At 38.7% G+C, this 108038-nt stretch overlaps 3 protein-coding genes across 3 annotated transcripts; all 3 read left to right on the top strand.

The window, feature by feature from the left end:
- Positions 1 to 19674: 19674 nt before the first annotated feature.
- On the top strand, positions 19675 to 46330 carry LOC102280297 (solute carrier family 22 member 10). Its single transcript, XM_005894367.3, has 10 exons — positions 19675 to 20076; positions 20810 to 20913; positions 34363 to 34517; positions 34621 to 34789; positions 35904 to 36027; positions 36725 to 36840; positions 41784 to 41998; positions 44045 to 44153; positions 44635 to 44838; positions 46270 to 46330. Exons 1-10 carry the CDS (start codon positions 19675 to 19677, stop codon positions 46328 to 46330), a joined length of 1659 nt encoding a protein of 552 aa, XP_005894429.1.
- Positions 46331 to 58970: 12640 nt separating this feature from the next.
- On the top strand, positions 58971 to 84977 carry LOC102280573 (solute carrier family 22 member 10). Its single transcript, XM_005894368.3, has 10 exons — positions 58971 to 59354; positions 60305 to 60408; positions 64263 to 64417; positions 64520 to 64688; positions 66154 to 66277; positions 68781 to 68896; positions 79247 to 79461; positions 81015 to 81123; positions 82402 to 82605; positions 84917 to 84977. The coding sequence occupies exons 1-10, from the start codon at positions 58971 to 58973 to the stop codon at positions 84975 to 84977; spliced, it is 1641 nt and encodes a 546-aa protein (XP_005894430.2).
- A 12287-nt stretch (positions 84978 to 97264) lies between these two features.
- LOC102281701 (transmembrane protein 216) lies at positions 97265 to 97528 on the top strand. Its single transcript, XM_005894371.1, has one exon. The coding sequence runs from the start codon at positions 97265 to 97267 to the stop codon at positions 97526 to 97528; it is 264 nt and encodes an 87-aa protein (XP_005894433.1).
- Positions 97529 to 108038: the final 10510 nt, after the last annotated feature.

The following is a 108038-nucleotide window of genomic DNA, read 5'->3' as shown; positions in this document are numbered from 1 at the left end:
GACATGATCCTTTACATAGAAAACTCTAAAGATGCCACTAGAAAATTACTAGAGCTAATCAATGAATATAATAAAGTTGCAGGATATAAAATCAACACACAGAAATCCCTTGCATTCCTATACACTAATAGTGAGAAAATAGAGAAATTAAGGAAACAATTCCATTCACCATTGCAATGAAAAGAATAAAATACTTAGGAATATATCTACCTAAAGAAACTAAAGGCCTATATATAAAAAACTATAAAACATTGGTGAAAGAAATCAAAGAGGACACTAATAGATGGAGAAATATACCATGTTCATGGATCAGAAGAATCAATATAGTGAAAATGAGTATGCTACCCAAAGCAATCTATAGATTCAATGCAATCCCTATCAAGCTCCCAACGGTATTTTTCACAGAGCTAGAACAAATAATTTCACAATTTGTATGGAAATACAAAAAACCTCGAATAGCCAAAGCAATCTTGAGAAAGAAGAATGGAACTGGAGGAATCAACCTGCCTGACTTTAGGCTCTACTACAAAGCCACAGTCATCAAGACAGTATGGTACTGGCACAAAGACAGAAATATAGATCAATGGAACAAAATAGAAAGCCCAGAGATAAATCCACACACCTATGGACACCTTATCTTTGACAAAGGAAGCAAGAATATACAATGGAGAAAAGACAATCTCTTTAACAAGTGGTGCTGGGAAAACTGGTCAACCATTTGTAAAAGAATGAAACTAGAACACTTTCTAACACCATGTACTGCTACTGCTAAGTCACTTCAGTCATGTCCGACTCTGTGTGAGCCCATAGACGGCAGCCCACCAGGCTCCCCCGTCCCCGGGATTCTCCAGGCAATAACACTGGAGTGGGTTGCCATTTCCTTCTCCAATGCATGAAAGTGAAAAGTGAAAGTGAAGTCGCTCAGTCGTGTCTGACCCTCATCGACCCTATGGACTGCAGCCTTCCAGGCTCCTCCATCCATGGGATTTTCCAGGCAAGAGTACTGGAGTGGGGTGCCATTGCCTTCTCTGTACACAAAAATAAACTCAAAATGGATTAAAGATCTAAGCATAAGACCAGAAACTATAAAACTCCTAGAGGAGAACATAGGCAAAACACTCTCCAGCATAAATCACAGCAGGATCGTCTATGACCCACCTCCCAGAATATTGGAAATAAAAGCAAAAATAAACAAATGGGACCTAATTAAACTTAAAGGCTTTTGCACAACGAAGGAAACTATAAGGATGGTGAAGAGAGAGCCTTCAGAATGGGAGAAAATAATAGCAAATGAAGTAACTGACAAAGAATGAATCTCAAAAATATACAAGCAGCTCCTGCACCTCATTCCAGAAAAATAAATGACCCAATCAAAAAATTGGCCAAAGAACTAAACAGACATTTCTCCAAAGAAGACATACAGATGGCTAACAAACACATGAAAAGATGCTCAACATCACTCATTATCAGGAAAATGCAAATCAAAACCACCATGAGGTACCATCACACGCCAGTCAGAATGGCTGCTATCCAAAGTCTACAAACAATAAATGCTGGAAACAGTGTGGAGAAAAGGGAACTCTCTTACATTGTTCGTGGGAATGCAAACTAGTACAGTCACTATGGAGAACAGTGTGGAGATTCCTTAAAAAACTGGAATAGAACTGCCAAATGACCCAGCAATCCCACTGCTGGGCATACACACTGAGGAAACCAGAATTGAAAGAGACACGTGTACCCCAATGTTCATCACAGCACTGTTTATAATAGCCAGGACATGGAAGCAACCTAGATGTCCATCAGCAGATGAATGGATAAGAAAGCAGTGGTACATATACACAATGGAGTATTACTCAGCCATTAAAAAGAATCCATTTGAATCAGTTCTAATGAGGTGGATGAAACTGGAGCCTATTATACAGAGTGAAGTAAGCCAGAAAGAAAAACACCAATACAGTATACTAACTCATATATACGGAATTTAGAAAGATGGTAACGATAACCCTGTATGTGAGACAGCAAAAGAGACACAGATGTATAGAACAGTCTTTTGGACTCTGTGGGAGAGGGCGAGGGTGAGATGATCTGGGAGAATGGCATTGAAACATGTATAATATCATATGTGAAACGAGTCACCAGACCAGGGTCGATGCATGATACAGGATGCTCAGGGCTGGTGCACTGGGATGACCCAGAGGGATGGTACAGGGAGGGAGGTGGGAGGGGGGTTCAGGATGGGGAACATGTGTACACCCGTGGTGGATTCATGTTGATGTATGGCAAAACCAATACAATATTGTAAAGTAATTAGCCTCCAATTAAAATAAATAAGTTTATATTCTAAAATAAATAAACAAACAAATAAATTTGCAAAAGTCAGAACTGTATAGTATATGCAACTGGACATCGAAAGAAATCCAGAAGCAAATATCAATATATCTGTAAACTTAGTGCATGATACTTTTGATGTCATAAATCACTGGCAATTAGAAAATTATGTTTTTTTTTTGGAAATACATTCATTGAAATGGTAACAGTGGTGAACTTTAAGTGGTCAAATTTTAAGTGATTACTGTTTCTTTGCAATTTTTTATGTTCATGTTTTTAAAAAGTAAGCATACAAAATTAAAATATTATAAGGGGATGACCAAGTAACTGCTTAATAAGGAAATTGTTATGGATCAGCCATCTCAACAGAAGCAAAGCTATTGTTCAGGGTCATGGAAGAATGACCATGAAGGCAATTCAGAGAGCTGCCACTCCATTCAAAAGCCCAGAGGGCAAGGGGCTGAGAGGGCCTTGTTGTTATTGTTATTTGGTCGCTAAGTCATGTCTGACTGCTACCCCGTGTGAGCTCTGCCTGGTGCTGTCTCATCTTGTTGTTGTCTATGGTTCCCTTATTTTTGGTATAATTTACACATGGTAAAAAGTACAAATCCCAAGGTCAAAATTCAGTGTATTTGCATAAATTCATATACCAGGGGCAAATGCAACCCAATCAACAGGGAGATTAATTTCCATTCCAGAAATTACTTTTGTGCTCATTCCTCAGTCAGAATTGTCCCTTAGCCTTCAATCCTCTTCCACTGTGTATTTCACTAGGTGTTAACTTTGTTTCTCCTAGAACATCACGTAAGTTTATTACAGATTTATACTTTTTTTGTATTGACATTTGCTTGGTATATTGTACTTGAAATTCATGCCTATTGTTGTTTGTATCAGTATTTTATTCCTTTTTATTGCCATGAAGTATTACATAGTATGGATTTGAAAATACTGCCAAGTTAGATATCTGAAAAAGGGTTAATATCCAAAATTCATAAGTAACTCCTACAATTCAATAACAAAATACCAAGTAACCCAATTTAAAAATAGACAAAGAACCCTAATAGACATTTTCCTAAAGAAGATATACAAATGGCCATCAGTTTTTGGACAGTTGCTCAACATTACTGATCATCATGGAAAGGAAAATCAAAACTACAATGGAGAATCTCCTCACACCTCTTAGAATGACTGTGATGGAATAAAATTTATACTTTAAAGCAGGACAAGAAACTTTAAGCATGACATACTCCCTGCCCATACTGATCCCTCCTTCATATGCAATGTGTATCTGCGTTATACATTAATCAGAGCTCCTAAAGGATGAGACTGCTCAACTGTAACAGGTAATGGTGACCTGCTGCTTGCTTGGTGTGTGCAGAACTGGACTATGTATCTTTGGTGAACTTGATGCAAAATGTCAGTGTGTCATTTGTGACATAAATTTCTTTGTCTCAAAAATATATATATATGACTGTGCCTTCAACTTCTAACAAATAGAACAGTCCTCAGAGTTTTCTGAAAGGCTGTCTCCTGGATTACAATCCTCAGCCTGGTTCAAATAAAATTCTCTGTTTCTCCTTTGGATTGACTATTGGTTAATTTTTGATTCACAGCTAGCATCAAGAAGACAAGAGATAATAAGTGTTGGTGAGTATGTGGTTATGGTTGTTATTTAGTTGCTGAGTCTTGTCCAACACTTCTGCGATGCCATGGGCTATATCTTGCCAGGATCCTCTGTCCTTGGAATTTTCCAGGCAAGAATACTGGAGTGGGTTGCCATTTCCTTCTCCATGGGATCTTCTTGACCTAAGGATCAAGCCTCCCTCTCCTGCATTGCAGGCGGATTCTTTACCACTGAGCCACCAGGGACGTTAATATGTGGAGTAGAGGCAATACTTGGTGCTAATATGAATCAGTGCAGTCATTATGGAAAACAGCATAAAGATTCCACAAAAAAAAATTTTTTTAAATAGCATATAATCCAGCAATCCTGTTTCTTGTTTTATGTGCAAAAGGAATGAAAACAGGACAATGAAAAGATATTTGCATTCCCATGATTATTTTTTACAATAACAAAGAAGCAACATAAGTGCTAATCTGAAAGTGAGTGGTTAAAAACATAGTGTAAGTTTAAATAATAGGATATTAATCAGTCATGAGAAAAATAGAAGTGTTATTTGTGAAAACATGAATATACCTTGACAGCACTGTGCTAAGTAAGATAAATCAGACAGAGAATAACAGATACTGTATATAAGTTAGATGTCAAATGTAAAAAAAGTCAAACTTGTGCAAAATGGTATAAGTAGGATGGTGGTTATCAGGAGCTGAGAGATCGGGGAATTGGGGAAAAGTTTAATGGTACAAATTTGCAACTAGTAGATAAGATGTAATGCATAATTTGTGATTATAGTCAACAATGTAGGTGTGTGTACGTGTGTGTGTGTGTGTTTGTGTATGTATGTGTGTGTTAGTTGCTCAGTCGTGTCTGGCACTTTGCAATCCCATGGACTATAGCTTGCCAGGCTCCTCTGTCCATGAAAGTCTCTTGGCAAGAATGCTGGAGTGGGTTGCCATTTCCTTCTCCAGGTGATCTTCCCAAACCAGGGGTCAATCTTGGGTCTCCCGCATTGCAGGCAAATTCTTTCCCATCTGAGCTACCAGGAAAGCCCATAGTCAACAATACTACATTGCAAATTTCAAATGTTGTTAGTCTGGATCTTAATTATTCTCCACACGAAAAAGAAATGATAATTTTGTGGCATGATTAGAGTGTTAGCTTGTAGCTAACACTATGATAATAATCATATTGAAGTATATAAATGTATCAAATCAGCACTGCTGTATATCTTGTTGTTTAGTTGCTAAGTCATGTCCAACTCTTTGCAACCCCATGGACTATAGCCCACCAGGCCACTCTGTCATGGATTTCCCAGGCAAGAATACTGGAGTTGGTTGCCATTTTCTTCTCCAGAGGATCTTCCCTACCCAGGGATCATACCCACCAGTTTCTTGCATTGGCAGCAGATTCTTGACCACTAAGCCACCAGGGAAGCCCCCACTGTATATCTTTTGCATGTGAGCTAAGTCACTTCAGTCATGTCTGATTTTTTGCGACGCCATGGAATATAGCCCACCAGGCTTCTCTGTCCATGGGATTTCCTAACCAAGAATACTGGAGTGGGTTGCCTTGCCCTTCTCTAGGGGAGCTTTCCATCCTAGGGACCGAACCTGCATATTCTCCATTTCCTGCAGTGGCAGGGGGGTTCTTTACCACTAGCACCACCTGGGAAGCCCCTTATCTTAACCTTATACAATTTTTTTTTTAAAGGCTAACCAGTTTTAATATCATAAATTTCACACTACAGTCTAAAGCCAGGGCACAAATTTTTATGTCCATTATATCTCAATAAAGAACAAACAGACAAATAAAAACTTGAAACAATCCTGTTGGGCTTTGCCAGTTAAATTAACAATGTATATACATTTCATGTATTCAACAGTGAAAAGAAATAAGCTATAGAAACACATAGAATGGGGCTTCCCTGGTAGCTCAGCAGGTAGAGAATCCACCTGCAATGAGGAAACCTGGGTTCAGTCCCTGGGCTGGGAAGATCCCCTATAGAAGGGAATGGCTACCCACTCCAATATTCTGGCCTGGAGAATTCCATAGACTATTCCATGGGATGGCAAAGAGTTGGACAGGATTGACTGACTTTTACAATAGGATAGGCTGTCCAGGTGACTCACTGGGTAAAGAATCCGCCTGCCATGTGTGAGACCTGGATTCGATCCCTGGTTTGGGAGGATCCCCTGGAGGAGGGCATGGCAACCCACTCCAGTATTCTTGCCTCGAGAATCCCATGGACAGAGGAGCCTGGCAGGCTACAGTCCATGGAGTGGCAAAGGATCGGATGTGACTGAGTGACTAACACTTTCACTTTTCATTTATTTGCATCTTGATACAATTTTCAACATGATGTTTTTGTTTTTTTTTTTTAATTTTATTTAAAAAAAAAAAATCACATGCTCCCCATCCTGAACCCTCCTCCCTCCCAACCTCCCCATACCATCCCCCTGGGCCTTCCCAGCGCACCAGCCCCAAGCATCCAGCATCGTGCACTGAACCTGGACTGGCATCTCGTTTCATACATGACATTTCACATGTTTCAATGACATTCTCCCAAATCTTCCCACCCTCTCCCACAGAGTCCATAAGACTGTTCTATACATCAGTGTCTCTTTTGCTGTCTCGCATACAGGGTTATCATTACCATCTTTCTAAATTCCATATATATGCGTTAGTATACTGTATTTATGTTTTTCCTTCTGGCTTACTTCACTCTGTATAATAGTCTCCAGTTTCATCCACCTCATTAGAACTGATTCAAATGTATTCTTTTTAATGGCTGAGTAATACTCCATTGTGTATATGTACCACAGCTTTCTTATCCATTCATCTGCTGATGGACATCTAGGTTGCTTCCATGTCCTGGCTATTATAAACAGTGCTGCGATGAACATTGGGGTACACGTGTCTCTTTCCCTTCTGGTTTCCTCAGTGTGTATGCCCAGCAGTGGGATTGCTGGATCATAAGGCAGTTCTATTTCCAGTTTTTAAGGAATCTCCACACTGTTCTCCATAGTGGCTGTACTAATTTGCATTCCCACCAACAGTGTAAGAGGGTTCCCTTTTCTCCACACCCTCTCCAGCATTTATTATTTGTAGACTTTTGGATCGCAGCCATTCTGACTGGTGTGAAATGGTACCTCATAGTGGTTTTGATTTGCATTTCTCTGATAAAGAGTGATGTTGAACATCTTTTCAAGTGTTTGTTAGCCATCTGTATGTCTTCTTTGGAGAAATGTCTATTTAGATCTTTGGCCCATTTTTTGATTGGGTCATTTATTTTTCTGGAGTTGAGCTGTAGGAGTTGCTTGTATATTTTTGAGATTAGTTGTTTGTCGGTTGCTTCATTTGCTATTATTTTCTCCCATTCTGAAGGCTGTCTTTTCACCTTGCTAATAGTTTCCTTTGATGTGCAGAAGCTTTTAAGTTTAATTAGGTCCCATTTGTTTATTTTTGCTTTTATTTCCAATATTCTGGGAGGTGGGTCATAGAGGATCCTGCTGTGATGTATGTCAGAGAGTGTTTTGCCTATGTTCTCCTCTAGGAGTTTTATAGTTTCTGGTCTTATGTTGAGATCTTTAATCCATTTTGAGTTTATTTTTGTATATGGTGTTAGAAAGTGTTCTAGTTTCATTCTTTTACAAGTGGTTGACCAGATTTCCCAGCACCACTTGTTAAAGAGATTGTCTTTAATCCACTGTATATTCTTGCCTCCTTTGTCAAAGATAAGGTGTCCATATGTGCGTGGATTTATCTCTGGGCTTTCTATTTTGTTCCATTGATCTATATTTCTGTCTTTGTGCCAGTACCATACTGTCTTGATAACTGTGGCTTTGTAGTAGAGCCTGAAGTCAGGTAGGTTGATTCCTCCAGTTCCATTTTTCTTTCTCAAGATCGCTTTGGCTATTCGAGGTTTTTTGTATTTCCATACAAATTGTGAAATTATTTGTTCTAGCTCTGTGAAGAATACTGTTGGTAGCTTGATAGGGATTGCATTGAATCTATAAATTGCTTTGGGTAGTATACTCATTTTCACTATATTGATTCTTCCAATCCATGAACATGGTATATTTCTCCATCTATTAGTGTCCTCTTTGATTTCTTTCACCAGTGTTTTATAGTTTTCTATATATAGGTCTTTAGTTTCTTTAGGTAGATATATTCCTAAGTATTTTATTCTCTTCGTTGCAATGGTGAATGGAATTGTTTCCTTAATTTCTCTTTCTGTTTTCTCATTATTAGTGTAAAGGAATGCAAGGGATTTCTGTGTGTTGATTTTATATCCTGCAACTTTACTATAATCATTGATTAGTTCTAGTAATTTTCTGGTGGAGTCTTTAGGGTTTTCTATGTAGAGGATCATGTCATCTGCAAATAGTGAGAGTTTTACTTCTTCTTTTCCAATTTGATTCCTTTTATTTCTTTTTCTGCTCTGATTGCTGTAGCCAAAACTTCCAAAACTATGTTGAATAGTAATGGTGAAAGTGGGCACCCTTGTTTTGTTCCTGACTTTAGAGGAAATGCTTTCAATTTTTCACCATTGAGGATAATGTTTGCTGTGGGTTTGTCATATATAGCTTTTATTATGTTGAGGTATGTTCCTTCTATTCCTGCTTTCTGGAGAGTTTTTATCATAAATGGGTGTTGAATTTTGTCAAAGGCTTTCTCTGCATCTATTGAGATAATCATATGGTTTTGTTTTCAATTTGTTAATGTGGTGTATTACATTGATTGATTTATGGATATTGAAGAATCCTTGCATCCCTGGGATAAAGCCCACTTGGTCATGGTGTATGATCTTTTTAATGTGTTGTTGGATTCTGATTGCTAGAATTTTGTTTAGGATTTTTGCATCTATGTTCATCAGTGATATTGGCCTATAGTTTTCTTTTTTTGTGGCATCTTTGTCAGGTTTTGGTATTAGGGTGATGGTGGCCTCATAGAATGAGTTTGGAAGTTTACCTTCCTCTGCCATTTTCTGGAAGAGTTTGAGCAGGATAGGTGTTAGCTCTTCTCTAAATTTTTGGTAGAATTCAGCTGTGAAGCCGTCTGGACCTGGGCTTTTGTTTGCTGGAAGATTTTTGATTACAGTTTCAATTTCCATGCTTGTGATGGGTCTGTTAAGGTTTTCTATTTCTTCCTGGTCGAGTTTTGGAAAGTTGTACTTTTCTAAGAATTTGTCCATTTCTTCCTCGTTGTCCATTTTATTGGCATATAATTGTTGATAATAGTCTCTTATGATCCTTTGTATTTCTATGTTGTCTGTTGTGATCTCTCCACTGTCATTTCTAATTTTATTGATTTGATTTTTCTCCCTTTGTTTCTTGATGAGTCTGGCTAATGGTTTGTCAATTTTATTTATCCTTTCAAAGAACCAGCTTTTGGCTTTGTTGATTTTTGCTATGGTCTCTTTTGTTTCTTTTGCATTTATTTCTGCTCTAATTTTTAAGATTTCTTTCCTTCTACTAACCCTGGGGTTCTTCATTTCTTCCTTTTCTAGTTGTTTGAGGTGTAGAGTTAGGTTATTTATTTGACTTTTTTCTTGTTTCCTGAGGTGTGCCTGTATTGCTATGAACTTTCCCCTTAGGACTGCTTTTACTGTGTCCCACAGGTTTTGGGTTGTTGTGTTTTCATTTTCATTCGTTTCTATGCAAATTTTGATTTCTTTTTGATTTCTTCTGTGATTTGTTTGTTATTCAGCAGCGTGTTGTTCAGCCTCCATATGTTGGAATTTTTAATAGTTTTTCTCCTGTAATTGAGATCTAATCTTACTGCATTGTGGTCAGAAAAGATGCTTGGAATGATTTCTATTTTTTGAATTTACCAAGGCTAGCTTTATGGCCCAGGATGTGATCTATCCTGGAGAAGGTTCCATGTGCGCTTGAGAAAAAGGTGAAATTCATTGTTTTGGGATGAAATGTCCTATAGATATCAATTAGGTCTAACTGGTCTATTGTATCGTTTAAAGTTTGTGTTTCCTTATTAATTTTCTGTTTAGTTGATCTATCCATAGGTGTGAGTGGGGTATTAAAGTCTCCCACTATTATTGTGTTATTGTTAATTTCTCCTTTCATACTTGTTAGCATTTGTCTTACATACTGCGGTGCTCCCGTGTTGGGTGCATATATATTTATAATTGTTATATCTTCTTCTTGGATTGATCCTTTGATCATTATGTAGTGACCTTCTTTGTCTCTTTTCACAGCCTTTGTTTTAAAGTCTATTTTATCTGATATGAGTATTGCTACTCCTGCTTTCTTTTGGTCCCTATTTGCATGGAAAATCTTTTTCCAGCCCTTCACTTTCAGTCTGTATGTGTCCCCTGTTTTGAGGTGGGTCTCCTGTAGACAACATATGTAGGGGTCTTGTTTTTGTATCCATTCAGCCAGTCTTTGTCTTTTGGTTGGGGCATTCAACCCATTTACGTTTAAGGTAATTACTGATAAGTATGATCCCGTTGCCATTTACTTTATTGTTTGGGGTTGAATTTATACACCATTTTTGTGTTTCCTGTCTAGAGAATATCCTTTAGTATTTGTTGTAGAGCTGGTTTGGTGGTGCAGAATTCTCTCAGCTTTTGCTTATCTGAGAAGCTTTTGATTTCTCCTTCATACTTGAATGAAATCCTTGCTGGGTACAATAATCTGGGCTGTAGGTTATTTTCTTTCATCATTTTAAGTATGTCTTGCCATTCCCTCCTGGCTTGAAGAGTTTCTATTGAAAGATCAGCTGTTATCCTTATGGGAATTCCCTTGTGTGTTATTTGTTGTTTTCCCTTGCTGCTTTTAATATTTGTTCTTTGTGTTTGATCTTTGTTAATTTGAGTAATATGTGTCTTGGGGTGTTTCGCCTTGGGTTTATCCTGTTTGGGATTCTCTGGGTTTCTTGGACTTGGGTGATTATTTCCTTCCCCAGTTAGGGAAGTTTTCAACTATTATCTCCTCAAGTATTTTCTCATGGTCTTTCTTTTGTCTTCTTCTTCTGGAACCCCTATGATTGAATGTTGTAGCGTTTAATATTATCCTGGAGGTCTCTGAGATTGTCCTCATTTCTTTTAATTCGTTTTTCTTTATTCTCTCTGATTCATTTATTTCTACCATTCTATCTTCTAATTCACTAATCCTATCTTCTGCCTCTGTTATTCTACTATTTGTTGCCTCCAGAGTGTTTTTAATTTCATTTATTGCATTATTCATTGTATATTGACTCTTTTTATTTCTTCTAGGTCCTTGTTAAACCTTTCTTGCATCTTCTCAATCCTTGTCTCCAAGCTATTTATCTGTGATTCCATTTTAATTTCTAGATTTTGGATCAATTTCACTATCATTATTCGAATTCTTTATCAGGTAGATTCCCTATCTCTTCCTCTTTTGTTTGGTTTGGTGGGCATTTATCCTGTTCCTTTATCTGCTGGCTATTCCTCTGTCTCTTCATCTTGTTTAAATTGCTGAGTATGGGGTGTCCTTTCTGTATTCTGGCAGTTTGTGGAGTTCTCTTTATTGTGGCTATTCCTCACTGTGTGTGGGTTTGTACAGGTGGCTTGTCAAGGTTTCCTGGTTAGGAAGCTTGTGTCAGTGTTCTGATGGGTGGAACTGTATTTCTTCTCTTTGTTCAGTCGCTGTGGGGAGGGAGGGATGCTGCAAGCAAATAACACTGGCGTGGCGCCGCAGTGCCTCAGCCACACTGGGTCTGCCCCTCGCCACTGCGCGTGTAGCCTCCCTGCCCACACTGCTCGGGCTCTAGGTTGTTCCGGGAACAATCCAAGGCTGGCCCTGGGTTGCATGTACCTCCCAGGTCCAAGCCGCTCAGGTTCAGGCACTCGGATAGTCCTCAGAGGCGCAGACTCAGTTGGGCCTGAGTATTGTGCTCTTCCCAGGTCCGAGCAGCTCAAGTGATGAGGTGTTTGGCGGCGCCAATGCTGCGACTTATCGCCTCCCGCCACTCGGTTATCTGGGCGCAAAACCGCGCACCTTCTTAGGCAGATGTTAACCGTCCAGACCCCAAGAAGTTTTAGTTAGCAAAGAAGCCTGCTTACAGTTTTATAGATAATGTCTCTCTGGGGCTGCGATTGCCCCCTTCTGGCTCTGGCTGCCTATCACCGGGGGAAGGTCTGCAGCCGGCTATCTCTGTTCAATTCTTTGTTCCGTGCACGGGCCTGGCGGTCTTAGGTTGGGGCTGGCTTTTGCGTAGTAGATATCCCACAGTCTGGTTTGTTAGCCCAAATTATTTCGCTCAGATAGTGCTCAGGTATTCAGGCCAGATTCTTACTCTAAGCGATGCAGCCCGCTGCGCGCTCCCTGCCCAGCCCCGCTTGTTAATGGCGCCTGCAGGCGTCTGCGCTGCTTCTCCACTGGGGAGTTACCGAGGACTCGCAATCTTCGAGTTTTAATTGTTTATTTATTTTTTTCTTCCTGTTACGTTGCCCTCTGTGCTTCCAAAGCTCGGCACAGATTCGCAGTGAGAAGGTTTCCTGGTGTTTGGAAACTTCTCTCTTTTTAAGACTCCCTTCCCGGGACGGAGCTCCGTCCCTCCCTCTTTGTCTCTTTTTTTTGTCTTTATATTTTTTCCTACCTCCTTTCGAAGAGTTGGATTGCTTTTCTGGGTGCCTGATGTCCTCTGCTGGCATTCAGAAGTTGTTTTGTGGAATTTACTCGACGTTTAAATGCTCTTTTGATGAATTTGTGGGGGAGAAAGTGTTCTCCCTGTCCTACTCCTCCACCATCTTGGCCTTTTTTTTTTTTTTTAAAATCTTTTCTTTCAGATATTCCATTATAAGTGCATAGAAATGCAATAGGTCTCTGTATTAATCTTGTGTCCTATAGCCTTGCTAACTTCATTCATTACCTCTAACAGTTTGTTGGCCATTACTTTAGGGTTTTCTGTAGAGAGTATCATGACATCTACAAATAGTGATAGCCTTACCATTTGGATACATTTTAGTTCTTTTCCTTGTCTGATTGCTGTGCACAGGACTTTCAGTACTTTGTTAAATAGAAGTGGTGAAAGTAGGCATCCTTATTTTGTTCCTGAATTTACCAGAAGTCTTTCAACATTTTGCCTTTGAGTATTACATTGGCCATAGGTGGTTTTGTTAAGAGGCCTTTATTATGTTGAGTTATGTTCCTGCTATAACCACTTTGATGAAAGTTTTTATAATGAATGGATGTTGAATTTTGTCAAATGTGTCTTCTTTGTCCATTGAGGTAATTATGTGATTTTTTGGTCTTTCTTGTGACCCTGGAATAAATCCAATTTGATCATGGTAAGTGATCCTTTTTATATACTGTTGGATTTAGCTTGGTAATATTTTTTGTTGAGGATTTTTGCATCTATATTCATCAAAGATACGGGCATGTGATTTTCTTTTATTTCTTGTGTTGTCTGATTTTGGTATCAGGTTAATAAGTGCAACATTGTAGAATGAAGTTGGGAGTGTTACCTCATCTTCATTTTCTGGTAAATTTTTGAGAAGAACAGGTTTCATTTCTTCTTTATATGTTTGGTAGAATTCCTCAGTGAAGCTGTCCAGTCCTGGACTTTTTTTTTGGCACGGATTTAAAAAAAATACAGACTCTACTTCACACATAGTGATTGGTCTGTTCAAACTGTCTGTTTCATCTTGACTTATTTTTGGCAGGCAGTATGTTTCTAGAAATTTGTTTATTTCTTCTAAGTTGTCCAATTTGTTGGTGTATATTTGTTCATAGTATTCAATTCTAGTTTTTTTTTTTCTGTATTTCTATGGCATCAGTTATTATTATTTCTCTTCTTTCCTTTCTAATTTTGTTTATTTGAGTCCTCTATCATTTACTTTTGGTGAGTCTGGAAGTTTGTCAAACCTCTGAGTCTAGAGGTTTATCAATTTTGTTTATCTTTTCAAAATATTAGCTCTTGGTTCCTTTGATCTTTACCTCTGATTTTTAAAAGCTCTCGTTTATTGATCTCCTCACTGATCTTTATTATTTCCTTCTTCTGCTGACTTTGGGCTTCTTTTTTCTGATTATTTTAGATAGTACGTTAGGTCTTTTATCTAAGATTTTTCTTGTTCCTTGGTGAAGGTATGTACAGCTCTAAATTTCCATCTTAGAATTGGCTTTTTTGAATCATTAGCTCATTGGGTTTCCTCTTTGATTTGATCATTAACTTATTGGGTTTTTAGTAGTATGTCGATGGACGTGAGTCTGAGTGAACTCTGGGGGTTGGTGATGGACAGGGAGGCTTGGTGTGCTGCAATTCATGGGGTCGCAAAGAGTTGGACACGACTGGGCAACTGAACTGAACTGTATAGTCCTCATATATTTATTCTTTTCTGATTTTTTTTCCTGAAATTGATTTCTAGCTTCATAACATTGTGGTCAGAAAACATGCTTGATATAATTTCTATCTTCTTAAATTTGTTGAGACTCGTTTGGTTACCTAGTATGTAGTCTGTTCTGGAGAACATTCTATGCACAATTTAAAGAATGTGTATTTTACGAGACAGCAAAATACACATTCTTTAAATTGTGCATAGAATGTTCTCCAGTCCAGGTTCGATGCATGATACTGGATGCTTGGAGCTAGTGCACTGGGACGACCCAGAGGGATGGTATGGGGAGGGAGGAGGGAGGAGGGTTCAGGATGGGGAACACATGTATACCTGTGGCGGATTCATTTTGATATTTGGCAAAACTAATACAATTATGTAAAGTTTAAAAATAAAATTAAATTAAAAAAAAATAAGAAAAAAGAAAAAAAAAGAATGTGTATTTTGTTTTATTTGTTTGTTTTTGGTTTGAATGTAGCATCCATTAGATATCAATTAAGTCCAACATTGTTTCATTAAGGACCTCTTTTGCTTTATTGTTTTTCTTTCTGGATATTCTCTCCACAGATGTCAGAGGGGTTTACAGTATCTACAATTTCTGTATTATTGTCATTTTCTCCCTTTATGTCTATTAGTACTTATATATATAAGTGCTCCTATATTGGGTGTGTGTATTTTAATGAATGTAATGGCCTCTTCTTGTATTGATCTCTTTATCATTATTTATGCCCTTCTTTGTCTTTCTTTATGTCTTTGTTTTAAAGTCTGTTTTGTCTGACATGATTGCTACTCCTGATCTCTTATTTCTATTTGAATAAAATATCTTTTCCCACACATTCAGCCTGTGTCTTTTGTCTTGATGTGAATCTCTGGTGGACAGCATACTGCAGGTTCTTATTTTTTTAATCCAATTAACCACTCTGACTTTTTTTTTTTAAGATTAATTTATTTATTTTAATTGGAGGCTAATTACTTTACAATATTGTGGAGGTTTTTGCCATACATTGATATGAATCAGCCACGAGTGTGCATGTGTCCCCCCATTCAGAACCCCCTTCACACCTCCCTCCCCATCCCATCCCTCTGGGTTGTCCCAGTGCAACAGCTTTGCCATTCTGACTTTTGATCTGGCTATTTAGTATGTTGACATTTAAAGTAATTATTGATAGCATGTACTTATGACCATCTTAATTTTTGTTTTCTGATTGTTTTTGTAGTTCTTCCTTTTCATTTCTTCTTCTTTTTGTTTTTCCTTTTATAGTTTGATGATTTTCCTTTTTAGTATGCTTTCTTTCTTTTTAGTTTTTGTGAATCTGTTGTTTATTTTTGATTTGTGGTTACCATGAAGTTCATGAAGTTCACCACTATGTTTTCTTTCTGTAACCTATATTCATTTAAGTTCAACAACATTCTAAAAGATCTACATTTTTGTACTTCCCCCTACATTTTTTGATGTCTTATTTATATCTTCACGCTTATCCTTTTTACTGTGTATTGTATTTATAATTGTCTTTATAAGTTTATATCTCTTTTAATCTACATACTGGCTTATTTTACTAATCTTCAATCATTTCTTTTTTTAAAATTTTATTTTATTTTTAAACTTTACATAATTGTATTAGTTTTGCGGAATATCAAAATGAATCCACCACAGGTATACATGTGTTCCCCATCCTGAACCCTATATATTTGCCTTTCCTACTGTGATTCTCTCTTTTCTTTATATTCTTGCTTATTCTCTATTTAGAGAAGACCCTTCAGCATTTCATTTAGTTTAGGCTTAGTATTGTTGAATTTGATATTATTATGAAGGTAGGTAAGCTTCATGTCCTCTTACACCATCATCTTGATCCCTCCCCTCTAAAACAGCTGTAAGTGACAGAGTTTAAAAAATGGAAAACTCACTAATAGTTGCCAAAATTGGAAAGGGAATAATAGGAGCAAGGCCAGATGGTATATTTATATCAGTACAAGAAGAAGAATACTTTAGTTAGGAATTCTTTAGTATCTTGACTGTGGAGATGGGCACAGGAAGCTACACAGATGATTAACCTATATGGTACTAAGTATCACACACACACACACACAAATACAGGTAAAACTGATTGAGAAATCTGGATAAGATCAGTATATTGTATCACTCTCAAAAAACTAATAGTAACATTATACTATAATTTTACAAATATTATAATTGGGGGAAGCTGGGTGAAGTGCATGCAGTTTATCATATTATTTCCTACAGTTGCATGTGAATCTATAATAATCTCCTATAACACACCAATTAAAAATGTTTATGAGTGTTATAGCATGTAAATTATAAGAAATCTGGAATGGTTATATTAATATAAGAAAATAAACAGTTGAAATTGAGGAGTATTACTAGAGATAAAGAGGCCAAGTTCATAATGAGAAAATGATCAATTCACCAGGATTCTTAGCATCACCACATAAAAGATCCTTAATATATTCTGTTAAATAAATAAATAAACCTGAGAAAATAAACCCTTATGTGAGCTTACCTATCACTACTTTTCTCCTGTATCTTTATTTGGAAGAATTTAAACTTATTGTGAGGTCTTGGTGCAATTTAAATTGATGCAGAATGTCAGTTACCAAAATGTAGTAATTGTGCCACTACCATACTGTCTTGATGACTGTAGCTTTGTAGTATAATCTGAAGTCAAGAAGGTTGAGTCTTCCAGCTCCATCCTTCTTTCTCAAGACTGCTTTGGTGGTTTGGTGTCTTCTCCATTTCCATATGAATTGTGACATTTTTTGTTCTAGTTCTGTGAAAAATGACATTGGTAATTTGATAGGGATCACATTGAACCTGTAGATTGCATTTGGTAGTACAGTCATTTTCACAATATTGATTCTTCCTTCCCGGGAACATGGAATATCTCTCCATCTGTTTATGTCATCTTTGATTTCTTTCATCAGTGTCTTATAATTTTCTGTATACAGTTCTTTTGTCTCAGATTATTATTATTCCTAGATATTTTATTCTTTTTGTTGCAATGGTGAATGGGATTGATTCTTTAATTTCTCTTTTTGATTTTTCATTGTTAGTATATAGGAATGCAAGTGATTTCTGGGTATTGATTTTGTATCCTGCGACTTTGCTAAACTCACTGATTAGCTCTAGTAATTTTCTGATAGTATCTGTAGGGTTTTCTGTGTAAAGTATCATGTCATCTGCAAGTAGTGAGAGCTTTACTTCTTCTTTTCCAATCTGAATTCCTTTTCTTTCTCTTTTTTTCTCTGATTGCTATAGCTAGGACTTTCAAAACTATGTTGAATAATAGTGGTGAGAGCAGACATGCTTGTCTTGTCCCTGGCACAAATACAGAAATCTACACCAATGGAACAAGATAGAAAGCCCAGAAATAAACCCATGCACCTTTGGGTACCTTATTTTTTTAAAAGAAGGCAAGAATATACAATGGGGAAGAGACAGCCTCTTCAATAAATGGTGCTGGGAAAACTGGACAGCTAGCCACATGTGAAATAATGAAATTAGAACACTTCCCAATATCATACACAAAGATAAACTCAAATTGATTAAAGACCTAAATGTAAGACCAGAAACTATAAAACTCTTAGAGGAAAACATAGGCAGAACACTCCATGACATAAATCAAAGCAAGATCTTCTATGACCCACCTCCTAGAGTAATGGAAATAAAAACAAAAGTAAACAAGTGGGACCTGATTAAACGTAAAAGCTCTTGCACAGCAAAGGAAACTATAAGCAAGGTGAAAAGACAACCCTCAGAATGGGAGGAAATAATAGCCAATGAATCAACTGACAAAGGAATAATTTTCAAAATATGCAAGCAGCTCATACAACTCAATGCCAGAAAAGCAAACAACCCAATCAAAAAGTGGGAAAAAGACCTAAACAGACATTTCTCCAAAGAAGACATACAGATGGCTAACAAACTCATGACAAAATACTCAATATCGCTCATTATTAGAGAAATGCAAATCAAAACTACAATGAGACATCACCTCACACCAGTCAGAATGGTCATCATCGAAAAGTCTACAAACAGTAAATGCTGTAGAGGGTGTGGAGAAAGGGAACCCTCTTGCTCTGTTGGTGGAAATGTAAATTGATACAGCCACAATGGAAGATGGTATGGAGATTCCTTAAAAAACTAGGAACAAAACCACCGTATGACCTAGCAATCCTACTCCTAGGCATACACCCTGAGGAAACCAAAATTGAAGCAGACACATGTATCCCAGTGCTCATTGCAGCACTATTTACAATAGCTAGAACATGGAAGCAACCTAGATGTCCATAGACAGATGAATGGATAAAGAAGTTGTGGTACGTACACACAAAGGAATATTACTCAGCCATAAAAAGGAACACATTTGAGTCAGTTGCAAAAGGGTGGATGAACATAGAGCCTATTATACAGAGTGAAGTGAGTCAGAAAGAGAAAGATAAATACCATATTCTAACGCATATGTATGGAATAAGATGGCACTGAAGAATTTATTTGCAGGGAAGCAATGGAGAAACATACATAGAGAATAGATTTATGGACATGGGGAGAGGGGAGGAGAGGGTGAGATGTATGGAGAGAGTAACATGGAAACTTATGTTACCATATGTAAAGTAGATAGCCAATGGGAATTTGCTGTATGTCTCAGGGAATTCAAACAGCAGCTCTGTATCAACCTAGAGGGGTGGCATGGGGAAGGAGATGGGAAGGAGGTTCAAGAGGGAGGGGACATAAGTATACCTATGACTAATTAATGTTGAGGTTTGACAGAAAACAACAAAATTCTGTAAAGCAACTATTCTTCAATTAAAAAAAAATAAAAATTTAAAAATTTAGTTATTGCACCACATTCCACTTTGCTTTAATTAAAAACAAAGGATTATATTTTGTTAATTATTTTAATCTAAATTCAATGAAAAACAGAAAAACACTTGTTTTATCTTCTTTCCACAGGAAAATCATAAAGCAGTTCACTTCTATGTGTCTCAAATTCTGTTTTCTGGAAATGACTGAAGACTGTGTGGCAGTCTCATTTTAACACATTTAGAGAATATGTACATGCTGAAGTCCAATATTGATTTTACAGAATAACTGAGGGGAAGTGTTTTCAGAGAGTAAATCTTTAAACAGATTTAACGGTTTACATCACATAGAAGTGTCTTTGGTAAATAACTTTGTTTATAACTTTACTAAAACAGTGATACCTTCTGATTCCAGAAAGACTAAGAAAACTGCTCCCACTGCTCTGTTGCAGTAGAGAGGGGATGGGACACATTGACGAGATACTGGTGTGAGTCACACAGATCTAACATGAATTAATGAAAGGAAAGCTTTTTCTCCTTTGAAGCTAGAATTGAGGTCATTCTGACTCTTCTTGAAGATTGCCTTTGCCCAATGGCCTTTGAGGAGCTCCTGGATGAAGTTGGTGGCCTGGGAAAATTCCAGATCCTTCAGATGGCTTTAATTCTTCCTTCCCTCATGATAATAGTTTGTCAAATACTTTTGGAGAACTTCACTGCGGCCATTCCTCGTCATCGTTGCTGGGTCCACATTCTTGATAATGACACTGCCTCTGATAATGACACTGGATTCCTCAGTCCTGATGTTCTCCTGAGAATCTCTATCCCACTGGATTCAAACTTGAAGCCAGAGAAATGTCATCGTTTCCTCCACCCTCAGTGGCAACTCCTTCACCTGAATGGGACCTTCCCAAACATGACTGACCTGGACACGGAGCCCTGTGTGGACGGCTGGGTGTATGACCACAGCTTGTTCTCCTCCACCATCGTGACAGAGGTAAAGGCCCCATTTACCTCTTCTAAGTATATGGTCTGGGTATTCAGAATAACACAAAGTCATGTCTGAAGATTCATGTCTTCATTCACTGAATAGATAGTGTAGCCAGCTGTCTTTCATTCTTTTAAGAAAACTGATTACTTATTTATTTAATTGCCAAGCACAATTGATGACAGTGAAATCAATAACTAGATATGAATTTTAGTATTACAAAGGTTTAAGTTTACTTTCCTAACCATCAGTTCTCACATAATGTGAGAAGTACTTGATATAAACTGTGGAAAATTATTCTTGGTCATTTGCTCTCAGTCTAGTTGCAAATTATAAATATTTGTATAATTTTTTTTAAAGTCCTTTCCTGGATACTTGTCATACAAGCAAATCAGAGTGCATTTCGCTCTAGATGTGAAATCTAGAGCTGTTGAAAAATCTAGGTTGTTGAAAAGGCAACCTCAAAGTTTTCAGTGTGTGGAAATGATTGAGAACCACTGAGGTATGCAGTGCTAAGTGAATATGAAGATTGGCCCTAATATAACCTAGAAGATTTAGTTGATGATTATTAGAAGAAAACAATGCATAAGCTGAGACATTAATGGTATAGATCAGTAAATGTGGTAAAGAGAAGCCAGCGGACATGAATTTCACTGATGGCTTTTTGACTGAGTGAGCGTTGAGGGCTATAAGACTATAAGATTCTGTGAAGCTCCTCTGTGCTGGTTTCCTTCTCTTCCAGTGGGACCTCATTTGTGACCATCAGTCACAGAAACCAGTAGCTCAATCCCTATTCATGGCTGGAATGCTGGTGGGAGGCTTCATATATGGTCATCTCTCAGATAGGTATGTCTCCAGATCATTGCTGCCCTACTCTGTGTTGTTTTCAGAGTTTATGATTAATTGTTTCATAAATAAGTCTTTATTGAGTTCTGATAGACAGTTTATAGTGTTGGGGGTTTCCTTAGTTCCCAAGCAGCTACAGATGGAAATGTAGGATTGGACTCATTGTGAAGAATGCAATTTTGTTGCCATGGAGATCTCTGTACTGGGCACAGAAATGATATCACCATAAGATCTGGGGGCATTTCAGAATAGCTTTTTATTATTATTATGAAACTGCTTTATTGGAACTGGAAGAGTTGCTAGAGAAAGAACATTCAATTTGAAATTATTTTTTAAATTAATATTTATTGGAGTATAGTTACTTTACAGTATTAGTTTCTGTTGTACAACAAAGTGAATAGCTGTTTGTATACATATATCCCTTCTTTTTTGGATTTTCTTCCCATGTAGGTCACCACAGAGGGCTGAGTAGAGTTCCCTGTGCTACACAGTAGATTCTCCTTAGTTATCCATAGTAGTGTTACACAGTGGTTATAGTAGTTATACATAGTAGTTATGACTATGTAGTGTTATGTAATAGTTACACATATTAGTGTGTCTATGTCAATCCCAGTCCCCCAGTTCATCCCACTCCTCCTCCCCCGACTAGTATCTATATGCCCATTTTTCTGTGTGTGTCTTTACTTCTGCTTTGCAAATAAGTTCACCTACATTGTTTTCTATATTCCACATATAAAAGTTATTATATGACTTTTTTTTCTCTTTTTGACTTTCTTCACTCTGTATGACAGTCTCTAGGTCCAACTGCATCTCTGCAGATTGCACAGTTTTGCTCCTTTTTATGGCTGAGTAAAATGGCAACCCACTCCAGTATTCTTGCCTGGAGAATCCCATGGTTGGAGGAGCCTGGTGGGCTATAGTCCACAGGGTTGCAAAGAGTCAGACATGACTGAGTGACTTAACTAAACTAACGTTAATTGCATATATGTACCACCTCTTCTTTATCCATTCCTCTGTTGATGGACATTTAGTCTGCTTCCATGTCCTGGTTATTGTAAATAGTGCTGCAAGAACATTGAAAGTATCTTTCTGAATTATGGTTTTCTCTGGGTATATGCCCAGAAATGGGATTGCTGAGTCATATGGTAGTTCCATTTTTAGTTTTCTAAGGAATCTCCATACTGTTCTTTGTAGTGGCTATATCAATTTACATTCATTGTGGAATTTCCTTGTTTTTTTTCTATGATCCAATGGATGTTGGCAATTTGGTCTCTGATTCCTCTGCCTTTTCTAAATCTAGCTTGCACATCTGGGAGTTCTTGGTTCCTATACTTGTGAAGCCAACTTGAAGGATTTTAAGCATTATCTTACTAGCATGTGAAATGAGCTCAATTGTATGGTAGTTTGAACATCCTTTGGCATTGCCCTTCTTTGGGACTAGAATTAAAACTGACTTTTTGCAGTCCTATAACCATTGCTGAGTGACCTAGGTGAGTGATCATACCATGGTGGTTATCTTGATCATTAGGACCTTTTAAAAAAATGGTTCTTCTGTGTATTCTTGCCACCTCTTCTTAATCTCTTCTGCTTCTGTTAGGTTCTTGCTGTTTCTGTCCTTTATTGTGCCCATCTTTGAGCAACATGAGAGAACCTCAAAAAATTATGCTAAGTGATAAGCCAGGCACAAAAGGAAATTGTAGGCAACCACTTATATGAAATATCCAGAATAAGCAAACGAATGGAGAGAGAGTTTAAAATTTTCAAAAGGATAAAGGGCAGGGATGGAGAGTTATTGCTTAATTGTGAGAATTTGTCTTGGGTTGATGAAAACGTTTTCAAAAAAGACAATGTTGATGGTTCCATGATATGATGAGTATAATTAATTACTGACTTGTACTTCTAAAGAGATTAAAATGAAAAGTCTATATAGTGTTAGTTGTATCAAAATTAAAGGTATCAGTGTATCAAATATATCTCTATCATAAATTCTGTTATCTAATACTGTCAGTTTTGCTTCATGTAGTTCACCGTTGCTGAGTAAAGATACACTTGTTGTTTTCAGCATTATTGTGTCTGTAAATAAATTTTGTTTTGAAATTTTTTTCTTTAATGATGATATAAAGACTCTAGTCATCTTATTATTACTACCTGAATTGTATATATATTTTTCTGTCAATTGACTTTCAATCTATAATATTTTAAGTACTATAGTGGGCAGCATAAAAGTCCATCTCTTTTTAAACCCATATGGTAATTTCTATCATTTGATAGAGATAGCAATTAGTTCATGTGGTTGTTGTTCTTGTTCTTTTAACTTATTTTTTTATTGAAGGATAATTGCTTTACAGAATTCTGTTGTTTTCTGTCAAGCCTCAACATGAATCAGACATAGGTGTACATATATCCCCTCCTTCTTGAACTTCCGTCCTATCTCCCTCCCTACCCCACCCCTCTAGGTTGATACAGAGCCCCTGTTTGAGTTTCCTGAGCCATACAGCAAATTCCCATTGGCTGTCTATTTTACATATGGTAATGTAAATTTCCATGTTACTTTCTCCATACATCTCACCCTCTCCTCCCCACTCCCCATGTCCATAAATCTATTCTCTATGTTTCTCCATTGCTGCCCTGTAAATAAGTTCTTCACTACCATTCTTCTAGATTCTGTATATGTGTGTTAGAATACGATATTTATCTTTCTCTTTCTGACTCACTTCACTCTGTATAATAGGTTCTAGGTTCATCCACCTCATCAAAACTGACTCAAATGGATTCCTTTTTATGGCTGAGTGTGACTGCAGCCATGAAATTAAAAGACGTTTACTCCTTGGAAGGAAAGTTATGACCAACCTAGATAGCAGAGACATTACTTTGCCAACAAAGGTCCGTCTAGTCAAGGCTATGGTTTTTCCAGTTGTCGTGTATGGATGTGAGAGTTGGACTGTGAAGAAAGCTGAGCACCAAAGAATTGATGCTTTTGAACTGTGGCATTGGAGAAGACTCTTGAGAGTCCCTTGGACTGCAAGGAGATCCAACCAGTCCATCCTAAAGGAGATCAGTCCTGCGCATTCAATGGAAGGACTGATGTTGAAGCTGAAACTCCAATACTTTGGCCACCTCATGCAAAGAGTTGATTCATTGGAAAAGACCCTGATGCTGGGAGGGGTTGGGGGCAGGAGGAGAAGGGGATGACAGAGGATGAGACGGCTGGATGGCATCACTGACTGGATGGATATGAGTTTGGGTGATGGACAGGGAGGCCTGGTGTGCTGCAATTCATGGGGTCACAAAGAGTTGGACACGACTGAGCGACTGAACTGAATATTCCATTGTGTATATGTACCACAACTTCTTTATCCATTCATCTATTGATGGACATCTAGGTTGCTTCCATGTTCTAGCTATCGTAAATAGTGCTACAATGAGCACTGGGGTACGTGTGTCTGTTTCAATTTTGGTTTCCTCACGGTATTTGCCTAGGAGTGGGATTGCTAGGTTGTATGGTGGTATTGTTCCTAGTTTTTTTTATTTTTTAATTTATTTTTATTTTTTAACTTTACAATGTGGTATTGGTTTTGCCATAGTTTTTAAAGGAATCTCCATACCATCTTCCATTGTGGCTGTATCAATTTACATTCCCACCAACAGAGCAAGAGGGTTCCCTTTCTCCACACCCTCTACAGCATTTACAGTTTTTAGACTTAAAAAATTTTTTTTTTTTACTTTACAATATTGTATTGGTTTTGCCATACATCTGCATGCATCTGCCATGGGTGTACACGTGTTCCCAATCCTGAACACCCCTCCCACCTCCCTCCCCATACCATCCCTCTGGGTCATCCCAGTGCACCAACCCCAAGCTTCCTGTATTGTTTGTATACTTTTTGATGATGGCCATTCTGGCTGGTGTGAGATGATATCTCATTGTTATTTGATTTGCATTTCTCTAATAATGAGCGATGTTGAGCATCTTGTCATGTGTTTGTTAGCCATCTGTATGTCTTCTTTGGAGAAATGTCTGCTTAGGTCTTTTCCCCACTTTTTGATTGGGTTGTTTGCTTTTCTGGTATTGAATTGTGTGAGCTACTTGTATACTTTGGAAATTAATCCTTTGTCAATTGATTCATATGCTATCATTTTCTCCCATTCTGAGAATTGTCTTTTCACCTTGCTTATAGTTTCATTTGCTGTGCAACAGCTTTTACGTTTAATCAGGTCCAACTTGTTTACTTTTTTTTTTATTTCTATTACTCTAGGAGGTGGGTCATAGAGGATCTTGCTTTGATTTATGTCATGGAGTGTTCTGCCTATGTTTTCCTCTAAGAGTTTTATAGTTTCTGGTCTTACATTTAGGTCTTTAATCAATTTTGAGTTTATCTTTGTGTATGATATTAAGAAGTGTTCTAATTTCATTCTTTTACCTGTAGCTGTCCAGTTTTCCCAGCACGATTTATTGAAGAGGCTGTCTTTGCCTCTCATTGTATATTCTTGCCTTCTTTTAAAAAAATAAGGTACCCAAAGGTGCATGGGTTTATTTCTGGGCTTTCTATCTTGTTCCATTGGTCTAGATATCTGTCTCTGTGCCAGTACCATACTATCTCGATGACTAGTTTTGTAGTATAGTCTGAATTCAGGAAGGTTGATTTGCTCCAGCTCCATTCTTCTTTCTCAAGACTGCTTTGGCTATTCGGGGTCTTTTGTGTTTACATACGAATTGTGAAATTTTTTGTTCTAGTTCTTTTAAAATGCCATTGGTAATTTGATAGGGATCACATTGAATCTATAGATTGTGTTTGGTAGTAAGTCATTTTCACAATATTGATTCTTTCTACCCAGGAACATGGAATATCTCTCCATCTGTTTATGTCATCTTTGATTTCTTTCATCAGTGTCTTATAACTTTCTGTATACAGTTCTTTTGTCCCCTTAGGTAAACTTATTCCTAGATATTTAATTCTTTGTGTTGCAATGGTGAATGGGATTGCTTCCTTAATTTCTCTTTCTGATTTTTCATTGTTAGTATATAAAAATGCAAGTGATTTCTATGTTTTAATGTTATATCCTAAAACTTTAAATTCACTGATTAGCTCTAGTAGTTTTCTGATAGTATCTTTAGGGTTTTCTTTGTACAGTATCATGTTATTTGCAAACAGTGAGAGATTTATTTCTTCTTTTCCAATCTGGATTCCTTTTTTTTCTTTCTTCTCTGATTGCTGTAGCTAGGACTTCCAGAACTATGTTGAATAATAGTGGTGAAAGTGGACATCCTTGTCTTGTTCCTGATCTTAGGGGAAATGTTTTCAGTTTTTCACCATTGAGCATAGTGTTTGCTGTAGGCCTATCATATATGGCCTTTACTATGTTGAGATAGGTTCCTCAACATAAGTAGGTTGGGTTGGAACATCGGAACCTTGGCTAGGTTCCAATACCCATGTTTTGAATAGTTTTAATCATAAATGGATGCTGAATTTTGTCAAAGCCTTTTTCTTCATCTATTGAGATTATCATATGTTTTTATCTTTCAATTTGTTAATATAGTGTATCACACTGATTGATTTGAATATATTGAAGAATCCTTGCATTCTTGGAATAAACCCAACGTGATCATGGTATATGAGCTTTTTGATGTGTTGCTGAATTCTGTTTGCTAAAATTTTGTTGAGGATTTTTTCTTCTATGTTCATCAGTGATATCGGCCTCTAATTTTCTTTTTTTTGTGTTGTCTTTGTCTGGTTTTGGTATCAGGGTGATTGTGGCCTTGTTGAATGAGTTTGGAAGTGTTCCTTCCTCTGCAATTTTTGGAAAGAATTTTAGAAGGATAGGCATTAGCTCTTCTCTACATGTTTGATAGTTTTCTCCTGGAGTTGAGCTGTAGGAGTTGCTTGTATATTTTTGAGATTAGTTGTTTGTCGGTTGCTTCAATTGCTATTATTTTCTCCCATTCTGAAGGCTGTCTTTTCACCTTGCTAATAGTTTCCTTTGATGTGCAGAAGCTTTTAAGGTTAATTAGGTCCCATTTGTTTATTTTTGCTTTTATTTCCAATATTCTGGGAGGTGGGTCATAGAGGATCCTGCTGTGATGTATGTCGGAGAGTGTTTTGCCTATGTTCTCCTCTAGGAGTTTTATAGTTTCTGGTCTTACGTTTAGATCTTTAATCCATTTTGAGTTTATTTTTGTGTATGGTGTTAGAAAGTGGTCCAGTTTCATTCTTTTACAAGTGGTTGACCAGATTTCCCAGCACCACTTGTTAAAGAGATTGTCTTTAATCCATTGTATATTCTTGCCTCCTTTGTCAAAGATAAGGTGTCCATATGTGCGTGGATTTATCTCTGGGCTTTCTATTTTATTCCATTGATCAATATTTCTGTCTTTGTGCCAGTACCATACTGTCTTGATAACTGTGGCTTTGTAGTAGAGCCTGAAGTCAGGTAGGTTGATTCCTCAAAATAAACGACCCAATCAAAAAATGGGCCAAAGAACTAAATAGACATTTCTCCAAAGAAGACATACAGATGGCTAACAAACACATGAAAAGATGCTCAACATCACTCATTATCAGAGAAATGCAAATCAAAACCACTATGAGGTACCATTTCACACCAGTCAGAATGGCTGCGATCCAAAAGTCTACAAATAATAAATGCTGGAGAGGGTGTGGAGAAAAGGGAACCCTCTTACACTGTTGGTGGGAATGCAAACTAGTACAGCCACTATGGAGAACAGTGTGGAGATTCCTTAAAAAACTGGAAATAGAACTGCCATATGATCCAGCAATCCCACTGCTGGGCATATACACTGAGGAAACCAGAAGGGAAAGAGACACGTGTACCCCAATGTTCATCGCAGCACTGTTTATAATAGCCAAGACATGGAAGCAACCTAGATGTCCATCAGCAGATGAATGGATAAGAAAGCTGTGGTACATATACACAATGGAGTATTACTCAGCCATTAAAAAGAATACATTTGAATCAGTTCTAATGAGGTGGATGAAACTGGAGCCTATTATACAGAGTGAAGTAAGCCAGAAGGAAAAACATAAATACAGTATACTAACACATATATATGGAATTTAGAAAGATGGTAACAATAACCCGGTGTACGAGACAGCAAAAGAGACACTGATGTATAGAACAGTCTTATGGACTCTGTGGGAGAGGGAGAGGGTGGGAAGATTTGGGAGAATGGCAATGGCCCAGAGGGATGGTATGGGGAGGGAGGAGGGAGGAGGGTTCGGGATGGGGAACACATGTATACCTGTGGCGGATTCATTTTGATATTTGGCAAAACTAATACAATTATGTAAAGTTTAAAAATAAAATAAAATTAGAAAAAAAAAAAGATTCGAATGATAGTTTTCTCCTGTGACACCATCTGGTCCTGGACTTTTTTGGGGGGAGATTTTTGATCACAGCTTCAATTTCAGTGCTTATAATTGGGCTGTTCATAATTTCTTTTACTTCCTGGTTAGTCTTGGAAGAGTCAACTTTTCTAAGAATCTGTCCATTTCTTCCAGGTTATCCATTTTATTGCCATATAGTTGTTCATAATAATCTCTTATAATCCTTTGTATTTCTGCACTGTCTGTTGCAACCTCTCCTTTTTCATTTCTAATTTTGTTAATTTGATTCTTCTCTATTTTCTTCCTTATGAGTCTGGCTTAAAGCTTGTCAATTTTGTTTATCTTCTCAAAGAACCAGCTTTTAGTTTTATTAATCTTTAGTATTGCTTCTTTCATTTATTTCTGCTGGGATTTTTTTATAAAAACTGAAATTTTATTTCCCACAATCCATACCCTGTGTACAAGGTCTTGCAGCATCTTAGATGACATTGTGTGATTGAACCAATAAAGATAATAGAACTATTAATATCAACAAATACACACCAGGAATCTGAGGATTTCCAGAATCATGGTGAGATTTGTGAGTAGTCAAGTACTCCAAGTAACAACAGTTTAGATGCATGCTAATCATGATGATTACTTATAAAAGGACACAGTCAGAATTAGGAAAGGGAAATGCTATTCAATATCACTAGAATCAATTTTCAGTCACCTGTGAGTTGAACTTCACATTCGGAAAAAAAAGGTCAGATTAATTGCTCTTCCAAGAAGCCTAAAATGGGTATCACCTTTTTACAATAAAAAGCCTAGTAAAACAGTCCATGGAGTCAGACCCAACTGAGCAATTGAGCACACACACACAAACCAATAACACACTTGTTTCCGATTAAAATATGCATTCATTAATATTAAATTTTTTAAACTTTAATTTTATTTTTAAACTTTACATAATTGTATTAGTTTTGCCAAATATCAAAATGAATCTGCCACAGGTATACATGTGTTCCCCATCCTGAACCCTCCTCCCTCCTCCCTCCCCATACCATCCCTCTGGGTCGTCCCTCTGCTGGGATCTTTATGATTTTTTTCCTTCTACTAATTTTGGGGCTTTTTGTTCTTTTTCCAGTTGTTTTAGGTGTAAATTTAGGTTTTCTATTCAATATTTTTCTTGTTTCTTGAGGTAAGATTGTACTGCTATAAATTTCCCTCTTAGAACTGCTTTTGCTGCATCCCATGGGTTTTGAGTTGTCGTGTTTTCATTGTCATTTGTTTCTAGAAATTTTTTTAATTTCCCTTTTGATTTCTTCAGTCACCTGTTGGTTATTTAGAAATGTGTTATTTGTTTCCATGTGTTTGTGTTTCTTACCATTTTTTTTCTGGTAACTGATATCTAGTCTCACAGCATTGTCATCAGAGAAGATGCTTGATATGATTTCAATTTTCTTAAATTTACTGAGATTTGATTTGTGACCCAAGATGCAGTCTATCCTGGAGAATGTTCCATGTGCACTTGAGAAGAAGGTGTATTCTTCTCCATTTGGATGGAATGTCCTGAAGATATAAATGAGATCCATCTCACCTAATGCATCATTTAAGACTTGTGTTTCCTCATTAAATTTCTCTTTTGATGATCTGTCCATTGGTGTAAGTGGGGTGTTAAAGTCTCCTATTATTCTTGTGTTACTGTCAATTTCTCCTTTTATGTCTGTTAGTGTTTGTCTTATGTACTGAGGCGCTCCTATGTTGGGTGCATAGATATTTACAATTGTTATGTCTTCCTCTTGGATTGAGCCCTTGATCATTATGTAGTGTCCCTCCTTATATCTTGTAATCCTATTTATTTTAAGGTCTATTTTGTCTGATATGAGGATTGCTACTCCAGCTTTCTTTTGCTTCCCATTTGCAGGAATATATTTTTCCATCCCCTGACTTTCAGTCTGTATGTGTCTTGAGGTCTGAAGTGGGTTTCTTGTAGACAGCATGTATATGGCCCTTGGTTTTGTATCCATTCAGCCAGTCTGTGTCTTTCAGTTGGAGCATTTAACCCATTTACATTTAAAGTAATTATTGACATATATGTTCCTATTGCCCTTTTCTTAATTGTTTGGGGTTGATTATGTAGATCTTTTTACTTCTCTTGTATTTCTTGACTATATAAGTCCTTTTAACTTTTGTTGTAAAGCTGGTTTGGTGGTACTTAATTCTCTAAACTTTTGCTTGTCTGAAAGGCTTTTTATTTCTCCATCAATTTTGAATGAGATCATTGCCAGGTACTGTAATCTTCATTGTAGATTTTTCCCTTTCAGTACTTTAAGTATATCCTGCCATTCCCTTCTGGCCTGCAGAGTTTCTACTGAAAGATCAACTGTTAAGCATATGGGATTTCCCTTGTATGTTACTTGTTTCTTCCTTGTTGCTTTTAATATTCTTTCTTTGTGTTTAGTCTTTGTTAGTTTGTTTAGTGTCTTGGTGTGTTTCTCCTTGAGTTTGTCCTGTATGGGACTCTTTGTGCCTCTTGACTTGATTGACTATTTCCTTTTCCATGTTGGAGAAATTTTCAAGTATAATCTCTTCAAAAATTTTCTCATAAACTGTTTTTCTCTTCTTCTTCTGGGACTTCTATAATTCAAATGCTGGTGCATTTGATATTGTCCCAGAGGTCTCTGAGACTATCCTCAGTTCTTTTCATTCCTTTATTTTATTCTGCTCTTCAGAAGTTATTTCTATCATTTTATCTTCCAGCTCACTGATTCATTCTTCTGCTTCAGATATTCTGCTATTGATTCCTTCTAGAGTATTTTTAATTTCGGTAAATGTATTGTTTGTCTCTGTATGTTTATTCTTTAATTCTTCTAGGTCTTTGTCAATTGATTCTTGTATTTTCTCCATTTTTTCCCCAAGGTTTTTGATCATCTTTACTATCTTTATTCTGAATTCTTTTTCAGGTAGTTTGCCTATTTCCTCTTCATTTATTTGGACTTCTGTGTTTCTAGTTTGTTCCTTCATTTGTGTAGTATTTCTCTGCCTTTACACTATTTTTTTTTAATTCATTGTGTTTGAGGTCTCCCTTTCCCAGACTTAAAGGTTGAATTCTTTCTTCATTTTGGTTTCTTCCCTCCTATGGTTGGTCCAGCGCTTTGTGTAAACTTCGTATAGAGTGAAATTTGTGCTGAGTTTTTGTTTGTTTGCTTGATTTTCCTCTGATGGGCAAGGCAGAGTGAGGTGGTAATCCTGTCTGCTGATGATTGGGTTTGTATTTTTGTTTTATTTGTTGTTTGGGTGAGGCATTTTGCACAAGGTGCTGCTGGTGGTTGGATGATGCTGGGTCTTGTATTCAAGTGGTTTCCTTTGTGTGAGTTCTCACTATTTGTTACTCCCTAGGGTTAGTACTCTGGTAGTGTAGGGTCTTGGAGTCAGTGTTCCCACTCCAAAGGTGTGGGGCTTGATCTGCTGGGAAGAGGATACTTGGGAGGGATGGAGCTGGGAGGCTGTGGCTGAGGAGCGAATTTTTACTCAGGTTCTAAGGGCAGCACTATGTGTGGCCCTGTGATGAGCAAAAGCCTCATAGAACTGAGGACTGGGCAACTGTCCGTGGGAAGATTACAATCCAAAATCAATCATCTATTGCTCTTGACAGCATCCCAGAAGTCTCTCTTCACTGGTTTCCCAGCTTGAACCTGGTGTCACCAGGATTTGAACTGCTGTCTCTTCTAACCCCAGCTCTTAGGCTCTGACAATGCCCAGAAGAGCATGTGGTGGGGATTACCAAGGCTTCTGCTGTGGTTCTCTCTATCGCCTTGAGAGCTTGGACCAGTGTCAACATCTCCAGCCTCTTGTTTCTTTGGATATTTTCCCCCCCTTTTCCTTTGTGCTTCGTCTAATTTCACTTGCTCATAGGGTGCTGCATGCAGCGACCTCCACCCTGTACTCAGACCAGAGTTATAAGTATGAAGGGCCAAGGCTGGCCCATGCAGTTAGGGCATGTGCTGAAGCAATGTGCATGGCACTGCAACTCAAGATGTGGTTGTTGTTTTGATTTTTCTCATTCGAACATTTCTCTCTTTTTGTTTGTTTGTTTTCTGCATTATTTTCTTGATGGTGATAATAATTACGATTTTTTTGGTGATGCTGGTTCCTATGGTTCACATTTTCTATTTTTAGGGTAAATTATTTGAGCATTTTAAGAATTATGTTTTAAGGATTGCAGAGGAATTTTCAATTCCAGATTGTCTATCTGTTTTTATTACTGGCATATAGATTAGCAGATCCTGTTTAATCCAGGTTGCCTCCACTAAGGCCCTATTTTCTTGATGCTCATGGAACACAGAATTCATTTTTTCTTATTTGTCCTTCACCTTACTTTTCACTTCATTCTTCATCTTTCATAATTCTTTCCTCTGAGAAATTTATATAATGTCTGCTGTCTGGGTTATGATACTTATATATTCTTTTCTAGAAAAGCACACTTCTTGAAGACTATAAATCTAGATTCATCAAAGAGTGGCTCTTTTTTTTTTTAAATATGAATTTATTTTAATTGGAGGCTAATTACTTTACACTATTGTATTGGTTTTGCCATACATCAACATGAATCCACCACAGGTGTACACGTGTTCCCCATCCTGAACCCTCCTCCCACCTCCCTCCCTATACCATCCCTCTGGGTCATCCCAGTGCACCAGCCCTGAGCATCCTGTACCATGCATCAAACCTGGACTGGCGATTCGTTTCACATATGATATTATACATGTTTCAATGCCATTCTTCCAAATCATCCCATCCTTGCCCTATCCCACAGAGTCCAAAAGTCTGTTCTATACCTCTGTGTCTCTTTTGCTGTCTCGCATACAGGGTTATTGTTACCATCTTCTAAATTTCATATATATGAGTTAGTATACTGTATTGGTGTTTTTCTTTCTGGCTTACTTCACTCTGTATAATAGGCTCCAGTTTCATCCACCTCATTAGAACTGACTCAAATGTTTTCTTTTTAATGGCTGAGTAATACTCCGTTGTGTATATGTACCACAGCTTTCTTATCCATTCGTCTGCTGATGGACATCTAAGTTGCTTCCGTGTCCTGGCTATTATAAGCAGTGTTGCGATGAACATTGGGGTACATGTGTCTCTTTCAATTCTGATTTTCTCAGTGTGTATGCCCAGCAGTGGGATTGCTGGGTTATATGGCAGTTATAAACCTTCAACAACTCTGTCCACTGATCTTTTACATCAGTTTAACCTTAACCTGTCTGGTCCTAGAGACCCAAGTACACTTTTAGCTCCCTTGTGTTCTGAACACTGTACAGACTCTCTACTTTGCTAAATACCTATGTTAGTACGGTGGGTTCTTATGGTATTTTCCAAGTTCCAACATTATAGTTTATTTTATATGGTGCCACTTGGTGTCAGAGGCCATTTGGTGATTTGAGGATGAGGTTTTGGTCTTGTTAGTCTATAGAAAAAGAGTGTTAGTCATGTATGAAACGAGATGCCAGTCCAGGTTCAATGCACAATGCTGGATGCTTGGGGCTGGTGCACTGGGACGACCCAGAGGGATGGTATGGGGAGGGAGGAGGGAGGAGGGTTCAGGATGGGGAACACATGAGAAATAAAGGAATAAATTTAAAAAAAAAAGATGAATAAGGTCTGAGGACATAAAGTATAACATAAAGACTATAGTTGATAACATTGTATTCTATAATTGAAATTTTAAGAGTGTCAAACTTAAATGTTCTCACCCAAAAAAGTAAAAAAAGGTAAATATGTAAGGTGATGGCCTTGTTACTTAACAAGATAGCAGGACTCTTTTTACAATGTATATCAGGCATCCCAATGTCACTTTAAATATTTAAAAAAAATAAAATCAAATCAAAAGGTTGTAAAAAAAATTATGTCAAAATAAAAGTATTACAGTAAAAAAAAAGAAAAAAGAAAAAAAAATAAGGAGATTCCTATTGTTGATTTAGCCCTTCTTTTTTAAACGTTTTCAATTACAAAGAATCACTTGTTAAAACATTCTCTAAATTTCAGAGTATTCTTTTGGTTTCTTATGTTTTTACCACAAGTTATCATTATTCCCTTCATCTAAGCAGATTCTGTTTCTTAGGTTTGGGCGGAAGTTGATTCTCAGGTGCTGTTTGCTCCAGCTGGCCATCTCTGGGACCTGTGCAGCCTTTGCTCCCACCTTCCTCATTTACTGCTCGATACGCTTCTGGTCAGGCTGTTCTGCTGTGGTCATCGTGGCAAACAACATTATGCTGAGTAAGTCAACAATTTTGGTCTCCTCCCATTTTCCATGCCTTAAAAATCACTTTGAAATTTCATCTTTATGTGACATTAATATCCCATTTGGATTTTCTTCCAGTTATAGAGTGGACAAGATCCCAGTCAAAAGCCATGATATTAACACTGGTAGCCTGTACCTTTAGTATGGGACAGATGATGCTGGGAGGACTGGCTTTTGTCTTTCGAGAGTGGCGCACCCTGCAGCTGGTGGTATCTGTACCTTTCTTTGTCTTCTTTCTCTCCTCAAGGTATGAGCTTTCTCTCTTACTCTGTCTTATGGGAACCTGGGATGAAAATGCATATTGAATTAAGATATATTGATTTTCTTATTCCATGGACCATTTTGTATTGTTTGGACCTAAAACCCATGTCTCTCATCTGCTCACTCTGTGGGATTTGAGGTTTGAGAAGCAGAACACAGAGTAATAATGACTTTTCTGTCTGGGGTTTCTAGATATTTTCTGCCATCTTTATAAGTTTTACCCAGTATAGTGGTCAGAGTTAGGCTAATATTATTTTCCTTAGTATAAAATCAGACATATTTTAAAAATACTGTTTTTTGAGCTTTGGAATGAATCCAATATGGTAAAGATTCAGCAATTTTCTATGTTGTTGCTGATTTTGGATAAAGGAAGAGGCAGCAAATTTGTTCATATAGCCAGTTGACAAAATAGTGGCATAATTTCTACATTACTAAAAATGGCATGTAGATAGGGTGATTTCTGTTATGTGTTCAGCACTTCCTTTTCCCTTAAATAGTTTTAACAAACATTTACTTATGGTAGGGAGAATCAGCTTAAGTGATCACAGAAGGATGACTATAGATTTAATACATTGAGATGAGTTCAAAGAAGGAGCAGAGTGTAGTCCTTGTCAGAATCATCTCCTAAGTCATTTTATCCTCTTTCCAGTTCTACAAAGAAGATGGCACTACAGTCCCCATTTTATTGATGAGAAATCTGAGGCAGATGTAAACAAGTGACTCACTTGTGTAGTTAGGTACCAACAATGTTGGTAGCAGCAAGAGTATTTGCAATATTTGTTGGGCTATAAGCTTACATCATTTGGGGGCTTCTTTTTTAAAAGAATGTATATTATAAATATATACTATATTCACAAAGTTGCTAGATCCCATGCAAAGCTTTCAAAGAGAATATGCATATGAAGGACGCTCCACCTTAAACTTCATAAGCTTCTTGGAAATTCTCTTCCTGAGTAAGCAGAGAGGAAATTTGACTCCAAGGTCTGTGGATCCAACAAGTGAAATGGTGGATATAGATGGAAGGCAAAAAGCATCTGCTGTCAAGAAGCATACAATACATTAAAAAAGAGAGCTGACTGCACTTATGTGCCTTTCTTCAGGTGGCTGGTGGAATCTGCTCGGTGGCTGATTATCACCAATAAACCAGATGAGGGCTTAAAGGAACTTAAGAAAGTTGCACACAGAAATGGAATGAAGAATGCTGAAGCAACCCTGAACATGGAGGTGAGAAGGGAAGAGAAGGTGGTTAAGGGTTGTAGAGAAGAAATAAACTGACACCTGCCTTCTTCTTCTTGAGATAGACAAGCTGATTTTCTAACAGGGCAGTTAGTTGAGAAGACAAGCTCAGTTCTCTCATCTTTCAGGTCTATTTCAGAGAAAAGAAGCTTTGCTTGCTGTGCAACTACTTCCTTTAGTTCATTTCCTGAATTGAATCTATAGGCTCTGTACTCCCTTGGATACCATGCCCTCATTTTCAAAATTTTGTTGTTGCCATTTAATTTCCTGGAGTTTCCCTTAACTCCTTACATACTCCTTCATATCACATTCACACTTGTGGTTTCATGTATAATATGTTACCCTAGAAAGAAGGAGGGGCTTTCCAGGTGGTGCTAGTGGTAAAGAACCTGCCTGCCAATGGAGGTAGACATAAGAGATGCAGGTTTGATCCCTGGGTTGGGAAGATCCCCTGGAGGAGGGCATGGCAACCCACTCCAGTATTCTTGTCTGGAGAATCCCATGAACAGAGGAGCCTGGTGGGGAATTGTCCATAGGGTAGCAAAGAATCAGACACAACTGAAGTGACTTAGGACACACACGCAGAAAGAAAGGGAATACATCATTTCTGTCCTTTTGGGATCCAATGCTAACCACTATACCTCGAACTATGTTGGCAAATGATATGTGTTTGCTGTTGTTGAAGGGTTTGAGAGTGACCATGCAGGAGGAGCTGAAGACAGCACAGATGAAAACTACTGTGTTTGACTTATTCCGCACACCCAAGCTGCGAAAAAGAATCTGTCTTCTGTTCTTTGTGAGGTGGGCTTGCTCACAGTGCATGGCAACATTCAAAGAGTTGGGGCATAAAACTATTTATTTCAAAGGTTACAAAAGTGTTGTGAGAGGGAGATGGTGATTTGAAAATAAAAGATGTGGGGAACACCAACTAAGACTCACAAGAAACTGATTGTATGATGAAGAGTTAGTTAGATTTTATCACTCTATCTGTGTCTTAACTGGAGACTATTGTTGAGAACTTCCATTAAGAACAGATCTTAGCACTTGTTTTTCTATATTTATCTTTCAATTTAATTGAAGCAAAATTTTAAAACAGAAACATGAAGAGATCATGAATATATATGAATCAATGAATATGTCAATATGTAAAAATGTAACCAACCTCCAGGTCAAGACAGAAAATTCTAATCTGCTAATAGAAAACTAATGAATAATTTGTAGCATATTTGTACAATGTAATTTGTACAAATTTGTACATTTGTACAATGTAATATCTTACAGCTGTTAAAATGATTGAACTAGGGCCAACTGCACCAACATAGATGCACCCATAAAAACATAATGAAAAAGAAAAATTCAGAATGATTTGTGATTTATCAGCATGACGCCAATTGTTTTACATTGAAAAAAGGTAAAACAATCTTATATACAATACTATACCAGTGTGCATAGGATATACACATGTGTAAGAAGAGCAAGCATGTCAATGGTAAGTATCAGCCCCTTTGCGAGGATTGAAGGAGAAGAGATCAAGAAGGAACATATAGGGAGCTTCAATTGTATCTATAAAACTTTAATGCTATTAAGTGAGTAAATAAGTAAAGCAATTAGACAATGTGCTGAAATGGTGGATACATATTATTCTCTTTTTCTGTGTGCAAGAAATACTTTTATAATAAAATATTTTAATTAAAAAATAATACATAAACCTGAAGAGATTAGGAATATATACAAATCAATGAATACGCCAATATGTAAAAATGTAACCAACCTCCAGATCAAGACAGAAAATTCAAATTTCCCAAGATTTCCTATGTCAACTATCCAGTTGCACAATAACCACCACCAGCACCACTTCCTGACTCTATTCTCTCCTCACTACCCTCTCCTGTGAAAAATAAAAATTAACAACTGTTCTTATCTTCTTCACTACAGATGAATGTTGCCTGATTCTTTTACATAATGTAAATGACAGATGGGTTCAGAGACAGCCCCCTTTCTTTATGCTCATTCATGAAGATTCATCCATTCTGTTGTGTATAAAAGTAGGCTGTTCTCCTCCCTAGGAATTTAGTTTCCACAATGGCACCCCACTCCAGTACTCTTGCCTGGAAAATCCCATGGACCGAGGAGCCTGGTGGGCTGCAGTCCATGGGGTCGCTAAGAGTTGGACACGACTGAGCGACTTCACTTTCACTTTTCACTTTCATGAATTGGAGAAGGAAATGGCAACCCACTCCAGAGTTCTTGCCTGGAGAATCCCAGGGACGGCGGATCCTGGTGGGTTGCCATCTATGGGGTCGCACAGAGTTGGACACGACTGGAGCGACTTAGCAGCAGCAGCAGCAGATGATTAAGCTACAGTGTCTACATGTACTCCAGTGTTGGTGAACTGTTACTTGTTTTCAATTTGGATTCAGCTTATTTGAGTGTTGGGGCTTCCAGTGTAACTCAGATGGTAAAGTATCTGTCTGCAATGCAGGAGACCTGGGTTGGATCCCCAGGTCAGGAAGATCCCCTGGAAGAGGGCATGTCAAATCACCCCAGTATTCTTGCCTGGAGAATCCCATGGGTAGAGGAGCCTGGTGGGCTACAGTCCGTGGGATAGCAAGGAGTCAGACACGACTGAGTGACTAACACTTTATTTGAGTGTTAGCACAATGGTTCCTGTGAAAATCTCATTCATTATGTCATGAGAGTATATAAGTACTTGTATTTTGGTAGAGTCAAGAGGAGAAATTTTAAATATAATTCTAAATTTTTGAAGATTTAACAATCAAGAATGAAAAGCATACATGACAATATAGACCTTCCCCAAGCTTAAGAAAGTAGCTATTGTATTGTACAATTTACATCTTCCTAGGAATACCCTAGTAGGCTGCTTCTGTGTTTAACTGCATTGTGTTTTTTCACCTTTCCCATATCCACTAGGACACAGACTTTTGTTCCTGAATCCTAGACAATCAGAAGGGAAGGAAAAAGCAGAGATAATGGTCAAGAGAGGACTTGCTTGCAATTGCTGTGATCTGTGGTGTTTCTTCTGTTGTAATGTCTAAGTCTAGCTCTCTCAGGGTGTAGTAGTTCATTAAAGTGGACTCTTTTCCTTTAGATGTTTTCTGGGTAAAAGGTTGATCCCAAGTTGGAACATTTGATTCCATTTCTGACAGTGCAGTAGATGTATGTTTGCTCTTTTGAATTCTCACATATTCTCTTAGCCCTAAGAAATCATATATGAACTTTGAATTCCCCCGATTTGTGTTAAAACCCAGGATACTATGCTCCCAGGTCAAGAAGACATGCATGGTCCCTTCACAGTTTTAATCACTAGTTTCTGGTGATGGACAAGGAGGCCTGGCATGCTGCGATTCATGGGGTCACAAAGAGTCAGACACAACTGAGCGACTGAACTGAACTGAACTGAGAAAAGAGAAATGGTTTACAATATTGGGTTTGAGGTAGGAGATGTCAGACTCACAGCATACAGACAAACTTCAAAAAGTAATTTTTCTAAATTCCTGGTTTTGGTCTTCTCCATTCAATTTCTATGTAGCATCCAATTTGCTGATCACAGCAGGTACACTTTCCTGTCACTGCCAACTCTATGCTCAGGGACTCAGACAAAAGAAAGACAGAAGGAGTATCATTTTCATATATTTGTTATTCATTTACTCAGTTGTGCCCTACTCTGAGACCCCATGGACAGCAGCAAGCCAGGTTTCCCTGCCCTTCACCATCTCCCAGAGTTTGTTCAAAGTCATGTCCATTGAGTTGATGATGCCAAACAACCATCTCGTCCTCGGTCTTCCCCTTATCCTCCTGCCCTCAATCTTTCCCAGCATTAGCATCTTTTCCAGTGAATTGGCTCTTCACATCAGGTGGCCAAAGTACTGGAGCTTCAGCTTCATTATCAGTCCTTCCAATGAATATTCAGAGTGATTTCCTTTAAATTCACTGGTTTGATCTCTTTTCAGTCCAAGTGACTCCATGTAATTATTTATGATAATTTTACTTCTAAAATTGGAGAAATCAGTGCTGCGATGAACATTGGGGTACACGTGTCTCTTTCCCTTCTGGTTTCCTCAGTGTGTATGCCCAGCAGTGGGATTGCTGGATCATAAGGCAGTTCTATTTCCAGTTTTTTAAGGAATCTCCACACTGTTCTCCATAGTGGTTGTACTAGTTTGCATTCCCACCAACAGTGTAAGAGGGTTCCCTTTTCTCCACACCCTCTCCAGCATTTATTATTTGTAGACTTTTGGATCGCAGCCATTCTGACTGGTGTGAAATGGTACCTCATAGTGGTTTTGATTTGCATTTCTCTGATAATGAGTGATGTTGAGCATCTTTTCATGTGTTTGTTAGCCCTCTGTATGTCTTCTTTGGAGAAATGTCTATTTAGTTCTTTGGCCCATTTTTTGATTGGGTCATTTATTTTCTGGAGTTGAGCTGTAGGAGTTGCTTGTATATTTTTGAGATTAGTTGTTTGTCAGTTGCTTCATTTGCTATTATTTTCTCCCATTCTGAAGGCTGTCTTTTCACCTTGCTAATAGTTTCCTTTGATGTGCAGAAGCTTTTAAGGTTAATTAGGTCCCATTTGTTTATTTTTGCTTTTATTTCCAATATTCTGGGAGGTGGGTCATAGAGGATCCTGCTGTGATGTATGTCGGAGAGTGTTTTGCCTATGTTCTCCTCTAGGAGTTTTATAGTTTCTGGTCTTACGTTTAGATCTTTAATCCATTTTGAGTTTATTTTTGTGTATGGTGTTAGAAAGTGGTCTAGTTTCATTCTTTTACAAGTGGTTGACCAGATTTCCCAGCACCACTTGTTAAAGAGATTGTCTTTAATCCATTGTATATTCTTGCCTCCTTTGTCAAAGATAAGGTGTCCATATGTGCGTGGATTTATCTCTGGGCTTTCTATTTTATTCCACTGATCAATATTTCTGTCTTTGTGCCAGTACCATACTGTCTTGATAACTGTGGCTTTGTAGTAGAGCCTGAAGTCAGGTAGCTTGATTCCTCCAGTTCCTAGATGTCCATCAGCAGATGAATGGATAAGAAAGCTGTGGTACATATACACAATGGAGTATTACTCAGCCATTAAAAAGAATACATTTGAATCAGTTCTAATGAGGTGGATGAAACTGGAGCCTATTATACAGAGTGAAGTAAGCCAGAAGGAAAAACATAAATACAGTATACTAACGCATATATATGGAATTTAGAAAGATGGTAACAATAACCCGGTGTACGAGACAGCAAAAGAGACACTGATGTATAGAACAGTCTTATGGACTCTGTGGGAGAGGGAGAGGGTGGGAAGATTTGGGAGAATAGCATTGAAACATGTAAAATATCATGTATGAAACGAGTTGCCAGTCCAGGTTCGATGCACGATACTGGATGCTTGGGGCTAGTGCACTGGGACGACCCAGAGGGATGGTATGGGGAGGGAGGAGGGAGGAGGGTTCAGGATGGGGAACACATGTATACCTGTGGCGGATTCATTTTGATATTTGGCAACACTAATACAATTATGTAAAGTTTAAAAATAAAATAAAATTAGAAAAAAAAAAATAAATTATACATTAAAATAAATAAATAAATAAATAAAATTGGAGAAATCAGATTGGGACTTTATTCTTTAACCTTGACTATTAGTTGCCTGGGTGAATATAATCATCAACTGTAGCATCTGGGCTCTAAATTTTATGGCTTCTGTCTTTCCTTTTTCGTTTACTACAGATTTGGAACCACAATACCCTTTTTTGGCATCTTCATCAATCTACAACACTTTGGGAGCAACATATTCCTGTTCCAGGTCATCTTTGGAGCTCTCACGGGCTTAACCCGATGTCTTATACCTCCAGTATTGAATCACATGGGCCGTCGACCAACCCAGACGCTTTTCATGTTCCTGGTGGGACTTTCCATTTTGGTCAACACATTTGTGCCCCAAGGTGAGAGAAGACTGGGCTCTGGGGAAATGAAGGGTCTTTTTCTACTCCTTCAGGGACTGCAATTGATCACACTTGTTGGAAGCCAGGATTAAAGAGAGATCCTAATTAAGGGCTAAGTATTCCCTCAAACCAATATGATTGTTAATGAGAAATTCTGCTAATAAGTTGTTGAGAAATGAGTCACATGTTGAGGGATAAATCAGGCATCTGTTTATATTCACTCCATTATGGAAATGTTGGAAACTAGTGCCATTTATTTCAGACAGTTTCTCCAGAACAGCAATTGTTCACTTTCTCTTCACTCATTCACTCTTTTTGGCTTCCCTGATGGCTCAATGGTAAAGAATCTGTCTGACAAAGCAGGAGCCACAGGAGATGCAGGTTCAATCCCTGGGCCAGGAAGATCCCCTGGAGGATGAAATGGCCACCCATTCCAATATTCTTGCCTGGGAAATCCCATGTACAGAGGAGCCTGGCAGTCTACAGATCTGTGGGGTCGCAAGGAGTCGGACATGACTGAGCACACATACACTCATTCACTCTTTTAATAACAAACATGGAAGGGCAAGGTCTTGCAATTATATTCCAGGCAAGGACACGATATGGTCGCCCACTCTGGGCTCCTCATTGCCAGCTTTGATGACTGGTCTACTTCCCCATATCTATGTATCCACATGTGACTGTGGGGTTAAGTCACCATAACTATATCTCTTGCTTATGGAAGTCTTCCAGGAAATGGAAAAAAAAAATTCCTCTTTACGTAGTGAAAGAGTGTAGAGCAGGAAGAGGAAACCCTTGTCAATTCCCTGTTAGATTACTTCATATGTTAATAGAATGATGTTATGTAATGACTAGGAGAAACTTAGTGAGCACAATGTTTTGCCATCTCCCAATGCAGAAGTGTGCTTTACATCCTCATAGACTGGTGAACTCTGCTCCTCAGAATATCATTAATGACGCAGGCTTACTGCCTTACAGTAAAGTTTGTTTCCAATATTATATAGCTATAATTATATTTCTTTTTATATTGCTCAGAAAACTGATTCTTTGAACATTTGAACGTAGGGAACAAGTGTTTCCCTAATTTTGAATTGGGACTTCTCAGATGGCTCTATGGTAAAGAACTTGCTTGTGAATGCAGAAGATGTGGGTTCTATCCCTGGGTCAGGAACATCCCCTGAAGAAGCAGATGGCAGATGGCAATACTCCAGTATTCTTGCCTGGAAAATCCCATGGATGGAGGAGCCTGGAGGGGCAATAGTCCTTGGGATTACAAAAGAGTCAGACATGACTTTGCAACTAAACAACAGCAACAAATTTTGACTTATTTTTATTTCCTAGTAGGTTTCCATTCTTCCATTTTCTCCTAGTAGGTTTCCTTCCATTCAAAACTAAAATTGATCTAGATCTAGATCTTCTGCCTGTTCTTTCAGAGATTAATCCTGTCCTTCTAGTACTCTCTGGTGTCATGCTTACCCCATGGCGATGCTGTATCTGCTCTAGGTTGACTGACTCATTTGGGTTTACCTGGGACTTTGGTTTACCTGGGACTTTTCTGATTTTATCAATGAAAGTCTCACCTTATTAAAATCTGCTAATTCCCAGGTACACCAGGATGACTGATAACTTTAAATTCTGCATTTTAATCATAAAGTCCTCAAAGTTAGAGATGAGCCTTAGATTTAGGAATTGACTGCATGATGGTTCTACCTTCTACCATTAGGATATAACAAGTACTGGACTGAATAAGTAAAAGAAAATTTCTGCCAGATTCATTTTTTCTTCTGCTTCTCCAGTAAATCTCACCTACGTGAAGAGATTTGCTGCAATCAATCCAGATACTTTTATGTACTTTTTACCACCCATATTTATAATTTTACATTTTTCATTTGTTCAGCCACCCCATGATCACTGCCACGTACAATTTTCTACAACTTATTTCAAACATACAGGTAAAGCAGTAGGGTTTTTCCCCCTTGACTAAATTTGGTGGATGCTGATTCCTTCCACATAGTTATTTAATCTCTCTGATTTTCTTGTCTCCAGAAATGCAGACCGTGCGTGTGACTTTGGCAAGTGTGGGAATGGGCTGTGTTGCTGCCTCTAACACCAGTATTTCTGTCCACTTTGTTGAACTCCTCCCCACTCTTGTCAGGTATATGAGTTTATGAATGTTCTGCCACCACCCAAAAAAGTACTTTCCCAGCTAACTGATGGTTGTTGTGGGAATAAGCATAATAGGAAATGTTAACTATAAAGCAATTGTTTTTAACTGTACTAGTGATACGCTAACAGCAATTATAGTCACAGTTTATTGAAAAAGCAGATTTGGGGCCATGCACTGTCCTAAGCAATACTTCAGTGCTTCATTTCATTAACCTTTTGGGCCATTTGTTAGAATAGGTCTAGTGTGTAATGTTCTGTTTAATGATGACAATGGGTCTTTCACACTTTGACCCTGACAAAGACAGCTGGAAAATTACAGAGCAAATTGCAAAAATAAGTGTTTGTCATCAAACCCAAGTATTTAATATTTGTCTTTTATTGTCTTCCATAATCATGTCAAAATAATAGATCATAAATTACAAGTGAAGATTTTTACTGAATTATTACAAAAATTATTACTTATCATTTAGAGCAAGAGCTGCAGGCATAGATATGATGGCTAGTAGGTGTGGGGCAGCACTGGCTCCCCTGCTGATGACCCTAGTGGTGTATCTACCCACTCTGCCCTGGATCATCTATGGAGTGTGCCCCATCATTGCTAGTCTTCTCGTCCTTCTCCAACCTGAAACCAGACATCTGCCTCTGCCTGACACCATCCAGGATGTGGAAAATAAGTGAGTAACCTGCTCCCACCCCCTGGAAGAGACTATGTGCTTTGAATCTGTAGGTGAGAAAGGCAACACAATGTGTGGGTCCTTCAGATCACTGAGCCTTGCCAGGGATACTTCCATGTCAGATCATTGCCTTCACAAGAGACAGGGTCATTTCTACCCACTGTGTGTTCCAGTCTAGACTGCAGAGATTCCCTCTTCCCTGTTCTTATTGATAGTTTTAGTGCTGAAGTGATGGTAATTATCTCTGTTGTGAGGGCACATTCTACTTGCCCTCATGAGAGACACACATTCCTGATGGTGCTTCATGGTCCTCAGATCCATAAAAGCCTAGTATATGAAAGGGAAACAAACATGAAGGAATAATTTAGGAAAATCACATAGAGTTAATGATTCTCTTTGAAAAGATAATTAATATTATGTATGTGCCCGTAAGAGTGAGACAATTTGCTGCCACAAGTAATGGAAAGATTGGTACAGGGAAAATAGAAACTTACAAAATATATTTAAAAATAAGAAAAATGGTATATTAGTGACCTAGCACCCATAATCATGGTTCACAAAGTCAGTTACTTAACAGAAATGATTGCCTCACAGTTATCTAGCTTTTAAATCTGAGCTCAAGTTGTTGGCAGGTTCATGCCCCATCTGTAGCCTTTAGGGAAGGGTCTGTTCCAGGTCTCTCCTGGTTTCTCGTAGCTCCTTTGCTTGTGGCAGCATAACTCTAATCTATACATGACACCTCCCTGGCACACCACTATGCCCAAATATTCCTTTTGAATAAAGACACTAATCATGTTGGATTAAGGGCCCATTCTAGTCCAATATAACCTCATCTTAATTAATTTTATATGTGACATTCTTGTTTCCAAATATGGCAATCTCACATTCTGAGATGCTGAGAGTTATGATCTCAGCGTATGAATTTTGTGAAAGACATAATTCAACCCACAACAGATGGGGAGTGCCCTTAGATTTTCAGTTCGCCTCTTGGCTTTCCAAAGGTGTTGTTGGTCAGAGGTCTAAACAGACCCAAGTGAGAGTAGCAATTTTCAAACTGCTTTCTTGGGTCTGCACAGTCTGCAGAGCCTTTTCCAGAATGAGTGTCAACCCTATGGATTTTATTGGATTATAAGAAGTTGATGGGGCTGGTGCACTGGGATGACCCAGAGGGATGGTGTGGGGAAGGAGGTGGGAGGTGGGGTTCAGGACTGGGAACACGTGTACATCCATGATGGATGCATGTGGATGTATGGCAAAACCAACACAATATTGTAAAGTTAAAAAAAAAAAAAGAAGTTGATGGTTAGAAGTTCAGTTTGTACTTGTGCAGGGAGGGCACCTGAACTTATTTTCATGTTTTTCTATTTTTTAATGTTTATTTTTATTTGCTAATTGGCTGGTTGATTTGTTGTTTCTATTTTGTTTCTCCAGGAAACAATTCTCAAGAAAAGTAAATGAGGAAGATTTCTGCATAAAAGTGACAAAATTTTAAGGAGATTTTATGACTGACCAGGGAGGAAAGGAAAGATATGAACAACAAAACTTGGAGTTTTCCTTTATATCTACACAGTAGCAAGTAAATATACTGGAAAATTGAATCTAATTTATAATTATTGCCTTAGTATTCACTTAAACATATAATTTCTTGGTACATGTTCCATGAGCAGTTCAATATTTAGGGAAAGTAGTTGAAAAAGTTTAAGATCTATCAATAAATTATTAATAGACAAAATAATTCAGAAGCAGAGGAATGTCATGGAATTAGTATGTGACTACTTGATGTGTGGAATTCAGAAGCAAAAGAATATCATGGAATTAGTATATGACTGCTTTATGTGTGGGACAGCATATGGTGAACTGTCCATAAGTGTGCAGAACAATATATGATATGAAACCAAACATCAAAAGAAATCCAGAAACAGATACTAATATATATATGTGTGTGTACATATATATACACTTAAGACATGATACATTAAACATCATAAATCTCTCCAAATAGAAGGATTATGTGATATGTAGAAATACATTCATTGAAATAAGAATGTTGACCTTCTAATGGTGAAATTTTAAATGATTATTACTTTCTCTTTGCAATTTTTTCCCTTCATATTTTCAATAATTAATATATGTAATTTAAAATTCTTTTAAGTTATCAACATTGAATGGCAAATATAGAATACAAAATTTTTAAAATGTGTATGTATTAAATATAATCACTGCAAATTAAAAGTTACATTCTTAGTGTCATGGCTAATTAATAAGAAAAGCTTTTCTAATTAATAGTAATTATTAAAAGACAAATAGTAATTAATAAAAGACAAATCCAGTTTGAAATATACGTTTTCATTTTAAAAACAGCAGATGTAACAAATTATTGTCTCATTTTGGGTGAGGGCATACAGTGATGGGCATTCATAAATGTGAAAACATGCTATAATTTAAGAAATCAAACATGTTATAGGCTGTTGAAAACAATTGGCATTTTATTCAGAGTTTTATTCCAAAACTGAACCAGGAATAAATAGACAATCTTAAAAGACCTGTCACAAGCACAGAAATCAAACCTGTATTAAAAAATCTTCCAACAAACAAAAGCCCAGGACCAGATGGCTTCACAGGTGAATTCTACCAAAAATTTAGAGAACTACCACCTATCCTATTCAAACTCTTCCAGAAAATTGCAGAGGAAGGTAAACTGCCAAACACATTCTATGAGGCCACCATCACCCTAATACCAAAACCAGACAAAGATGCTACAAAAAAAGAAAACTACAGGCCAATATCACTGATGAACATAGATGCAGACATGATCCTCTACATAGAAAACCCTAAAAACTCCACTAGAAAATTACTAGAACTAATCAATGACTATAGTAAAGTTGCAGGATATAAAATCAACACACAGAAATCCCTTGCAGTCCTATACACTAACAATGAGAAAACAGAAAGAGAAATTAAGGAAACAATTCCATTCACCATTGCAATGGAAAGAATAAAATACTTAGGTATATATCTACCTAAAGAAACTAAAGACCTATATATAGAAAACTATAAAACACTGGTGAAAGAAATCAAAGAGGACACTAATAGATGGAGATATATACCATGTTCATGGATTGGAAGGATCAACATAGTGAAAATGAGTATACTACCCAAAGCAATCTATAGATTCAATGCAATCCCTATCAAGCTACCAACAATATTCACAGAGCTAGAACAAATAATTTCACAATTTGTATGGAAATACAAAAAACCTCGAATAGCCAAAGCGATCATGAGAAAGAAGAATGGAACTGGAGGAATCAACCTACCTGACTTCAGGCTCTACTACAAAGCCACAGTTATCAAGACAGTATGGTACTGGCACAAAGACAGAAATATAGATCAATGGAACAAAATAGAAAGCCCAGAGATAAATCCATGCACATATGGACACCTTATCTTTGACAAAGGAGGCAAGACTATACAATGGATTAAAGACAATCTCTTTAACAAGTGGTGCTGGGAAATCTGGTCAACCACTTGTAAAAGAATGAAACTAGATCACTTTCTAACACCATACACAAAAATAAACTCAAAATGGATTAAATATCTAAATGTAAGACCAGAAACTATAAAACTCTTAGAGGAGAACGTAGGCAAAACACTCTCTGACATACATCACAGCAGGATTCTCTATGACCCACCTCCCAGAATATTGGAAATAAAAGAAAAAATAAACAAATGGGACCTAATTAACCTTAAAAGCTTCTGCACAACAAAAGAAACTATAAGCAAACTATAAGCCTTCAGAATGGGAGAAAATAATAGCAAATGAAGCAACTGACAAACAGCTAATCTCAAAAATATACAAGCAACTCCTGCAGCTCAATTCCAGAAAAATAAACAACACAATCAAAAAATGGGCCAAAGAACTAAACAGACATTTCTCCAAAGAAGACATACAAATGGATAACAAACACATGAAAAGATGCCCAACATCACTCATTATCAGAGAAATGCAAATCAAAGCCACCATGAGGTACCATTTCACACCAGTTAGAATGGCTGCGATCCAAAAGTCTACAAGCAATAAATGCTGGAGAGAATGTGGAGAAAAGGAAACCCTCTTACACTGTTGGTGGGAATGCAAACTAGTACAACCACTATGGAGAACAGAGTGGAGATTCCTTAAAAAACTGGAAATAGAACTGCCATACGACCCAGCAATCCCACTGCTGGGCATACACCTCAAGGAAACCAGAACTGAAAGAGACACGTGTACCCCAGTGTTCATCTCAGCACTGTTTATAACAGCCAGGACATGGAAGCAACTAGATGTCCATCAGCAGATGAATGGATAAGAAAGCTGTGGTACATATACACAATGGAGTATTACTCAGCCATTAAAAAGAATACATTTGAATCAGTTCTAATGAGGTGGATGAAACTGGAGCCTATTATACAGAGTGAAGTAAGCCAGAAAGAAAAACACCAATACAGTATAATAACGCATATATATGGAATTTAGAAAGATGGTAACAATGACCTTATATATGAGACAGCAAAAGAGATGCAGGTGGCAGAACCAATACAATATTGTAAAGTAATTAGCCTCCAATTAAAATAAATAAATTTAAATTTAAAAAAATAAAAAAAATAAAAGTACTAGTTGGAAAAAAGAAAGAGACACAGGTGTAAAGAATAGACTTTTGGAGTCTATGGGAGAAGATGAGGTTGGAATGATTTGAGAGAATAGCATTGAAATATGTATATTACCATATGTGAAATAGGTCACCAGTTCAGGTTCAATGCATGAGACAGGATGCTCAGGGCCAGTGCACTGGGATGACCCTGAGGGATGGGTTGGGGAGGGAGGTGGGAGCGGGGGTTCAGGATAGGGGACACATGTACACCCATGGCTGATTCTTGTCAATGTATGGCAAAACCACTACAATATTGTAAAATAATTAGCTTCCAACGAAAATAAATTAATTTTTTCATAAAGAGTTTTATTCAATTGTTGGTTCTGAAAATACTTGTTGGGCACATATAACTTACAAAGGACTTGACTTATTACAATGGACAGAGATTTAATGAGAAAAAAGTATGAAACCAGATAAAACAGATAGTCCACAAATGCAGTTTCATTGTCACATTGTGATTCTCTACTAGTCCATTTTATTTTTACCTTGGAGGCTCAAGTTTCTGTCATGCAGGATTCCAGAATTATTTGGGGTCCATTTACCTCAAAATCTCCCCATTTGAGGGATCAAGATACTAGCATTTTCATACAAAACCAAGATTATGAGTTGGAGATCAAAGAAGGAGTTTTCGCTTATCTATTTAAAAGTGATTTCTAGATCTCCAGCAGTGCACCCTTTGTCCATGTCCACTTCACATTCTATAGTTCCTTACCTTTTGCAATAGACTTTGTCAAATATATTGACATGAACATATAGTTATTTTCTTGTTTAGTCTCTGTAAGTGGTGAATTACACTGGTTCTTTTTTTAAAATTTATTCTTAATTGGAGCATAATTGCTTTACAGTGTGATTCAGCCACACTCGTACCCATGTCCCCTCCCTCGTGAACTTCCTCCTACTCCCTAACCATCTCATCTCTCTGGGTTGTCACAGCAACGGGTTGAGCGCCTTGTGTTATACCGCAACTTCCCATTAGCTATCTATTGTATATGGTCATGTATATGCTTCAGTGCTACTCTCAATTTGCCCCACCCTCTCTCTCCTTTGCCCCCTGTGTCCACAAGTCTGTTCTCTATGTCTGTGTCTCTATTCCTGCCCTGCAAGTATGTTCATCAGTACCATTTTCCCTAGATTCCATATATGTCATTAATCTACAATATTTGTTTTTCTCTTTTTGACTTACTTCACTCTGTATGGGACTCCCTGGTGGCTCAGATAGTAAAGTGTCTGCCCACAATTCAGGAGACCCAGGTTCAATCCCAGGGTTGGGAAGACACACTGGAGAAGGAAATGGCAACCTACTCCAGTACTCTTGCCTAGAAAATTCCATGGATGGAGGAGCCTGGTGGGCTACAGTCCATGGGGTCGCAGAGTCAGACACGAATGAGCGACTTCACTTCTTTCTTTCACTCTGTATAACAAACTCTAGGTTCATCCACCTTGTGAGAACTGACTCAAATCCATCCCTTTTATGGCTAAGTAATATTCCATTGCATATAAGTACCACAGCTTCTTTATCCATTCATCTGTCACTATCATGTCCTGAATGTTGTAAATCATGCTGCAATGAACATTGGGGTACATGTGTCTTTTTCAATTACGTTTTTCTCAAGGTTTTTCTCCAATAGTGGGATTAATGGTCACTGCAGGCGTGAAATTAAAAGATGTTTGCTCCTTGGAAGAAAAGTTATGACCAACCTAGACAGCATATTTGGAGAAGTCAATGGCACCCCACTCCAGTACTCGTGGCTGGAAAATCCATGAACGGAGGAGCCTGGTAGGCTGCAGTCCATGGGGTCGCTAAGAGTCGGACATGACTGAGCGACTTCACTTTCACTTTTTACTTTCATGCATTGTAGAAGGAAATGGCAACCCACTCCAGTATTCTTGCCTGGAGAATCCCAGGGACAGAGGAGCTGGCTGCTGTCTATGGGGTTGCACAGAGTCGGACACGACTGAAGTGACTTAGCAGCAGCAGCAGCAGCAGCAGACAGCATATTAAAAAGCAGAGACATTACTTTGCCAACAAAAGTCCACATAGTCAAAGCTATGGTTTTTCCAGTAGTCATGTATGGATGTGAGAACTGGACCATAAAAAAGGCTAAGCACCTACAAATTGATGCTTTTGGACTGTGGTGTTGGAGAAGACTCTTGAGAGTCCCTTGGACTGCTAGGAGATCCAACCAGTCAATCCTAAAGGAAATCAGTCCTAAATATTCATTGGAAGAACTGATGCTGAAGCTGAAGCTCTAATACTTTTTTTCTTTTTTTTTTAAATTTAAATTTATTTATTTTAATTGGAGGCTAATTACTTTACAATATTGTAATACTTTGACCACCTGATGCAAAGAACTGACTCATTGGAAAAGACCCTGATGCAGGGAAAGATTGAAGGCAGGAGGACAAGAGGACGACAGAGGGTGTGATGGGTGGATGGCATCACTGATTTGATGGACATGAGTTTGAGCAAGCTCTGGGAGTTGGTGATGGACAGAGAATCCTGGCATGCTGCAGTCCATGGGGTCACAAAGAGTTGGAAACGACTGAGCGACTGAACTGACTGATGGCAGTTTTATTTCTAGTTTTTAAAGGAATGTCCATACTGTTCTCCATAGTGGCTATACTGATTTGCGGTCCTACCAACAGTGCAAGAGGGTTCCCTTTTCTCCACAATAGCCATTCTGACCAGTGTCAAAACGGATATATTTTAAAGTGTTAAACTAACCTTCCACTAGAATAAGCCGGCTTGTTCAGGGTATGATGACCTTTTAAAAAGAATACATTTGAATCAGTTCTAATGAGGTGGATGAAACTGGAGCCTATTATACAGAGTGAAGTAAGCCAGAAAGAAAAACACCAATACAGTATACTAACGCATATATATGGAATTTAGAAAGACAGTAACGATAACCCTGTATGTGAGACAGCAAAAGAGATACAGATGTATAGAACAGTCTTTTGTAATTTTTTTTTATTTTTTAAAATAGAAATTTATTTATTTTAATTGGAGGTTAATTACTTTATTTTCTTTTGAACTCTGGGAGAGGGAGAGGGTGGGATGATTTGGGAGAATGGCATTGAAACATGTATAATATCATATATGAAACGAGTCGCCAGTCCAGGTTCGATGCATGATACTGGATGCTTGGGGCTGGTGCACTGGGACGACCCAGAGGGATGGTACGGGGAGGGAGGAGGGAGGAAGGTTCAGGATGGGGAACACGTGTATACCTGTGGTGGATTCATGTTGATTTATGGCAAAACCAATACAATATTGTAAAGTTAAAAATAAAATAAAATTAAAAAAAAAAAGAACTGTGCTACAACACAGGGAATATAGCCAATATTTATAATAACTATAAATGAAATATAACCTTAAAATGCTGTAAATAACTACATTGTATACCTGAAACGTATATAATAGTATGCATTAACTGCACCTCAATTTTTAGAAATGTGCCACATGTACCCAGTAAGGCACATTTATTCCACATCACCATGACCAGTGTGTTGCAAGAAAACAAAGGTGGGAGGGACTGGAGGAGACAGCAAATGACACAAACTAATGGGCCTCACGACATAGTGAGCCTGCTTCACAAGGAGCCTTTGTGGGAGCGGCCCAACGGCCCCCCAGGGGAATCAGAGCCTCCTCCTGTCCCCAGCACTCTGGAGGTCAAGGGCAGACACGCAGCTGGGCCCGAATGTATGGGGACCCCTGTCCCCTGCATTTTACTGTTCTAGTAAAGCCAATCTGCCAGAAAAGAGGAAGCCCAGTATTACCCATCTTTCAGTGAAAGAATACAGAAATGAGGGGTAAACAAAACCCAGGAAAGAAGGCTAGTCTGCTCTTATTTCAACTGCTAAATAAACCAAAATAATAATTTTCCTTTGCTTTCACCCTAGTTCATCACTGACACTTGAAATAATTTTAATTTCCTACATTTGTTTTGCCTTTTCATTTCACAGACACTTCATTTTTCTCCTTTACCATACAAGTTCCACTTTTCTTTTAAATAACGTAAGAACAATCAAATGTGGCCACTTTGAATATTTAAACATTTGTTATACACAAACTTTGGAAGAAATCTTTTTTTCCTACAAAGTGCAAAGAGAAATAGGAAATAGCCTAACAATGTAAATCACATAGGCAGTTGTAATTTATTACTCATGTCAATCACTTGAAATATTAGAAGGAGAAATCCATGACTCATATAAAATTCAAATATTGTAACAACTGTGGCAATGAACCTAATTAAAAATCATACCTAAAAAAAAAAGTTCTAATTCAAAGATATGTGCCCAATGTTCGTAACAGCTCTATTTACAAAGTTGTCCTTGTTGTTTAGTCGCAAAGTTGTGTATGACTCTTTTGCAACTCTATAGACTCTAGCCCACCAGGCTCCTCTGTCCATGGGATTTCACAGGCAAGAACACTGGAGTGGGTTACCATTTCCCTCTCCAGAGAGGATCTTCTTAACCAAGGATCAAAGCTGTGTCTCCTGCATTGGCAGGTGGATTCTTTACCACTGAGCCATCAGGGCATTTGTAATAACAAATAACATTTATGGAAGCAACCTAAATGTGCATTGACAGAAGAATGGATAAAGAAGATGTGATATTAATACATATAAACAAGGGAATGTTGCTGATCCATAAAAAGAATGCAGTAATTCCATTTGCAGCAACATGGATGGACCTAGAGATTACCATACTCAGTGAGATAAATAAGGTGGAGAAAGACAAATACTGTATGATATGACTTATATGCTGAATCAAAACTGATAGTGATGAACTGGTTTTCAAAACAGAAAGAGATCACAGACATAGAAGACAAAATTACAGTTATCAAAAGGCAGAGAGGGTGGAGAGAGGAATAGACCAAGAGGTGGGGACTAACATGTACACACTACTATATATAAAATAGATAACCAACAAGCATAGCACAGGCACAGGAACTGTATTCCATATTCTGTAATAACATATAAGGGTTATTATATAGTTATGGCAACCCACTCCAGTGTTCTTGCCTGGAGAATCCCAGGGACGGGGGAGCCTGGTGGGCTGCCGTCTATGGGGTCACACAGAGTCAGACACGACTGAAGCGACTTAGCAGTAGCAGCAGTTCCTTGTTACAATGATCTGTGTTTCTATTGATCAGTTCAGTTCAGTCACTCAGTCGTGTCCAACTCTTTGTGACCCCATGAATTTCAGCACGCCAGGACTCCCTGTCCATCACCAACTCCTGGAGTTTACCCAAATTCATGTCCATCGACTCGGTGATGCCATCCATCCTCTGTCGTCCCCTTCTCCTCCTGCCCCCAATCCCTCCCACCATCAGAGTCTTTTTTAATGAGTCAACTCTTCGCATGAGGTGGCCAAAGTATTGGAGTTTCAGCTTCAGCATCAGTCCTTTCAATGAACACCCAGGACTGATCTCCTTTAGGATGGACTGGTTGGATCTCCTTGCAGTCCAAGGGACTCTCAAGAGTCTTCTCCAACACCACAGTTCAAAAGCATCAATTCTTTGGTGCTCAGCTTTCTTCACAGTCCAACTCTCACATCCATACACAACCACTGGAAAAACCATAGCCTTGACTAGCTGGACCTTTGTTGGCAAAGTAGTGTCTCTGCTTTTTAATATGCTGTCGAGGTTGGTCATAACTTTCCTTCCAAGGAGTAAGCATCTTTTAATTTCTATTGATATTCTTTCTTAATTTCTTTAGCATCTTTATTACTTTCTTTCAGAACTTGGATTACAGTAGACTGGTGAGGTCTGTTTTGTTATTCATTCTTTCAGAAGTTTCCTCTGAATTTTTACTTTACTTAACTTCCTCTTTCTCTGAATTGAGGAGAAACAGTTATCTTTTGTGCTGTTGAAGGGGTGTTTTAGGTGGTAGCATCCCTGGGAAGACTGTGTGTGTTCAAAGTCTTCGGTGCAAGGACAGGTTTATAATGGATGCTAGCTTGTCTTCCCTCAGGGTGTTGAATTTGTTTTGGGGTGACTTAAAGCCTGTCCCAAGTGAAGCAGGAATTCCATCTGCTCCATGCCTGTAAACATGCTCTCATGGACAAGTCTGACATGTCCCCAGTTTTTGCAGTAGAAGCCCTGAAAGTCAGGTTTAATCAGGTCCCTTTCTCCCTTTCCCCATGAGTGCATGCCTGCCCAGAAGAAGGGGAGTACTGAAGCGACAGAGGCCCATATGCCCACAGAGAAAGCACTGCCTGTGTTGGCATCCACAGTTCTTCTCAGATGCAGCCCAAGGCTGCATCCTTTTCCCTGACGTGTCCATCTCAGAACTTAGTGCACGGCTGCGGTGTGGAGTGTGCAGGCCGGCCGTTTGCTGGGCTGGGGCTTGGGGTCATGGCACTGTGGTGGCCGCACTGCTTTCCAGTGTATAGGCTGCCTCCCTGGGTGTTTTCCCCCGGGATGTCTCTGCCCCAGATCCAGAACTAAACCATGCTGTGGAGTAATTGGGTCTGGGGCCTTGGCCCTGCTCAGATTGGGGAGTGTGGTGAGGGGGCAGTTGCCAGGGCAAAGCTCTCTGTCCATCTTCACTGTTGGAGCCAAAATGTGTGCTCCCTTGTGTGTAGGGACACCTCCCTACACGACACCTCCAGCCCATCTCTGTGTCCCAGTTGTTCTCCCAGCAACCAAGGGGGCTTGTGCCATCCATGCAGGAACCCTGGACTGGGATTTCCAGGCTGTGACTCAACCAGCTAGCTCCCCAGAGTGAGGGTCTGCCCCTGAAGAACTTCTCATTTTAAGACTCCTTTCCTGGGCTGGGATCCTGACCCTACGCCTTTCCTCTGGCCTCCTCTGTTATGTGGAAATCTGTCTTGCATCTTCGGTTGTACAGGAGTTCTCCTGACAATTTCTAGTTAATATTTTGTAAGAATTGCCCCAGATGTTGATGTATTTTTCATGTGTTTATAAGGACAGCTGAGCTCCACATCCTCCTACTATACCACTTTGATCCCCCCTTCTATATAACAACTTTTATTTATTAAAAAAATTTTTTTGCATTAAAATTTTTTTCAATAACTTCATTTTATTAGAAAGAAATATTATGATTGATCCAATAACTTCTCTTTTTGATGGACATTTAATCTATTATACTTCTGAGTTTTTATTATCATTTTTAAATTTATTTATTTTTAATTGGAGGATAATTGCTTTACACAATTGTGCTGGTTCCTGCCATACATCAACATGAATCAGCCATAGGCATATATATGTCCCCTCCCTTTGGAGCCTCTCTCCCACCTCCCACCCCATCCCATCTCACTAGGTTGTCACAGAGCACCAATTTGAGCTCCCTGCATCACAGAGCAAGTTTCTACTGGCTATCTGTTTTGCATATGTAATATATATGTTGCTGTTTAGTCAGCAAGTTGTGGCTGGCTGTTCATGACCCCATGGACTGCAGCACACCAAGCCTCCCTGTCCCTCACCATCTCTCAGAGTTTGCCCAAGTTCATGTCCAACTATCTCATCCTCTGTCACCCTCTTCTCCTTTCAGAGTTGTTATATACATTACCATTAGGGGAAAGAAGGAGAGGATGGTAATGTATATGCTGCTGCTGCTAAGTCGTTTCAGTCGTGTCAGATCCTGTGAGAGCTCACAGACGGCAGCCCACCAGGCTCACCTGTCCCTGGGATTCTCCAGGCAAGAACACTGGAGTGGGTTGCCATCTCCTTCTCCAATGCATGAAAGTGAAAAGTGAAAGTGAAGTCACTCGGTCGTGTCCGACTCTTAGCGACTCCGTGGACTACAGCCTACCAGGCTCCTCTGTCCATGGGATTTGCCAGGCAAGAGTACTGGAGTGGGGTGCCATTGCCTTCTCTGGTAATGTACATAACAACTTCTAAATGACTGAGGTTAAATAACAGAAAACATATTACTAGATGCCAAAGGTAGGAAAGGGAATGACAGGAGCAAGGGGAGGTGGCATATTTCTAATAGTACAAAATTAAGGATTCCTCTGGAGAGGGAATTCTTTAGTATCTTGACTGTGGTGATGGGCACAGAAAGATACACAGATGATAAAACTCTGGTACTAAATACAAGAACACACAAATACAAGTACAGGCAAAACTGGGAAAACCTGAATAAGATCAGGAGACAGTGTAACTGTCAATATGTTAGCTGTGATTATCATATTATCATTTTATAAATATTACTATTGGGGGAAACTGAGTGAAGTGCATGTACATTATATTTTTCTTGCTCCTGCAATGAATCTTCAATAATATCAATAAACATTTCAATGAAAAGTATGAACGAGGAACTTCCCTAGTGGTACAGTGGATAGGAAGCCACCTGCCAATACAGGGGGCATGGATTCAATCCCTGGTCCAAGAAGATTCCACATGCTGTGGAGCAAGCCCAAGCACCACAATGACTGAACTTCTGTGCTGCAACTGCTGAAGCCCTAGAGACCATGCTCCTAGAGAAGCCACCACAATGAAAAGCCCACACATCACTCTGAAGAGTAGCACCTGCTCACCACAGCTTAGAGAAAGTCTGAGGGCAGCAATGAAGACCAGCACAGCCAAAAATAAATAAATGAATAAAAACTTTTTAAAACATAGAGGATTGGAAAGTTGTAGTTTGTAAACTGTAAGTACAAGAAACTTGGAATTGTTATACTGAAGTGAGTAAATACATACTCATGTAGGTATAGTGGAACATTCCTAGAGATAACAAGGCTGGGCACATTTTGATAAAATGATCAGTTCATCAAGGTTCTGACTGGTAGCACATAAAAGACCCTTAATATATTCTGTAAGTGAAAATCTCAGAAGATAAACCCTTAGGTGATCTTACCACTGTCTTTCTTCAGTATCTTTATTTGAAGGATTTTAAAATCATTGTGTATTCCTAGTGTGATTGAAACTGAAGCACAATAGCAGTTGCTAAAAGGTAGTAATTGTACCACAATTCACTTTGCTTTAATTAGAAACAAGGGATTATATTTTGTTAATTATTATAGCCTAAAGTCAGTATAAACAAGAAAAGCACTCACTTTCTGTTCTTTCCACAGAAAATTCATAGAGCAATTCACTTCTGTATCTCTCAAATTCTGTTTTCCAGAAATGACCGAAGACTGTGTAGCAGGTTTATCTTAGATTATTTAAAAACCATGTTCATGTCAAGGTCCAGTGATGATTTTACAGAATCACTGAGGACAAGCGCATTAAGTGAGTAAACCTTTAAACAGATTTAATGTTCATCAGATAGAGGAATCTTTAGTAAATAATTTTCTCTATGACTTTACTAAAAAGCCAATACCTCGTGACTCCAGAAGGACTGAGGAAACTCTCCCACTGCTCTCTTACAGCAGCGAAGTGACGAGAACCGTTGATGACAAACTGGTGTGAAGTCACATAGATTCCATGTGAATTAATGAAAGGAAAATTTTCCCTCCCTTTGCCTCATCACAATGGCTTTTGAGGAGCTCCTTAATGAAGTTGGTGGCCTGGGAAAATTCCAGATCCTTCAGATGGTTTTAGCTCTTCCTCTTGTTGGGATAGCAGCCTGTCATATACTGTTGGAGAATTTCACTGCTGCCATTCCTGGTCATCGCTGCTGGGTCTACATCCTGGATAATGCCACTGAGATCCTCAGCCCTGATGTCCTCCTGAGAATCTCCATCCCACTGGATTCAAACTTAAAGCCAGAGAAGTGTCATCGCTTCCTCCACCCCCAGTGGCAGCTCCTTCACCTGAATAGGACCTTCGCCAACATGACTGGCCTGGACACGGAGCCCTGTATGGACGGCTGGGTGTATGACCACAGCTTGTTCTCCTCCACCATCGTGACTGAGGTAAGGCCCCATTTTCCTCTTCTGAGTACTTGGTGTGGGTGTTTAGAATAACATAAAATAGACACTGTTCAAATCTTCAGTTACTGAGAAGATAATGTAATGAGTTCTCTTTTATCCTTTCAGTGGTTGTTTATCTTTTTATTTATTTATTTAATTTTACTTTACAATATTGTATTGGTTTTTGCTTATCTTTTTAAATTGCCAAGAACTTACATTATAATCACAGCTTCCCTTGTGGCTCATATGGTAAAGAATCTGCCTGTAATGCAGGAGACCTGGGTTTGATCCCTGGGTCAGGAAGGCCCCCTGGAGAAGGGAATGGCTACCCACTCCAGTATGCTTGCCTGGAAAATTCCATAGACAGTGGAACCTGGTGCATGGGTCACAAATAGTCGGACACAACTGAGTGACTAATACTTTAACTTCATTTTTAATTACAATTGAGAATGAGGAAATCAGCAGACTGGATATGAACTTTACTGTCACCAAACTTAAAATTTAATGAGGAGGTTGATGTTTAGATCAGTACATGTTTGATATAATGTGTGAAAAATTATTTTTAGTTGCATGTTCTCAGCCTAGTTGTAATTGGAAGGACTTCTATTAACCTTAAAAAATTCCATCTCCTGACTAATTGTAGAGAAACAAATCAGTGTATTTCACTCTAGGTGTGATCCAGATATCAGTGATAAAAAAAAAAAAAAAAAAACTCAACTATTTTCAGTGTATCAAAAAGATTGAGAATCACTGAGGTATGTAGTCCTAAGTGAATATAAAGATTTGTCCTGATAAAATCTGAAAGATTGAGTTGAGAATTTCTAGAAAAGCCATGCTCAAACTGGGACTTAAATAGTAGAGCCGAGTAAATGTAGGAAAGGAAAGCAGAATATACTCATTGAGAGCTTTAAAATGCTGTGGTGCTCCTCTGTGCTGGTTTCCTTCCTTTCCAGTGGGACCTCATATGTGATCACCAGTCACAGAAATCAGTGGTTCAGTTTGTATTCATGGCTGGAATGCAGGTGGGAGGCTTCGTATACGGCCATCTCTCAGACAGGTGAGTGTCTCCCAATCACTGCTGCCCTTCCACTGCGTGTTTTCACAGTTTATGATTGTTTCATAGAGAAGTCATTACTGAGTTCCCATACACAATTTACACTGTGGGTTGCCTTGGTTCCCAGGAAGTTATAGATGGAAATGTAGAATTAGACTCATTCTGATGGATGACATTTTGTTGCCACTGGGCTCTCTGTACTGGACACAGAAATGTCACCTCCATAACATCTGAGGGGAATTTCAGAATAATCCTTAGAGGTGAACTACCATAAACTTCATTTATAAAGTTGAGAAGGAGTTACCAATGGGAAGAAGAGGAAGGTGCTACAAGACAGGAGGTTCTTGTTCTGTGAAAAATGCTATTGATAATTTAATAGGGATTGCCTTGAATCTGTAGATCGCTTTAAGTAGTTTGAGCAAACTCTAGGAGATAGTGAAAGTGAAGTTGCTCAGTCATGTCTGACTCTTTGCGACCCCCCCGTGGACTGTAGCCCACCAGGCTCCTATGTCCATGGGATTCTCCAGGCAAGAATACTGGAGTGGGTTGCCATTTCCTTCTCCAGGGGATCTTCCCAACCCAGGTCTCCCGCATTGCAGGCAGGAGATAGTGAAGGGCAAGGCAACCTGGCATGCTGCAGTTGATAGAATTGAGAAGAGTCAGACACATCTTAGAGACAGAATAATAGCAATATTGCATTAAAGAAAAAGCTTCAGAATATATGAAACAATCACTGACATAACTGAAGGGCAAAGTAGTTCTGTATTCATAGCTGAGAACGTCAGTACTTCAGTTTTAGTAATGGATTAAACATCTAAGCCAAATTATAGTAAGGAAATACAAGACGTGAGCAGCACTACAAACTGCTAGAGCTAACAGACCTGGATAAAACTCCCTTCTTGATGAAAGAATACACATTTGGTTCGTGGAGCATTCTCCAGACTTGACCGTGTATGAGGCTCAAAGCCAAAAATCAGAAAATTTTGCAAGATTTCTAGGCTTTTTAGATGTCCTGAGGTGACAATGTATGATACAAAGTATGACTAGTGAATTAACCAATCTGTAAATATTTTTGTTCTAATTGAAAAAAATAAAAGGCAACATCTTAGATGTGGAATTGTTAAACAATCTCTGAGAAATGTGAGTCATGACTTATTCATCTAGGTTGGCAGCAGAGGGGTAGAAGGAAATATAGAGGGAGGGCTGGGTGTGGATGTGTTCATATTTGTATTTTGATGATAACCATTGATGTGTGTGCATCTCCTGGCTGTACTACAGGAATGCATTGTTAAGTAATTAATTCAACGAAAACACACCTCCCTGCTAATACTTTAAGAGCTGAGTTTGAATAATAAATCTTCTTAGAAGCATTATACTTTGTGTACTCTGTTGCTTTATGTATCATTTTAAACTGAACATGAAGTGAATGTAGTGTTTCAATCATAGCTCTGCCAGTATCTTTGTCTAGAGACCTGTTGCCATTTTTGTCTTCTCTGAAATTTTTGTCACCAAGAAAGGCACGATTATGTTTTTTTCCTTAAAGATTGAGTGGTGGCTCAGACAGTAAAGAACCTGCCTGCAATGTGGGAGACCTGGGTTTGATCCCTAGGTTGGGAAGATCCCCTGGAGGAGGGCGTGGAAACCCACTCCAGTATTCTTGCCTGGAGAATCCCCATGGACAGAGGAGCCTGTTGGGCTACAGTCCATGGGGTTGCAAAGAGTTGGGCATGACTGAGTGACTAAGCACAGTGTATTTTTGGTTAATGGCAAGTATTCAAGATGTGTGAAATAGCATGATACATAACTGTATGATCTTAATTACATAAAAATGGATGCTTATCGTGAAAATACACAAATGAGACCTAGAAGAACACATCAAATGGTAAACTGCTTGTGACTATGAATGACTTAGTTTTTTCAGTTCTTTTGCATGCGTTAACTTTTTTTTTTTTTTAAGAGTAACAGACTTTCAGATTTTTTTTTCATACATGATATTATACATGTTTCAATGCTATTCTCCCAAATCTCCCCACCCTCTCCCTCTCCCACAGAGTCCATAAGACTGATCTATACATCGGTGTCTCTTTTGCTGTCTTGTACACAGGGTTATTGTTACCAAAAAATGTTATTTAAAAAACCTTTTTAAAAAATATTTTCTGTGATTACAACAGAATGAAATTAGAAAACATAAGCAGAAGGAAAATTGGAATTTTTACAAATACATGGAAATTTAGTGTTACTCTTACATAAACCTTAACAACTTTGATGCATTGTTTCACTGATCTTTTGCATCAGTTGCATCTTAACCTGTCTGGTGCTAGAGAACAAAGTACACTTTTAGCCCTCTTGTGTCCTGCACTGCAGGGGTTAACAGTCAGCCTCCTGTTGCTCTGGCTAAGCCATGAGAAAATCATCGTGGGAAAAGAATAAAAGCAAAATATAGCAGTACTGCTGCTGCTGCTGCTAAGTCGCTTCAGTCGTGTCCGACTCTGTGCGACCCCATAGGCGGCAGCCCACCAGGCTCCCCATCCCCGACAGTATAACCCAAATAAAAGTACATCAGTTGGGGCTGTCATACCCTGCTAAACTAAGGAAAAACACAGTGTGGACCTTGGAACGCCGGGTCAGCGCAAGTTAAGAACACTGCTTGTGCACACACTAAGATGTTTTCCCAAGGCATGTGCAGGTCTATGACCTCCAGTTAGGTGGTAGCCCTTGTACAAGAAAATAACAGTTTAGAGTAATCAATAAAACGGGAGATGTGACCGGGGACACAGGAAGCTGACTTCATTGTAACACAGTAGATACTTTCTGCTTGCCAAGACACTAAATAAAAGTGATGTGGCTCAGAGAAACAGGGCTCTTGACCCAAGAGGTCTTGAGTCCCCCAGTCCCATCTTTAAAACTTTAATTCTGTCTCTAGTTTCTTTTTTCCAAACTGTGCGTCGACCGCTTTTGATCCCTACCTACTGTGCTGGCCGCAGCACTACACACTATAGAGATTCTCTACTCTGCTAAATACATAAGTTAGTACAATGAGTGCTTATAGTATATTATAATTTCCAACACTGTAGTTTTTTAATGGGCTTCCCTGCTGGCTTAGATGGTAAAGAATCTACATGCATTGCAGGAAATCTGGGTTTGATCCCTGGGTCGGGTCTCCTGATGACTGCGTGATGAAGTTTCGGTAATTTTTTTTTATATAAAACATTATAACACTTGTTTAGGTAACATTATACCTGCTTATTTAGGTAACAAGGAATGTTACCTTGAAGCTATTTCCATTGTTGACCTGGCTCTTGTGTACTCAAGCTTCCAGATACAAAGAATCACTTATTAAAACATTCTCTAAATGTCAATGGAGAGGGCAGTGGCACCCCACTCCAGTCCTCTTGCCTGGAAAATCCCGTGGGGCGAGGAGCCTGGTAGGCTGCAGTCCATGGGGTCGCACAGAGTCGGACACGACTGAGCGACTTCACTTTCACTTTTCACTTTCATGCATTGGAGAAGGAAATGGCAACCCACTCCAGTACTCCTGCCTGGAGAATCCCAGGGACGGGGGAGCCTGGTAGGCTGCAGTCCATGGGGTCGCTAAGAGTCAGACACGACTGAGCAAATTCACTTTCACTTTTCACTTTCACACATTGGAGAAGGAAATGGCAACCCACTCCAGTGTTCTTGCCTGGAGAATCCCAGGGATGGGGGAGCCTGGTGGGCTGCAGTCTATGGGGTCGCACAGAGTCGGACACGACTGAAGTGACTTAGCAGCAGCAGCTAAACGTCAAAGTATGTCTTTTTAATTTTTTACCACAAATTATCACTATCTCCGTAATCTAAGCTGACTCTCTGTTTCTTAGGTTTGGGCGAAAGTTGATTCTCAGGTGCTGTTTGCTCCAGCTCGCCATCTCTGGGACCTGCACAGCCTTTGCTCCCACCTTCCTCATTTACAGCTTGCTTCGCTTCTGGTCAGGCTGTTCTGCTGTGGCCATCATAACAAATAACTGGTTGCTCAGTAAGTCAACAGTTTTGTCCTTCTTCATTTTCCAAGCCTTGAATTTGATCTTGAAATTTCACCCTTAGACAACATTAATATCCCAATTGGGTTTTCCTTTAGTTGCAGAGTGGACAAGGTCCCAGTCTAAAGCCATGGTAATAATGCTGATAACTTGTGCTATTAGTATTGGACAGATGATGCTGGGAGGACTGGCTTTTGCCTTTCGAGAGTGGCGCACCCTGCAGCTGGTGGTGTCTGTCCCTTTCTTTGTCTTCTCTTTCTCCTCAAGGTATGAGCATCTCTCTCACTGTGTTTTAAGGGAACCTGGGATGAAAATGCTTGCTGAATTGGGATATATTGATTTTCTTATTTCCTGAACACTGTCTTATTGTTTCTGCCTAAACCAGGGTCTTTCATCTGTTTACTCTGTTCAATTTGAGATTTGAGAAGCAGAACACAGAATAACAATGAGCTTTCTGCCTGGGAGTTCCAGGTATTTTCTGCCATTTTGCTTCTTAAGTCTTACCCAGTGTTATGTCATTGAGTTATTCCATTACTATTTTTCTTAATATAAAATATATACTTAAGTATTTTTGAAAGATAAAGCTTCAATTTTTTGGCTTTGGAATGAATATGATACAATCAAGTTCTCAATGATTTTCTATGTTGCATATTAAATTGGATAAAGGAAGAGGCAGAAAATGTATTCATAGAGCAATTTAACAAAATAGCAGCTTAAATTCTCCAGAACAGAAAATGACATGCAGATTGGATGATTTACATTATGTGTTCACCACTCTGCCTTCCCTTAAGTAATTTATGGATAATCTCATCCCTACACTTATAACCATTCTAGGGAGAGTCATATTCAGTAGATCCCAGAAAGATTGCTATGGATTTAGTACAGTGACATGAGTACAAAGAGACAGAAATAAAAAGGATAATCCACACCAGACCCATCTGCTACGTCATTCTCTCCTCTTAACCAGGAAGGTGTGTTTATTGTCTCTGTTCATTGATAAGGAAACTGGGGCAGATGTAAATAGGTGACCCCCATTTATGGAGCTGTTGTTGTTCACTCAGTGCTGTCTGACTCTTTATGACCCCATGGACTGTAGCATACCAGGCTTCCCCACATTTGCATTCCACCGACATTGCTGGAAGTGGCAGGAGTATTGACAATATTTGTTGGCCTGAAAGCATACATGGTTGGATGTCATCACCAACTCGATGGATGTGAGTTTGAGCAGGTTCTGGGAGTTGGTGATGGACAGGGAAGCCTAGCATGCTCCAGTCCATGGGGTTGCAAAGTGTCAGACTTGACTGAGTGACTGAACTGAACTGAAATGCATTTGGGGGTTTCTTTTTTCAAGATAATATATATTATGAATATATGCTACGTGCACAAATGTGCTGGATCTCATGCTTAGCTTTGGAGGGAATTATGCAAGTGAGGGACTCTCAAACTTAAGCTTCTTAGGCCTCTTGGAAAGCCTTCTGCTGAGTAAGCAGAGAGGCAATTTGACTGCAAACTCTATGATCCTTTGCATGTAGAACATCTTTTAGATGTACTACATAAAGTGGTCATTCTTGTATTTTCCTAGCAGTATGTAACAAAACATGAGCTCCTTTTCCTAACCCAATACTTGAAGTGGTGAATATCGGATTGAAGGCAAAAAGCATTAGCTGTAATTAACCATATGACAAATAAGCAAGAGAGAACTGACTGCACTTGTGGGCCCTTCTTTCATCAGGTGGCTGGTGGAGTCTGCACGGTGGCTGATTGTCACCAATAAAACAGATCAAGGATTAAGGGAACTTAAGAAAGTTGCACGCAGCAATGAAATGAAGAATGCCGAGGCAACCCTGAACATGGAGGTGAGCAGAAAGGGAAGGTGGTTACTGCTGAATGTGAGTCATAAACTGACACCTGCCTTCTCCTAATGAGATAGACAAGCTGCTTTTCTAACAAGGGCAGCTAGTTAAGAATACAAATTCCCTGGTTCTTTATGGCCATGAGGGCCATAAAGCTCATAGAAAAGAAGCTTTCAGCTTTAGTTCACTTCCTGACTGATTGTATATCCTATGTACTCTCCAGGATGCCCTGACCCCTCTGTGCTCTCATTTTCAAAATTTAATGGTTATCATTTAATTTCCTGGAGTATCCCTTAACTCCTTACCTACTCCATCGTATCAACATCACACCTGTGATTGCATGTGTAATATTGTTCAGTTGCTAAGTCATGTCCAACTCTTTGTGACCCCATGGAATGCACCTCGCCAGTCTTCCCTATCCCTCACTATCTCCCGGAGTCTGCTCAAACTCACCTCCATTGAGTGATTCCATCCAGTCATCTCATCTTCTATCGCCCCCTTCTCCTCCTGCCCTCGGTCTTTCCCAGCGTCAGGGTCTTTTCCAATGAGTCAGCTCTTTGCAGCAGGTGGCTAAGTATTGGAGCTTCAGCATCAGTCCTTCCAATGAATATTAAGGGTTGATTTCCTTTAGGACTGACTGGTTTGATCTCCTTGCTGCCCAAGGGACTCTCAAGAGTCTCTTGCATGCAATTCAAAACATCATTTTTTTTGGTGCTCAGCCTTCTCTATGGTCCAACTTTCACATCTGTACATGACTACAAAACCATAGCTTTGACTATACGGACCTTTGTCAGCAAAGTGATATCTCTGCTTTTTAATGGACTGTCGAGGTTTGTCATAGCTTTTCTTCCAAGGAGCAAGTGTCTTTTAATTTCATGGCTGCGGTCACCATCTATAGTGATTTTAGAGTGAAGAAAATAAAAGTTGCCACTGTTTCCACTTTTCCCCCTTTTCCCCAACTATTTGTCATGAAGTGATGGGACTGGATGCCATGATCTTAGTTTTTTGAATGCTGCATTTTAAGCCAGCTTTTTCACTCTCCTCTTTCACACTCATCAAGAGGCTTTTTTGTTCCTCTTCACTTTATGCCTTTAGAGTGGTATCTTCTACATATCTGAGGTTGTTGATATTTCCCCTGGCTATCTTGATTCCAGCTTGTGAGTCTTACAGCCTGGCATTTTGCATGATGTACTCTGCATGTAAGTTAAACAAGCAGGGTCACAATGTATAGCCTTGACGTACTCCTTTCCCATTTTGAGCCAGTTCATTGTTCCATGTCCATTCTGTTGCTTCTTGACCTGCCTATAGGTTTCTCAGGAGGCCATGAGAAATACCAATGGTATGGTATACTCATTTCTTGAAGAATTTTTCACAATTTGCTGTGATCTACACAGTCAAAGGCTTTAGCATAGTAAATGAAGTGGAAGTAGGTGTATTTCTGGAATTTCCTTTCCTTTTCTATGATCCAGCAGATGTTGGCAATTTGATCTCTGATTCTTCTGCTTTTTCTAAATTCAGTTTGTACATCTGGAAGTTCTCAGTTTGTGTACTTTGAAGCCTAGCTTGAAGAATTTTGAGAATCACCTTGTAGCATGTGAAATGAGTGTAATTGTGTAGTAGTGTGAACATTCTTTGGCATTGCCTTTCTTTGGGATTGGAATGAAAACTGACCTTTTCCAGTCCTGTGGTCACTGCTGAGTTTTACAAATTTACTGACATATTGAGTGCAGCATTTTAGCAACATCATCTTTTAGGATTTTAAACAGCTCAGTTGGAATTCCATCACCTCCACTAGCTTTGTTCATAATAATGCCTCCTAAGGTCCACTTGACTTCACACTTCAGGATGTCTCACTCTAGGTGAGTAAACACACCATCATGGTTATCTGGGTCCTTCAGACCTTTTTTGTGTATTTCTTCTGTGTAGTCATGCCACATCTTCTTCATCTCTTCTGCTTCTGTTAGGTCCTTGCCATTTCTGTCCTTTACCATACCCATCTTGCAAGAAATATTCCCTTGGTATCTCCAATTTTCTTGAAGAGATATCTAGTCCTTCCCATTCTATTTTCCTCTGTTTCTTTGCATTGTTCACTTAAGAAGGCTTCCTTGTCACCCAATGCTATTCTCTGGAGCTCTGCATTCAGATGGGTATATCTTTCCCTTTCTCCTTTGCCTTTCACGTCTCTTCTTTTCTCAGCTATTTGAGAAGCATCCTCAGACAGCCACTTTGTCTTCTTGCATTTCTTTTTCTTTGGGATGGTTTTGGTCACCACCTCCTTACAATATTATGAACCTCCACCCATAGTTCTTCAGGCATGCTGTCTATCAGATTTAATCCCTTAAATCTATCTGTCAGCTCCACTGTATAATTGTAAGGGATTTGATTTAGGTAATACCTGAATATATTACACTAGAAAGAAAGGACACACATCTCTCCTATCCTACTGGCACTCATCACAATACCTGGCACTATACTAGCAAATGATACTTGTTTGCTTTTGTTCAAGGGTTTGAGAGTGACCATGCAGGAGGAGCTGGAGGGAGCACAGACCAAAACTACTGTGTTTGACTTTTTCCGCACACCCAACCTGCGTAAAAGGATCTGTCTCCTCCTCTTTGTGAGGTGGGCTACCCACAATGTATGACAACTTGAATGGGAACATGAATCTGTTTATCACAAAAAGTTACAACAGTGTTGTGAGAGGGAGGGCTTATTTGTGGTTAAAAGATGAGGAAGAGAGAACAAGATGGCGAAGGAGTAGGTGGACGTGGAGTGCATCTCTCTCCACGGATACATCAGGAATACACCTTCAGATATAGAAGTGCATGCAGAATATCAGTTGAGAGCAGACAGAAGTACCTGACCAGAGGAAAAGAATATATAGAACCATGCAAAACTCGGTAGGATGAAGGAACTAGGGGGAAAAATAGGAGTGTTAGTAGGACTGGACCTGCCCTTGGTGGGAGGGGGAACTGAAGCAGGGGTCCAGTCCCCACAGTGGGACAGTTGTCCAAGACAGAGGAGAAACACTTAAGGTTGAGAGTGAAACAGCTGATCTGTGGCAGCCTAAATGAAATGAGAATCAGACAGTCCTTGCTGCAGCCATACATACCCTGGACAGGGATGTGGGTCCCCTGGAAGGTATAGTGGCTGGGACCTGGAGTTTGGGGATTGTGGAGCAATCCCAGGGTGAGGGGTGCTGTTGACTGTCGAGAGACAGATTGAGAGGAGATTAGGCAGGGGATGGATTGTGGTGGGGAATGCCGATGGAAGAAAACATGGCAGCCATGGAAGCAAGGCGATACTGCTGAGTCACATGTAGGGGGTGAAGCCATCACCATAGCCTCTCTCTCTCCACACACCAGCATTGGTAGCTGAACAATAGAAAGCCTGGCCCATCAAATGCCTGACGCACTGAACTGCAGAGCAGGACCCCACCCAGGGTGCTCCTTTCAGTGACTGATGTGCCGATCTACAGAGTAGGACTCCAGCCAGGGGGACCCTTCTATGTGCCTGATATGTGGAACAAGAGAGAAGGACCCCAGGCAAGGGAGCCCTCCAAGGGCCTGAATAGGAGAAGCTAGGAGGAAAGAATGGCCAAAGAGGCCTTCTGACCACCAGCTACAAGAGGCTCGAAGAACGACTCTGATAGGGCCATAACTCCTGCAGCAGAGGCAGTCCGTGTCCCTGCACACTTGGTGCCACCAGGGTCCCTGCAAGCCAAGCAGCTGCGCCAACTTCATGCTCAACTCTCACTGGGGCAGAGCTGCCACAGGCAAAAAATGTCTTGCATCTATGCACACAAGATCACTTCAGTCGTGACCAACTCTTTATGATCCTATAGACTGTGGCTTGCCAGGTTTCCCTGTCAGGGAAGGTGGTTCTCCAGGCAAGAATACTGGAGCATATTGGCCAATACTGGTTGCCATACCCTTCCAGATCACTATATTTCCTGCTGCTGTAGCTGCCAACTTCCCTGAGTACCTGGTGCTGCCAGAACCCCTGTGATCCAAGCAGCTGCACCACCTCCACACCTGGCCCTCACAGGGGCAAACCCAAAACCTCCAGGGCAACCTCAGAAGCAAACCCCAGTGGATGACCCACATGTAGTGGTGGAAATAAAACCACAATTGAAACCCAGGGGCAGTGTGGCTAAGGAAGAAGACCCAAAACCTTCCCACAAGCTGTACAAGCTGCAGATTAAATCCACACGATCAACTAGGTGGAATCTGTGTCTATGGAGTATATAAAATGTTGTTGAGAGCTCTCACAAAAGAAAATGCACTAATTCTGATAGCTGTGGACCTTGGAAGCAAGAACACATAGGAGTAGGACCAGATTAGAATCTGAGCTGCCCCCACAGCAGGTCCAGAGGTCAGCACAGTGTTGGAGAGCATTCTAGGGAGGTGAGGTGGACTGTGACTCCCAGCGAGGGAAAGGACTCTGACAGCAGTGACTCAAGAAAAAAAAAAAAAAGAAAGAAAGAAAAAAAAGAAAAACATTTATTATTCTTATGTTTTGACTTGTTCTGTAGATTCTTTTGGATTTTTTTTCTTTTTCCCTTTTCCCTCGCTCTGCTGTAATTGTCGATTTTATTGGCACTATGAAACCTAATAAAGCTTTTGAGGTTTTTTTTTTTTTTTTTTCAGTGACATTGTTTTATTATTGATATAAACCTCTGCCGCTACATTGGGCTTTTGCAGTTCTGTGATGTTTTCCTTTTTTTTTTTTTTTCCTCTTTTTAAAATTTTAATCTTTTAAACCTATAACTATTATTCTACATTTATTCCTTTGTTTGTTTTTCCTACTCTTTTCCCCCTGCAGTTAATCATTAATGTATACAAATCTTCTTCATCTACCTCTATTTAACTTTGCATATCTGTTCTTTCTTTCCTGTCTCTCTTTCCTTTCCTCTCAACATAATTGTTAGTTTTGTTTTCATTGCTTTATTCCCCACTTGGCACCTTGCTTTAGTTTTGTTTTCCAGTTTGTCTTTTAGTTAGTTTTGTTCTTAACTGGTAAATATATATATTTTTTATTTCTTTTGTTTGCCAGGTCAATCTACTGTGTTCTTTATTTTTGTTGGACTGTTTTCACTTTGCTTATGGGTGTATATGTATATGTGTATATTTCATTATTTTGATTATTATTTGCCTGACTTTGTAACTGCCATTTGTCTGAGGTTCATCTTTTGTTTCTCATTTTTGCATTTTTGTTTTAATCTCACTTAATTCCATAACAAACCACTTGTGGAATCTTTGTCCCTGACCAGAGGTCAAGCCCTGAATCTTTGGAGTGGGAGCACCTACTCCAAGACCCTAGACTTGTATCAGAGAACTAACCCAAGGGAGTATCAAACAGTGAGAACTCACAGAAAGGAAACCACTTGAATACAAGACCCCAACCACCAGTAGCACCCTGTGAGTGCTAAAACCCAATCATCAGTGGACAGAATTACCACCTCACTCAGCCTTGCCCATCAGAGGAAAAACAAACAAACAAACAAGCAAACAAAAACTCAGCAAAAATCTCGCCCTATATGAAGCTTATGCAAACCACTGCACCAACCTTAGGAGGGCAGAAACCAAAAGGAAGAAAGAATTCAACCTTGAAGTCTGGGAAAAGGAGACCTTAAACCCAATAAGTTTAAAAAATGAATGAATACTACACAAATGAAGGAACAAACTAGAAAAACAGAAGTTCAAATAAATGAAGAGGAAATAGGCAAACTACCTGAAAAACAATACAGAATAATGATAGTAAAAATGATCAAAAACCTTGAAAACAAAATGAAGAAAGTACAAGAATCAACTGACAAAGACCTAGAAGAACTAAAGAATAAACATACGGAGACAATCAACACAATTACTGAAATTAAAAATACTCTAGAAGGAATCAATAGCAGAATATCTGAAGCAGAAGAATGAATCAGTGAGCTGGAAGATAAAATGATGGAAATAACTTCTGAAGAACAGAATAAAGTAAAGGAATGAAAAGAACTGAGAATAGTCTCAGAGACCTCTGGGACAATATCAAATGCACCAGCATTTGAATTATAGGGGTCCCAGAAGAAGAAGAAAAAAACAAAGTTTATGAGAAATTTTTTGAAGAGATTATAGTTGAAAATTTCTCCAACATGGAAAAGGAAATAGTCAATCAAGTCCAAGAGGCACAAAGACTCCCATATAGAATAAACCCAAGGAGAAACACACCAAGACACATACTAAACAAACTAACAAAGACAAAGTACAAAGAAAGAATATTAAAAGCATCGAGGGAGAAGCAACAAGTAATATATGAGGCAAACCCCATACACCTAACAGCTGATCTTTCAGCAGAAACTCTGCAGGCCAGAAGGGATGGCAGGATATATTTAAAGTACTGAAAGGGAAAAATCTACAGCCAAGATTACAGTACCCAGCAAGGATCTCATTCAAAATTGATAGAGAAATAAAAAGCTTTTCAGACAAACAAAAGTTAAGAGAATTCAGTATCACCAAACCAGCTTTACAACAAATGTTAAAGGGACCTATATAGTCAAGAAATACAAGAAAAGAAAAAAGATCTAAAAACGCAACCCCAAACAATTAAGGAAATGGCAATAGGAACATACATATCAATAATTACTTTAAATGTAAATGGATTAAATGCTCCAACCAAAAGACAGAATGGCTGAATGAATACAAAAACAAGACCTGTATATATGCTGTCTACAAGAAACCCACTTCAGACCTTAAGACACATATAGACTGAAAGTCAGGGGATGGAAAAATATATTCCATGCAAATGGGAAGCAAAAGAAAGCTGGAGTAGCAATCCTCATATCAGATAAAAACAGACCTGAAAGAATACTACAAGAGATACAGAAGGATACTACGTAAAGATCAAAGGATCAATCCAAGAGGAAGACCAACAATTGTAAATATCTATGCACCCAACATAGGAGCACCTCAATACATAAGACAAACACTGCTGCTGCTGCTGCTAAGTTGCTTCAGTCGTGTCTGACTCTGTGTGACCCCATAGACGGCAGACCCCTGGCTCCCCCATCCTTGCGATTCTCCAGGCAAGAACACTTGAGTGGGTTGCCATTTCCTTCTCCAATGCATGAAAGTGAAAAGTGAAAGTGAAGTTGCTCAGTCGTGTGACTCTTAGCGACCCCATGGACTGCAGCCTTCCAGGCTCCTCCGTCCATGGGATTTTCCAGGCAAGAGTATTGGAATGGGGAGCCATTGCCTTCTCCTAAGTCAAACACTAACATACATAAAAGGAGAAATTGACAGTAATACAATAATAGTAGGAGACTTTAACACCCCACTCACACCAATGGACAGATCATCAAAACAGTAAATTAATAAGGAAACACAAGTCTTAAATGATGCATTAGATGAGATGAATTTCATTTATATCTTCAGGAAATTTCATCAAATACAGAAGAATACACCCTCTTTTCAAGTGCACATGGAATATTCTCCAGGATAGACCATATCTTGGGTCACAAATCAAATCTCAGTAAATTCAAGAAAATTGAAATTGTATCAAGCATCTTCTCTGATGACAATGTTGTGAGACTAGATATCAATTACCAGGAAAAAAGTGGTAAGAAACACAAACACATGGAGATTAAACAACATGTTTTGAAATAACCAACAGGTGACTGAAGAAATCAAAAGGGAAATAAAAAAATTTCTAGAAACAAATGACAATGAAAACATGACAACTCAAAACCTATGGGATGCAGCAAAAGCAGTTCTAAGAGGGAAGATTATAGCAATAAAATCCTACCTCAAGAAACAAGAAAAACATCGAATAGATAACCTAACTTTACACCTAAAACAACTGGAAAAAGAAGAACAAAAAACCCCCCAAAATTAGTAGAAGGAAAAATATCATAAAGATCTGAGCAGAAATAAATTAAAAAGAAATGAAGCAAACAATAATAAAGAATAACAAAACTAAAAGCTTGCTCTTTGAGAAGATAAAATTGACAAGCCTTTAACTAGACTCATCAGGAAAAAAAGAGAGGAGAATCAAAACAAAATTAGAAATGAAAAATTAGAGGTTACAACAGACAATGCAGAAATACAAAGGATTATAAGAGATTATTATGAACAACTATATGGCAATAAAATGGATAACCTGGAAGAAACAGGCAGATTCTTAGAAAAGTTCAATCTTCCAAGACTGAATCAGGAAGAAATAAAAATTATGAACAACCCAATTACAAGCACTGAAATTGAAGCAGTCATCAAAAATCTCCCAAAAAACAAAAGTCCAGGACCAGATGGCTTCACAGAAGAATTCTATCAACTATTTAGAGAAGAGCTAACACCTATCCTTCTAAAACTCTTGTCAAAATATTACAGGGGAAGGAACACTTCCAAACTCATTCTATGAGGCCACCATCACCCTGATACCAAACCCAGACAAAGATAACACAAAAAAGAAAACTACAGGCCAAAATCACTGATGAACATAGATGCAAAAATCCTCAACAAAATTTTAGCAAACAGAATTCAGCAACACATCAAAAAGTTCATACACCTTGATCACGTTGGATTTATTCCAGGAATGCAAAGATTCTTCAATATATGCAAATCGATCAGTGTGATATACTATATTAACAAATTGAAAGATAAAACCATATGACAGTCTCAGTAGATGGAGAAAAAGCCTTTGACAAAATTCAGCACCCATTTATGATTAACAGCCTTTAAAATATGGGCATAGAAGGAACTTACCTCAACATACTAAAGGCTATATATGATAGGCCTACAACAAACATTACTCTCAATGGTGAAAAAATGAAAGCATTCTCTCTAAGCTCAGGAACAAGACAAATATGTCCACTTTCACCACTATCATTCAACATAGTTCTGGAAACCCTAGCTACAGCAATCAGAGAAGAAAAAGAAATAAAAGGAATCCAGATTGGAAAAGAAGTAAAGCTCTCACTGTTTTCAGATGACATGATACTGTACATAGAAAACCCTAAAGATACTATCAGAAAATCACGAGAGCTAATCAGTGAATTTAGTAAAATTGCACAATACAGAAATCCCTTGCATTTCTATATACTAACATTGAAAAATCAGAAAGAGAAATTAAGGAATCAATCCCATTCACCATTGCAACACAAAGAATTAAATATCTAGGGATAAACTTACTAAGGAGACAAAATAACTGTACACAGAAAATTATAAGACACTAATGAAAGAAATCAAAGATGACATAAACAGATGGAGAGATAGTCCATGTTCCTGGGTAGGAAGAATCGATATTGTGAAAATGACTACACCACCAAATGTAATCTACAGATTCAATGCCATCCCTATCAAATTACCAATGACATTTTTCACAGAACTAGAACAAAAAGTTTCACAATTCATATGGAAACACAAAAGATCCCGAATAGCCAAAGCAGTCTTGAGAAAGAAGAATGGAGCTGGAGGAAATCAACCTTCCTGAATTCAGATTATACTACAAAGCTACAGTCATCAAGACAGTATGGTACTGGCACAGAAACAGACATCTAGGCCAATGTAACAAGATAGAAAGCCCAGAAATAAACCCACGCACCTATAGGTACCTTATTTTTGACAAAAGAGGTAAGAATATACAATGGGTGCAAAGACAACCTCTTCAATAAATGGTGCTGGGAAAACTGGACAGCTACATGTAAAAGAATGAAATTAGAACACTTCCTAACACCATACACAAAAATAAACTCAAAATGGATTAAAGACCTAAATGTAGAACTAGAAACTATAAAACTCTTAGAGAATAACATAGGCAGAACACTCCATGACATAAATCAAAGCAAGATCCTCTATGACCCACCTCCTAGAGTAATGGAAATAAAAATAAAAGTAAACAAGTGGGTCTTGATTAAACTTAAAAGCTTCTGCACAGCAAAGGAAACTATAAGCAAGGTGAAAAGGCAAGTCTAGAATGGGAGAAAATAATAGCAAATAAAACAACTGACAAATGACTATCTTCCAAAATAAACAAGCAGCTCATACAACTCAATGCCAGAAAAACAAACAACCCAATCAAAAAGTGGGAAAAAGACCTAAACAGACATTTCTCCAAAGATATACAGATGGCTAACAAACACATGAAAAATCCTCAACATTGCTCATTAGTAGAGAAATGTAAATTAAAACTACAATGAAATATCATATCACCTCACACTGATCAGAATGGCCATCATCAGAAAGTCTACAAACAATAAATGCTGGAGAGGGTGTGGAGAAAAGGGAATGCCCTTTCACTGTTGGTGGGAATGCAAATTGATACAGCCACTGTGGAAGATGGTATGAAAAAAACCTCCATATGACCCAGCAATCCCATATCTAGGTATATACCCTGAGGAAACCAAAATTGAAAAAGACACATGTATTCCATTGCTCATTGCAGCACTATTTACAATAGCTAGAACAGGGAAGCAACCTAGATGTCCATCAACAGATGAATGGATAAAGAAGTTGTGGTACATATACACAATTGAATGTTATTTAGCCATAAAATGGAACACATTTGAGTCAGTTCTGATGAGGTGGATGAACCTAGAACCTACTATACAGAGTGAAGTGAGTCGGAAAGAGAAAGATAAATATCGTATTCTAACACATATGTACGGAATCTAGAAAAATGGTACTGAACAATTTATTTACAGGGCAGCAATGGAGAAACAGACATAGAGAATAGATTTATGGACATGGGGAGAGGGAAGGAGAGGGTGAGATGTATGGAGAGAGTAACATGGAAACTTTCATTACCATATGTAAAATAGCCTACTGGAGTTTGTGGTATGGCTCAGGAGACTCAAACAGGGGCTCTGTATCAACCTGGAGGGGTGGAGTGGGGTGGGAAATGGGAGGGAGGTTCAAAAGGGAGGGGATATGTATACCTATGTCTGATTAATGTTGAGGTTTGACAGAAAACAACAAAATTCTGTAAAGCAATTATCCTTAAATAAAAAAATTTAAAAAGAAAGATGAGGAAAACACAGCAAATAAGACTCACATGGAGCTGACTATATTATAAACAGTTCATTATGTCATATCACACTATCAGTCTCCTCACTGGAGATTGATGTTGAGAACTTCTATTGCAGTACAGATTTGCATACTTAATTGTCTTTATTTTTTCTTTCAGTTTTCATTGATGCAAGTGTTGCAAACAGAAACACGAAGAGATCAGGAATATTTAAATATATATCTAAATATATAAATCAATGAGTATGTCAGTATATAAAAATGTAACCAACATACAGATCAAGATAGAAAATTGTAAATCCCATGGAGTGCCCCACTACCACCACCACCAGCACCACCCCTTTTCTCTCCTCAACCACCCTCTCCTTTGCCAAACAAAACTTAACAGCTGTTCTGCTATCCTTCACTCTAGACGTGTGTGCCCTGATGTTGAGCTTCACATAAAGTAAATTATAAAGGGTTCTGGAACGGCCCCTGTGTCTCATGCTCACTCATATAGACTCATGCATTCAGGTGCATGTAACAGTAGATTATTCTCCCTGCTGCTGCTGCTGCCAAGTCGCTTCAGTCGCGTCTGACTCTGTGTGACCCCATAGACAACAGCCTACCAGGCTCCCCTGTCCCGGGGATTCTCCAGGCAAGAACACTGGAGTGGGTTGCCATTTCCTTCTCCAATGCATGAAAGTGAAAAATGAAAGTGAAGTTGCTCAGTCAGGTCCGACTCTTAGCGACCCCATGGACTGCAGCCTACCAGGCTCCTCCATCCATGGGATTTTTCCAGGCAAGAGTACTGGAGTGGGGTGCCATTGCCTTCTCCCATTCTCCTCCCTAGTGTTTTTGTTTTCCATTCCATGAATACACTACAGTGTTTATATGTACTTCAATATTGATGGACTTTTGTTTAAAATTTGGATACATTTTTTGTGTGTGTTAGTACATGGCCTTCTGTGAAAGTCTTGTTTGTTATCTCTTGAGGGAATGCTTTGGTAGAGTCAGGAGGAGAAATTTTAGATTCTGAATTTTTGAAGATGTATGCACATGGACCAAAAAAGCACACAAGACAGTATATATCCACTGCCAAACTTAAGAAAGTGACTATTGAACAGTATATTTTATCTCTTTCCAGACATATCTCAGTAGACTGCTGATTCACTTAACTACATTGTGCTTTTTTGACCTTTTCATATCCACTAGGACATGAACTTATGTTTCTGAATCATAGACGATCAGAATGTAAGGGAAAAGTACAGATAATGGTCAAGAGAAGCCCTGTTTGCAATTGCTCTAGTGGGTTCTTCTCTTGCAATTTCTAAGTCTAGATCTCTCTGGTGAAGTAGATCCTTAAAGTGGATTCCATTCCCTTAGATGCTCCTTGGTTAAAAGGTAGATCCTCACCGGGAATCTTTGATTCCATATCTGATGGTGCAGTTGGTGCATGTTTGCTTTCCTGCATTCTTACATTTGCTTTTAGCCCCATGAAATCTGATATGAACTTTAAATTTCCCAGAATTCTGTTTGGACACCAGCATGCTATGCTGCCAAGTCAAGGGGATCCAGGTAGCTTCTTTGCAGTTTCACTCACTAGTTCAGAAAAGGGAAGTGCTTTACAGTATTGGCTTTGGGTGAAGAAAGGGAGGACTTTCTGCATACAGACAACCCTCAAAAAGAAGTTATTTCCCTAAATTTTTAGTTTTAATGCTTATGTTTTCAAATTCTCTGTACCATCCAGTTTGGCGATTGAGTCACATTATATTTTTACTGATAACTCTTTGCTTAGAAACTCCAAAAAGGACAAAAGGAATATTGTTTTCATTTATAGCCATGTAATTATTTATGGTAACTTTACCATCTAAAATTGAAGAAACTAGGTTGAGACTTTATTCTTTAGCCTCCTGGGTGGATAAAATCATCAGCTGCAGCACCTGGGCTCTAAACCTTATGGCTTGCATCTTTCTTCTTTTGTTCACTGCAGGTTTGCTGTCACAGTACCCCTTTATGGCATCTCTCTGAATCTACAGCACTTTGGAAGCAATATATTCCTGTTCCAGGTCATCTTTGGAGCTCTTACCACCTTAGCCCGATGTCTTGCACTTGTAGTACTGAATTACAAGGGCCGTCGACCAACGCAGATGCTTTTCTTGTTCCTGGTGGGACTTTCCATTTTGGCCAACATGTTTGTGCCCCAAGGTGAGGGGAGACTGGACTTTGGGGAAAGGAAGGGTCTTTCCCCATCCTTCAGGGACTGTAATTGGTCACACTTGTCTGAAATTAGGTTTAAAGACAGGTTCATATTTTGAGCTAAGTATTCCCCCAAACCAATCTGATGATTTATGAGGTTTTCTGTTAATATTTTTTGGGAAAAAAAAAACAAAGGTCAGTGAAGGGCAAATAAGACTGTTAAGTCACCATGACTACAGCTCTTGTTTATGGTAGTCTCTCAGGAAATGAAGGGAGAAGGCAATGGCACGCCACTGTAGTACTCTTGCCTGGAAAATCTCGTGGGCGGAGGAGCCTGGTGGGCTGCAGTCCATGGGGTCTCGAAGAGTTGCACACGACTGAACGACTTCATTTTCACTTTTCACTTTCATGCTTTGGAGAAGGAAATGGCAACCCATTCCAGTGTTTTTGCCTGGAGAATCCCAGGGACAGGGGAGCCTGGCAGGCTGCCATCTCTGGGGTTGCACAGAGTCGGACACGACTGAAGCAACTTAGCAGCAGCAGCAGGAAATGAAAAAAAAAAAAGAAATCTCCTTTTTCCAAGGAATGAAGGCGTAAACAGCAGGAACAGGATTTAAGCAGATTAAAATCCCTGTCCATTCCATGTTAGATTACTTTATAAGTTAATAGAATGAAAATATGTATTGATTAGGAGAACCATAATGGGCACAATACTTTACCATCTCCCAGTGCAGGAATGTGCTGCACAGCATTAGAGATGGGCAGGCTCTGCTTCTCAGAATGTCACTAATGACACAAGCTTACTCCCTTACAAGTGTTCTTTACAATATTATAAAGCCATAACTAGATTTCTTTTTATACTGTGCAGAAAACTGTTTCTCCAGATTTTTTTTTTTTTTTTTAGTGGTTCTGTTATCCAAACAAAAGTTTCCTTTCCTGGTTCCTCATGTCTAACATTGAGGTAGACCTGGGTTCTCTTTAGCCTTTCCACTAACAGAGCAGTCCTGTCTTCCTATTACTCTCTGGTGTCATACCCATGGCAATGCTGTTTCTACACTAGATCAATTGACTCACTGAGGTTTACCTGAGTTTCCTGATTTTTTCCATGAGAATCCCACATTGCTAAAACCTCCTAAATCCCAAGGAACCTAGGATGACCGGTCTCTTTAAATTCTACACTTTAATTGTGAAGTCCTTAACTTTAGAGCTGAGTCTTCCACATGACAGTTCTACCTTCTACAATAAAAATATAATAAGTATTGGACAGAATAAGTAGATGCAAATTTCTACCAGACTCACCTTTTCTTCCTGTTCTCTGGCAAATCTCAGATATGCAGAGAGATTTGCTATAATTAATCCGGATCATTTTATGTACATTTTACAACCTATGTTTATAATTTTATATCTCTCAGATTATAAAAGACTCCATGATCTCTACTATTGTAATATTTTCTACAACCAATGTTCAAATAGTCTATAGAGCTGTTGGTCTTGACTAAGCTTGTTGGATGCTGATTGTCTCCACACAGTTGTCTTAACCCCATTGATCTTCCTCTGTCCAGAAATGCAGCCTCTGCGTGTGGCTTTGGCAAGTGTGGGAATCAGCTGTGTTGCTGCTGCTGTCACCAGTTACTGTGTCCACTGTGATGAACTCATGCCCACTCTTCTCAAGTATAAGACTTTTTATATCTCGGGAAGCCTGGTTAAAGTTTGATATATAGTGTCCAATAGTTTAATAAAATTTGTGGTTTAGGGAAGGGACCAGGAAAATGTTCTAATTCCACATGTAAGAAGGTGGTAGTCTACCATTTGTAAGTTCCAGGTATGAGTGTAAAACAGAAATGCAAACTACCGAATCAGTCAGTTCTAGTGAGGTGGATGAACCTAGAGCCTGTTATACAGAGTTAACTAAGTGAGAAAGAGAAAGACAAATATCGTATACTAAGGCATGTATATGGAATCTAGAAAAATGGTATTGATAAACCTCCTTGCAGGGAAGGAATGGAGATGCAGACATAGATAACAGACTTGTGGACACAGTGGAGGAGGAGAGAGTGGGACGAATGGAGAGAGTAGCATAAACATACTTACACTACTGTGTGTAAAATAGGTATCTGGTGAGAAGCTTCTATATAACACAGGGAGCCCAACCTGGTGTGTGATTATCTAGAGGGGTGGGATGGGGGGAAGGGAAGGAGGCTCAAGAGGGAGAGGATATATGTATAATTATGGCTGATTTGTGTTGTTGTATGGCCAAAACCAATACAACATTTTAAAGAAATTTTCCTGTACTATTCCCACCAAGACCCAAATTGGAGGTAAAATTACATGCAAAATTGGAATATAATTTGAGACAATGCAAGATTTCAAAGAAGTTTTTTGACATTAAATTGAGAAAATCTACCCCCAAAAGTCCTTGCCAAGTTATTACCTAGGAATTTCCATTTTAATAAAAAATTTAGTAGACTCTGAAAAAAAAATAATGAATGAAAATAGGTTACAGAATTTTTATACAAAATGTAAATATTTTAAATATTCATAAAAATAAAGACAAAATAAATGCCTAGAAAAGAAATGTGAAGTACCAAAAATATTAGGAAATAAAAACAAAATGTGGATTTGATTTTAATTACTGTTGACTTTGAATATGGATTTTCTAAAGAGTGATGTTTTAATATAAATGTTAAAGATGACTTGGTGCCATGTACTATACTGAACAGTATTTCAATGCATCTGTTTAAAATTATGAAAATGGGTCTAACACATCTCAATCTTGTCAAAGACAGATGGAAAAGCACATAGCAAACCACAAAATCAAGCGTTTTTCATAAAGCCCATACATATATAATAATTATGTTTTATTGTGTTACATAATCACATCAAAAATAGATCATAAGTTACAAATGTGGATTTTTACTGGATTATTATATATTCTTGTTTATCCCTTAGGGCAAAAGCTTTTGGATTAGATGCAATAGTTAGTAGGTGTGGGGCAGCACTGGCTCCTCTCCTGATGACCCTAGTGGTGTATCTACCCACCCTGCCCTGGATCATCTACGGAGTCTTTCCCATCATTGCTGGTCTTGTTGTCCTTTTCCAACCTGAAACCAGAAATATGCCTCTGTCTGACACTATCCAGGATGTGGAAAATACGTGAGTAAACCTTCTACCATCTCTTGGGAGGGACTGTGTGCTTTGGATCTGTGGGTGAGAAAGGCAACACACCACGTGGGTCCTTCAGATCACTGGGGGAGATAAGCCTTGTCTGGAATACGTCTATCTTGGGCCATTGCCTTCATGAGTGGCGAGGTCATGTCTATCCATTACAAGTTCCAGTCTAGACTGCAGAGATCCTCTATATCTTGTTCTTGTTGGTAGTTTTAGTCCTAAAGAGATGATAAGTAGCTCTATTGTGATGGCATATCCTCCTGCCTTCATGATGGTATTTAATGATACTCAGTCCACAAGAAAGAAAATATTAGTTGCTCAGTTGTATCTGACTCTTTGTGACTCCATGGACTGTAGCCCTCCAGGCTCCTCTGTGCGTGGAATTCCCCAGGCAAGAATACTGGAGAGTGTAGCCATTCCCTTCTCTAGGGGATCTTCCCAACTCAGGGATCCACAAGAGCCTGAGATATTAGAAAGGAAATTTTAATCTGGAGGCATGATCACTCATACAGAATGACTGGGAGTGTCATGCTATATCAACAACAACTTGACCAAAATATTTAGCTAGACAAGTCTTATCTCAGTGGAAAAACATGGACGGAAGTCTGAGAAGACTGAATAAATAATGAGAGATGAGGAAGTGGAAACAGTAAGTGTAAACAGCACTTTAGAGAAATCTCACTGTATGCATTTGAGATTAGGAAAACCACCTGAAATGGCTGATAGTTGGAGGGGGACAGAGGACCAAAGCGACAACTTAAAAAAATAATAACAAGCAATATTTCACAGAGTTTCACTACTGGTTAGAAGTAATGAACTGAACTCTTTGAGGTTTTGGTCATTTCTTTATTGTTTCCCATTCCTGTTTAAGTGCAATGTGTTAGTCATTCTATGCTGTATCATTCAGTGCCCGGAGTAAAATATATCTGGGATATGAAAATAACTCATATTTAAATGTATGTGTTTCCAACATCATATATTTTATTGTTTGCAATTAATGGGTTCTAACCTCATGAAGAAATTTGGATTTTTTGTTTCATAAAACAATTTACCTAATTTGAATTAAGGCATTTCAACTAACTAGATAAGATCTCTTTCTCTGAGCAAGAGAGATTCAACAGCTTTGAGAGAAAAATTAATTATCATTAAAAATGGAACAAGCTGTAGAAATTATCCTATTACAATGATTATTTACACTTTTCTCTTGGTATGAAATTGTTGGTATTTATTATAGTTTAAAACAAATAAATCATATTATAGGGGAAAAAAAAGAAATGGTAATAAAGAAATTAATCTTGTTTATGAGCCTGTAAGATTCAGGCAAATTTTGTCACTACACTTCAATGAAAGTATCAAGGATAGGAGGAAAAAGAAACTAGTACAAGTATTTTAATGTGAGAAATATGGTATCTTTGTGACATTGGGCTTCTATAATCAGGTTCCACAAACTGAGTGAATCACACAACAGAAATGTATTTTCTCACAGTTTGGGAGCTTAGAAGTCCAAGCTCAAGTTGTTGGTAGAGCCACGCCCCCTCTGAAGGCTCTAGGAAAGGGTCTGATTCAGGTCTCTCCTGGCTTCTGGTAGTTCCTCGGCTTGTGGTAGCGTAACTCCAATCTTCACATGGCATCTCCCTGGTATGCCTCTATGTCCAAATATCCTCTTTGTATAATGACACCGGTCAAATTGGTTTAGAGACATAACCTACTCCAGGATGACCTCATCTTCATTAATTATAACTGCAAGAACCATGCTTCCAAATATGATAATGTCACATTTTAGATACTGAGAGTTAAGACTTGGATATATGAATTTTTTTTATTTCCAGCTTTATTGAGGTATAACTGACAAATTAAAATTGTTTATTTAGGATGTACAATAGGAATTTTAAAAGGTGTACTATGTGATGATTCAACATATGCATTTTTAAGAAACTTTTTCTTTTATTAACACAACTCTTTAAATAACATATGAATTTTTGAAGGGACACATTTCAATGCATAGCAAATGGGGTTAACATTTCCCATTTGCCTCTTGACTTTCCAAAGATGTCTGGCCAGAGATCTAAAGAGACAAGTGAGAGCAGCATCCTTCAAATTTGCTTTCTTGTCAACAGGTTTTGCAGCATCAATGTCAATCTCTCATGGGTTTTACTGGATTATAAGAAGCTGATGGTTAGAGGATCAGTTTTTACTTGTGCAGGGAGGGCATCCAAACTTATTTTTTTTCTGTTTTTTAATGTTTGTTTCTATTTGCTAATTGGTTGGTTGATTTGCTTCTGTTTTGTTTTTCCAGCGAAACAGTCTCAAGAGAAGCAAATGAAAAAGATTTCTACATAAAAGTGACAAAATTTTAAGTGAATTTCATGAGATGACTGGTGAGAAAAATAAAAACATGAAGAAAAAAATGGGAGTTTTCCTTTATCTTTACATACTAACAAGAAAATATACTGTAAAATGAATCCCATTTACAATCATGGCATTAATTTGCAATTAAACAGGAGACATGGTTTCAATCCCTGGGTTGGGAAGATCCCCTGGAGAGAGGAATGGCTACCCACTCCAGTATTCTTGCCTGAGAAATCCCATGGACAGAGAAGCCTGGTGGGCTATGGTCCATGGAGTCAAAGAGTTGGACACGACTGAGCAACTAAGCATACACACACACACACACACACACACACACACACACAAACATAATTTCTTGGAATATAATTCCATGATCAGAACAATGGTGCCCACATAGAATGAATGTTAGAAAACATTTTTTTCTCTTCTACTCCTGAAGGAGTTTGGGTAAAATGGGTTATACGTCTTTCTTAAATAATTGGTAAAATTTCCAGGGAAGATACCTGTAGTTTTCTTTGTGGGAGGATGTTTAACTGTAAGTTTATTTTATGTAACAGATGTAAGACTATTCAGTTTGTCTTTTTCCTTCATTTATAGTTTCTATCCTCATCATGTATCCTATTTTCCTATAACTTTACTTACCTGGTAATGTTTGATGGATGCCAAGCATTGTGACTCAACTTCTGGGATGTTAGATAATTTTTTTTATTCCTAAAAGCACTGAGCTGTTTGGGATATGCCTAGGTTACTTGAAAATATTGATGTTTTTGTGTCTGAGGGAAATCTTGGGCAGTGTGTACCAGGCAGCTGCTTGGACTCATCCATAGGCTATCAATACTGTCAAGGGGCCAAAGAACCATGGGCAATAGGGCTGTCTAGACATATCTCCTGGCTTGCTTGTCAAATTTGTAATCCATCTAGGTTTGCCCACTGCAGAACAAGTCAAACACTGAGTCACTGAGATTTGCCACAGAGAAAGTATTATTTGTGAGGTAGTAAGTGAGGATACAACAGAACAAATCTCAGATCTGCATCCAAAAAGGCCAGAGACCTGAGATAGTTATGATACAAAGAAGAGGACTGGTCTCAGGCATTTGGAAAGGTGATTGGAGGCTGGGAAAATGTGAGGTAATTCACTTCTATGCAGGCCCATGTTTAGGGTCAGTGGGCTCAACTAGTTTTGGGCAGGTGTATTGGGCAGGGCTTGCCCAAGTCACTTCAGTAATTTCCAACTCTGTGTGACTCTATGGACTGCAGCCTTCCAGGCTCCTCTATCCATGGGATTCTCCAGGCAAGAATACTGGAGTGGGTTGCCATGCCCACCTCTAGGGGATCTTCCTAACCCAGGGATCGAACCCTTGAGTCTCTTCAGTTTCCTGCATTGGTAGGTGGATTCTTTGCTCCTAGCATCACCTGGGAAGCCAGGTGAGTATTGGATAGGAGCTGACTCCAAATTCTTGGAAAACAACTTAAGCTCCCATTACTATGGTGATTCATACCTCAGAAGTATGTGGTTAGAAGTCTGATGATACATTACATACAGTTCATGAAGCTGGGAGGGTTTGTAGTTAGAGACAAGGGAAAAAAATAACTAAAGTAGGCTTAGCTAGTAAAGGCAGGTTACAAGTAGAGGGTTTTCTAAGAAACGGTTCCCATATCTTTTACTCTGTAAGACATGTTCAATAAGTTCTGTTAAGTGCCAGCTTCCATTAATCCTATTGAGCATGGTTTCACAATTTCTCCCTCTTCATCTTCTCTCTGTTTTGTTACCAACTGTATGTATTTCTCTGCTTCCTGTTCACTTCCATCATCCTATTTTTTATTTTTGCCTTTAAAATTTCTTTTTTTTTTAATAAGGAAAAGTATTTATTTGTGCCTTGCACAATTTTTGAAAGCCATTATTGCTATTTGATTTTTGTTATTTACTACAATACTGGGTGCAAAGTTAACAAAAGAAACACTAACTGAATAAATGAATTACAGGATGAATGAACTGAGAGTAATTTCTTGAGAGCTCAAATTTCATTACAGTGACCCTTCTAGGTAGCCCCATAGGGGTACAGTGTAAGTCACAAACATGCTTGATCTGCTGCAAAGTACATTCATTTTTAAGAATGTAATGCGTACATGAGGCAAAACTTGGAGGTCACTACCTCAAAACTAGCATATGCCAGCCTGCACTAAGGTAAATATCACAACTCTAACTGCTCAGTGTTAAATTAACCAAGGGTTCATATAGGTCCCTCCAAAGTAAAAAAAAAAAAAAAAAAAATGTATGAGGAGTATGTGAAGCAATCATTTTTAGATGAATGAAATGATAGAAATCACAATCAGTACAAACTAATAACTAAACAATAGTGGAATCAGTTCAGTTCAGTCTCTCAGTCATGTCCGACTCTTGGTGACCCCATGGACTGCAGCACACCAGGCCTCCCTGTGCATCATCAATTCCCAGAGTTTACTCAAACTCATGTCCATTGAGTTGGTGATGCCATCTACCCATCTCGTCCTCTGTCATCCCCTTCTCCTCCTGCCTTCAATCTTTCCCAGCATCAGGGTCTTTTCCAATGAGTCAGTTCTTTGCATCAGATGACCAAAGTATTGGAGTTTCAGTTTCAGCATCAGTCCTTCCAATACATATTCAGGACTGATTGGAAGGAATATTCATCGGAAGAAAGAAAAAGATAATTTTCATGAAATGGACACATTCCTAGAAAGACAAAATTTACCAAAACTGACATGAAGAAGGAATAGAAAATCTAAATAAGACCATAAAGGTTAAAGATCTTGAGTTAGTAATTTTAAAACTCAAGCTCAAGCTCAAGTTCATTTAGCTTCACTGGTAAACTCTACCAAATATTTCAAAGGAATTAACATGAATCCTTCACAAACTCTTTTAGAAAATAGATGAGAAATGAGCAATAGGAGGGGACTTCACCCTAACAAAGAGCATGTATACCTTTTCACTTTGTTGATTATTTCGTTTGCTTTTTAGAAGTTTTCGAGTTTGACGTAGTCCCACTTTTCTATCTTTGGTCTTGTTGCCTGTGATGTTCATGCCAAATCCTAGAAATCTTGTCAACAATAATGTCAAAGAAGATTTTCCCTATCCTTTTCTTTTCTTTTTTTACTTTACAATATTGTATTGGTTTTGCCATACATCAACATGAATCCGTCACCGGTGTACATGTGTTCCCCATCCTGAAACCCTCTCTCACCTCCCTCCCCATACCATCCCTCTGGGTCATCCCAGTGCACCAGCCCGAAGCATTCTGTATCCTGCATCAAACCTGGACTGGTGATTCATTTCTTACATGATATTATACATGTTTCAATGCCATTCTCCCAAATCATCCCACCCTCACCGTCTCTCACAGAGTCCAGAAGGCTGTTCTATACATCTGTGTCTCTTTTGCTGTCTCGCATACAAGGTTATCGTTACCATCTTTCTAAATTCCATATATATGTGTTACTATACTGTATTGGTGTTTTTCTTTCTGGCTTACTTCACTCTGTATAATAGGCTCCAGTTTCATCCACCTCATTGAACTGGTTCAAATGTATTCTTTGTAATGGCTGAGTACTACTCCATTGTGTATATGTATCACAGCTTTCTTATCCATTCATCTGCTGATGGACATCTAGGTTGTTTCCATGTCCTGGCTATTATAAACAGTGCTGAGATGAACACTGGGGTACACGTGTCTCTTTCAATTCTGGTTTCCTCGGTGTGTATGCCCAGCAGTGGAATTGCTGGATCATAAGGCAGTTCTATTTCCAGTTTTTTAAGGTATCTCCACACTGTTCTCCATAGTGGCTGTACTAGTTTGCATTCCCACCAACAGTGTAAGAGGGTTCCCTTTTTTCCACACCCTCTCCAGCATTTATTACTTGTAGACTTTTGGATCACAGCCATTCAGACTGGTGTGAAATGGTACCTCATTATTTTGATTTGCATTTCTTTGATAATGAGTGATGTTGAGCATCTTTTCATGGGTTTGTTAGCCATCTGTATGTCTTCTTTGGAGAAATGTCTATTTAGTTCTTTGGCCCCTTTTTTGATTGGGTCGTTTATTTTCCTGGAATTGAGCTGCAGGAGTTGCTTGTGTATTTTTGAGACTAGTTGTTTGTCAGTTGCTTCATTTGCTATTATTTTCTCCCATTCTGAAGGCTGTCTTTTCACCTTGCTTATAGTTTCCTTTGTTGTGCAGAAGCTTTTAAGGTTAATTAGGTCCCATTTGTTTATTTTTGCTTTTATTTCCCATATTCTGGGAGGTGGGTCATAGAGAATCCTTCTGTGATGTATGTTGGAGAGTGTTTTGCCTATGTTCTCCTCTTGGAGTTTTATAGTTTCTGGTCTTACATTTAGATCTTTAATCCATTTTGAGTTTATTTTTGTGTATGGTGTTAGAAAGTGTTCTAGTTTCATTCTTTTACAAGTGGTTGACCAGTTTTCCCAGCACCGCTTGTTAAAGAGATTGTCTTTTCTCCACTGTATATTCTTGCCTCCTTTGTCAAAGATAAGGTGTCCATATGTGCGTGGATTTATCTCTGGGCTTTCTATTTTATTCCATTGGTCTATATTACTGTCTTTGTGCCAATACCATACTGTCTTGATGACTGTGGCTTTGTAGTAGAGCCTGAAGTCAGGCAGGTTGATTTCTCCAGTTCCATTCTTCTCTCTCAAGATTGCTTTGGCTATTCAAAGTTTTTTGTATTTCCATACAAATTGTGAAATTATTTGTTCTAGCTCTGTGAAAAATACCATTGGGAGCTTGATAGGAATTGCATTGAATCTATAAATTGCTTTGGGTAGTATACTCATTTTCACTATATTGATTCTTCTGATCCATGAATATGGTATATTTTCTCCATCTATTAGTGTCCTCTTTGATTCCTTTCACCAGTGTTTTATAGTTTTCTATATATAGGTCTTTAGTTTCTTTAGGTAGATATATTCCTAAGTATTTTATTCTTTTCGTTGCAATGGTGAATGGAATTGTTTCCTTAATTTCTTTTTCTATTTTCTCATTATTAGTGTATAGGAATGCAAGGGATTTCTGTGTGTTGATTTTATATCCTGCAACTGTACTATATTCCTTGATCAACTCTAGTAATTTTTTGGTGGAATCTCTAGGGTATTCTATGTAGAGGATAATGTCATCTGCAAACAGTGAGAGTTTTACTTCTTCTTTTCCAATTTGGATTCCTTTTATTTCTTTTTCTGCTCTGATTGCTGTGGCCAAAACTTCCAAAACTATGTTGAATAGTAATGGTGAAAGTGGGCACTCTTGTCTTGTTCCTGACTTTAGGGGAAATGCTTTGAATTTTTCACCATTGAGGATAATGTTTGCTGTGGGTTTGTCATATATAGCTTTTATTATGTTGAGGTATGTTCCTTCTAGTCCTGCTTTCTGGAGAGTTTTTATCATAAATGGGTGTTGAATTTTGTCAAAGGCTTTCTCTGCATCTATTGAGATAATCATATGGCTTTTATTTTTCAATTTGTTAATGTGGTGTATTACATTGATAGATTTGCGGATATTGAAGAATCCTTGCACCCCTGGGATAAAGCCCACTTGGTCAGGATGTATGATCTTTTTAATGTGTTGTTGGATTTTGTCTGCTAGAATTTTGTTAAGGATTTTTACATCTATGTTCATCAGTGATATTGGCCTGTAGTTTTCTTTTTTTGTGACATCTTTGTCAGGTTTTGGTATAGGGTGATGGTGGCCTCATAGAATGAGTTTGGCAGTTTACCTTCCTCTGCAATTTTCTGGAAGAGTTTGAATAGGATAGATGCTAGTTATTCACGAAATTTTTGGTAAAATTCAGCTGTGAAGCCGTCTGGACCTGGGCTTTGTTTGCTGGAAGATTCCTGATTACAGTTTCAATTTCCATGCTTGTGATGGGCCTGTTAAGGTTTTCTATTTCTTCCTGGTTCAGTTTTGGAAAGTTGTGCTTTTCTAAGAATTTGTCCATTTCTTCCACGTTGTCCATTTTATTGGCATATAATTGCTGATAGTAGTCTCTTATGATCCTTTGTATTTTTCTGTTGTCTGTTGTGATCTCTCCATTTTCATTTCTAATTTTATTGACTTGATTTTTCTTCCTTTGTTTCTTGATGAGTTTGGCTAATGGTTTGTCTATTTTATTTATCCTTTCAAAGAACCAGCTTTTGGCTTTGTTGATTTTTGCTATGGTCTCTTTTGTTTCTTTTGCATTTATTTCTGCCCTAATTTTTAAGATTTCTTTCCTTCTACTAACCCTGGGATTCTTCATTTCTTCCTTTTCTAGTTGCTTTAGGTGTAGACTTAGGTTATTTATTTGACTTTTTTCTTGTTTTTTTGAGGTATGCCTGTATTGCTATGAAGTTTCCCCTTAGCACTGCTTTTACAGTGTCCCACAGGTTTTGGGTTGTTGTGTTTTCATTTTCATTCGTTTCTGTGCATATTTTGATTTCATTTTTGATTTCTTCTGTGATTTGTTTGGTTATTCAGCCTCCATATGTTGGAATTTTTGATAGTTTTTCTCCTGTAATTGAGATCTATTCTTACTGCATTGTGGTCAGAAAAGATGCTTGGAATGATTTCAATTTTTTTTTTTTTAAATTTACCAAGGCTAGATTTATGGCCCAGGATGTGATCTATCCTGGAGAAGGTTCCGTGTATGCTTGAGAAAAAGGTGAAATTCATTGTTTGGGGGGTGAAATGTCCTATAGATATCAATTAGGTCTAACTGGTCTATTGTATCATTTAAAGTTTGTGTTTCCTTGTTAATTTTCTGTTTAGTTGATCTATCCATAGGTGTGAGTGGGGTATTAAAGTCTCCCACTATTATTGTGTTACTGTTAATTTCCCCTTTCATACTTGTTAGCATTTGTCTTACATATTGCAGTTCTCCTATGTTGGGTGCATATATATATTTATAATTGTTATATCTTCTCTTGGATTGATCCTTTGATCATTATGTAATGTCCTTCTTTGTCTCTTTTCACAGCTTTTGTTTTAAAGTCTATTTTATCTGATATGAGTATTGCTACTCCTGCTTTCTTTTGGTCTCTATTTGCACGGAATATCTTTTTCCAGCCCTTCACTTTCAGTCTGTATGTGTCCCCTGTTTTGAGGTGGGTCTCTTGTAGACAACATATATAAGGGTCTTGTTTTTGTATCCATTCAGCCAGTCTTTGTCTTTTGGTTGGGGCATTCAACCCATTTATGTTTAAGGTAATTATTGATAAGTATGATCCCGTTGCCATTTACTTTATTGTTTTGGGTTTGAGTTTATACACCCTTTTTGTGTTTCCTGTCTAGAGAAGATCCTTTAGCATTTGTTGGAGAGCTGGTTTGGTGGTGCTGAATTCTCTCAGCTTTTGCTTGTCTGTAAAGCTTTTGATTTCTCCTTCATATTTGAATGAGGTCTTTGCTGGGTACAGTAATCTGGGTTGTAGGTTATTTTCCTTCATCACTTTAAGTGTGTCTTGCCATTCCCTCCTGGCCTGAAGAGTTTCTATTGAAAGATCAGTTGTTATCCTTATGGTAATCCCCTTGTGTGTTATTTTTGTTTTTCCCTTGCTGTTTTTAATATTTGTTCTTTGTATTTGATCTTTGTTAATTTGATTAATATGTGTCTTGGGGTGTTTTGCCTTGGGTTTATCCTGTTTGGGACTCTCTGGGTTTCTTGGACTTGGGTGATTATTTCCTTCCCCACTTTAGGGAAGTTTTCAACTATTATCTCCTCAAGTATTTTCTCATGGTCTTTCTTATTATCTTCTTCTTCTGGGACTCCTATGATTCGAATGTTGTAGCGTTTACTATTGTCCTGGAGGTCTCTGAGATTGTCCTCATTTCTTTTAATTCGCTTTTCTTTTTTCCTCTCTGATTCATTTATTTCTACCATTCTATCTTCTACTTCACTAATCCTATCTTCTGCCTCCATTATTCTACTATTTGTTGCCTCCAGAGTGTTTTTTATCTCATTTATTGCATTATTCATTATATATTGATTCTTTTTTATTTATTCTAGGTCCTTGTTAAACCTTCCTTTCGTCTTCTCAATCCTTGTCTCTAGGCTATTTATCTGTGATTCCATTTAGATTTCAAGGTTTTGGATCATTTTCACTATCATCATTCGGAATTCTTTATCAGGTAGATTCCCTATCTCTTCCTCTTTTGTTTGGTTTGATGGACATTTATCCTGTTCCTTTGCCTGCTGGATATTTCTCTGCCTCTTCATCTTGTTTATATTGCTGAGTTTGGGGTGGCCTTTCTGTATTCTGGTAGTTTGTGGAGTTCTCTTTATTGTGGAGTTTCCTCACTGTGGGTGGGGTTGTATGGGTGGCTTGTCAGGGTTTCTTGGTTAGGGAAGCTTGTGTCGGTGTTCTGGTGGGTGGAGCTGGATTTCTTCTGTCTAGAGTGTAATCAAGTGTCCAGTAATCTGTTATGAGATGTCAATGGGTTTGGAGTAACTTTGGGCAGCCTGTATATTGAAGCTCAGGGCTGTGTTCCTCTGTTGCTGGAGAATTGCATGGTATGTATTGCTCTGGAACTTGTTGGCCCCTGGGTGGTGCTTGGCTTCAGTGTAGGTATGGAGGCGTTTGATGAGCTCCTGTTGATTAATGTTCCCTGGAGTCAGTTCTCTGGTGTTCTCAGGATTTGGATTTAAGCCTCCTGCTTCTGGTTTTCAGTCTTATTTTTACAGTAGTCTCAAGACTTCTCCTTCTATACAGCACCATTGATAAAATATCTAGGTTAAAGATGAAAAGTTTCTCCACAGTGAGTGACACCAGAGAGGTTCACAGAGTTACATGGAGAAGAGAAGAGGGAGGAGGGTGTTAGAGGTGACCTGAATGAGATGAGGTGGAATCAAAAGAGGAGAGAGTAAGCTAGCCAGTAATCACTTCCTTATGTGCGCTCCACAGTCTGGACCACTCAGAGATGTTCACGGAGTTATACAGAGAATAGAAGAGGGGGGAAGGAGACAGAGGTGGTCAGGAGGATAAAATGGGGCAATCAAAAGGAGAGAGACAAATCCTTACGGTGATCAGTTCCCAAAGTGTTCTCCACCTTCTGGAACACACAGAGATTCACAGAATTGGGTAGAGAAGAGAAGGTGTGGGGGGAGGGGACAGAGGCGACCTGGTGGAGAAAAAGGAGAGTCCAAAGGGGGAGAGAGCAGTCAAGCCAGTAATCTTGCTTCCAAGTAAAAATGGGTACTGAAGATTGGGTTCTTAAAGGTACAAAATTGATAACAAATACCAAAAAGCAAAGATTAAAAATCTAGAGTAGAGGTTTAATTTTCAAAAATACAATATTAAAGAAAAGAAGAAAAAAAAAAGTCACAAAAATTATAAAATATATATATATATGAAGTTTGCTTTAAAAAATAGTCTTTTTTTTTTTGCAAAGTAATAGTAAGTTATAAAAATGAAAATTAAAGGAGTAATAGAGAACTTAAAATTTTTTTAAAAATTAAAAAAAAGAATTATCGTAAAAATAGTAAAAATATATTTAGGACTTTCTCTGCTGTTGTTGTCGGCAGTGTGGGGTCAGTTCATTTTAGGATAGTTCCTTGGTCCGGCTTATATTTCTCAAGATCTATAGGCCCCTTCCTATGTAGTCGGTACTAACTACAGGGTTTTAATCTATTACGTCTGCCACTTCCAAGGCGGTTCCCTCTGTTTTAGCTTCTTCTGTTTGCTGGTCTCCTCAGTGTCTGATTTCCACCCTGACATAAGGGGGCGGTGGTGGACACTTTTTTAAGCTCACTTGTTCAGTCGCCCTGTGGGGAGGGAGGGATGCTGCAAACAAATAACACTGGCATGTGCTCGCAGTGTCTAAGCCACACTGGGCCTGCCCCCACTCATGGCGCTTGTGCCCTCCCTTCCCACACTGCTCAGGCTCTAGGTTGCTCCACCCGGAACCGTCCGAGGCCGGCCCTGGGCTGCATGCACCTCCCAGGTCTAAGCTGCTTAGGTTCAGGCACTCAGGTAGTCCTCAGAGGCGCAGACTTGATTGGGCCTGCATTTTGTGCCCTTCCCAGGTCCGAGCAGCTCAGGTGATGAGGTGTTTGGCAAGCGCGGTCGCTGCGACTTATCACCTCCCCCATCCCTGAAGTTTGGTTTTCTGGGTGTACAACCAGTGCACCTTTGCAGGCTGATGTCCAGGACCCCAAGAAGTCTTAGGAAAGAAGCCTGCTTGCAGTTTGGTAGATGATATCTCTCTGGGGCTGCGATTGCCCCCTTCTGGCTCTGGCTGCCTGTCACTGGAGGGGGATGGTCTGCAGCCGGCTAGTTCTGTTCAGTCTTTTGTTCTGTGCATGGGCCTGGCGGTGTCTTAGGTTAGGGCTTTGCGCATGGTAGCTATCCCGCAGTCTGGTTTGCTAGCCCAAGTTAGTTCACTCAGATTGCCCTTGGGACATTCAGGCCTGGTCCTTACTCTAAGCAATGCAGCCCGCGCCTCCCTCCCCAGCCCCCACTTGCTAGTGGCGGGTGCAGGCGTCTGCACTGCTTCTCCACTGGGAGAGTTACCGTTGGGCTCATAATCTGTGGGTTTTAATTATTTATTTATTTTTCCTCCCTGTTATGTTGCCCTCTGTGCTTCCAAGGCTCTCCACAGACGCGGCAGTGAGAGTGTTTCCTGGTGTTTGGAAACTTCTCTCTTTTTAAGACTCCCTTCCTGGGAGCTCCGTCCCTACCTCTTTTGTCTCTTTTTTTGTCTTTTATATTTTTTCCTACCTCCTTTTGAAGACAATGGGCTGCTTTTCTGGGTGTCTGATGTCCTCAGCTGGCATTCAGAAGTTGTTTTGTGGAATTTACTCAGTGTTTAAATGTTTTTTTGATGAATTTGTGGGGGAGAAAGTGGTCTCCCCGTCCTATTCTTCCACCATCTTAGGACCACCCCACTTCCTTATCTTTTTCTTCTGAAGATTTTTAGAGTCCCAAGTCTGTGTTTAAGTCTTGCTTAAGATGCAATATTATTTGTGCATAACAAAGGAGAAATCCTGCCATTGGGACAACGTGTATAAGCATATAGACATTATGATACCTGAAATAATCTGATTACTGAAGGACAAATACAGCATAATTCTACTTATACATGGTTTTAAAATAGTCAAATTCATAAAAGAAGAGAGTACAATGAAAGGTAGTTGTCAGGAGCTAAAGGGATAGGGCAAGTTGAAAATTATTTTCCAATGAGTATAAAGTTTTTTATTCAAGATGAATAAGGCTATATATTATATACATATATATATATATATGTATATAGTTAGTTAGTTAGTTAGCAACATTGTATTGTGCATTTTATGATATGTTAAAGGGATGGATCTTATGTTGTGTTCATTTAAAAAGATTTCAAAAGAACAGAAGGGAATTTCTGGAGATAGTATGGTTAGTTCCTTAGTGTAGTGATGGTATTGTAAGTGTATGCATATGTACAATCTCCACAAGATGTACAATTATGGAGTGTATCAACTATAACCCCTAATAAAGAGAAAATATAAAGAACCTACAGAAATTCTCATCCTAAATAGTGAAAAACTGATTTCTTCACCATAAATCCAGGAAAAATATAATGATGTCAACTATCACCATGTATATTCAACAATGTATTCAAAGTTTTAGTGAGGGTAACTAAGAGAAGGAAAATAAATACAAGATATATATATATAAGAAAATAAAAAATACAACTGTATTTATCTGTAGATGACATAATTTTGTATGTGGAAATTCCCAAGGATCCACTAAATATCCATCAGAAGTAACAAATGAGTTTACCAACTTTGCAGAATACTAAATAAATTGTAAAACTCAGTTGTATTTCTCTACACTAGCAATGTGTGTGCTATGCTTAGTTGCTCAGTCATGTCCAACTCTTTGTGACTCCATAGACTATAGCCTACCAGACTCCTTTGTTCATGGGGATTCTCCAGGCAAGAGTGCTGGAGTGGGTTGCCATGCCTTCCTCCAAGGGATCTTCCCAATCCAGGGATCAAACCCAGGCCTCCCACATTGCAGACAGATTATTTACCATCTGACCCACACTAGCAATAGACAATCCAAAAATAAATCTTATAAAAATCTATTTAAAAGAGTAACACAGAGAATAAAATACACAGAAAAAATTAATAGATGAAGTCTGAAGATGGTACCATGAGGTGAGATACCCTCCTGGAAATCCTGTCCTTTATGAATGGATGGTATTGTGCTACCTATTTCCTGCTAGAACCCTTTGCATTTCTGTCTAAAGATCTCCTGCTCCCATTTCCAACAGCCAATCTAGTGCCGGATGTGATGATGCTCTTCCTGTATCTTGGAACTGAAGTAATTGGATTATTTTTTGGTACAAAGGGAAGTCTCTGCCAATGGAAGATGCCACATGGTATTAATGTGGTCTTGACCTTCCTGTCCACCATGGTGGCCTCCTATTACCTGCTGTTGCAGACCTCTGTGATCCGCCTGGAAGCCATCATGAACAGCATCTTGCTCTTCTTCTGTAGCTCAGAGCTGCTGCTTGAGGTGCTAACCCTGGCCACTTCCTCCAGTATGGACAGGACATAAAGTACAAAAATTTCAGCCAGCAGCTCTCACACACTGAGACCACACATACATTTGGTACTTCAGCCTCACCATTGAGAAGTGGCAGGTCATATTAGAAAAAGTTTCAGCTTTTCCTTGGCCCAGACACCTGGGGGACAAACCCAGCATAAGGCCACTGGGCACCATCTTCTCAACCAGGACCATCAGCCCAGGAGACTCTTCTACAGTCCAGAATAGGGAGGGGCAAGGCTATAGTCTTCCTGGCCCCTCCAGGAACCAATTCCCTTCTGACCCCAGGTTTTTCTCTTTGATCATTGTGGCCAGAGCATCTTGGATGGACCATGCAGGCTCCCTGGGCTTCCAGCAGGACCTGAGCCACACGCTCCCCCATGTGTGCTGTGCCCCACATGTCCTGCAGGAGCATGGGGTGCCTCAGGAGGGTGTCCTCCCAGAGTGATACAAAAGCTGCTCATCCCATTTCTACGACTGAACTCCAGAACTTTTTAAGTGACTCATAGTGTTAGTCTTCTACTCTCATCATGAAACAAACATTGTTTTATAATATGTATTTTCTGTTAACAAATTAATAGGAGTGTAAGAATTGTCAACTATAAACCAAAAAAACAGTGTTCTGAGAAAATAAAGATCTCTAATATATAAATGGAAAGATAGCTCTCAGTCTTGTATCAAAAAGCTTAGTGTTGTCAATAAAGCAATGCTTCTCAACACAATTTCTACCCAAATCTCAGCTGACTTGTTGGGGCAGAAATTGACTTTAATTGTCAATGATATCATTAATTGTCAATTTGTAATATCTTTGTTATTAATATTAACATGGATTCAAGGATACAGATTAGCCAAAACAATATTGGAAAAGAAAAACTTAGAGGACTTTCACTTTTCAATTTCGAGGATTATTGCAAAGCTATAGTACAGTGTTGAGAGGAGCAACCCCAGGTCCAAGGAGCAGTGGCTGCGCAGGTGTCTGGGGAGGTCTTACAAATAGCTGTGAAAAGAAGAGAAGTGAAAAGCAAAGGAGCAAAGGAAAGATATAGGTATCTGAATGCAGAGTTCCAAAGAATAGCAAGGAGAGATAAGAAAGCCTTCCTCAGCGATCAATGCAAAGAAATAGAGGAAAACAACAGAATGGGAAAGACTAGAGATCTCTTCAAGAAAATTAGAGATACCAAAGGAAGATTTCATGCAAAGATGGGCTTGATAAAGGACAGAAATGGTATGGACCTAACAGAAGCAGAAGATATTAAGAAGAGGTGGCAAGAATACACAGAAGAACTGTACAAAAAAGATCTTCACGACCCAGATAATCAGGATGGTGTGATCACGCACCTAGAGCCAGACATCCTGGAATGTGAAGTCAAGTGGGCCTTAGAAAGCATCACTATGAACAAAGCTAGTGGAGGTGATGGAATTCCAGTTGAGCTATTTTGAATCCTTAAAGATGAGGCTGTAAAGTGCTGCACTCAATATGGCAGCAAATTTGGAAAACTCAGCAGTGGCCACAGGACTGGAAAAGGTCAGTTTTCATTCCAATCCCAAAGAAAGGCAATGCCAAAGAATGCTCAAACTACCGCACAATTGCACTCATCTCACACGCTAGTAAAGTCATGCTCAAAATTCTCCAAGCCAGGCTTCAGCAATACATGAACCGTGAACTTACAGATGTTCAAGCTGCTTTTAGAAAAGACAGAGGAACCAGAGATCAAATTGCCAACATCCGCTGGATCATGGAAAAAGCAAGAGAGTTCCAGAAAAACATCTATTTCTGCTTTATTGACTATGCCAAAGCCTTTGACTGCGTGGATCACAATAAACTGTGGAAAATCCTGAAAGAGATGGGAATACCAGACCATCTGAACTGCCTCTTGAGAAACCTGTACGCAGGTCAGGAAGCAACAGTTAGAACTGGACATGGAACAGCAGACTGGATCCAAATAGGAAAAGGAGTACATCAAGGCTGTATATTGTCACCCTGCTTATTTAACTTATATGCAGAGTACATCATGAGAAACGCTGGGCTGGAAGAAGCACAAGCTGGAATCAAGATTGCTGGGAGAAATATCAATAACCTGAGATATGCAGATGACACCACCCTTATGGCAGAAAGTGAAAAGGAACTAAAAAGTCTCTTGATGAAAGTGAAAGAGGAGAGTGAAAAAGTTGGCTTAAAGCTCAACATTCAGAAAACAAAGATCATGGCATCCGGTCCCATCACTTCATGGGAAATAGATGGGGAAACAGTGGAAACAGGGTCAGACTTTATTTTTCTGGGCTCCAAGATCACTGCAGATGGTGACTGCAGCCATGAAATTAAAAGACGCTTACTCCTTGGAAGGAAAGTTATGACCAACCTAGTTAGCATATTCAAAAACAGAGACATTACTTTGCCAACAAAGGTCCATCTCAACAAGGCTATGGTTTTTCCAGTGTTCATGTATGGGTGTGAGAGTTGAACTGTGAAGAAAGCTGAGCACCGAAGAATTGATGCTTTTGAACTGTGGTGTTGGAAAAGACTCTTGAGAGTCCCTTGGACTGCAAGGAGATCCAACAAGTCCATTCTGGAGGAGATCAGTCCTGGGTGTTGGACTGATGCTAAAGCTGAAACTCCAATACTTTGGTCACCAAGAGTTGACTCATTGGAAAAGACCCTGATTCTGGGAGGGATTGGGGGCAGAAGGAGAAGGGGACGACAGAGGATGAGGTGGCTGGGTGGCATCACTGACTCAATGGACATGAGTTTGGGTGAACTCTTGGAGTTGGTGATGGACAGGGAGGCCTGGAATGCTGCAATTCATGGGGTCACAGAGTCAGACACGAGTGAGCGACTGAACTGAACTGATAGTACAGTGTGATTCAGGCATTAGAACAGAATTTGACATAAAGGAATAAAATTGAGACAACAGAAATAAACCCTAAAGTTATGGCCAACTGATTTTTAATGAAGGGGACCAGAAAAATCAGTGGGAGAAAGGCATTCTTCATAGATAATGCTTAGAGAAAAAGATATACATACACATAAGGTTTTAGGACCTCTATCGTATTCCATGTGGCTTTCCGGGTGGCTCAAACAGTAAGGAATCTGCCTGCAGTGTGGGAGACTGGGATTTGATTCCTGGATCAGGAAGATCTCCTGGAGAAGGGAATGGCTACCCACTCCAGTATTCTTGTCTGGAAAATCTTGTGGGCAGAGGAGCCTGGTGGGCTATAGTACACGAAGTCACAAAGAGTCAGACATGACCATTAACAAACAAGTTTCAAAATGAATCCTGGACTTGAATATAAGAACTAAAACTGTGAATTTTCAGAAGGATTACATATTCATGATTTTGGTTAGTCAATGGTTTCTTAAACATGGAATGAAAGACCAAATGATAAAAAAAGATCAGCATCAGAAAGATGGCAGAAGAGGATGTCCCAGCCTTCCTGTTCCATGGAAACACCAATTTAACAACTGCCCATGGATGAAAGTTTCTTTTTAAGATACTCGGAATTCAGGCAAGAGGTTTCATCAGCCTGGTGTAGCACAAAAATGAGAAATGACTCATTTTAAAGGGTAAATAGAAAAGCTTCACTTTCCTCCTGTCACTCTCCTCTCAACAAAGCACAAGCAGTGCTGAGAAAACTCCCTTTGGCCTAAAAGTTCTTTCATGGCAGAAAGAAAGAGAAAGCCTGTCTGTGGATTCTGACATCAGGCTCTGCCCATGAACCTCACAAGGCAGCCTACCCAGGGTCCCTGACAACTGGCCTGTCCAGAGTTTCTGGCCAAGGTGACTGGTGTAGAACTTTCCCTGCCAAAGCCAGTCTGTAATGACTGGAAAGGGTGACTGCTTCCTCAAAAATGCAAGGTTACAAGGATCATGAAGAATTGGAGAAATATGATACAACCAAAGAAACAAAATGCAGCTTCAGGAACTGACCCTGAAGAAATGGATATCTATGAACTGCCTGACAAAGAATTCAAAATAATTGTTTCAGAAAAGTTCAGGTAGCTCTTTAAGTTGCAAATAAATAATGCTAAGCAGCAACACAGACACATAAAAAAGGACAAGTCTCACTGGTAGAGGTAAATGTAAAGACAAATAATAATATAACACTGGGATGGTGGTATGTAAATTACCTTTCAGCCTCGACATAAAAATTAAATACAAAAGTTAAAAATTCATGACCATAAATTTTTTTATAAATATAGAATAAGAAAATGTACATTCTGACACCAATAGCACATGCCTATGTGTTTGTGGCAAGTAAATTCATAGAGTTTTTGCATGCAATTCAAGTTAGTTGTTATCAGGTTAAAATAAACTATCCAAACTCGAAAAAATTTTATGCATGAATTATGGTAACCAGAAAGGAAAACCTGACAGTTGATACAAAAAGATAAAGAGGAAAGTATCAAAGTACTGATATGCAGCTCACTTCATTGATTTGATCTCATTGAAAGCCTTCAACAGCATAAAGGGGCAAAACCAGAGTTCATATCTATGTTTGCTTAGTGGAGACAGACTGCACCTAGACCATATGAGAGACTTCTATTAGGCAAGACTGCTCTGAAAATTGAGGCCTCCTCAAAAGGCTTCCCAAGAAAGATGCCCCAGAAAGATGCTGCCTTCATCCTAAAGACATATTCTACTAAACCAGTGGAATCAGATCTGCCCCAACCTTCAGTAAGACAAGGAAATGCAAGACATAGAAGAATTCTGTAGCATGAGATAAGCTTTATCTAAGAATTATCAGGCTCCTGATGTACAAACAGGGAGTGAGGTATTCCAATTTAAACAGAAAACAGAATAAACTTCTGATGAACCCACTTTCTTTTTCAGCTACGGCCTTATTCTTTGATTTCTTTCACAGAAAAAAAATTCTTTCTCATTTTCTTCTCATCTATTTATATTTCTAACCATTCCTATAATACATTCAATTATCAGTCCCAGGAGGACTTCCCTATAGCTCAGATGGTAAAGAATCTGCCTGCAATCTCCTCCTGCCTGCAGGAGATCTGGGTTCAATCCCTGGGTCAGGAAGTTCCCCTGGAGAAGGAAATGACAACTCACTCCAGTATTCTTGCCTGGGAATTCCATGGACAGAAGAGCCTGGTGGGCCACAGTCCATGGGGTCCCAAAGAGTTGGGCATGACTAAGCAACTAACACACAGACAAAATGCATTCCATAGAGCAGTTCTCCTGGGCTCCCTTATCATACCACTCTCCCCCCGGGTGCCCCTTCCGAATAGAGTCTCTTGCTTTGTCAGTTTGTGTGTCTCCTTAGACAATTCATTTCCAAGTGTTAGATAAGAGCCTACTTTCGGGCCCTGGAAAAGGGGTTCCTCTTCCTACAACAAATGGTGACTCAGGTGGGGACTCTTCTTTCCTGCAACGGACATCCTAACCACTTGGGATACTCAACAATGGGCTTGCCTGCCCATAGACCAGGCCCAGTGGATGCAACTGGGATCCTTTTGTCCTTGGTCTCCTCCTAATGGAGACGACTCCCCAGAGTGCCCCGATTGGGTAAGGAACAAGAGGTTTTACTGATCTTTCTCCCCTTCCTTCTCTCTTTCATCTTCTTAATCCTTTCTATCCTACCATTTTTTCTAGTGCCCTGGTCCTGGACCCACAAGTTTGGTCAAAGGGCCTCAGCCTGAGATGAAGGTCAGAGCCTAATCACCTTCAGTTGGCAGAGAATTAATTCTGATTCTGTTCTGGTCTGGTCTGGTTTCTGGTTGAGCCAAGTTCCAGCCCTCCCTTCCCTGGAAGCCCAGTGTAAAGTCTCATAATGCCTGGGTGTCAGCAGGTGGCAAGAGACATCTGTAAGGCCACCCCTTTTGACTCCCTCCCCTGGAAGATCCCCTGAAGAAGGAAATGGCAAACCATTCCAGTATTCTTGCCTGGAGAATTCCATGGACAGAGGAGCCTGGCAAGCTACAGTCCATGGGTTTGCAAACAGTAGAACACGACTGAGGTACTGAGCACATAGACATACACATAATACATTCAGTCCCACCAAATTTCTTAAAATCCTAATGTTTCCTGTATTTTCACATCCAAATGTTTGTTCAGTCATGTGTTCATTGCCCACTCATTTCTGATTCTTTTGTGACCCCATGGACCATAGCCCGCCAAGCTACTCTGTCCATGGGATTCTCCAGGCAAAAATACTGGAGTGGGTTGCCATTCCCTTCTCCAGGGTATCTTCCCAATCCAGGAATCAAGCCTGGGTCTCCCACCTTCCAGGCAGATTCTTTACTATCTGAGCCACCTTCTTCAAGTGACATTCAAAATCTGACTGCCCTTAATGACCTGCATTATTACTTAGCAAGTTTAATTCACTCTCATTTCTCACCTGGACTATTCTCCCTTCTCCAATTCACACATAATTTTTCAATGAAGTCTTTTAAAATTTTTCATGTGATGCCAGATCTCAGCTCATATATCTCTTGTGGCTTCCATCTCATGTAGAATAAAATTAAACACTCTTACCTTCAATATTAGATATAGCCTCCTCTGTCTCTTTACCTCTCTAACCTTATCTAACTTTTTATAGCCTTTTTGCAACCCCATGGCCTGCAACATGCCAGGCTTCCCTGTCCTTCACTATCTTCAAAGAAAAGTATATAAAATATGTATATATATATATATTTAAATTATTATTAAAAACAGCTATTGACTACTATCAAAGTTACAAACTGTAACACACTAATAACTAAGAAGACACATATTTGTCCCTCCAGAATAATATTTTATTTTATTTTTTATTTTTTAAATTTTAATTGGAGGTTAATTACTTTACAATATTGTATTGGTTTTGCCATACATCAACATGAAAACCACCCTCTAGATGTTTGTATTAATTACTTTCATTCACATCACTTTGTTATTGTTCATGGTTCCTTTATTAAAATTCACACATGGTCACATGTATGAATTCTAAGTTCAAAATTCAATGTATTTGATGAGATTGGGTACGTTCAAGATTGTATGGAGTAGACAAAAAATTCAGTGTATTTGGATAAATTCATATATTAGTATCAGCCACAATTCTATAAACAGGCAGATTAATTCCATCAGCCTAGAAAGACCTTTTGTGTTCATTCTTTAGTCAGAATTGTCCCGTAGTCCTCATCTCTCCTCCACTATATATTTCAGTAGGTATTACTTTTGCTTATTCTAGAACATCACATAAATATAATTACAGACTGATTATTTTTTTGCATTTGGCTTTTGCTCAGTATCGTGTATATGAAAGTCATGCCTGCTTTTCTTTGTATCACTATTGTATTCCTGTTTACTGCTAAGTAATGTTACATTGTACAGATGGGAAAATATTTGCAAACCATAGTGCAATGTGCTTCTGCATTATACATTAACCAGACCTCCAGAAAGGTGATAAAACCTGTTTGATCATAAACATCAGTATTCTTTTTTCTTTTCCTTCCAATGTCAGCAACCCTTTAGAAGGTTAACTTCTATTTTCCTAATTCTGTAAGGGATCACAGAGACCTGCTGCTCACTTCAAATGTGCAGATCTGAACTAGGTACCTTTTGTGAACTTCATAAAATGTCTGTGTCATTTTTATGTATGATCCTTTGTCTCAAAAGTGTATAGGACTGTGCCTTTGACTTCTAACAAGTGAAACACTTCTCAGCTTTCTAAAGACTGTCTCTGAGATTATAACCCTCTATTTGGCTCAAATAAAATTCTTTATTTCTCCTTTGATTTGATTTTTAGTTAACAGCTATCATCAGGAAGACATGAGATAGTAAGTGCTGGTGAGGATGTGGACAAGGGCGAACTTTTGTACACTATCAGCGGCAATGTAAATTAGTACAGTCACTAAGGAAAACAGCAAGGAGTTTCCTCTGAAAATTAAAAATAGAATTGCCATATGATGCAGTAATCTTGCTCTTGGCATTTTTCCAAAGGAAATGAAAAGAGGAAATTAAAAAGATAACTGCCCTCCCATTTATTGAAGCACTATTTACAATCTCCAGGATATGGAAACCATCTAAATGTCAACCACTTGGTGATGGATAACCATGTATATATACGCACACACATGTCCGTTGCATACATCTAATATATATGATGAAATATTGTTTACCCACCAGGAAAGGAAATCTTACTGTTTGTGACAACATGGATGGACGTTGAAAACACTGTGGTAAATGACATGTCAGAGAATGACACATTCTGTGTATAACAGATGTCAGATCTAAACCCGTCAAACTCGTGGAAACGGAGTAGAACGGTGGTTATTGGGGCTGGAAGTTGGGGGAATTCGTGAAAATTTTAATGGTATAAACTTGCGACTCATAGATAAGTAAGTTCTGGAGGTGTAATGCACAGTTAGTGATTTTCATAGTCCATGATTCGTGTTTCTGTTCACGCTCAGTGGTGTCCAACTCTTTGTGACCCCTTGGACTATAGCCTGCCAGGTTCCTCTGTACATGGGATTTCCCAGGCAAGAATACTGGAGTGGGTTGCTAATTCCTTCTCCAGGGTATCCTTCCGACCCAGGGATCAAATTGGCATCTCTTGGGTGTCCTGCATTGGCAGATGGGTTCTTAACCACTGAGAAACCAGTCCATAATACTACATTATAAATTTCAAACTTAGTAACAGCCTAGATCTTAATTGTTCTCACCACAGAAAGGAAATGATAATTTTGTGACATGAATAAAGTGTTAACTAACACTATGTTGGTGATCATATTGCAATATACAATGTATTAAATTAACACATAGTATATCTTAATCTTATAAATTTTATTTGTCTATTATATCTCAATTGTGAACAAACAAATATAAAACCTAAAAACTATCTAGATGGCTTTCATCAGGTGATGGGTTAAATTAACATTTGTATCTACATTTCATGTATTCAGCAGCAGAAAGAAATAAGCTATTGATAGCAACTTCAATGAATATCTGTATAATTTTGATTTGTATGAAAGCCAACTTCAAAATATTACACACAATATTATTATTTGGTTAAAATTACAATTTTCAGCTTCATGAGATAATGTAAGAGATATGTCTTACATTAACATTGTGTAAGTTTAAGATGTACAGCATAATAATTAAATATATGTATGTATTGTGAAATAATTAATAAAATAACCTTAGTTACCACATACAACACCTCACATAGTTACAATTTTCTGTGATGAGAACTTTATATGTAAAGCACATATTCTTTATCCATCCATTGACAGACTGCTAGGCTGTTTCCATGTCTTGAGTACTGTAAATAGTGCTGTAATGTACACTGGAGATGAGATGCAGATATCTCTTTAAGGTGGTGACTTCATTTCTTTCAATTATTATTAGCATTTAGAGGACTTTCCATATTGTTTTCTATAGTGGTTGTTCCAACTTACTTTGCCACCAGCAGTCTACATGCCTTTCATTTTTGTCCTCATGCTTACTGTAGGCACTTGTTATCACTTATTCTTTAATGATTATATGATAATCATTTTAACAGATGTGAGGTAGTATCTCACTGTAGTTTGGGTTCACATTTCCCTGTTAATTAGTGATATTGAAATGCTTTCATTTATCTGTTTGCCTTTTGAATATCTCCCTTGGAGAAATGTCTATTCACGTGTTTTGTTTATATTGGTAGGATTTTTTGCTATTAAATTATGTGTGTTTCTTAAGTATTTTGGATGTTAATTTCTTATCAGATGTGTAAATTGAAAATATTTTCTGTCATACCACAGTTTCTATTTAATTTATGGATCATTTCTTTAATGTGTAGTAGCTTTCTAAGTTGATATAGTCCCGCTTGTTTAGTTTTGCTTATATAGCTTGTAGTCCGGTATCATCAGTAAAGTCATTGCCAAGACCAATGTCAAAATGCTTTCCTCCTATGTCTTCTTCTAGGAGTTACACATTTTCAGGTTGTGTGTTTAAGTTCTTAACCCATTTTGAGTATTATTTTTTGTAAGTGCTATGAGAGGGTCCAGTTTCTTTCACGCATGAATATCCAGTTTTCCAGCATCATTTACTGAAGAGACTATGTTTTCTCCAATAAGTATTCTTGGCTCCTTTGTCAAATATTGCTTGCATGCTAAGTCGCTTCATTTGTGTCTGACTCTTTGCAACTCTACGGACTGTAGCCCACCAGGCTTCTCTGTCCATGGGATTCCTCAGGCAAGAATAGTGGAATGGGTTGCCTGCCCTCCTTAAAGGGATCTTACTGACCCAGGGATCAAAGCCTCATCTCTTACATCTCCTGCTTGCAATGCAGAGTTCAATCCCTGGGTTGGGAAGATCCCCTGGAGGAGGAAATGGCAACCCACTCCAGTATTCTTGCTTGGGGAATTCCACAGACCAAGGAGCCTGGTTGGCTATAGTCCATGGGGTCACAAAGAGTCAGACATGAGTCAGCAACTAACACTTGTCAAATGTTAGTTGATTCTATTTGTAAATGATCTATTTCTGGGCTTTATATTGTATTGCCAGGAGTGTCACAGCCTGAGACGAGCTCCCCTGAGGAGACGCATGGTCCACCT

This window comes from Bos mutus, chromosome 22 (assembly GCF_027580195.1).
Source record: "Bos mutus isolate GX-2022 chromosome 22, NWIPB_WYAK_1.1, whole genome shotgun sequence".
Lineage (NCBI taxonomy): Eukaryota > Metazoa > Chordata > Mammalia > Artiodactyla > Bovidae > Bos > Bos mutus.
The sequence above is the reverse complement of the archived record's forward strand: the minus strand, read 5'-3'. Positions and strand labels throughout refer to the sequence as shown.

What these genes read in the sequence shown, in the direction of transcription:
- LOC102280297 (XM_005894367.3), top strand. Translation starts at nt 19,675, where the DNA reads ATGGCCTTTGAGGAGCTCCTGGATGAAGTTGGTGGCCTGGGAAAATTC. An exon ending in CCTCCACCATCGTGACAGAG is followed by an intron (nt 20,077 to 20,809) that starts GTAAAGGCCCCA and finishes CTTCTCTTCCAG; the next exon opens with TGGGACCTCATTTGTGACCA. An exon ending in GTCTTCTTTCTCTCCTCAAG is followed by an intron (nt 34,790 to 35,903) that starts GTATGAGCTTTC and finishes GCCTTTCTTCAG; the next exon opens with GTGGCTGGTGGAATCTGCTC.
- LOC102280573 (XM_005894368.3), top strand. Translation starts at nt 58,971, where the DNA reads ATGGCTTTTGAGGAGCTCCTTAATGAAGTTGGTGGCCTGGGAAAATTC. An exon ending in TACGGCCATCTCTCAGACAG is followed by an intron (nt 60,409 to 64,262) that starts GTGAGTGTCTCC and finishes TCTGTTTCTTAG; the next exon opens with GTTTGGGCGAAAGTTGATTC. An exon ending in CTCATGCCCACTCTTCTCAA is followed by an intron (nt 81,124 to 82,401) that starts GTATAAGACTTT and finishes TTTATCCCTTAG; the next exon opens with GGCAAAAGCTTTTGGATTAG.
- LOC102281701 (XM_005894371.1), top strand. Translation starts at nt 97,265, where the DNA reads ATGCTCTTCCTGTATCTTGGAACTGAAGTAATTGGATTATTTTTTGGT.